Here is a 144,179-nt window from a genome sequence, read left to right on the forward strand (position 1 = left end):
CTTTGATCTCCATCTCCAAAGCACCGTCATGATCTTCAACGTCACCGGCTTGACACCTTGATCTACATCATAGCGTCGTTGTCATCTCGCCAACTATTGCTTCTACAACTATCACTAACGCATAGTGATAAAGTAAATCAATTACATGGCGATTGCATTTCATACAATAAAGCAACAACCATAAGTCTCTTGCCAGTTGCCGATAACTTATACAAAACATGATCATCTCATACAATAACGTATATCACATCATGTTTTGACCATATCACATCACAACATGCTCTGCAAAAACAAGTTAGACATGCTCTACTTTGTTGTTGCAAGTTTTACGTGGCTACTATGGGCTTCTAGTAAGAACCGTTCTTACCTACGCATCAAAACCACAATAATTTTTAGTCAAGTGTGCTGTTTTAACCTTCAACAAGGACCGGCCGTAGTCAAATTCGATTCAACTAAAGTTAGAGAAACAGACACCCGCCAGCCACCTTTATGCAAAACAAGTTGCATGTTTGTCGGTGGAACCGGTCTCATGAACGTGGTAATGTAAGGTTGGTCCGGGCCGCTTCATCCAACAATACCGCCGAATCAAAATAAGACGTTGGTGGTAAGCAGTATGACTATGATCGCCCATAACTCTTTGTGTTCTACTCGTGCATATCATCCACGCATAAACCTGGCTCGGATACCACTGTTGGGGAACGTATCATGCAATTTCAAAAAAATTCCTATGATCACGCAAGATCTATCTAGGAGATGCATAGCAATGAGAGGGGAGAGTCTGTCCACGTACCCTTGTCGACCGAAAGCGGAAGCGTTAACTTAACGTGGTTGATGTAGTCGAACATCTTCGCGATCCAACCGATCAAGCACTGAATGTATGACACCTCCGAGTTCAGCACACATTCAGCTCGATGACATCACTCGAACTCTTGATCCAGCAAAGTGTCAAGGGAGAGTTTCTTAGCACGATGACATGGTGACGGTGATGGTGATGTGATCTGCGTAGGGCTTCGCCTAAGCACTACGACAATATGACCGGAGGACTAAACTATGGAGGTGGGCACCGCACACGGCTAAGAGAACAACTGATGTGCTTTGGGGTGCCCCCTGCCCCCGTATATAAAGGAGGAGAAGGAGGAGGCCGGCCCAAGGGGGCGCGCCAAGTGGGGGGAACCGACTAGGACTCCTAGTCCTAGTCGCCCCCTTCCTTTCTTTTGGAGGGGGGAAAGGGAAGGAGAGGGAGAGGGAGAGGGAGAAGGAAAGGGGGGCGCCCCCTCCCCTTGTCCAATTCAGACCGCCCATGGGGGGCGCGAAACACTTCAGAACCATTCCTGTGTCCGAATACTATCATCCAATATATCAATCTTTACCTCTCAACCATTTCGAGACTCCTCGTCTTGTCCCTGATCTCATCCGGGACTCCGAACAATCTTCGGTCACCAAAACACATGACTCAAATTACAAATCGTCATCGAACGTTAAGCGTGCGGAACCTACGGGTTCGAGAACTATGTAGACATGACCGAGACACATCTCCGATCAATAACCAACAGCGGAACCTGGATGCTCATATTGGTTCCTACATATTCTACAAAGATCTTTATCGGTCAAACCGCAATGACAACATACGTCATTCCCTTTGTCATCGATATGTTACTTGCCCGAGATTCGATCGTCGGTATCCTCATACCTAGTTCAATCTCGTTACCGGCAAGTCTCTTTACTCGTTCCGTAATGCATCATCCCGCAACTAACTCATTAGTCACATTGCTTGCAAGGCTTATCGTGATGTGCATTACCGAGAGGGCCCAGAGCTACCTCTCTGATACTCAGAGTGACAAATCCTAATCTTCATCTATGGCAACCCAATAAACACCTTCGGAGACACCTGTAGAGCATCTTTATAATCACCCAGTTACGTTGTGACATTTGATAGCACACAAGGTGTTCCTCCGGTATTCGGGAGTTGCATAATCTCATAGTCAAAGAAATATGTATAAGTCATGAAGAAAGCAATAGCAATAAAACTTAACGATCATTATGCTAAGCTAACAGATGGGTCTTGTCCATCACATCATTCTCCTAATGACGTGATCCCGTTCATCAAATGACAACACATGTCTATGGTCAGGAAACTTAACCATCTTTGATTAACGAGCTAGTCAAGTAGAGGCATACCAAGGACACTTTGTTTTGTCTATGTATTCACACATGTATCAAGTTTCCGGTTAATACAATTCTACCATGAATAACAAACATTTATCATGATATAAGGAAATATAAATAACAACTTTATTATTGCCTCTAGGGCATATTTCCTTCAACTTCGTGCAAGAGCAGGTTGCCCTTGGCCGTGTTCGGGTTCTCCACGTTCCGACGTTGCAACAGTATGCTGACGTGATGACTAAGGGATTGCCTACTCCTGTCTTCGAGGAGTTTCGGTCCAGTCATTGTGTCTCCGGTGACGCTTCGACTGCGGGGGGTGTTGAGTATATATTTGTGTTGCATGTATTTTGTATTGTGGCCCACCTCCTAGTTGTGTATAGTTAAGGTTGAGGCCTGCCATGTACTTATATATACATGCACCGGCACCCCATCAATACATCGATCATTGTATTGCCAACTTGTTCATCTACAGTATGCTTGACCCCCGCGTGACACTATAGCACCCATATAATACAAAAACACTTGAGGCCACTTGTACAAGAAACGTTCGCACATAAATATGAGTTGACTAGCAGATAACCGAGAACCGCACTGTCAAGAATCCCACCAAAACACCACATTATTAAATAAAACACCATTTCCCCCACACGGCAAACCAAATAACAAACGAAAAAACGAAATCCCAACAACACTGATGGGGCAGCGAAGCACGGTCAACCCTTCTAGTCCTTAACTCTAAAGGATAAAAGTTCTCGCTCTTCTTAACTTTAAAGGATAAAAGTTGAAGACCAACTCTAGAGTGCCCGTTTATCTATTATATAAGCATTATAGTCCTTCAAATAGGAAGTAGATGATGTTTTAAACGTCATCACGTTTTCTTATATTTATTTGTGACAATTACTTTTCACACATTTTATTAACTGGTAATTATGAATTTTATATTATGAACGTAATTTTCATTACAAATCCAATGGTATTTAGCGGTAACACTATTTTGGTGCAACTAAAAATCATTCAACAAAAGATAAAACTCTCAACATAAGTATTTTAAAATAAAATGGTACACAATTTTAAACCACTTAAGACGTTGCCCGTGCATTTACGCGGGCCAATTTGCTAGTTTCTAAGAACAACAACTACAATGGAATGTTTTGAAATTAGGTGAATTTGCCATCCCAAATGACTTACCCTTGTCAAATGTAATGCTTATCATTTGTTATCTGCAAGGAAAAAAATGTGTTTTTTACAATGAATATTTCATATTTGTGAATTGTGTTGTTTTACTGTTGCCTTGTTTATTTCATTCTGTTTTGATGTTTCTCTGCCGACTGGGATATACAGTAACAAATTCTAGGTCGATCCTATGGACCATTCCATTTAATAGCTGAGATTCGTGTAAGTAAAAGAATATATATACGAGATCTTTGTGAAATAATTAGAGAATGGCTATGAAACGCCGACAGCTACTATGTGAAAGGATCCTGCACGCCGACAGCTACTATGTGAAAGGATCATATGCAGAGTACTTGTATATATATATATACCAAAAAATATAATAGATAAATGACTACTCCAGCATCTAGAAGCATGCAGGATCCTTTCAAATATCTTTCACTTAGGAAGCAGCTTCGCTGCAGGATCTGTCCAGAAGAAGTCAAGAACGTGTTCGCTAGCTACTTTACGGAAACACGTATCGGGCAGCAATGGGCGACCTCCCACGCACGCTTCCCACGCTCAGAATTGGTACGTTGCCGTCAGAGATGATGTAAGCCGCTCTGCCTTACATGCCTTCTATTAAGCCGCTCTGCCTCTGCTTCATCTCGAAGTCCAAGTGCATACTCCTACGACCAAATACGTAGCAGCAATGGCGCCAGCGCAGCAAGTGCAAGTCTCGCCACCCCCGATTCTCAGCGTCCTCGAGACCACCCTCGTTACTCCCTCGCCCAGCGCCGGCGCCGCCCCGCCGGAGTGCTCCCTCCCGCTCACCTTCTTCGACGTCCTTTGGCTCACCTCCCCGCCCGTCGAGCGCGTCTTCTTCTACCGCCTCGCCGCCGACGCCGACGTCCCCGCCATCCTCTCCAACCTCAAGACCTCGCTGGCCAAAGCTCTCAGCGCCTACTACCCGCTCGCCGGCCGCCTCCGCCTCACGCCCGGGACGGCTGACCGCCATGAGATCTACTACCAGCCGGGCGACGGCGTCACCTTCACCGTCGCCCAGTACTACCGCGACCATGTTGACTTCGACGAGCTCGTGGTTGACAAGCCGAGGAAGGTCTGCAAGATCGCGCCGCTCGCACCGCCTCTTCCCAAGGGGGGCGCGGTGCTCGCGCTGCAGGCCACCGTGCTGCGTCGCGGCCTCGCCGTTGGCATGGCCGTGCACCACGCTGCCTGCGACGGCGCCATCTCCACGCGCTTCCTGCACGCCTGGGCGGCGGCCGGCACCGGCGCCGTCGCTCCGTCGCCTCCTGTCATCGACAGAACCCTCATAAAGGACGCCACGGGTCTCTACGACGTCTTCCTCAAAGCCATGCCGTCGGCCGACGAGATGGAGCACGTCAAGGTGTTGGACGACAAGCTCCTCGCCACGTTCACACTGTCCAAAGAAGACATACAGCGCGTCAAGGACGTGGTAGCCAGCGAGGCGGCGCGGCGAGGCGCGGCGCCGCCGCGATGCTCCTCGCTGGTGGCCACCTTCGGCTTCATGTGGCCCTGCTACCAACGAGCCAGAGACGATGATGCAGGAAGCAACGGCGGCGACCGCCCGACGTACCTGGTCTTCCCCGTCGACCACCGCACGCGGATGAAGCCTCCCGTCCCGGACGGGTACCTCGGCAACTGCGTTGGCGGCGCCATGCACGCCGCGCCCATGGACAAGCTCGCCGAAGCCGGCGCCGGCGGCCTCTTCGTCGCGTGCACGGCGGTAGCTGCAGCAATTGACGAAGCCGTGCGCGGCATCAGGTCACCCGAGATGATCGCGTTGTGGTTGGACAAGTTTAGGGAGGCTGCCATGGCCGGGATGTGGACTGTCGCCGGGTCGCCGAGGTTCCGCGTGTACGAGGTGGACTTTGGGTTCGGGCGGCCGGCCAAGGTGGAGATCGTGTCCGTGGCGAGGACCGGTGCCATGGCGGTGGCAGAAGGGCGGAGCAGCGCCGGCGGCATCGAGGTCGGCATCTCTCTGCCGGCGGCTGGCATGCAGAGGTTCCAAAAGTGCTTCCAAGATGCCATTGACTCGCTTCACCGGTAGACAAGTGATTATTTTTTGCTGTGCAATATCAGGTGAAATTAATAGGTAGACTTGATCTCGAGGAGCTATGCAGCGTCTAGTCGGTTTTGTTCAGATACTGAGATATCAGAATGGTCAGTGAATCCATCATGCATATCCATAGCTAGTGATGTTGGCACATTAATTTTCTTGGTAAAATTTTATTTTTATGTATGTAATCCAAATTTTCTTCGGCACAAACCCAAATTGTCAAATCATGACCGTTCACACAAGTGGTGAATGCTCTCCGCAACACCTGCGATGAAGTTCGAAATACACCGAAAAAGATCAAAAGTTGAATGGTTAGTGGCCGTGGCTGACAAGTTCTGGACAATGAACTTTATTTGGGAGCACATACTCCATAATAAACCGATCGTTTTTTCAGTTTCAATCGAATATCCGCACCCCCTCCTTCTTTCTCTAGCGGTGCCACCCCTTTTTCTTCCTCATTCGAAAACCACACCTGCATGCATGTGAAAGATAAGGGCATCTTCAACGTCATCTATCAAAATGTACACGTAAAACATCCAAGGACACATCCGAAATGTCCGTGGACAGCGGATAGGGGGCGGCCATTTAACCTGATGCATCAAATGCACGACGACTTCCCGACTGTCACTACAACAAGTTTTGCTCGGCTCCGATGAGGGAGGAGCGATGATGGCGGCACGCCTTCAGTCGCTTCAGTGCTTGTAGTCGTCGCTAGGTGATCTACGGACCTGGATGTAATTTTTATTATTTTTGGTGTTCATTGTATTGCCATGATTGAAGAAGAATAGATTGGAAGTTTTCTCGCAAAAATAAAGTAAAAAAATATTCGCCCCGGTCAGGCCGCCTCCATTCGCCATCCATATTTTGATCAATAGTAGCAACTTATAGCATATATGTAAATAAATGCAAACATATGCAATCACAATCATGGATCGATAGTAGCAGTTATGTAAATAAATATCTAAAATAGAGGCTTTGCATAAACAGAGAAACCATGATAGAAGGAACTTCTGCTTTGTTATTAAGAAAGGAGTTATTTCTTCGACTGTGGCATTGGCATGGATGAAAATAGTGATGCGGCCAAGAAGGCAATTTATGCTAATGCTGACGTCGACCCTCGTCTGTTTAACTACAGGTCACCGGTTCAAACCCCGGTTTTGGCCATTTTTCATTCGAAGTGTTATTTCACTGTCAGGTGGGACCCACCCGGTTGCTGACATGTGGGCCCTCCTAGAAAGTCATAATGGCTAAAACTCAAAAGTAATGGAGCTGACTATTTGTGCCACGTCAGCCCTAGCTAACGGGTGGGCCTGCTCTGTCATAAACGTGCCGAAGCGGCAACTAACTTGGATCGGTAGTGATTTGCGAAAAAATGCCCTAAAAGTGATGGCATTTTGTTAGGTATCTAAATTGTGGTAGTTTTTTTGGAAGGGAAGCCTCAATTATACTAATAGTTTTATGCTATTTACTTTTTCAACCGGAGATAGGCAGGTGGCCAGAAAGATCCACGCCCGCAAAGAGACCAGTGTGTTTCTCAAGCTTGATATCTCTAGGGCTTTTGACTTGCTCAACTGGTCGTTTCTGTTTGAGGTGATGAGGAAAAAAGGGTTCGGTCTTAAGTGGTGCACTTGGATTTTGATCCTGCTCAGGACCGCTAATACTAGGGTGATTGTTAATGGGGTGCCTGGTAGAAGTTTCATCCATGCCAAGGGGCTCAGGCAGGGGGACCCGGTCTCACCGTTACTATTTGTGATCGCCATGGACGTGCTATCTAGAATTATGATCAAGGCCGAGAGCCTGGGTGTTGTTAGCAGTTTCACGGTCATCACGACACATCAATCGGTCTCGATATATGCGGATGATGTTGCCTTGTTCGTCAAACCTCGGGCGCCGGATCTAGCCTTCGTCCGAGCTATGTTACATGCCTTTGGGGTGGCCTCGGGCTTGAGGGTCAATTACCAGAAGTCTCTCGCGATTATGATCCACGGTGACAACTCCGATCGGGAGCGGGTTGAATCCATCTTGAATTGTCAGCTGGGCAATTTTCCTTGCAAGTACCTGGGCCTCCAATTGGCTATTAGGCAGCTCACGAGGGCCGAGTGGCAGCCCATGATTGATCATGCTAAAAAATGTGCCCCGGCTTGGCAAAGAGGGCTGCTGCACCGCCCAGGGCGCCTTGTGTTGGTCAAGTCCGTGATCGCGGCCAAGCCCATCCACCACTTCATGGTCTTGGAGGCCCCTAATTGGGTGTTCGAAGAGATTGAGAAATGGATGCGCTCCTTTTTCTGGGCGGGCAAAGATAAAGTGAACGGTGGTCAATGCTTGGTGGCTTGGTCCGCGGTGTGTAAGCCCACCTGGCTTGGTGGTCTGGGATTGCGCAACCTCCAGATGCAAGGATTGGCGTTGAGAGTGAGGTGGGAATGGTTGAGACGGACAGATCCCGATAGACCTTGGCAAGGCCTACCCATGATTGTGGACAAGGAGGCTCGTGAAGTCTTTGATAGCCTAGTGGAGGTAGCAAAGTCTTGTTCTGGAGAGATCGATGGATCCACGGCTTTGCGGCTAAAGACATTGCACCAAGCATCCATGCTTTGGTGGATACTAGAACGATCAATCGCCGCATGGTGGAGGAGGGATTGGAGAACGCAAGATGGTTGCTTGACATCGTTGGCGATGTAAACTTCGGTGCCCACATGCAACTCCTGCACCTTAATCTGGCGATTAGCACGGTCATTCGCCATCCATCCGAAGATGACTCCTCCTGGCCGTCGGACCCGTCGGGCAAGTACACTGCAAAATCCACCTACTTCAGGCTCTGCATGGGTGGCGAGAGGGCTCCGTTTGGCGCTTGTATTTGGAAGAGCTGGGCTTTGCTCAAATGCAAAATTTTCGTGTGGTTGGCAGTTAAACATCGGATCTGGACGTCTGATAGAAGGGCTAGGCATGGCCTTCAGGACTCTCCTTCCGCCTGCTATACGTGCCTTCAAGAGGAGGATAACGCGGAACATATCCTTGTCCAACGCGTCTACGCTAGAGAGGTTTGGCACTACATTTTCGAAGCTTTGAAGGTGCAAGGCACCATCCCGGAGCCGAGCGATTGTCTGTTGGACTGGTGGTTGGTTAGGAGAGCTCTTTTTTCGAAGGCGCCAAGCGTGGCTTCGACACGGTCATCATTGCCACAACCTGGGCTCTCTGAAAGCAACGCAACGCTCGAGTGTTCCACCGGACCCAGCAACAGAAGGCGGCGTCGGACCTTGCGCTTGCCATCCTAGGGGAGATCAAAGAGTGGAGGTTGGCAGGCTTGGGAGGTAGAGGTTTTGCTATGTTTTGTGAGAGTGTAGGAATAGGGTAATTTTTAGGGTGTGGTAAGGTGTGCGTCCTCGATGGAAGTCCGCTTCCATCATAAATTCTTTGTACTTGACTCATTCTTCTCTTCTATAAAAATAAGGTACGCCATTGACGTATTTTTGAAAAAAAGATCCTCCTTTACTAGCTTACCATCGTCATCATTTTATTTACAGCAGCATGCAGAACCATGCATGACTGTTTTCACATAGTAGGAGCATCTTCCATGTACGAAACCGTTGTGTGCCCATTTTTTGTACAAAGAGTCAAGAGCAGGTTCGAATGGCTAGCTACCTAAGCTAGTTCGGTTTTGCTCACATCAGGCAACAAGGGCCTCGTACAATTTTCTCAAACAAAAACTAGCAGTGGAAAAATCATACTGCTGTATTTACCAGCTCCGCTGAGCACCGCCATCAAACTAGCACGTTATCGTCGGAGATGGCGTCAAGGCCTCCTCACGCGACGTACCGCCATATACACAACGCGACGAAGCCGCTATATATAGCTGCTCTGCATCACCAACCAAGCACACATACCTAACAGCGGCAATGGCGCCACCGCAGCAAGCCTCGCCACGCCCGATTCTCACCGTCCGCGAGACCACTCTCGTAGCGCCCTCGACGAGCACCGGCGCCGCCCCGCCGGAGTGCTCCCTACCGCTCACCTTCTTCGACATCTTCTGGCTCAACCTCCCACCGGTCGAGCGCGTCTTCTTCTACCGCCTCGCCGCCGACGCCGACGTCCCCGCCATCCTCTCCAACCTCAAGGCCTCACTGTCCCAAGCCCTCCACGCCTACTACCCGCTCGCCGGCCGCCTCCGCCTCGCGCCTGGCACGGCTGACCGCTACGAGATCCACTACCAGCCGGGCGACGGCGTCACCTTCACCGTCGCCGAGTACCGTGGTGACGTCGACGTCGACGAGCTGGCCGTCGACCAGCCGCGGGAGATCACCAGGATCGCGCCGCTCGCGCCGCCACTCCCGAAGGGCGGCGCCGTGCTCGCGCTGCAGGCCACCGTGATGCGCCGTGGCCTCGCCATCGGCATGGCCGTGCACCACACCGCCTGCGACGGGGCGGCCTCCACGCGCTTCCTGCACACCTGGGCGGCGGCGGCCAGCGCCGGTGCCGTCGAGCCACCACCACCTGTCATCGACAGAATCCTCGTGAAGGACCCAACTGCTCTCTACGACGTCTTCGTCAAAGCCAAGCCGACCGTCGGCGAGATGGATCGCGTCAAGACGTGGGAGCACCGACTTCTCGCCACGTTCACGCTGTCCAAAGAAGACATACAACGCGTCAAGGACGTGGTAGCCAGCGAGGCCGGGCGGCGAGGCGCGGCGCCGCCGCGATGCTCCTCGTTGGTGGCCACCTTCGGCTTCATGTGGTCATGCCACCAGCGAGCCAAAGACGATGCAGGAAGCACCGGCGGCGACCCGACATACTTGCTCTTCCCCGTCGACCACCGCTCGCGGATGAAGCCCCCCGTCCCGGAGGAGTACCTCGGCAACTGCGTCGGCATCGCCACGCATGCCGCACCCATGGACCAGCTCGCGGCAGCCGGCGCCAGTGGCCTCTTCGTCGCGTGCACGGCGGTAGCTGCGGCGATCGACGAAGCGGTGCGCGGCATCGGGTCACCTGAGACGGTTGCGTTGTGGATGCATCGGGTCAGGGAGGCTGGCGTTGCCGGTATGTGGACGGTGGCCGGGTCGCCGAGGTTCCGCGTGTACGAGGTGGACTTTGGGTTCGGGCGGCCGGCCAAGGTGGAGATCGTCTCCGTGGCGAGAACCGGCGCGATGGCGGCGGCAGAGGGCCGGAGCAGCCGCGGAGGCATCGAGGTGGGCATCTCTCTGCCGGCGGCCGGCATGCAGAGGTTCCAAAAGTGCTTCCAAGATGCCATTGACTGGCTTCATCACCAGTAAACAAGTGATGCACATCTATTTTTCTTTGGTAAATCAAGTGATATTACTCCATATTATCTGCAATTATGCATACCCTTAGGCCGTAAGATAAGTACGAAGTTCATCATGTAATACGTACGGTGTTAGTGTGAATTGATACGTACACTTGACTTGAGGTTGAGGTCTCGAGTATAGCATTTCGTTGGTTGTGTTCAGATACGTGAAGTGGTGGCCATGCATATGCGCATGGGCAGTGATCTATTTTGGTTCAATTTCATTTTGGAGATACATAATGTCTACAATTTTCTCTGCGGTACGTAACAGTTGCCAAAGTCGTGACCGTTCACACAATCAGTGAACGCTCTCCACAACACGGCGACGAAGTTCGGGATGCACCAAAAAGATCAAAGTCACCAGCCAGTCGTGGAACACGTACGTACAGAATTTCCTTCTTCTATTCGTGGACAAAAATGGCCAATAGACGACGACGCACCAGTACCATACATATCACTTTCGGTGGCTACACGCGCATGCATGCGAAGGATGGGTCATCTCCCCATGTGCACTGCTGGCCACGGAAAGGCAACCCAAAATTAACAGGCTCAGCTTTCCGCTTGTGGACTCGTGCTCACTAGCTTTGTACCGTTTCTTCTTCTTCTTCTATACAAAGCGACACGACACGCCTTCTTTCGTGCACTGAGTCTTCGCATCTGATCTGAAATCAGTGCATGTACGTAACCTCACATGTCCTTAGCCATTTGCAGGTTAGCCGCGAGACAGTTCTAGTGCTCTAAGCTTAGCTAGCAGACGTGCATTCTACAACCCTTCCATGCCGTGTCTGGCCAAGTTTATGCGCACGTCCACACAGGTGTCACCATCTTATTCGTTATTATTTGTCTTTATCCAAGTTGGATTCATTGTACCTTCCCCGTCCGGTAAGAAATGCATTACCATTTTGATTGGAAATTTGACTCTCTTTGCACTCTGAATGCTTCTGTCAATGTTGATGTTATTTAGCCTTCTCATTCGTTCCATTAATAATTCAATTTATAACTGACATCATTTGCAGTCCTTTAGCACCACACCCTGCCGTCTTGACAATAGGACGTGGCCTATTCAACATCACACAACTATCTGACATCATTTGTAGTCCATTTGGGCATTTTCAACGGCAATCCGAAAATTTTCTCCCGCATCCGTCCGTGGATAGGGGGCCCAGTCCGCGGACATGGATGTGGGAAGCAGCCATCCAATCACAGCTACATACATTTTCACAATAACTCAAACTAACTATATGAAATTCGATCAAACATGACGGATTTCATGTAAACACGTTCGGATTTCATTTAAACAAGACGAATTTCATTACATTTACGTCAACTAAGCGGAGCTCGTCCGACGAGGTATAAATGGCCACTGGTGCCCGTTCCCGGTGTTCGGCCATGAACCAAGAGAATTGAAGCTTCGCCTTTTCTAGCTCCGCCTCCGTGACCTCCTTCTCCCGAGACCCGGAAAGTGAAGCTGTCCACCTCCACATCGCCGCCAAGCGACTAATCGATTGAAGATGCCCAACCCACCAAACTTGGCGTCGATGGGAGGGGAGGAGTGGTGGCCTTCCTGAGACCAGAGCGGCGGCGTCCTCGATGCCGGCAGCGCCCGCAGACGTGTCGGCTTCTTCATGGTGGCGGCCTGGCGCGGTCTCGGCGTTGTCCTCCTCCTCCTCATCGGTCTCGCCGAACACCCTCTCGCCTATGTCGGCGTCGCTCTCCTTGCCGGTGGCAACCACCTCTGACACCCGTTGCCGGTACTGTTCGCCTTGTGGGCGGAGCGTTATGACTCAAGCAGCGCCTCCTGCTCTGCCAAGTCTGCGTCCGGCATGACCGCTAATACGTCTTCAACGCATCTATAATAGTGTGACTTGGATAAAGACAAACAATAACGAATAAGATGGTGACATCTGTGTGGACGTGTGCACAAACTTGGCCAGACACGCAATGGAAGGGTTGTAGAATGCACGTCTGCTAGCTAAGCTTAGAGCACTAGAACTGTCTCGCGGCTAACCTGCAAATGGCTAAGGACATGCGAGGTTACGTACATGCACAGAATTCAGATCGGATGCGAAGACTCAGTGCACGAAAGAAGGCTTGTCGTGTCGCTTTGTATAGAAGAAGAAGAATAAACGGTGCAAGCTAGTGACCACAAGTCCACAAGCGGAAAGGTTTCCATCGAGCCTCTTAATTTTGGGTTGCCGTTCCGTGGCCAACAGTGCACATGGAGTGATGACTATCTTCGGCATGCATGCATGCGCGTGTAGCCTCCAAAAGTGATCCGTATGGTACTGGTGCGTCGTCGTCTATTGGCCATTTTTATCTACGAATAGGAGAAGGAAATTCTGTACTACGTACGTGTTTCACGACTGGCTGGTGACCTTGATCTTTTTGGTGCATCTTGGAACTTCATCGCCGTGTTGTGGAGAGCGTTCACTAATTGTGTGAACGGTCACGACTTGGACAGCTGTTACGTGCCGCAGAGAAATTTGTAGACATTATATATCTCCAAAATGAAATTAAACCAAAATACATCACTGGCATATGCGTCATGTGAGTTGCATTGCATGGCCACCACTTCACGTATCTAAACCAACACAACCAGCACAATGCTATATCGCTCCTCAGAAGACCTCAACCTCAAGTCAAGTGTACGTATCAACCTCAAAACACCGTACGTATTACATGATGAACTTCGTACTTATCTTACAGCCTTAAGGGTATGCACAATTGCAAATTGTATATAATATGAATGCAAAAAGATATATATAATATCGCTTGATTTACCAAAAAAGAGATATGCATCACTTGTTTACTGGTGAAGCCAGTCAATGGCATCTTGGAAGCACTTTTGGAAGCTCTGCATGCCAGCAGCCGGCAGAGAGATGCCCACCTCGATGCCGCCGCGGCTGCTCCGGCCCTCTGCCACCGCCATCGCGCCGGTTCTCGCCACGGACACGTTCTTCATCTTGGCCGGCCGCCCGAACCCAAAGTCCACCTCGTACACGCGGAACCTCGGCGACCCGGCCACGGTCCACATGCCGGCGACGCCAGCCTCCCTGACCAGGTGCATCCACAACGCAATCGTCTTAGGTGACCCAATGCCGCGCACCGCTTCCTTGACCGCCGCAGCTATCGCAGTGCACGCGACGAAGAGGCCGCCGGCGCCGGCTGCTGCGAGCCGGTCCATGGGTGCGGCATGCGTGGCGATGCCGACGCAGTTGCCGAGGTACTCATCCGGGACGGGGGGCTTCATACGTGAGCGGTGGTCGACGGGGAAGAGCAAGTATGTCGGGTCGCCGCCGGTGCTTCCTGCATCTTTGGCTCGCTGGTGGCATGACCACATGAAGCCGAAGGTGGCCACCAGCGAGGAACATCGGGGCGGCGCCGCGCCTCACTTGCTATCACGTCCTTGACGCGTTGTATGTCGTCTTTGGAGAGCGTGAACGTGGCGAGGAGTCGGTGCTCCCACGTCTTGACGTGATCCATCTCGCCGGCGGTCGGCTTGGCTTTGACAAAGACGTCGTAGAGACCCGTTGGGTCCTTTACAAGAGTTCTGTTGATGACAGGGCGTGGTGGCCTGACGGCGCCGGTGCTGGCCGCCGCCCAGGTGTGCAGGAAGCCCGTGGAGGTGCCCCCGTCGCAGGCGGTGTGGTGCACGGCCATGCCGATGGCGAGGCCACGGCGCATCACGGTGGCCTGCAGAGCGAGCACCGTGCTGCCCTTCGGGAGTGATACGTCTTCGTCGTATCTATAATTTTTGATTGTTTCATATATTTTTGGCAACTTTTTATATTATTTTTGGGACTAACATATTGATCCAGTGTCCAGTGCCAGTTCCTGTTTATTGCATGTTTTTTGTTTCGCAGAAAATCTATATCAAACGAAGTCCAAACGGGATAAAAACTGACGGAGATTTTTTTAAAATATATGTGAATTTTTGGAAGTGGAATCAACGTGAGACCATGTCCGAGGGGGCCACGAGGCAGGGGGCGCGCCCCTGACCCTCGTGGACACCCCGTAAGGCGGTTGGTGCCCTTCTTTCGCCGCAAGAAAGCTAATATCCGGATAAAAATCGTGTTTAAATTTCAATCCAATCGGAGTTATGGATCTCCGAGAATATAAGAAACGGTGAAAGGCCAGATCTGAGAGCGCAGAAACAAAAAGAGACAGAGAGACAAATCCAATCTCGGAGGGGCTCTCGCCCCTCCCATGCTATGGAGACCAAGGACCAGAACCCTTATCCCATCTAGGGAGAAGGTCAAGGAAGAAGAAGAAGGGGGCTCTCTCTCCCGGTGGCGTTGGAACGCCGACGGGGCCATCATCGCGACAACGATCTACACCAACAACTTCACCGCCGTCATCACCAACTCCCCCCCTCTATGCAGCGGTGTAACCCCTCTTTTACCCACTGTAATATCTACTTAAACATGGTGCTCAATGCTATATATTATTTCCCAATGATGTATGGCTATCATATGATGTTTGAGTAGATCCGTTTTGTCCTATGGGTTAATTAATGATCGTGATTGGTTTGAGTTGCATGTTTTATTATTGGTGCTGTCCTATGGTGCTCTCCGTGTCGCGCAAGCGTGAGGGATCCCCGCTGTAGGGTTTGCAATATGTTCATGATTTGCCTATGGTGGGTAGCGTGAGTGACAGAATTACAGACCCGAGTAAGTAGGTTGTTTGCGTATGCGAATAAAGAGGACTTGAAACTTTAATGTTATGGTTGGGTTTTACCTTAATGATCTTTAGTAGTTGCGGATGCTTGCTAGAGTTCCAATCATAAGTGCATATGATCCAAGAAGAGAAAGTGTGTTAGCTTATGCCTCTCCCTCAAATAAAATTGCAATACTGATTACCAGTCTAGTTATCGATTGCCTAGGGACAAATAACTTTTTTGTGCGACAACAAGCTCTCTACTAAAACTAACTTATTTGTGTCTTCATCTAAACACCCCCTACTTTTTATTTACCTGATCTTTATTATCTTGCAAACCTATCCAACAACACCTACAAAGTACTTCTAGTTTCATACTTATTCTAGGTAAAACGAACGTTAAGCGTGTGTAGAGTTGTATCGGTGGTCGATAAAACTTGAGGGAATATTTGTTCTACCTTTAGCTCCTCATTGGGTTCAACACTCTTACTTATCGAAAGAGGCTACAATTGATCCCCTATACTTGTGGGTTATCAAGATCTTTTTCTGGCGCCGTTGCGGGGGAGTTATAGCGTGGGGTGAATATTCTCGTGTGTGCTTGCTTGCTTTATCACTAAGTAATTTTTATTTTTTGTTCTAAGTTGTTCTCTATCTTTAGTTATGGGTAGGAAACGCAAAATACCAAAAAAGTTAGTTGTAGCTACTACACCAATGGTTGAAGAACCATTCAAAATCTATCACACTCCTAAAGCTTTTTACTTGGATTATCTTTGATCCCTATGTGCTCGTGCTGAAACCCCAACTAGCTTAGTTGAGGACAATTCTTTAGATGAGCATGCTGATAACCCACAAGTATAGGGGATCGCAACAGTTTTCGAGGGTAAAGTATTCAACCCAAATTTATTGATTCGACAGAAGGGGAGCCAAAGAATATTCTCAAGTATTAGCAGCTGAGTTGTCAATTCAACCACACCTGAAAACTTAATATCTGCAGCAAAGTGTTTAGTAGCAAAGTAATATGATAGTAGTGGTAACGGTAGCAAAAGGTAACAATAGTAAAAGTAATGTTTTTGGTATTTTGTAGTGATGATAGCAATAGCAATGGAAAAGTAAATAAGCGAAGAACAATATATGGAAAGCTCGTAGGCAATGGATCGGTGATGAAGAATTATGCCGGATGCGGTTCATCATTTAACAGTCATAACCTAGGGTGACACAGAACTAGCTCCAGTTCATTGATATAATGTAGGCATGTATTCTGAACATAGTCGTACATGCTTATGGGAAAGAACTTGCATGACATCTTTTGTCCTACCCTCCCGTGGCAGCGGGGTCCTTACGGAAACTAAGGGATATTAACGTCTCTTTTTAATAGAGAACCGGAACAAATCATTAACACATAGTGAATGCATGAACTCCTCAAACTACGGTCATCACCGGTAAGTATCCCGATTATTGTCACTTCGGGGTTAACGGATCATAACACATAATAGATGACTATAGACTTGCAAGATAGGATCAAGAACACTCATATATTGATGAAAACATAATAGGTTCAGATCTGAAATCATGGCACTCCGGCCCTAGTGACAAGCATTAAGCATAGAAAAGTCATAGCAACATCAATCTCAGAACATAGTGGACACGAGGGATCAAACCCTAACAAAACTAACTCGATTACATGATAGATCCCATCCAACCCATCACCGTCCAACAAGCCTACGATGGAATTACTCACGCACGGCGATGAGCATCATGAAATTGGTGATGGAGGATGGTTGACACTACAAAAAAAGACACATCCGTGACATTTTGGGCCAAACGAAATTTTTTCTGTCATACATATGACACTTCTATGATGATAATTGTGACAAAACCCGGTATCATCATAGATGTGGTGGGCTCCTACTTCTATGACAAAAAATCATGACAGAAAATGGGCTTTTCGTCCTGGACGGGCCGGAGACGCAGTTGCATGACATTCTTTGGGCCGCCCGTGACATAAAAAACCGTGGTAGAAGCGAGGGGGAGGAAAATTTCGGGGAGTTCCCGGTTACGGTGGGAGGTCGGGGCCGAGCGATGCGTGTTTCTCTTGTACACGTACGCGCATGTGTGCGAGGCGTTGGCTCTAACTGAACCCGAGCGAGGCGTTGGGCTCTAACTGAACCCGAGCGATTCCACTGCAGGCTACGCGTTACTGAATCCGAGCGATCGATCGATGGCTGTTAATTGAACCGATCGAGCGATTCCTTCGCTACTGCTGCTAACTGAAGCCGATCGATGGGATGAACAGTGAGCGTTGCAGGGGGGGTGTATGAATAGTGAGCGGTGGCGTTGCCTCTGGATGAACAGGACCCCGTGGTGTAGTGGAGGGCTGGATGAACAGTACACGATGGAGGGGTGCCCGTGGAGGGGTGGATGAATAGGCCCCCGTGGTGTGGAGGGCTGGATGAACAGTAGACGGTGGAGGGGTGCCCGTGGAGGGGTGGTTGAACAGGACCCCGTGGTGTGGAGGGCTGGATGAACATTAGACGGTGGAGGGGTGCCCGTGGAGGGGTGGTTGAACAGGACCCCGTGGTGTGGAGGGCTGGATGAACAGTAGACGGTGGAGGGGTGGTTGAACAGTAGCCGGTGGAGTAGCGCGCAGTGGAGGCTGGATGAACAGGAGCCTGTGGAGGCTAGATGAACAGGAGCCCGTGGAGGCTGGATGAACAGGAGCCCGTGAAGGCTGGAGGAGGTCGACGGTGGAGATGAACAGTATCCTGTGGAGTCCCGTTTTGCGGTACGCCACACCCCTCCCGATGAACAGGACCCTCGTTTCGACCGTAGCGCTCCAACACAAGTCTGTTTCCTCTGTTTTGCGGTACGCCACACCCCTCCCAATCAATAGGACCCCCGTTTCGACTGTAGGAGGTCCGTTTTCTCTGTTTTGCGGTACGCCACACCCCTCCCGATCAACAGGACCCCCGTTTCGACCGTAGGAGGTCCATTTCCTCCGTTTTGCGGTATGCCACACCCCCCTGATGAACAGGATCCCATTTCGAACGTGGCCGGTCGAACACAAGGCCGTTTCCTCCGTTCTGCGGTACGCCAGGCCTCGTTTCCATCGCCTATTCCGTCCAAGCACTCCCGATGAACACGAGCATTCCGTTGCCTCCCCATGAACACGACGCATTCCGTTGCCTCCCCATGAACACGACGCATTCCGTTGCCTCCCCATGAACACGACGACGCTGTTTCTCTGTTCCGACCCAGCCATGTACAGGAGCCCTCGCCGTACGTATGCGCGAGTAGGCGTTCGAGACCCCGCCCATATGTACACATACATGGCCGTATTTTTTTCTTGCACCCTGACCGTTGTACGTACGTGTACATGCTACGTGCGCGCCTCTACTACGACACGTGCGCGCCTCTACATCGACCAGTATATATGTACGTACACGTTAGCGACCAGAATGACAACGCTACGTATGCTTCGACCAGGTGGGTCCCGACTGTCAGGCACTTCCTTGCGTGCGAAGATGTAGCTGCTGGGTCCCAGCTGTTAGGGGGGCGAATCGTTTTGTTTTTTGCCCGGACGCACTTCCTTGCGTGCGAAGGTGTAGCTGGTGGGTCCCAGCAGTCAGGGGGGAAACGTTTTTTTCGCGAAATACGGTGGCCCGTCCGGTGGGTCCCCGCTGTCAGGTGGAGGAATAATTATTTTGCACGTAATAAGGAGGCACTTCCTTGCTGCGGCCGTGGACCCAGATGTCAGCCTCTTCACGTACAGTCCATGTCCGATGGAAGTCGTTCCTTGAACACGTTGAACACGCTGCGCCGAGAGCACCAGGGCGGTGGACGATGACGAGGCCTAGGAAGGGGACGACGGGGAGCGGGGAAGACGCGGCAGTGGAAGCCCGCACGGAGAGGAGTACGAGGGTTCACTGGTTCGACTACGGTGTGAGGCTGCCGTCGCCGCAGAGCCTGGCTAGCGGTGGGAATAGTAGGGGGCGGTGAGGCCTCCGCGGCAGAACAGCCGGCCACGGGAGGCAGGAGCATGCGGCACGACCGGCGCTACTTTGGGCGGCTGGAGCAAGAAGACCAGAGGTTGAAGAAGCACTACGGCCGTTGGATGGACATCGTACGGTCACTGGAGCTAGAATCGTTCATATTGACTAAAGTTGACAAAGGCCCCCATCCCAGACAACTTAGTAGACCCACAAGTCAGCCTCCCATCATGATGGGTCCCAGCTAGCAGGGGGAGTATTAATTTTTTTGTGCGTAATAAGGAGGCACTTCTGGTGGGTACGAGCTGACAGTGGGGGAAACGTTTTTTTCGCGAAATACGCTGGCTCGTCCGGTGGGTCCGAGCAGTCAGGGGGGAACATTTTTTTCGTGAAATAAGGTGGCCCGTCCGGTGGGTCCCTGCTGTAAGATGGAGGAATAATTATTTTTCACGTAATAAGGAGGCACTTCCTTGCGGCCGCCTGGACCCAACTGTCAGCCTCTCCACGTACAGTACTCTTCCGATGGAAGTCGGTCGTTGACCACGTTGACCACACCGTGCTGAGAGCACCACGGCGGTGGTCTGGACGACGGTGAGGCCTAGGAAGGGGATGACACGGAGCCGAGGAAGACGCAGCAGTGGAATCCCGCGTGGAGAGGAGTATGAGGGTTCACTGGTTCGGCTGCGGTGTGAGGCTGCCGTCGCCGCAGAATAACAGGGGATGTGGGTGAGTGGAGGGATGGTCTGGCCAGCCGTGGGAGTAGTATGGGGGCGGTGAGGCCTCCGCGGCAGCACAGCCGGCCACGGGAGGCAGGAGCAGGCGGCACGACCGGCGCTGCTTTGGGCGGTTGGACCAAGAAGACTAGAGGTTGAAGAAGCACTACGGCCGTTGGATGGACATCTTACGGTCACTGAAGCTAGAAACATTTATTATTGACTAAGTTGACAAAGCCCTTGGTACGCTCCAACTTAGTAGGCCCATAGGCCAGCCTTCGAAACGGTGCGCCCCAAATGTCAGGGGGAGAGGAATCATTTTTTGGGCGGCCGAAGCTAAGAATATCCGAGATTGAAGAAGAAGCATGACATCCGTTGTCAGGGATGTCATGCTTCTTCTTCAATCTCGGATATCCAAGATTGAAGAAGAAGCACGACATGAAACAGTAAGGCCGCGCTTGGGAGCTCTGGTTTATTTCAAACCTGTATTAACATACAAGTGTAATTTACTCGTCATCGAAAACAACGCGTAAAATACAGGCGTAATGAAACCGAGGGCCCGGGGTCTGTAAGTAAAACCGGCGGGTTACCCGTGTCATTTGAGAGACCAGTGTATATTTTATGAGCACTGCTATATGGACGACATTACCAGACGATACATGCACGACGTGCGTATCATGCCATCCATGGGCAAGGCTGAAACAACAGCTAACGGCTGGATTAGCAATCGTCCGAGTGTCGTTCAACGTTTTTATCGTGTGTCAAGTACTTCCGATATTTTACTAGTCGAAATCGACCAACCAAGCGCCTTCGCCCGAGACCATCTGCTTTAATTTACAAGCGTCAGTTTTACAAGCGGTTTTGGTTGGAAAACGACGATCCAATCATGGCCTAATATCATGAGTTGGTCGAAAGATCATATGGTTTCATATCTAACCTACCTGACTTGTCGTATAGGCTATGAATGAAACATCAGACGATGAACTTCTTAAGCACGGAAACAACAGAAGAGGATGATCTTCTTAACAAGCAAATCACTGGCATTAGATCGACATGCAAAACAATACGAAGCATTATTCTCAGGAGGCACGGTGAACAGCTCGTGATGCCGCATGCCACAACATTCCAAGCTCAACTTTGCAATCAAACACAAGGCCTGGCATTACATAGACAATATTCAGAACAAACTCTTAACACAGGAATATCTCAGCAGAGTAACTATTTACTTCTAAACTGAACACAGGAATAGGAAAAAATACTCGACGCTGCTCACAGCAAGAGCGTCCCACTCAAAAATATCAAATGCATGTCTTCTGGCTAACATCAATGAGCAAATTTTGACAAGGTTTTCCAATTCCAATATATTAAACTAACGTCTTCTTGCTAACATCAATGATTAAACTTTGACAAGCTTTTCCCATTCAAAATATGTAATGCCTATGATCGTGGAGTCCTGTCGCTTCTTGCTAACATCAATGATTAAACTTTGACAAGCTTTTCCCATTCAAAATATGTAATTCCTATGATCGTGGAGTCCTGTCGCTTCTTATACTTGTTTGGGCACTTCTTGCCCAGGGCACTCCACGTGTTGTTAAATTGCCAATGGTCTCTGCAGACTAGTCATGTCACCGGTGTCTAATATTTATGGCACCGGCTGTAGAAATGGAGGGATTCGGTGCCAAACTAAGAAAAGGTGAAATTGGCACCTCTTTTGGCCTACATAGTGGAAGGCCTAATACTTTGTAAAGCTTCTCGGCCATTCCTTCTGTAATGTAGCGCAAACAATGACTGCTTTTTTCTGCAAAGTGGAACGACCAACTGGACCCAGTAATGCAGCAGTTTTCCTTGGACACATTGGCTCCTTTTGTGCAGTTGAACTAAAATCGAAGTCGGAATAGAACCGAGCTTTAATTTTGATATCCTTGTAAGCAACAAAAGGTATAAGGGAAACAATTACTGAGAAATAACGGTTGATGACTTGTACTCCTAGAAGAAAAACATCTACTGATCTACCTTATCTTAATGGGAAACAAAGCAGGAGAGTAGCAATTCTCAATCATTATGATTCATTCATATTAACTAAGACATTATCTTAACAATGCCTTGTTTCAAGATGTATAAAGAACGAAAAAGCAGAAAAGCATCATTCCTAAAACAATGCGACTGATTCATTTTAACAGAGATATTATCTTAACAATACCTTGGTTAAACATGTAGAAAGAACTACAAAGCAGGATAGTACCATTTGTAAAACACTGTAAGTCTGTAACTGATATATAATAACAAAGACATTATCTAAACAATACATTTCTTAAACATGTACTCCAGCCGATCCCTAACAGAAATGGTACTCCTGTCGATCCCTAACAAGTGTTTGCAGTTTTGAACTAAGATTCAGTTCCAGGGTAGAGTGGGCGCAACAACAGTATGTGCTTCCATCTACTTATAAAGGGGGTGATGCAGAGTTTGTTGTAACAAAGCAATAAGCATCATGTCTGGGTTGGTTCCATTTTTGTTCACTACTTAATGGGAAAAGACAGCAATACAATAGCTTCAATTCAACATTTATTTAAAACAGTACCAATACAAGTAGCACAACACTGCACAATCATGTGGATGAAGGCCTGTACTGACCTTTCATGAGACCGACAATGATAAAATACGAATCTGCCAACACGAATAGGAAATCCAATCTCGTTTTGTGCAGTTGCACTGAAATCAAGCAAAGTGTTTCGCGTAGCGAAGCAAAATGTCGCAATAGCAACAAGTTGAATAGATATCCCTATACAAACAGAGGCAAAAAAGGAATCAATTACTGGCTAATAAAGGAGGATGAAACATGCGGCCACAAAAATGGTAATCCCGCCAATCCCTAACAAATGTTGCAGTTTTGAAATAAGATTCAGTAGCTAATTCTGAGAGTGGCATCAATTACTGGCTTATAAAGGGGGTGATGCTGAATTTGTTGTAACAAAGCAACAAGCATCATGTCTGGGTTGGTCCCATTTTTGTTCACTACTTAATGGGAAAAGACAACAATACAATAGCTTCAATTCATCATTTATTTAAAATAGTACCAATACAAGTAGCACAGCATCTCAAAGCACACTGCACAATCATGTGGATGAAGGCCTGTATTGACCTTTCATGAGACAACCAACATAAAATACGAATCTACCAACACGAATAGGAAATCCAATCAAGTTTTGTGCAGTTGCACTGAAATCAAGCAAAGCTGCCGGTGTGATATTTAAGTTTTCTATAGCAATAAGTTGAATAGATATCCTTGTTTTAAGAGGCAAAAAAGAAAACAATTACTGGCCAATAAAGGAGGATGAAACATGCGGCCACAAAAAGAAGCATCTACCTTATGTTGATGGAAAACAAAGTATAGGAAAGTAGCATTTCTAAAACGGTTGCATTGATTCATATTAACAGAGAAATTCTTTTAAAACAGATCAGTAGTTAATTCTGAGATTAACAACAACAAAATAGCTGCATGGGACATGCCAGCACCATGTGCGTCCACACTTATAAATGGGTGATGCAGAGTATGTAGCCAAGTGGCATATATGCGCTGGTCCCATATTTGTTCTCTTTGAACCTTCTTCCTATGTGAGGGCAGTAAATCTAGTCGTGCACAAACTACCCGGCCCCCAAGTTTCTTTCCCTTTTCAACAAAGAGATCGGTTCCTTACAGATGTGTGTACTGGGTTACCCCCTTTTTCCCTTTTCGACCTATAAAGAGGCTGGATAGCCAGACTATAATACTTTTCGCCCCTCCTTTCCTCATTGAACCACGCCCTAGATTCTTGCTCCAGCCCGCCGCACCCTTCTTTCCTCTTTGAACCAAGACCTAGATTCGACTACAGATCGAAAAAGATCCACATGCAGCTAGAGCAAGGACGGTTTCAAAGAAACTTATACCTTAGGGTCGTCGGGATGTGGCAAGGCGTGCGGCGGGAGGCCGGATCTAACCACACTATGTACGACAGCGAGGAAGAAGGGGTCGGTGGCCCTCCCACACAGGCGTTGGGTGAAAGAGAACAGCGCAGCCGGTAGTGGATTGCCTCCCTCACCGAAGGCGATAGAGTGAACGCTGCACATCCTCCCCTTCCCGGTGCGACGGGATACAGACGCCTCCTTCACCAGCTGTGAGGGGGGAGAGAGAGACAAGAGGACAACACAGTCTTGTTTAGATCTGGTGAAGAGAGGGTGAGAGACTGTGAATATAGCAAACCCTAGCGAATGAATGCCGAGCCTCCAGCGTGTAACATATATGTAGTGCGGCGAGCGTGTGGAGAGTGCAAACCCTAGCGAACAAGCGCTAAGGCTCCCGCTTATATATATACTACTGTAGTACGGACTGAGCTCCGGTGCCTTCACTGCACCTGCTTTTGGCTGTATGACAGGTGAGCCAGCCACATTTTGGGCCCACCTGTCGTAAATCCAAAGGCAGGTGCACTAAGTCAATGAAGCTGCGTCCATATAGTACTCTCGTGTATACGACTAAAATATAGTGGAGTGGTTTTCTTATTCTCTCCATAAAAATCGTTTTAAATTGTCTAAGTACAAAACAAAACTCTTTATTTAATGTACAGTGAAGAAAACTAGTACTACTTCCGATGAACTAACGATCCACGCCCACGCGTCCTGGTCGCACTTCCTGTCCTTCACATGTGGTACACTACCCTCCCTTAAGTGAACAACCACACATGCGCCAAATTATCGGAAACGTGTGAGAGTGTGTACAAATAAAGAAATTTAATTTCAATTATCATAAAGGTTTGAGAGTATTACAAAGTTTGACTTCAGTCAAATCTAATATACGGAGTAAATAAAAATGGAGGGCTACTACGTCCATCCGGGTTTTTAGTCCACACCATCTTTTAAATCAAAGTTAATAGCTGGACAAATGAAATTACAGGGGAGCTGGAGACAAAGTTGTGAGAAGGCTTAGAAATCAATACAAAACTTATTCTCTTAGTACCAACGTCGATCCTTCTTCGAGGAAACATTTGGTTCATAGCCAATTGTGTGATAAAATTGCACCAACGTGAAAGACGACTGCGTCTCCAATGCAGCCAAGGTGAACTGACGAAGGATATCATCTTTGTGCGTAACAAGCAAAGAGCACTGATGGAAGACACCTTGTTTTTCGTCGAAAATCGATCAGCTTCACCAGCCGACGCAACCATGAGGCGCAACCATGAGCATCGATAGGTCATCGTGGTGATGCATCATCCATTTGGCATCAAGTTTGGGTCAGGCACCTAAGAAGTTCGACAAATCCTCACTGTGGTATGTTTCTTCTTAGTAATCAAGCTTGAGGAAGGAATAACCACGTGGCAGAGGACAGTGAGGCGGAACAACAATGGCCATCCAATTTTGTGCAGTTCCACTAAAATTGAGGAAGACATGCCCGGGTATGGAGACACGCATCGCTGTTTCCAAAAATATAAAAAAGAGTTAGCAATGACATCTCAATTGTCAATAAGAATTAATGAAAAGTACACCAACAAACAGAAGCATCATAATTATCTTGATGGGAACTAAACCAGGATACCCGAGAAAAAACATTTCTTCATTTAACCAGTGATAGTACTACCACCAAATGGACAATGACCGCACAACTACCATGTACTTTTTGTCGAAACAACATGTATACCTCCACCGAGGCATAAATCAGGACAACTTTTTGAGTGGCATTTCCTCTATAATAGTACTAGTAGGTGATGTTGGACCAGCCGACGAACCCTAGCTACTATGCATGGGGAGCTGGGGAGTAGTCGCATAGAAGAAAACCCGCACGCAGCGACCTGGGGAGCTGGACCAGTACAAGAAGTTATACCTCAGGTGGGCGAGATGTCATTTAGGCGGGCGGGCGGGATCTGCCCACACGACGGCAGCGAACAAGGGCGTGGAGGATCTTCGTCCGCGCCAGTGCCGGCTCCGAGAGGATGGTGCGCATCGGCTTCCTCCGTCGCCGACGACAACAACGTCAACGCTGCACCTCCTCACCTCCCGGAGCGGACGGGATTCGGCCGGATCTGTGACCACCGGTGAGGAGAGAGATAGAGTGGACACTGTCATCTTGTTTTGATATGGAGAGGGTGAGAGAGCGAGACGCGAGAAACTCTGTCAAACAAGAGGCTATAATGGAGTAAAAGAATCTCTCCATAGCAGTGGTTTTAAATAGAATACGCGTGTTCCCGGAAAAAAGAAACAAAAACTGGCGGACAATTTTTTAAGGGTCTGTCTAGGACACATCTAGATGTGACATAGTTATGTCACATAAGTTGATGTCCACTCTGTTTGTGGTCTTTTCCTAATTTTTTTGTTTCTTGTTGCTACATTATATACTTGTGGGAGCTTAGATGTGATATCCTTAAATAACATCTAGATGTGAATTAGACAAACCGATTTTCTAATGTACCAAGAAAGAAAACTTGATCAAAAACACGACCCCGCTTCCAGGTCGCGAGAGTCGTCGCGCACACACACACATAGACATAGACATGCATATCCGTGTTTATGTAAAATTCCATTTCCATCTCCATCTCCAATCATATTTGTCCAACTGGCACATTATTTACGTTGTTAATTATATACACAGCAATATTAATGTACAACATCTCTTATTTGCGCACGTCCGGACCGCTGCCACGGCCGGTCCTGACCAACCCGAACCCTCTTCATCACCCGCACGTGCTTCCCGCCCGAAATGGTCAGTGCCGCATTCATGCCCGGCCAGAGCAGACATGACCTCTCACTGGCGCCGGCATTGAAGCGGCGCGCCGGCCGAGCGTCGCATGCGCCGCTTCCGGGTGCACACGGCTGCTCCGCGTTCAAAGGTCGCAATAGCCAGCTACAACATGCGCGATCTCTTCCAGTAGTAAGTTCTTGGGAGTCCGTGCTACAGCTAGCTGTCCTCCCCCAACTCATCAATCTCTTCCAGTAGTGCTAGTACTCCATGGCGCGATCCATCGACAAGCAGGCGGGAAAGTTATGGTATACTACTCGGTTTGCGGTGAGTGGCATGCCGAGCGACCGTGTGTGGTCGAGCCATGGAGGAGGGTGAGACACGAACACGACAGACGTGATTTAAATGTTGGTTTTGCTCGATGGCGTGATCCAGCGAAACGAAACGTTGGTTTCTCTCCGTTTCCATTTTTTCTCCGGAAAAATAGAAACTTTTCCACTCCATTTTCATTCCTATTCCAAGGTTGCCCCGTTAAAACATTCCATCAAATACAAAGGAAAACTAACACGCATGCTGATGCATCTCAATGATTCACAGATCATAGCCAATATTTACTTCACAACTAAAGAAAAAAGTTGTGAGAGCGTGTACGATAGGAAAACTACTCATGGGGTCACTACGACTTAAACCCTAAACCCTAAACATGATTTAATTTCCTGGCCAGGTAGAACCTGTCGAAGGAAAGACGACTGGCACCCTCGGATCATACGATGCCTTTGTGCAGTTCCACTAAAATCGACCTGACCATCCTTGATGGCAAAGATATTGAAGAAGTGTGATTAGAATAATAGTACTGGCACTAGTTCATGAGACATAAACTCATCACAAGTAGAAGCCGGTAGAAGTAGAGAAAGATCGACATGGATATGGAGCTACGGCAGTGGAGCAAGCCGGCTCCAAAAGGAAGATGGACTACGTGGGACGTCGGGCTGTGGCTAGAAGGGCGGTTGGGACGCGGCATCGGCCCATACCGCGGTGACCCCCGATTGGGATGCACCGACTGTGGGTTTTCTCCCTTGCCGATGTTGACCGCATCTACGCAGAACATTGTTCCCTTCCCCCAGCTGCGGGATCAGGCCCGTCATTCTATGCTTGTGAAGAGAGCAACCTAAGCAAGCAGGCTTGTAGCTTGGGCTCCTGCTAGTGTATATATAGTGGTTTTCTTTTTCTCTCCATATCAACCATTTTATATTGCGTACGTGTCATTCAAGAGTGAAATGATGGTTGCTTCTTCCAACTAACTTACTGGGTGATTTGACTGCTCCTTAGTCGCCCCTACACGTGAAGGAAATATGCCCTAGAGGCAATAATAAAGTTATTATTTATTTCCTTATAATCATGATAAATGTTTATTATTCATGCTAGAATTGTATTAACCGGAAACATAATACATGTGTGAATACATAGACAAACAAAGTGTCACTAGTATGCCTCTACTTGACTAGCTCGTTAATCAAAGATGGTTATGTTTCCTAACCATGAACAATGAGTTGTTATTTGATTAACGGGATCACATAATTAAGAGAATGATCTGATTGACATGACCCATTCCATTAGCTTAGCACCCGATCGTTTAGTATGTTGCTATTGCTTTCTTCATGACTTATACATGTTCCTATAACTATGAGATTATGCAACTCCCGTTTACCGGAGGAACACTTTGGGTACTACCAAACGTCACAACGTAACTGGGTGATTATAAAGGAGTACTACAGGTGTCTCCAAAGGTACATGTTGGGTTAGCGTATTTCGAGATTAGGTTTTGTCACTCCGATTGTCGGAGAGGTATCTCTGGGCCCTCTCGGTAATGCACATCACTTAAGCCTTGCAAGCATTGCAACTAAATGAGTTAGTTGCGGGATGATGTATTACAGAACGAGTAAAGAGATTTGCCGGTAACGAGATTGAACTAGGTATTGGAATACCGACGATCGAATCTCGGGCAAGTAACATACCGATGACAAAGGGAACAACGTATGTTGTTATGCGGTCTGACCGATAAAGATCTTCGTAGAATATGTAGGAGCCAATATGGACATTCAGGTCCCGCTATTGGTTATTGACCGGAGACGTGTCTCAGTCATGTCTACATTGTTCTCGAACCCGTAGGGTCCGCACGCTTAAGGTTACGATGACAGTTATATTATGAGTTTATGCATTTTGATGTACCGAAGGTTGTTTGGAGTCCCGGATGTGATCACGGACATGACGAGGAGTCTCGAAATGGTCGAGACATAAAGATTGATATATTGGAAGCCTATATTTGGACATCAGAAGTGTTCCGGGTGAAATCGGGATTTTACCGGTGTACCGGGAGGTTACCGGAACCCCCCGGGAGCTATATGGGCCTTAGTGGGCCTTAGTGGAAAAGAGAAGGGGCTGCCCTAGATGGGCTGTGCGCCACCCTCCCTCCCCTAGTCCTATTAGGACAAGGAGAGGTGGCCGGCCCCCCCTCTCTCTTTTCCCCCTCCGCAAATCCTATTCCAACTAGGATTGGGGGGGAGGGGAATCCTACTCCCAGAGGGAGTAGGACTCTCCTGGCGCGCCAAGCTTGGCCGGCCAGCCTCCCCCCTCTAGTCCTTTATATACTGAGGCAGAGGCACCCCAGAAACACACAAGTTGATCCACGTGATCTATTCCCTTAGCCGTATGCGGTGCCCCCAGCCACCATAGTCCTCGATAATACTGTAGCGGAGTTTAGGCGAAGCCCTGCTGCTGTAGTACATCAAGATCGTCACCACGCCGTCGTGCTGACGGAACTCTTCCCCGACACTTTGCTGGATCAGAGTCCGGGGATCGTCATCGAGCTGAACGTGTGCTCGAACTCGGAGGTGCCGTAGTTTCGGTGCTTGATCGGTTGGATCGTGAAGACGTACGACTACTTCCTCTATGTTGTGTTAACGCTTCCGCAGTCGGTCTGCGTGGGTACGTAGAAAACACTCTCCCCTCTCGTTGCTATGCATCACATGATCTTGCGTGTGCGTAGGAATTTTTTTGAAATTACTACGAAACCCAACAGTGGCATCCGAGCCTAGGTTATTTATGTTGATGTTATATGCACGAGTAGAACACAAGTGAGTTGTGGGCTATATAAGTCATACTGCCTACCAGCATGTCATACTTTGGTTCGGCGGCATTGTTGGACGAGACGACCCGGACCAACCTTACGCGTACGCTTACGCGAGACCGGTTCCCCCGACGTGCTTTGCACATAGGTGGCTTGCGGGCGACTGTCTCTCCAACTTTAGTTGAACCGAGTATGGCTACGCCCGGTCCTTGCGAAGGTTAAAACGGAGTCTATTTGACAAACTATCGTTGTGGTTTTGATGCGTAGGTGAGATTGGTTCTTGCTTAAGCCCGTAGTAGCCACGTAAAACTTGCAACAACAAAGTAGAGGACGTCTAACTTGTTTTTGCAGGGCATGTTGTGATGTGATATGGTCAAGACATGATGCTGAATTTTATTGTATGAGATGATCATGTTTTGTAACCGAGTTATCGGCAACTGGCAGGAGCCATATGGTTGTCGCTTTATTGTATGCAATGAAATCGCAATGTAATGCTTTACTTTTTTACTAAGCGGTAGTGATAGTCGTAGAAGCATAAGCTTGGCGAGACGACAATGATGCTACGATGGAGATCAAGGTGTCACGCCGGTGACGATGGTGATCACGACGGTGCTTCGGAGATGGAGATCACAAGCACAAGATGATGATTGCCATATCATATCACTTATATTGATTGCATGTGATGTTTATCCTTTTTATGCATCTTATCTTGCTTTGATTGACGGTAGCATTATAAGATGATCTCTCACTAAATTATCAAGAAGTGTTCTCCCTGAGTATGCACCGTTGCGAAAGTTCTTCGTGCTGAGACACCACGTGATGATCGGGTGTGATAGGTTCTACGTTCAAATACAACGGGTGCAAAACAGTTGCACACGCGGAATACTCAGGTTATACTTGACGAGCCAAGCATATACAGATATGGCCTCGGAACACGGAGACTGAAAGGTCGAGCGTGAATCATATAGTAGATATGATCAACATAATGATGTTCACCATTGAAAACTACTCCATCTCATGTGATGATCGGTTATGGTTTAGTTGATTTGGATCACGTAATCACTTAGAAGATTAGAGGGATGTCTATCTAAGTGGGAGTTCTTTAATTAATTTGATTAACTGAACTTAAATTTATCATGAAACTTAGTACCTGATTAGTATCTTGCTTGTTTATGTTTGATTGTAGATAGATGGCTCGTGCTGTTGTTCCGTTGAATTTTAATGCGTTCCTTGAGAAAGCAAAGTTGAAATATGATGGTAGCAATTACACGGACTGGGTCCGTAACTTGAGGATTATCCTCATTGCTGCACAGAAGAATTACGTCCTGGAAGCACCGCTGGGTGCCAGGCCTGCTGCAGGAGCAACGCCAGATGTTATGAACGTCTGGCAGAGCAAAGCTGATGACTACTCGATAGTTCAGTGTGCCATGCTTTACGGCTTAGAATCGGGACTTCAACGACGTTTTGAACGTCATGGAGCATATGAGATGTTCCAGGAGTTGAAGTTAATATTTCAAGCAAATGCCCGGATTGAGAGATATGAAGTCTCCAATAAGTTCTATAGCTGCAAGATGGAGGAGAACAGTTCTGTCAGTGAGCATATACTCAAAATGTCTGGGTATAATAATCACTTGATTCAATTGGGAGTTAATCTTCCAGATGATTGCGTCATTGACAGAATTCTTCAATCACTGCCACCAAGCTACAAGAGCTTCATGATGAACTATAATATGCAAGGGATGAACAAGACTATTCCCGAGCTCTTTGTGATGCTGAAAGCTGCGGAGGTAGAAATCAAGAAGGAGCATCAAGTGTTGATGGTCAACAAGACCACTAGTTTCAAGAAAAAGGGCAAAGGGAAGAAGAAGGGGAACTTCAAAAAGAACGGCAAGCTAGTTGCTACTCAAGAGAAGAAACCCAAACCTGGACCTAAGCCTGAAACTGAGTGCTTCTATTGCAAGCAGACTGGTCACTGGAAGCGGAACTGCCCCAAGTATTTGGCGGATAAGAAGGATGGCAAGGTGAACAAAGGTATATGTGATATACATGTTATTGATGTGTACCTTACTAATGCTCGCAGTAGCACCTGGGTATTTGATACTGGTTCTGTTGCTAATATTTGCAACTCGAAACAGGGACTACGGATCAAGTGAAGATTGGTTAAGGACGAGGTGACGATGCGCGTGGGAAACGGTTCCAATGTCGATGTGATCGCAGTCGGCACGCTACCTCTACATCTACCTTCGGGATTAGTATTAGACCTAAATAATTGTTATTTGGTGCCAACGTTAAGCATGAACATTATATCTGGATCTTGTTTGATGCGAGACGGTTATTCATTTAAATCAGAGAATAATGGTTGTTCTATTTATATGAGTAAAATCTTTTATGGTCATGCACCCTTGAAGAGTGGTCTATTCTTGTTGAATCTCGATAGTAGTAACACACATATTCATAATGTTGAAGCCAAAAGATGCAGAGTTGATAATGAAAGTGCAACTTATTTGTGGCACTGCCGTTTAGGTCATATCGGTGTAAAGCGCATGAAGAAACTCCATTCTGATGGACTTTTGGAACCACTTGATTATGAATCACTTGTTACTTGCGAACCGTGCCTCATGGGCAAGATGATCAAAACGCCGTTCTCCGGTACTATGGAGAGAGCTACAGATTTGTTGGAAATCATACATACAGATGTATGTGGTCCAATGAATATTGAGGCTCGTGGGGGATATCGTTATGTTCTCACCTTCACAGATGATTTAAGCAGATATGGGTATATCTACTTGATGAAACATAAGTCTGAAACATTTGAAAAGTTCAAGGAATTTCAGAGTGAAGTTGAAAATCATCGTAACAAGAAAATAAAGTTTCTACGATCTGATCGTGGAGGAGAATATTTGAGTTACGAGTTTGGTGTACATTTGAAAAATTGTGGAATAGTTTCGCAACTCACGCCACCCGGAACACCTCAGTGTAATGGTGTGTCCGAACGTCGTAATCGTACTTTACTGGATATGGTGCGATCTATGATGTCTCTTACTGATTTACCGCTATCATTTTGGGGATACGCTCTAGAGACGGCCGCATTCACGTTAAATAGGGCACCATCAAAATCCGTTGAGACGACGCCTTATGAACTGTGGTTTGGCAAGAAACCAAAGTTGTCGTTTCTGAAAGTTTGGGGCTGCGATGCTTATGTGAAAAATCTTCAACCTGATAAGCTTGAACCCAAATCGGAGAAATGTGTCTTCATAGGATATCCAAAGGAAACTATTGGATACACCTTCTATCACAGATCCGAAGGCAAGACTTTTGTTGCTAAATTCGGAAACTTTCTAGAGAAGGAGTTTCTCTCGAAAGAAGTGAGTGGGAGGAAAGTAGAACTTGACGAGGTAACTGTACCTACTCCCTTATTGGAAAGTAGTACATCACAGAAAACTGTTTCTATGACACCTACACCAGTTAATGAGGAAGCTAATGATGATGATCATGAAACTTCAGAACAAGATACTACTGAACCTCGTAGATCAACCAGAGTAAGATCCGCACCAGTGTGGTACGGTAATCCCGTTCTGGAAGTCATGCTACTAGATCATGATGAACCTACGAACTATGAAGAAGCGATGGTGAGCCCAGATTCCGCAAAGTGGCTTGAAGCCATGAAATCTGAGATGGGATCCATGTATGAGAACAAAGTATGGACTTTGGTTGACTTGCCCGATGATCGGCAAGAAATTGAGAATAAATGGATCTTCAAGAAGAAGACTGACGCTGACAGAAATATTACTGTCTACAAAGCTCGACTTGTCGCGAAAGGTTTTCGGCAAGTTCAAGGGATTGACTACGATGAGACCTTCTCACCTGTAGCGATGCTTAAGTCTGTCCGAATCATGTTAGCAATTGCCACATTTTATGATTATGAAATTTGGCAGATGGATGTCAAAACTGCATTCCTGAATGGATTTCTGGAAGAAGAGTTGTATATGATGCAACTAGAAGGTTTTGTCGATCCAAAGGGAGCTAACAAAATGTGCAAGCTCCAGCGATCCATTTATGGACTGGTGCAAGCCTCTCGGAGTTGGAATAAATGTTTTGATAGTATGATCAAAGCATTTGGTTTTATACAGACTTTTGGAGAAGCCTGCATTTACAAGAAAGTGAGTGGGAGCTCTGTAGCATTTCTGATATTATATGTGGATGACATATTGTTAATTGGAAATGATATAGAATTTCTGGATAGCATAAAAGGATACTTGAATAAGAGTTTTTCAATGAAAGACCTCGGTGAAGCTGCTTACATATTAGGCATTAAGATCTATAGAGATAGATCAAGACGCTTAATTGGACTTTCGCAAACAACATACCTTGACAAAATTTTGAAGAAGTTCAAAATGGATCAAGCAAAGAAAGGATTCTTGCCTGTGTTACAAGGTGTGAAATTGAGTAAGACTCAATGTCCGACCACTGCAGAAGATAGAGAGAATATGAAAGATGTTCCCTACGCATCAGCGATAGGATCTATCATGTATGCAATGCTGTGTACCAGACCTGATGTGTGCCTTGCTATAAGTCTAGCAGGGAGGTACCAAAGTAATCCAGGAGTGGATCACTGGACAGCGGTTAAGAACATCCTGAAATACCTGAAAAGGACTAAGGATATGCTTCTCGTATATGGAGGTGACAAAGAGCTCGTCGTAAAAGGTTACGTTGATGCAAGCTTTGACACTGATCCGGACGATTCTAAATCGCAAACCGGATACGTGTTTACATTAAACGGTGGAGCTGTCAGTTGGTGCAGTTCTAAACAAAGCGTTGTAGCGGGATCTACATGTGAAGCGGAGTACATAGCTGCTTCGGAAGCAGCAAATGAAGGAGTCTGGATGAAGGAGTTCATATCCGATCTAGGTGTCATACCTAGTGCATCGGGTCCAATGAAAATCTTTTGTGACAATACTGGTGCAATTGCCTTGGCAAAGGAATCCAGATTTCACAAGAGAACCAAGCACATCAAGAGACGCTTCAATTCCATCCGGGATCTAGTCCAGGTGGGAGACATAGAGATTTGCAAGATACATACGGATCTGAATGTTGCAGACCCATTGACTAAGCCTCTTCCACGAGCAAAACATGATCAGCACCAAGGCTCCATGGGTGTTAGAATCATTACGGTATAATCTAGATTATTGACTCTAGTGCAAGTGGGAGTGAAGGAAATATGCCCTAGAGGCAATAATAAAGTTATTATTTATTTCCTTATAATCATGATAAATGTTTATTATTCATGCTAGAATTGTATTAACCGGAAACATAATACATGTGTGAATACATAGACAAAACAAAGTGTCACTAGTATGCCTCTACTTGACTAGCTCGTTAATCAAAGATGGTTATGTTTCCTAACCATGAACAATGAGTTGTTATTTGATTAACGGGATCACATCATTAAGAGAATGATCTGATTGACATGACCCATTCCATTAGCTTAGCACCCGATCGTTTAGTATGTTGCTATTGCTTTCTTCATGACTTATACATGTCCTATAACTATGAGATTATGCAACTCCCGTTTACCGGAGGAACACTTTGGGTACTACCAAACGTCACAACGTAACTGGGTGATTATAAAGGAGTACTACAGGTGTCTCCAAAGGTACATGTTGGGTTAGCGTATTTCGAGATTAGGTTTTGTCACTCCGATTGTCGGAGAGGTATCTCTGGGCCCTCTCGGTAATGCACATCACTTAAGCCTTGCAAGCATTGCAACTAAATGAGTTAGTTGCGGGATGATGTATTACAGAACGAGTAAAGAGATTTGCCGGTAACGAGATTGAACTAGGTATTGGAATACCGACGATCGAATCTCGGGCAAGTAACATACCGATGACAAAGGGAACAACGTATGTTGTTATGCGGTCTGACCGATAAAGATCTTCGTAGAATATGTAGGAGCCAATATGGACATTCAGGTCCCGCTATTGGTTATTGACCGGAGACGTGTCTCAGTCATGTCTACATTGTTCTCGAACCCGTAGGGTCCGCACGCTTAAGGTTACGATGACAGTTATATTATGAGTTTATGCATTTTGATGTACCGAAGGTTGTTTGGAGTCCCGGATGTGATCACGGACATGACGAGGAGTCTCGAAATGGTCGAGACATAAAGATTGATATATTGGAAGCCTATATTTGGACATCGGAAGTGTTCCGGGTGAAATCGGGATTTTACCGGAGTACCGGGAGGTTACCGGAACCCCCCGGGAGCTATATGGGCCTTAGTGGGCCTTAGTGGAAAAGAGAAGGGGCTGCCCTAGATGGGCTGTGCGCCACCCTCCCTCCCCTAGTCCTATTAGGACAAGGAGAGGTGGCCGCCCCCCCTCTCTCTTTTCCCCCTCCGCAAATCCTATTCCAACTAGGATTGGGGGGGAGGGGAATCCTACTCCCAGAGGGAGTAGGACTCTCCTGGCGCGCCAAGCTTGGCCGGCCAGCCTCCCCCCTCTAGTCCTTTATATACTGAGGCAGAGGCACCCCAGAAACACACAAGTTGATCCACGTGATCTATTCCTTAGCCGTATGCGGTGCCCCCAGCCACCATAGTCCTCGATAATACTGTAGCGGAGTTTAGGCGAAGCCCTGCTGCTGTAGTACATCAAGATCGTCACCACGCCGTCGTGCTGACGGAACTCTTCCCCGACACTTTGCTGGATCAGAGTCCGGGGATCGTCATCGAGCTGAACGTGTGCTCGAACTCGGAGGTGCCGTAGTTTCGGTGCTTGATCGGTTGGATCGTGAAGACGTACGACTACTTCCTCTACGTTGTGTTAACGCTTCCGCAGTCGGTCTGCGTGGGTACGTAGACAACACTCTCCCCTCTCGTTGCTATGCATCACATGATCTTGCGTGTGCGTAGGAATTTTTTTGAAATTACTACGAAACCCAACAACACGTACTCCCCCTACGTGTATGCAACAGTCACACGTACACATGGATGCAAAAACGCGCGCGACGCCCTAATGCATGCATGTCCGAGCACACGACGGAACACACACGGTCACGCTCAAGTGCTCAACCTACACGTGCATGCACACACACACTCAGTCAGGGTGAGCTAGTGACTGTATGAACACCAGAAAATATATATATTGAGCGCAATGAGCGTATTATGAAGTCCACTGACCGTATTTTTATAAATATACAGTGACAGACAGTGTATTTATCTCGTTTGAAATTAAGCCATATTAACCCGGGAGGTGGTAGCATGGACTAGCATTACTTTGCTGTGTTCCGTCAACTTGCCGAATGAGGAGAAGGTTGTAGGACGGGAGAAGCTTGCGCGCGGTGGCTCGCAGGACAAGGAGAAACTTTTGACTAATGCAAGCTCTCCCTCGCTCAGGCGGTGGACGTGCAACAATTAATTCGGTGTCAGATTGCCAGAAGCATACACTATACTAGTAGTGCTATTTTTGTTCGACTTCCCGAACAGCCAAGCGCAAAGTTTACTAGTACTACTACTATAGTCCATAAAGGTACGTACTGTACTAGTACTAGGAACCGGATGAAGGAGCGTCTACACTCTTATTATAATTTTAAAATGTGATAAAGCAATCTTCAACACATTTGGTTCTCTTCGAGGGTTCTCGCATGTGATAATGGAAGTCGATTGCATGGAACACTCGCCACAATTCTCGCTTAATTCTGGCTCATATCCTGTTACAAATAGTAGCGCTCAGTAATATTTCCTCCTTTTTTGTTATTCAGCATGTAAACAGGTCAGCAAACCTTGCGGCACATCTTCATGCAAACCGTGCTTGCTGCACTTTGAATGTGGCCGAGAGCTGGCTTGATGAAACACCTCGCTTCCTACTTCTTTTTTTTGGGGTACCTCGCTTCCTAGTGACCAGTGTCTTGGCTGATTGTCCTAAGAATGCTTAGATATGAATAAAGCTCTCTCATTTACCCGCAAAAAAGATTAAGCCATATTAACCAGAAAGGAGGGAGTATGGACTAGCACTACTTTTTGGTGTGTCCCATCAACTCGCAGAACGAGGAGAAGCTTGCAGGACAAGGTGAAGCTCACTTACGCCTTTTGACTAATGCAACCTACCCTCGGTGGACATGCATCAGTCCATTCGGTGTCAGATTATCAGAGGCATACACTGTAGTACCCAACATGCGGAGTACCATCATTGTTCGACTTCACGAAGGGGCGAAGAGCCAAGCGCAGTAGTACGCGTACTTGGTTTTGCACCTTCATACTACTCCACCCTCCGTCACAGTTTACAGGGCGCACTTCATTATGATGCATTTCTCTCAATGCATTTCCACCACCAGAGAGACTTTAGACGCGTTTGGTTTAATGCTCAATTAATTAGGGCATGGTAACCGCAATCAAGTCCACAATTTTCTCTCCATGTATTATACTACTACGGAGTGCATGCATGTGTGTACCCGGGGTGGAAGCACTGCATGCATGTGTGTACGCATTATTCCCTCTAGTAATAGACGCCGTGTTATAACTACCAATGCTATTTTTCAGGCCGATCGCTAGTCGCCTTGGTCCCACAGATTTTTTTTCTTTTTTCTGAAGCACGCTGTATAAACAGTGACGGATGGAGTAGTATGAGCGGATACAGAGAAGAGCGTATTGATGGTTGCTTTTTCAGAGCAACTTACAGTGGGAAAAGGTGGGGCTTATGATTTGACTGCTCATTACTCACTATTAATGCGGCGCAACGACCGGGCTGAGTCTCCCATGCGGTTGTGCACTACCCCCTCGGTTCTTAAATATACTCCGGAGTATTTGTCTTTCTAGATATTTCAACGAGTGACTACTCAAATATTTGTCTTTTTAGAGATTTCAAATGGACTGACACATACGGATGTATATAGACATATTTTAGAGTGTAGATTCACTCATTTTGCTCCGTATGTAGTCACTTGTTGAAATCTCTGTTAAGACAAATATAATATTTAGGAACGGAGGGAGTACACATACGAAGCAAAATGAGTGAATCTACACTCTAAAATATGCCCGTTTGAAATTTGTAAAAAGACAAATATTTAGGAACAAAGGAGTATAATTTTGTGCATGGAACATGGACCCGGATGATGAAGAGGCTTCTGGCAATGCTATCAAGCTTCCATCATTTGTTTACATAATTGACGTACTATACAAATAATTTTCCAGCGACATGAAATTGTTCAATGGTGTGAGCTTTCAGCTTTTGTTTCGCGTGTCTTGCCATCGATGCTCTTTCGGAAACAATAAAAAAATAACTTCCTTGCTAATGCATGTCAATTATTAGCAGATAAGAGCTAATAATTACATCACAATTGAAGACAAAGTTGTGAGAAGGTGTTAAATTAAAATTGATCCATGCTTTCATTGGCAGCAACGTCCCCCCAGCTCTGTCTAAATCAACAAGGCATGTTGGGGAAAAAAGTAGCTGTCTGGAGCATGCAACATTCCGATCATTTTGTGCAGTTCCACTAAAATAGAGCTGAGCGTCCCTATTCCAAAGATATCAAGTGTGATTACGATAATAGAGGACTGCTGATGAAACAATAAACACACAAATAGAAGCCGGTCACCTTTGCAGTCTCTCTTAAGACTAACTAGTTGGAGAAGATTAGGCTCAGAGTTGGATGAGGAGGATAGAGCAAAACCAATCTTCCTTTGTGCAGTCGCACTGAAATGTAGAGACGTTGCCCGTGTGACATTTTAGTACAACTGCACAAAACACTCTTAAGAAAAAAGTGATTTGTGCAGTTCACCAAAAGGTCGCAATAGCAACGAGGTGAAATGGATAGCCCTGTTTGCAAAAAAGAGGTAGAAAGGAAACAATTACTGGCCAATAACAGTTGATGACACATGCGACGACAAAAAAGAAGAATATTCCTTGTCCTAAGGGAAGATAACAACACGGTTGTGTTTGTCTAAAACGGTGTGAGGACGAGAATGCAATATGGAAAGTACGCCGGACGAGCTACGTTTGGGGCAAAGAACTATGGAAGATCCAGATGCAGCGACGTGGGAAAACGGGCAGTGGAGCAAGGCCGGAGGGGATACGTGGAGGTCGTCGGGATGTAACTAGGTGAGCGGTAGCGGGCGGAATCTGCGAGCAGGTGGCGTATGCGCTACCGCGCCGGAGCTTGGTCAAAGAGAACGGCGTGTACCGCAGATCAGGACAGGTTGCCTCGACGCTGTCGAACGGAGAAACGATGCACTTCCTCCCTTTCCCCCGGCGGACGGGATGCGGCCAGATCAGTGACCAACGGTGAGAGAGAGAGAGGCCACCGCACTCCCTTTCCCCCGGCGGATGGGATGCGGCCGGATCAGTGACCAATGGTGAGAGAGAGAGAGAGGCCACCGGAGCCTTGTGTGAGATACTCTGAAGAGCGGACTACCTTTTCCTCCATAAAAATTGTTTTATATTCTGTGTACGTGCCATTGAGCGCTATAACTTTATTTAAAAATAACGCAGCAATGCGTCAAGTCAAACTTTGTTTCGTGCACGCGTGGTACAGGACCTCCCTAGGTAAACAACCGCTACAGGCGTTCAAATTAGCATGTGGGCTGCCATTTCGTAAAGAAATGAGCTCCACCGTGTACCCGCGCGGGTGTGGCTGGGCACGAAGCGTGAGTACGTGCACGGTGCACCTATTATCTTCTTGTATATGTACACCACCTATGTGGGGTTGTGTGCGAGAGATACAAACCTAGAGAGATATAGTGTGTGGGTTCTTGAGAGTTTTTTTTGTGGGGGGGGGGTCAATAAAAATATTTAACATATGCAATATGTGTGAAATAGAGTCCTAGATATAACATATATATAGAGGGGGCGATCCACGAGAAGAGAGTGGAGGTATCATCGGCTTGAGGTGTCCATGGAATCGAAGAGAGGGATGATGTGTGTGTGTGCGCGCGCGATCGATAAAGAGTGCCATCGAATTTGTGTGTGCCCACGTCAAAGATATAGAGTGGCTGGCCTACTGGAACGTGAGATGGGACATGTGCAGTTTGTCTCTGTGGCATGGATACCTACCTGCAGCGCTCGACTATCGGTGTGTGGTGGGGGAAGAGGGAGGCCCAATTAACTATAGAGGTACAATGGCTGGTATATGTGTGGAGGAGGAGAGAGGCCTACCTCATGTATTAAGGAGATAGATCTGCCTCATGTATTAAGGGAGATCGATCGGCATCCATGCATATGTGCAGGAGATGAATAAGGTTGGGAGAGAGACAGAGCTAGAGTGTTGGAGGGGGTGGTAGTGGAGTTGCTTCTAACAAATGGTGGGATAGGCTTGCTAGACAAATGGAGGGCACACCCGCAATATCAATAAGAGAGGAGATGGCTGCTTGTTGTCTGTGCACGTGCGTGTGAGAGACGGGTCAGGAGGCATGCACGAATGATGAGGGGGGATGATGTGGCTGTGGTAAGCAGATGTAACTACATTGGAAGATCAATCGCCCTTTGTAAGAGAAAGGAGAGACATAACTTGTGAGGTACGTCGATCGATGGGGGGGGGTAGTTAAAGTCGATCTAGGTATATGTTGGGAGATCGATCGGTATACATGCATGTGTGTGTTAGAAGCAAATGAGGCACGAGGAGAAGGATAGAGAGAGAGGGATGCATGTAGGAGGTGGTACGAGAGGCATACTATATCGAGGGGGAGGAGTGTGCGAGTATGAGAACGATGAAAAGAGTGGTGGGAGTGAGGCATGGACGGTGACAAGAGAAGAGGGGAAGCTTGTGTTTGTACTAGGCACACCTGGCTAGAGAGGCATATCGATCAACGTGTGCCATAAAGAAGGAGTTGGGGGGCCTACACACACCATGGGTGAATGACCTAAAGTGAAAAGACGAATTTGCGTGATGAAGCTAGAGAATGCCGAGGGAGGGTGAGAGGGATGCGGGCGTGTGCATGCACAAGATAAAGTTAGCGCTAGCTACAAAGATAAGAGGGTTGTGTGGGTGTAAAAGACGAATATAGATCATATATACTTTATTATAAAAAGCGAATTCGGATATTTGAAGAATTTATCATAGTGTTTCAAATCGACGGATGTGTGAATATATATAACGGTGATACACATGGTGTGGTTATGAACATGGTATACTACATTTAAATATATTTTATCTCTACTCTTATAAAAAACGGAGTTGTTGATGATGGTGTGCCTGCCATCCTGCATTATAAGTCGTCTGATTTATATCTGGTGGATAGCAAGGAAACTATGATGGTTGAAGTTGGGAACAATCATGATTGTAGATTCTTATTGAAATAGAGAAACGAATTCAAATTTAGTTCGAATTGCAGCGGTAGTATAGACATTTGGAATGCACTAAAATGTTGGTATGAGTAGGTTACATGCATTATATAGCAAGCGAAAAAATTTAATCGGACATAACATGGATTCATACTCCCTCCTTCCATCTATATAGGGCGTAATGAGATTTTTAAGACCGCCTTTGACTATTGACAAGATTAATAGTAAATGACATGCACAATGTGAAAATTATATCATTGAAAGAACCTTTCACAGACGAATTTAATAGTGTGCTTTGTGTAAGTTGCATGTCATATATCATTGCTCTAATATTTGGTCAAAGTTAGCATCGAAAAATGCATTAGGCCCTATATAGATGTAAGGAGGGAGTAGCTTTGAATAGCATTTGTATAGTAAAACGGGGCAAGACTCTCTCTTTGTGTGGTGTGAATAGTTTTATCTTTTTCGTTTTCTTTTTGGTTGAGGGAAGTGAGAATTGATTTGGTACGTACAAGTACAATATTACTACACGTTAGGCTTGTCCCTAAAATTCAACCCGCGTCTTGTTATATCCCAAAAATTCAGATATCGTGCTCCCAAAACTGGCGCCTTCACAACCCGCGCCTTGCTATCCCGAAATTACAACGCGCGCGAAAACTCCCTCCAGCTGCCAAATCCTGACACGCGAAATCCCCCTTCTAAACCTGAGCTGAAAGGGCCTCTAGTTCAAATCGGTGGGGGGTACTTTTGTAACACACCCTACATTTTGGACAAGCGTGTTCCTAAGTCATGCTTCACCCCCTCCCATCGCCCCCCTTTTGCCATTCAAAATCCTAGGCCGCCATAACCTCTCCGCTCCAACCGCGAAACCCCATCCTCCTTCGTCCGCCACGTCACCGATGCCCGGCCGGAGCCTCTTCCCCGACGACGTCGTCCACCGCAACAGCTCGACGTCCCTCGTCCACCTCCCCGGATGAGGATCTGTCATCCATCTCGCCGCCCCGCCGGTGCAGCGGCCCCATCCTCCACCTCCCAGGAGCTGCTCCGATGATCGCCTCGTCTATCGCGGCTGCTCCATCCCCATAGCGCCGCCTTAACCTGCTCCACCGGAACCGCAGCATCCTCACCGACTCCTCGGACGAAGCTGAGGCCTACTCGGTGCCACCAAAGAGGTTGTACACTCATCGCATCGCACCTTCTCCTTAACTCGACCTCCCGGCGCCGACGGTGCTCCATCACGCACCCCCATGGAGTGGCTACCTTGAAGCCGGCACCGCGGGCGACATCCCCATGGTGGCTCTCCCTCAGTGCGAGGCCCCTTCGGCAGCGGCGTTCATACCAGTCGGATTTGCTGCTGCTGCTCCGGCTCTCGCTCGATTGCTCGCTCGCCCAGCTGCTGTCGCTGCTCTCCCCCTCGCTTGTGTTGCTGCTCTGCTCCGATTAAGCCACACTTCAGTCGACTGAATCGACTTTTGGGTCAGTCGATTTTCAGGGGTTGGGGAGGCTCGTCGGAGTTAAGGAAGAACCACCCGCAGCGGGGACGGGGGCTCGCCGGAGAGGTACCCCACTATCTATCTTAGGGTTCAGGGTGGGGAGGGGGGGCTAGGGGGCTGGCCGGGGCGGCGGTGGCGAGTTGTTTCGGGGCGGCGAGGCGGCGCTGGGGCCGGCGGTTCGACCGGTGGTGACTGGCGGCTCAGGGGGGTGCAGGTTGAAGATGAACTACAGGCCCTCCCTAAACTACATGTCAAGTGCCTCTTTGATACCATTGCGTTCAGTTTCGACAGTAGCATTCAGATTCCACAGTAAATTTCAGTTTCGACAGTTAAGTTCAGAGTCAACAATTTTTACCTCATCTGTTGTAGTCAGGTGGTTTTTGGTGATGTTAATTTTACATCCATTTTACATCATCTATTGGAGATGCTATTAGAATCCCACTTGAGATTGACGATGTCTGTCTTGTGCTGCTTCAGCCTTGACGTCTTACGGCTCACCGGAGCTGCTCCAACGACAGAACGATCCATCACAACAGAGCAGTGCCCTGGACGCCGTCTAGAGTTTCCTCAGATCTTCCTCCACACCTCCGACAGCCTCCGCTACCTCAACTGCTTCAGCGACCAACCCAATGATGCTGAGGTCGACACGGCTACGGCAAAGAGGTTGTACACTTGTTGCATCACTTATTACTATACATTCACGTCGATCCATTAGGGCTATTTTGGTTCAACGGAAAAACATTGATCCACTGGTTGTTACCATCACTCTAAATTTCTGCATGCTCTCCTTACATAATCTCACCATATTTTTTTTCGTATGCATGTCAGATATTGTACACAGTCATGCTGAACATGTAGAGAAGAAGAGAAGAGTTTTGCGCGGCAATACAATGTCATGCAGACATCGCTCCATGGTGGGTTCAATGGCAAACCCTCCCCACCCCTCTCCAGATTGTAATCCAGAGGAAGATATTTGTTCTGATGCGGATTCAGACGCCGCTGACCACTCCTATTTACCCCCCAAGGTGTTTGCTCTACCTTGGCATGATGATGTTAGTCATATCATGCATATGTTGCCTTGAAGTGCCTACTTTTGACATCATATATGTCATCTGCTTAGTTTAGACATGTTCTGTAATGCCACCTGTTTAGTTTCTATATCATATATGGGAATTATGCAGTCTCATGTCTTTTAGCCAGCCATAATATATGTGAAATGTGCAATGCCATCCTGTTTAACCAGGCATCATATATTTGAATGATATCTTGCCCATCCTTTTCTTCATTACATTTTCATTTGTCGACAATGTTTGTACATTAAACTACTCTTCCTGTGAATCAGCCATTTGGGTGGGAGATGGAAAAATCTGGAGTGAAAACAAGGCCTTCAGAGCAGACAGTGCTACCTGTCGAAGCAGATCTCTTGTTGGGTCCCGATAGCTCCTCAAAGATGGATTCGGAGAAAGATGACCAGTCCTATTCCCCCACTGAGGTGTATGCTCTAACTTGGCATGGTTATACTGCTCATATCATGCATACGGTGTCTTGCATTGCATAGTTTAGACATCATATACACAATATTCAACACCATGTTCTTAGTTTAGACATCATATCGAATGCCCTTTGTTTAGCATATAAATCACATATGTGAATTAAATGATGTGATCCTGATTACTTACATAACATGTAGGTGAATTATGTCATGCGATCCTGTTTAGTTATTCATCATATCTTTGAATTATGTTATGCTATGCTATCCAGTTTGGATAGACATCATATATGTGAAATTATGTCATGCTATCCATTTTAATTAAACAATATACATGTCAACTATTTCATGCCCTCTTTTTTCCACACTATCTATTGCATCTGTCTCTCATACAATGTCTGTACATTCAACTATATTTCCTGTTTATCAGCCATTTGAATTGGAGCGGGTGATGCTAGTATCTAGCGGACTAAAAACACGATCTTCAAATAAAATAGTGCTACCTCTTGGTGGAGATAGCACCCCGGTTGTACATGCACAAGAACCAGCCCTACCACACATAACCCAAACTCTCGCAGATTGTACCCCTACTACGATGGACAGAGAACCAGCTTCACCCAATCTAACCCCAACCCCAGCCGATAGTAACCCAGTTCCTGTTGACACAACACCATCTCCACCACAGAGCTCCCAAACAAGAGCAGTTAGTAAGGCAGCTCCAGTGCCCAAAGGGCCAGTACTATCACGGCGAACCCTAACTCCACCAGTTAGTACGCCTATTCCTATGGAGGAAGCACAACCAGCTAGTCGTAGTTTAGCATCTATCACATTTGATGTTGTTAAATCGTATGTGCGTATCTTCCCATCTTGGAAATATTATACTGAAGATGAAGGAAAATGTCAGTTGTAGGTGTTTGTCCAAGAGTTACGTGTAAGTAATGTTATCCATGGCAATTACTTTGCTTCGTCCCATACATCCTACCTCCATGATGGTTATAATACAGCAAATTTTCCCATTTTTCTCTATAGAGAAGGACCGATTTGGAAACTCAGGATGAGGTAACCTGTGCTAATACCTCTGCTATCTTCAAGAATGCTTGGTGGCAGTATTAGAATTACCTGAAGAAAACATACGTCACCGGCAAAGAAACTTATCAAATTCCCTTACGTTCTCCTGAGACACATTTACTGGACGATGACTGGGAATGCCTTGTTCTGTACTGGTCCCGAACCAAGAATGTGGTAAGGTCTATAAGCTCATTTTCTATTTTTAAGTATTATATTCTTGCGTCTTACTGTACTCTGTTCATGTAGAACAAGTGCCTAAACCTGAAGAACAGCTGTTCTAATTTAAGATTCCATTGCTACCATAGGACATAGATATATGTTTGTTTGATGCTTTTATTATGTACTAGTACTTGGCAATAGAAGACTTGGTAGTTTAATCCTGTCCACCTTACTAATGAACTGGTTCACCGAAATGAGTTTCATATACTAGTACATGCTAAACTTGTTATGTGTCTGCTTGTTTCTTCTTTTAGAATGCTGACAGAATATTGAGGAAGAGTGCCTTATTAAGCAACGGTAAAGGAAGTAATGCAGATAAGGTTCAGGATAGTGACACATCCTGTCTTGGTTTAGTGTTGGAGTTACTGGCCACTACCGCTTGCACAAGCTATTCAAACTCACTGTCCGAATCAGTTCGGTTTCTTGAGTCTCAACTACAAGCTGAAAGACATCGATCAGATGTGCTGCGACAAGAAGCGGAAGGACTGCGGAAGTCCCTGGTGCATTCAGATGCATACTTTCTGGTGCAACAGCAAGCGTTGGAGGATTTTAGCGCCAAATAGGACAAAGCTAATCAGCTTGCTAAGCTTATTACCAGCATGGTGGATACCCAGGAAAACGTTTCTTGAGCTCTTCTAAAGTTGTTTCAGTTATGCTCTTGTTTTGCTGCCGTGTTTATTTGCACTGGTGGCCAATTTTGACGGCCAGTGTATATGATATGCTGCTTTGTTCCCTATATTTGCACTGGTGGCGAACTTTGATGCCCAGTGGATGTAATATGTGTAATAGCCGTGATAGCCTAGCGCTAGTTGCTTGCTTATTTATTTCCTTGTTGTCTTGTTTATTTGTTTGCTTGTAGTCATTGCAGTTCTTTTTCCACGGTTAACTAGTGGATGCAATAACCTATTTTTTAAAACTAGGCCACAATAACCATGGGGTAATATTTACTGTAGTGACACTGGGCCTCCTATGGGCCGTAGAAACAGTGGGCCTTCTACGGGCCGTAGAAACAGTAGGCCTTCTACGGGCCGTAGAAACAGTGGGCCTTCTACGGGCCGTATCATCAATGGGCCTTATACGGGCCGTATGATCGATTGGCCAAACATGGGCCAATAACAGGCTGCATTATGGCCGTAAACGGGCTAGAGTTGGAATCGTCCGTTCATGGGCCGACCGTAACGGGCCATCATTCATAGGCCATATTTGATGACGCTATGAAAACGGCCCAACGTATTGACAGAGCACAAACGGGCCGACTGTAACCACGGGCTGAATTTGGCGCACAAGCAGAAAATGATAATAACGGGCCGTAAGTAAACGAATGCTGGAAATGAGCCCAAGAATAAATGGGCTCTGAGAAGGCCGAAAGATGCATGGGCTGGAAACGGCCCAACGGAATAACGGGCTGTTAATGGGTATAAAGTGATACACTGTTCATTACGGGCCAGTTTCACGACGGGTCGTTAATAGGCCAAGAGTTACATAGGGCCTCATATGGGCCGAAAGACGTCATGGGCCATACATGGGCCAGAAGTGAAAACGGACTGGAATCATATTGGATGGCCCAGATGACGCTACTGGGCCTAATTCGGATAGGGTGTAACAGGCCTTGGGTTAGCGGGTTGTAAATGGGCTATATGCGAACAGGTCGTTAACAGGCTTTCCATGGGCCGGCCCGCCACCTTTTGACCAAGTCAAACAGGCCGGCCTTTTCACAGGAATGGGCCTCTATTGGGGCCGTGCCATGTGTCGACGTATCATAGGTATCTGACCCACTGACGAGCTGACACGTGTTTCGTCCGGCCAATAAGAATTTTACACGTGGAAATTTCCCATTGGTCGGGGCTGTTAACGGGTTATCGGATCCAAAACCCGACACGATAGCTTAACGGCGTTTCGTTACGGTGGATGCCACGTGTCGGTCACCCTTGACGAAAGCACTTTTGTGAAGCGCGATTTATCGTCATGGAAGTGGACACTTCCGTGATGATAATTTTGGTAATGTTATGGAACACTTCTACGACAGCACAGGTATGACTATCTTGATTCTGTCATAAATTTTTCATGGATGTACATGCATGACAAAAAACGTGACCTACTCTGACAAACACGTATCATCACAGAAGTGTATTTTTTTGTAGTGTGATGATGATGAGGGCGACGGATTCCCCTCTCCGGAGCCCCGAACGGACTCTAGATCAGCCCTCCCGAGAGGTTTTAGGGCTTGGCGGTGGCTCCGTATCGTAAAACGTGATGATTTCTTCTCCCTTATTTTTTTCTCCCCAAAACTCAATATATGGAGGTGGAGTTGGAGTCAGAGAGGCAACAGGGGGCCCACGAGGTAGGGGGCGCGCCCTAGGGGGGCAGGCGCGCCCCCACCCTCGTGGAAAGGTGGTGGCCCCCTGGCCTTCATCTTTGGCAGGTATTTTTCTTATTTTCTGAAAAGTGTCTCCGTGAAGTTTCAGGTTATTCCGAGAACGTTTGCTCCTGCACATAAATAACACCATGGTAATTCTGCTGAAAACAACGCCAGTCCGGGTTAGTTCCATTCAAATCATGCAAGTTAGAGTCCAAAACAAGGGCAAAAGTGTTTGGAAAAGTCGATACGTTGGAGACGTATCACATGCTTGTTATGTGCGACACCGCATATCTGAAAAAGGGAAACTTTTATTGGATCAAATTCATCGTTTGCAATGCTATGCTTGGAATTTATGTGAAATATATGATTGTACTTGTTGTTCTAAAGACCCTGAGAAACACCTTCCTTACCAATGTGAGTTTAGTGATAATGGAATCATATCTTCATATACTAAGGGTGTTTATAATTACTATGATGTTCAACAAACTGAAGAATTTGTTGCTTTTAGGGGTACTTGTGAAATTGTTTCTTTTATTGAAGAGTGTGATACTACCCTCTACAAATCTAAAAATTTGGCCATACTTAAATATTGTTATGATAATTATGCTTCTAATGCCTATGTTAAACCATATATCGAGGACTCCTCCACTGTCCAAGAAGAGACTAATTTTGCAGGAGTCTATGGAAGAAGGAATTGATGAAACTGTGGGCTCATTGGATGAAAAAGATGATGAGAAGAGAGAAGAACAAAAGGAGGAAGAGAGGATTAGCTACCCGGGCCCACCTTCTAATGAGAGTAACTCTTCAACTCATACATTGTTTAATTTCCCTTCGTGCTTACCGAATAATGATTGCTATGATGATTGTTATGATCTCGTTGATTCTTTTGAAATATCCCTTTTTGATGATGCTTGCTATGCTTGTGGCCAAGATGCCAATATGAATTATGCTTATGGAGATGAACTTGCTATAGTTCCTTATGTTAAACATGAATTGTTGCTATTGCACCCACGCATGATAGTCCTATTATCTATTTGAATTCTCCCGACCACACTATATCGAAGAAGTTTGCCCTTATTAGGGATTATATTGATGGGTTGCATTTCACTACTAAACATGATGATTTTGTTAGATACAATATGCATGTGCTTGCTGCTCCTACTTGCGATTATTATGAGAGAGGAACTACATCTCTACCTCTCCATGTGTCCAATATGATAAAATTGCAAGAAAATATTTATACTATGCATTGGCCTTTACTTTGTGTCCATGAATTGTTCTTTTATGACATGCCGATGCATAGGAAGAGTTAGACTTCATCATTACATGATATATGTTAGTTGTGCTCACTACTAAATCATAGATCATTGTTAATTAAAATTGGCTTTGATATACCTTGGGATCCGGGTGGATCCATTACTTGAGCACTATATGCCTAGCTTAATGGCTTTAAAGAAAGCGCTGCCAGGGAGACAACCCGGAAGTTTTAGAGAGCCATTTATTTCTGTTGTGTGCTGATACGTCTCCAATGTATCTATAATTTTTGATTGTTCCATGCTATTATATTATCAACTTTGGATATTTTATATGCATTTATATGCTATTTTATATGATTTTTGGGACTAGCCTATTAACCTAGAGCCCAGTGCCAGTTTTTGTTTTTCCCTTGTTTTAGAGTATCGCAGAAAAGGAAAATCAAACAGAGTCCAATTGACCTAAAACTTCACGGAACTTATTTTTGGACCAAAAGAAGCCCACGGAGTTTCGGAGATGGACCGAGGAGTCCCGGGCTACCCACGAGGGTGGGGGCGCGCCCCCTGCCTCGTGGACAGCCCGGGGGTCCACCGACGTACTTCTTCCTCCCATATATACCCATATACCCTAAAAACTTCGGGGAACAGAATAGATAAGGAGTTCTGCCGCCAGAAGCCTCCGTAGCCACCAAAAACCAATCTAGACCCGTTCCGTCACCCTGCCGAAGGGGGAAATCCCTCTCGGGTGGCCATCTTCATCATCCCGGCGCTCTCCACGACGAGGAGGGAGTAGTTCTCCCTCGGGGCTGAGGGTATGTACTAGTAGCTATGTGTTTGATCTCTCTCTCTCTCTCTCTCGTGTTCTTGAGGTGATACGATCTTGATGTATCGCGAGCTTTGCTATTATAGTTGGATCTTATGATGTTTCTCCCCCTCTACTCTCTTGTAATGGATTGAGTTTTCCCTTTGAAGTTATCTTATCGGATTGAGTCTTTAAGGATTTGAGAACACTTGATGTATGTCTTGCGTGGGATACCCGTGGTGACAATGGGGTATTCTATTGATCCACTTGATGTATGTTTTGGTGATCAACTTGCGGGTTCTGCCCATGAACCTGTGCATAGGGGTTGGCACACGTTTTTGTCTTGACTCTCCGGTAGAAACTTTGGGGCACTCTTTGAAGTACTTTGTGTTGGTTTGAATAGATGAATCTGAGATTGTGTGATGCATATCGTATAATCATACCCACGGATACTTGAGGTGACATTGGAGTATCTAGGTGACATTAGGGTTTTGGTTGATTTGTGTCTTAAGGTGTTATTCTAGTACGAACTCTATGATAGATTGAACGGAAAGAATAGCTTCATGTTATTTTACTACGGACTCTTGAATAGATCGATCAGAAAGGATAACTTTGAGGTGGTTTCGTACCCTACCATAATCTCTTCGTTTGTTCTCCGCTATTAGTGACTTTGGAGTGACTCTTTGTTACATGTTGAGGGATAGTTATATGATCCAGTTATGTTATTATTGTTGATAGGACTTGCACTAGTGAAAGTATGAACCCTAGGCCTTGTTTCCTAGCATTGCAATACCGTTTACGCTCACTTTTATCATTAGTTACCTTGCTGTTTTTATATTTTCAGATTACACAAACCATTATCTACTATCCATATTGCACTTGTATCACCATCTCTTCACCGAACTAGTGCACCTATACAATTTAACATTGTGTTGGGTGTGTTGGGGACACAAGAGACTCTTCGTTATTTGGTTGCAGGGTTGTTTGAGAGATGCCATCTTCATCCTACGCCTCCCACGGATTGATAAACCTTAGGTCATCCACTTGATGGAAATTTGCTACTGTCCTACAAACCTCTGCACTTGGAGGCCCAACAACGTCTACAATAAGAAGGTTGTGTAGTAGACATCATGTGCTTTTATAAAATTTAAAAAATAAAAATAATGTACCAAGATTTGCCTTTAGGATGTTTACATTGCTTGTTGGTTTGTGCTGTGCAAGACAGAAACTTTGGCTGTAGTGCGTGATTTTACATTTTTACTGGAACATCAAACGGTTCTGAAACATTTTGCACTGTCTTTCTATACAAATTGTTTATTTTTCCTAATTATTTCAGAATTTTTGGAGTAACAGAAGTATGGTGAATATTCAGATTACTACAGACTGTCCTGTTTAAGACAGATTCTGTTTTTGATGCATAGTTGCTTGTTTTGATGAAACTATCGATTTCTATCAGTGGATTAAGCCATGGAAAAGTTATATTACAGTAGCTACAGTGCAAAAACAAAATATGAATTGGTTTGCAATAGTACTTAGAGTAGTGATTTTCTTTATTATACTAACGGATCTTACCGAGTTTTCTATTGAGTTTTGTGTGGATGAAGTGTTCGAAGTTCGAGGAGGTCTCGATGTGAGGAGAAGGAGGAGAGGCAAGAGCTCAAGATTGGAGATTCCCTAGGCACCCCAAGTAAATATTCAAGGAGGCTCAAGCGTCTAAGCTTGGAATGCCCCGAAAGGCATCCCATATTTCTTCAACAAATATCGGTATGTTTTTGGATTCGTTTTGTTCATGCGATATGTGCAAATCTTGGAGTGTCTTTTGCATTCAGTTTTCACTTTTCTTTATGCATCATGCTAGTATGAGATAGTCCTTGGTTGATTTATAGAATGCTCATTGCACGTCACTTATATCTTTTGAGTATGGCTTTATAGAATGCTTCATGTGCTTCACTTATATCATTTGAAGTTTGGATTGCCTGTTTCCCTACACATAGAAAACCGCCATTTGTAGAATGCTCTTTTTCTTCACTTATATTTGTTAGAGTGTGGGCATATCTTTTGTAGAAAGAATTAAACTCTCTTGCTTCACTTATATCTATTTAGAGAGATGACGGGAACTGGTCATTCACATGGTTAGTCATAAAATCCTACATAAAACTTGGAGATCACCGAATATGATATGTTTGATTCTTTGCAATAGTTGTGCGATATAAATATGGTGATATTAGAGTCATGCTAGTGGGTAGTTGTGGATTGTAGAAATACTTGTGCTGAAGTTTGTGATTCCCGTAGCATGCACGTATGGTGAACCATTATGTGATGAAGTCGGAGCATGATTTATTTATTGATTGTCTTCCTTATGAGTGGCGGTCGGGAACGAGCGATGGTCTTTTCCTACCAATCTATCCCCCCAGGAGCATGCTGATAACCCACAAGTATAGGGGATCGCAACAGTTTTCGAGGGTAAAGTATTCAACCCAAATTTATTGATTCGACACAAGGGGAGCCAAAGAATATTCTCAAGTATTAGGAGCTGAGTTGTCAATTCAACCACACCTGGAAACTTAATATCTGCATCAAAGTGTTTAGTAGCAAAGTAATATGATAGTAGTGGTAAAGGTAGCAAAAGGTAACAATAGTAAAAGTAATGTTTTTGGTATTTTGTAGTGATGATAGCAATAGCAATGGAAAAGTAAATAAGTGAAGAAAAATATATGGAAAGCTCGTAGGAAATGGATCGATGATGGAGAATTATGCCGGATGCGGTTCATTATGTAATAGTCATAACCTAGGGTGACACAGAACTAGCTCCAGTTCATTGATATAATGTAGCCATGTATTCTGAACATAGGCATGCGTGCTTATGGAAAAGAACTTGCATGACATCTTTTGTCCTACCCTCCCGTGGCAGCGGGGTCCTTACAGAAACTAAGGGATATTAAGCTCTCCTTTTAATAGAGAACCAGAATAAAGCATTAACACATAGTGAATACATGAACTCCTCAAACTACGGTCATCACTGGTAAGTATCCCGATTATTGTCACTTCGGGGTTAACGGATCATAACACATAATAGGTGACTATAGACTTGCAAGATAGGATCAAGAACACTCATATATTGATGAAAACATAATAGGTTCAGATCTGAAATCATGTCACTCGGGCCCTAGTGACAAGCATTAAGCATAGCAAAGTCATAGCAACATCAATCTTAGAACATAGTGGACACTAGGGATCAAACCCTAACAAAACTAACTCGATTACATGATAGATCCCATCCAACCCATCACCGTCCAGCAAGCCTACGATGGAATTACTCACGCATGGCGGTGAGAATCATGAAATTGGTGATGGAGGATGGTTGATGATGATGATGGCGATGGATTCCCCTCTCCGGAGCCCCGAACGGACTCCAGATCAGCCCTCCCGAGAGGTTTTAGGGCTTGGCGGCGGCTCCGTATCGTAAAACGTGATGATTTCTTCTCTCTTATTTTTTTCTCCCCGAAACTCAATATATGGAGGTGGAGTTGGAGTCGGAGAAGCAACAGGGGGCCCATGAGGTAGGGGGCGCGCCCTAGGGGGGCAGGCGCGCCCCCACCCTCGTGGCAAGGTGGTGGCCCCCTGGCCTTCATCTTTGGCAGGTATTTTTCTTATTTTCTCAAAAGTGTCTCCGTGAAGTTTCAGGTCATTCCGAGAATGTTTGCTCCTGCACATAAATAACACCATTGTAATTCTGCTGAAAACAACGTCAGTCCGGGTTAGTTCCATTCAAATCATGCAAGTTAGAGTCCAAAACAAGGGAAAAGTGTTTGGAAAAGTAGATACGTTCGAGACGTATCAACTCCCCCAAGCTTAAACCTTTGCTTGTCCTCAAGCAATTCAGTTGACAAACTGAAAGTGATAAAGAAAAACTTTGACAAACTCTGGTTGCTCTTGTTGTTGTAAATATGTAAAGCCATCTTTCAAGTTTTCAGCAAAGGTTATAACTAACCACATTTGCAATAACGCATAGGTCTCAAGTTTACTCATATCAATAGCATAATCAACTAGCGAGCCATAATAATAAAACTCGGATGACAACACTTTCTCAAAACAATCATAATATGATATAACATGATGGTATCTCGCTAGCCCTTTCTAAGACCGCAGAACATAAATGCAGAGCACCTTTAAAGACCAAGGACTGACTAGACATTGTAATTCATGGTAAAAGAGATCTAGTCAAGTCATACTCAATGTAAACTAACAGTAATGAATGCAAATGATAGCGGTGCTCTCCAACTGGTGCTTTTTAATAAGAGGATGATGACTCAGCATAAAAGTAAATAGATAGGCCCTTCATAGAGGGAAGCAGGGATTTGTAGAGGTGCCAGAGCTCGGTTTTGAATCAGAGGTGAATAATATTTTGAGCGGTATACTTTCATTGTCAACATAACAACCAAGAGATGGCGATATCTTCCATCCTACACACATTATAGGTGGTTCCCAAACAGAATGGTAAAGTTTATACTTCCCCTTCCACCACAAGCATCAATCCATGGCTTGCTTGAAACAACGAGTGCCTCCAACTAACAAGAGTCCTAGGGGGAGTTTTTTTTGCAATTATTTTGATTTAGTTTGCATAAAGCATGGGACTGGGCATCCCGGTGACCAGCCCTTTATCTCGTGAGTGAGGAGTGGAGTCCACTCCTCTTGAGAATAACCCGCCTAACATGGAAGATACAGACAGCCCTAGTTGATACATGAGCTATTCGAGCATACAAAACATGATATTTATTTGAAGGTTTAGAGTTTGGCACTTACAAATTTACTTGGAACGGCAGGTAGATACCATATATAGGTAGGTATAGTGAACTCATGTGGAATAACTTTGGGGTTTAAGGGATTGGATGCACAAGCAGTATTTCTTCTTAGTATAGGTGAAGGCTAGCAAAAGACTGGGAAGCGACCAGCTAGAGAGCGACAATAGTCATGAACATGCATTAATATTAATAAACACTGAATGCAAGCATGAGTAGGATATAATCCACCATGAACATAAATATCGTGAAGGCTATGTTGATTTTGTTTCAACTACATGCGTGAACATGTGCCAAGTCAAGTCACTTAAATCATTCAGAGGAGGATACCACCCTATCATACCACATCATTGTTGGGGAACGTAGTAATTTCAAAAAAATTCCTACGCACACGCAAGATCATGTGATGCACAACAACGAGAGGGGAGAGTGTTGTCTACGTACCCACGCAGACCGACTGCGGAAGCATTGACGCAACGTAGAGGAAGTAGTCGTACGTCTTCACGATCCAACCGATCAAGCACCGAAACTACGGCACCTCCGAGTTCGAGCACACGTTCAGCTCGATGACGATCCCCGGACTCCGATCCAGCAAAGTGTCGGGGAAGAGTTCCGTCAGCACAACGGCGTGGTGATGATCTTGATGCACTACAGCAGCAGGGCTTCGCCTAAACTCCGCTACAGTATTATCGAGGACTATGGTGGCTGTGGGCACCGCACACGGCTAAGGAATAGATCACGTGGATCAACTCGTGTGTTTCTGGGGTGCCTCTGCCTCAGTATATAAAGGAGTCAAGGGGGAGGGGGGCGCCGGCCAGGAGGAGGGCGCAGGAGGAGTCCTACTCCTTCCGGGAGTAGGACTCCCCCCCCAATCCTAGTTGGACTAGGATTCCCCGAGGGGGAAAGAGGGAGAGGGGGGCCGGCCACCTTCTCCTAGTCCTAATAGGACTAGGGGAGGGGGAAGGTGCGCAGCCACCTTGGGCAGCCCCTTTCTCCTTTCCACTAAAGCCCATTAAGGCCCATATGGCTCCCGGGGGGTTCCGGTAACCTTCCGGTACTCCGGTAAAATCCCGATTTCACCCGGAACACTTCCGATATCTAAACATAGGCTTCCAATATATCAATCTTTACGTCTCGACCATTTCGAGACTCCTCGTCATGTCCGTGATCACATCCGGGACTCCGAACAACCTTGGGTACATCAAAATGCATAAACTCATATTATAACTGTCATCGTAACCTTAAGCGTGCGGACCCTACGGGTTCGAGAACAATGTAGACATGACCGAGACACGTCTCCGGTCAATAACCAATAGCGGGACCTGGATGCCCATATTGGCTCCTACATATTCTACGAAGATCTTTATCGGTCAGACCGCATAACAACATACGTTGTTCCCTTTGTCATCGGTATGTTACTTGCCCGAGATTCGATCGTCGGTATCCAATACCTAGTTCAATCTCGTTACCGGCAAGTCTCTTTACTCGTTCTGTAATACATCATCTCGCAACTAACTCATTAGTTGCAATGCTTGCAAGGCTTATGTGATGTGCATTACCGAGAGGGCCCAGAGATACCTCTCCGACATCGGAGTGACAAATTCCTAATCTCGAAATACGCCAACCCAACATCTACCTTTGGAGACACCTGTAATGCTCCTTTATAATCACCCAGTTACGTTGTGACGTTTGGTAGCACCCAAAGTGTTCCTCCGGCAAACGGGAGTTGCATAATCTCATAGTCATAGGAACATGTATAAGTCATGAAGAAAGCAATAGCAACATACTAAACGATCGGGTGCTAAGCTAATGGAATGGGTCATGTCAATCAGATCATTCACCTAATGATGTGATCCCGTTAATCAAATAACAACTCTTTGTCCATGGTTAGGAAACATAACCATCTTTGATTAACGAGCTAGTCAAGTAGAGGCATACTAGTGACACTCTGTTTGTCTATGTATTCACACATGTATTATGTTTCCGGTTAATACAATTCTAGCATGAATAATAAACATTTATCATGAAATAAGGAAATAAATAATAACTTTATTATTGCCTCTAGGGCATATTTCATTCAATCATAACCATTTTAATAGCATGTTGGCACGCAAGGTAAACCATTATAACTCATAGCTAATCAAGCATGGCACAAGAAACTACGATCCCTAGTTGTCATTGCAAACATGTTTATTCATAATAGGCTGAATCAGGAACGATGAACTAATCATATTTACAAAAACAAAAGAGGTCGAGTTCATACCAGCTTTTCTCATCTCTGCCAGTCCATCATATATCATCATAATTGCCTTTCACTTGCACGACCAAATAGTGTGAATAATAATAATAGTGCACATGCATTGGACTAAGCTGGAATCTGCAAGCATTCAATAAATAGGAGAAGACAAGGCAATATGGGCTCTTTTGTCATATCAAAAATAATGCATATAAGAGCCACTTCAACAATTTATTTATGGTCTTCTCCTATCAACCCCCAAAGAAAAGAAAAGAAATAAAATTATTTACACGGGAAAGCTCCCAACAAGCAAAAGAAGAACAAGAAATCTTTTTGGGTTTTCTTTTTAATTACTACTACAAGCATGGAAAGTAAACTAATTAAAAGCTACAACTATTTTTTTGGTTTTTCTTAAGGTTTATTAAACACACAAGAAGAAAGCATAATAAAAGGAAAATAAACTAGTATGGATGATACAATGGAAAAGTATGAGCACCAACATCTAGCAATGAGTGTGTGAACATAAATGTAATGTCGGTGGGAAATACGTACTCCCCCAAGCTTAGGCTTTTGGCCTAACTTGGTCTATGGCCATGGCTGGCCTGGCGGATATCCATAATAATAGTTGGGGTCGTACTGTGATGCAGATGAGGAAGACTTCGATTGCCACTGGCTAACAATCATCTCCGGATCCCACTGGTAATTACACTGTCGTGAAGGATCAAATTGTGGTTCCGTCTCTGGCTCCTCGGCTGGTGCAGGGTTTTGGTAGGCGTGAATAGCCGTCAACGGAACAAGGTACGTGCCTACAGTCAAATCAAACAAACAAGGAGCAGGCAAGGTAATAGTCTCAGGATGATGTTTGTTAAAGAACAATTGATATTTAAGTTCTCCTTCCCTATTCTTAACAATAAAATCATGTGCCACCATACTTTTGTAATCTAAATAAACACGAGGCAACACTTTTTCTTCCTTCTCAGAATGCCTAATAGGTATGTTAAAATGTGCAGCTAGGCGTGTAGCATAGATGCCTCCAAAGATGGGGCCCTTGGTACGGTTCAGACTTAACCGTTTGGCAATAATGCCGCCCATACTAAAAGAGTTATCACCGTATAAACCGTGGTGCAAAATAATAATATCAGGGATACTCAGGTTTCCACAGTTTCCGCGACCAATTAAGCAGCGACTAAAAAATAATGCAAAATAACGTAAAACAGGAAAGTGTATGCTAGTGATTTGTGCATCGCAAAACCTTCCTTGTTTCCCTACAGTGATAGTGTCAATAAATCCCTCCACATCATCACGATGTGGTTCTTCTGTATTGCCCTCAAAAGGGACTAAACAAATCCGATAGAAATCATAAAGTGACATCTCCTTATGCTCATCATATAAATGAAACTCCACCGTAGGTGGTGAGTTCCTAGAATGAAAATGAACGTTTTGCACAAAGGTATTTGTGAGCAAGAGATACTGATCGCATTGGTCGTGGAGGAAAGCGGTAAGGCATGCAGTCTGAGCCAACTCATGAAAATCTTCATAAATCCTGGCTGCTCTTAAGAAATCCTCGGAAGGCCATTCACACGCCCGAACCTCCGCGGTGCGGGGCAGATTATACTTAGGCTTCGGTGCCTTTTCCTTTGAGCTCTGGCTCAATGAGCCCCTCAAAAGTCTCCTCATCATTTTCTAAAAAATTCAATATTATTGATACTAACTACTCCTACAAGTGCCTAGGGCCTACATCATGCATCAAAAGTTCAAAACTACTTTTGACCATATAAATTTGACATGCAAGCTCAAGAACAGGGTCACCTAAGCAACACAATTTTGTAATGAATAAAGCACTAGAACAAAAACTAATTGGACCAATGGAGGAGTCACATACCAAGGAACAATCTCCCCAAGCAGTTTTGTGAGAGGTGCTTTGAGCACGGAGATCGAAAATGGCAGCAAATCGAGCTTGGACTCGGGTTTGAGCTGGTTATTCGTGTTTGGGGGAGGAAGATGAAGTGTATGGGTGAAAGGATGAGTGGAGGAGGGCCACCATGGGCCCACGAGGTAGGGGGGCACGCCCTCCACCCTCGTGGGCAGGTGGTTGGCCCCCCTGGTGTGTTCTCTGTTCCATAAATCCTCGAATATTCTAGAAAAAATCATATTTAAATTTCAGGGCATTTGGAGAACTTTTATTTTCGAGGTATTTTTATATTGCACGAATAATCAGATAACAGACAGACAAATGTTTATTTTATTTTATTTAATATAAATAACAGAAAGTAAAAGTGGGATACAGAAGGTTGTGCCTTCTAGTTTCATCCATCTCACGGTCATCAAAAGGAATCCACTAACAAGGTTGATCAAGTCTTGTTAACGAACTCATTCCGAATAACATGGAACCGGAGAAATTTCGAATAACACTATGTTACCTCAACGGGGATATGCACATCCCCAATAATAAGAATATCATATTTCTTCTTGACACTAGGAAGAGGAAATTCAAAACCTCCAAATATAATTGATGGAATTTTTCCAATAGAGTTGATACTATGAACTTGAGGTTGTTTCCTCGGAAAGTGTACCGTGTGCTCATTACCATTAACATGAAAAGTGACATTGCCTTTAGTGCAATCAATAACAACCCCTGTAGTATTCAAAAAGGGTATTCCAAGAATAATAGACATACTATCGTCCTCGGGAATATCAAGAATAACAAAGTCCGTTAAAATAGTAACGTGTGCAACTACAATAGGCACATCCTCACAAATACCGACAGGTATAGCAGTTGATTTATCAGCCATTTGCAAAGATATTTCAGTGGGTGTCAACTTATTCAAATCAAGTCTACGATATAAAGAGAGAGGCATAACACTAACACCGGCTCCAAGATCACATAAAGCAGTTTTAACATAGTTTCTTTTAATAGAGCATGGTATAGTGGGTACTCCTGGATCTCCAAGTTTCTTTGGTATTCCACCCTTAAAAGTATAATTAGCAAGCATGGTGGAAATTTCAGCTTCCGGTATATTTCTTTTATTTGTAATATTATCTTTCATGTACTTAGCATAATGATAAGTTTTGAGCATATCAGTTAATCGCATACGCAAAAAATAGGTCTAATCATTTCAGCCAAGCGCTCAAAATCCTCATCATCCTTTTTCTTGGATGGTTTGGGAGGAAAGGGCATGGGTTTCTGAACCCAAGGCTCTCTTTCTTTACCATGTTTCCTAGCAACAAAGTCTTTCTTATCATAATGTTGATTCTTTGATTGTGGGTTATCAAGATCAACAGCAGGTTCAATTTCTATATCATTATCATTACTAGGTTGAGCATCATCATGAACATTATTATTGACATTATCACTAATTTCAGGTTCATTACTAGATTGTGTTTCAGCATCAAAAATAGAAATATCATTTGGATTCTCAGGTGTTTCAACAATAGGATCACTAGAAGCATGCAAAGTCCTATCATTTTTCTTTTTCCTCTTTTAGAAGAACTAGGTACATCTATATTATTTCTCTGAGAATCTTGCGCAATTCTCTTAGGATGGCCTTTAGGATACAAAGGTTCCTGAGTCATTCTACCAGTTCTAGTAGCCACTCTAACAGCATTATCATTATTTTTACTATTCAATTCATTGAGCAAATCATTTTGAGCTTTAAGTACTTGTTCTACTTGAGTGGTAACCATAGAAGCATGTTTACTAATAAGTTTAAGTTCACCTTTGACATTAGCCATATAATCACCCTAGTGTCCAAGCATATTTTAATTATATTTTAGTTGTCTACCAAAATAAGCATTAAAATCTTCTTGCTTAGCCATAAATTTATCAAACTCATCTAAGCATGGGCTAGCAATTTTAGTAAAGGGGATTACAGCTTTATCATATCTATAGAGAGAATTTACCTTTACTACCTGTGTCGGGTTATCAAGACCATGAGTTTCTTCAATAGGTAAAGGATTTGGATTATATGTTTCTTCAACAGGCGGTAAATTAAGACCATGTATTTCTTCAATAGGAGGTAAATTCTTAACATCTTTAGCTTTAATACCTTTTTCTTTCATAGATTTCTTTGCCTCTTGCATATCTTCAGGACTGAGAAATAGAATACCCCTCTTCTTCGGAGTTGGTTTAGGAATAGGCTCAGGAATTGGCTCCGGAGGTGTCCAATTATTTTCATTTGTCAACATATTATTCAATAGAATTCCAGCTTCATCCGGTGTTCTTTCCCTGAAAACAGAACCAACACAACTATCCAGGTAATCTCTGGAAGCATCGGTTAGTCCATTATAAAAGATATCAAGTATTTCATTTTTCTTAAGAGGATGATCAGGCAAAGCATTAAGTAATTGGAGAAGCCTCCCCCAAGTTTGTGGGAGACTCTCTTCTTCAATTTGCACAAAATTATATATATCCCTTAAAGCAGCTTGTTTCTTATGAGCAGGGAAATATTTAGCAGAGAAGTAATAAATCATATCCCGGGGACTATGCACAAAACCAGGATCAAGAGAATTAAACCATATCTTAGCATCACCCTTTAATGAAAACGGAAATATTTTAAGGATGTAAAAGTAGCGAGTTCTCTCATCTTTAGTGAATAGGGTGGCTATATCATTCAGTTTAGTAAGATGTGCCACAACAGTTTCAGATTCATAACCATGAAAAGGATCAGATTCAACCAAAGTAATTATATCAGCATCAATAGAGAATTCATAATCCTTATCAGTAACAAAGATAGGTGAAGTAGCAAAAGCAGGTTCAGGTTTCATTCTAGCATTTAGAGATTGCTTACTCCATTTAGTTAATAATTTTTTAAGTCCATTTCTATTTCTGCAAGCTAAAATGGCTAAAGAAGCATCTTGGTCAAAAACATAACCCTTAGGAATAGCAAGTGGTTCTTCATCATCACTTTCATCAGTACCATCAGATTCAATATTTTCAATTTCTCTAGCCCTAGCAAGTTGTTCATCAAGAAAAGCACTAAGTGGCATTGTAGTATCAGGCATAGAGGTAGTTTCATCATAAGTATCATGCATAGCAGAAGTGGCATCATCAATAACATGCGACATATTAGAACGAATAGCAGAAGCAGGTGTAGGTGTCGCAAGCTTACTCAAAACAAAAGGTGAATCAAGTGCAGAGCTAGAGGGCAGTTCCTTACCTCCCCTCGTAGTTGAGGGATAGATCTTGGTTTTTGGATCTATCAAGTTCTTCATAATAATAAGCAGATATATATATCCCAAGTGACTCAAAGAATAGAGCTATGCTCCCCAGCAACGGTGCCAGAAAATAGTCTTGATAACCCACAAGTATAGGGGATCGCAACAGTTTTCAAGGGTAAAGTATTCAACCCAAATTTATTGATTTGACACAAGGGGAGCCAAAGAATAATCTCAAGTATTAGTAGCTGAGTTGTCAATTAAACCACATCTGGAAACTTAATATCTGCAGCAAAGTGTTTAGTAGCAAAGTAATATGATAGTAGTGGTAACGGTAGCAAAAGGTAACAATGGTAAAAATAATGTTTTTGGTATTTTGTAGTGATGATAGCAATAGCAACGGAAAAGTAAATAAGCGAAGAACAATATATGGAAAGCTCGTAGGCAATGGATCGATGATGGAGAATTATGCCGGATGCGGTTCATTATGTAATAGTCATAACTTAGGGTGACACAGAACTAGCTCCAGTTCATTGATATAATGTAGGCATGTATTCCGAACAAAGTTATACGTGCTTATGGAAAAGAACTTGCATGACATCTTTTGTCCTACCCTCCCGTGGCAGCGGGGTCCTTACGGAAACTAAGGGATATTAAGGTCTCCTTTTATTAGAGAACCGGAACAAAGCATTAACACATAGTGAATACATGAACTCCTCAAACTACGGTCATCACCGGTAAGTATCCCGATTATTGTCACTTCGAGGTTAACGGATCATAACACATAATAGGTGACTATAGACTTGCAAGATAGGATCAAGAACACTCATATATTGATGAAAACATAATAGGTTCAGATCTGAAATCATGGCACTCGGGCCCTAGTGACAAGCATTAAGCATAGCAAAGTCATAGCAACATCAATCTCAGAACATAGTGGACACTAGGGATCAAACCCTAACAAAACTAACTCGATTACATGATAGATCCCATCCAACCCATCACCGTCCAGCAAGCCTACGATGGAATTACTCACGCACGGCGGTGAGAATCATGAAATTGGTGATGGAGGATGGTTGATGATGACGATGGCGACGGATTCCCCTCTCCGGAGCCCCGAACGGACTCCAGATCAGCCCTCCCGAGAGGTTTTAGGGCTTGGCGGCGGCTCCGTATCGTAAAATGCAATGATTTCTTCTCTCTTATTTTTTTCTCCCTGAAACTCAATATATGGAGGTGGAGTTGGAGTCAAAGAGGCAACAGGGGGCCCACGAGGTAGGGGGCGCGCCCTAGGGGGGCAGGCGCGCCCCCACCCTCGTGGCAAGGTGGTGGCGCCCCCTCGCCTTCATCTTTGGCAGGTATTTTTCTTATTTTCTGAAAAGTGTCTCCATGAAGTTTTAGGTCATTCCGAGAACGTTTGCTCCTGCACATAAATAACACCATGGTAATTCTGCTGAAAACAGCGTCAGTCCGGGTTAGTTCCATTCAAATCATGCAAGTTAGAGTCCAAAACAAGGGCAAAAGTGTTTGTAAAAGTAGATACGTTGGAGACGTATCACATGCGCGTAGTACTTTGTTTCGATGACTAATAGATTTTTGCAATAAGTATGTGAGTTCTTTATGACTAATGTTGAGTCCATGGATTATACGCATTCTCACCCTTCCATCATTGCTAGCCTCTTCGGTACCGTGCATTGCCCTTTCTCACCTCAAGAGTTGGTGCAAACATCGCCGGTGCATCCAAACCCCGTGATACGATACACTCTATCACACATAAGCCTCCTTATATCTTCCTCAAAACAGCCACCATACCTACCTATTATGGCATTTCCATAGCCATTACGAGATATATTTCCATGAAACTTCCATCATCATCATATACATGACTTGAGCATTTATTGTCATATTGCTTTGCATGTTTGTAAGATAGCTAGCATGATGTTTTCATGGCTTGTCCCTTTTTTGATGTCATTGCTACGCTAGATCGTTGCACATCCTGGTACACCGCTGGAGGCATTCATATAGAGTCATATTTTTGTTCTAGTATCGAGTTGTAATATTGAGTTGTAAGTACACAAAAGTGTGATGATCATCATTATTAGAGCATTGTCCCATGTGAGGAAAGGATGACGGAAGCTATGATTCCCTCACAAGCTGGGATGAGTCTTCGGACTTTACAAAAAAAGAGGCCAAAGAAGCCCACAAAAAAAGAGGCCAAATAAGCCCACCAAAAAAAGGAACAAAAAAACAAAAAAATGAGAGAAAAAGAGAGAAGGGGCAATATTACTATCCTTTTACCACACTTGTGCTTCAGAGTAGCACCATCTTCTTCATGTAGAGAGTCTCTTGAGTTATCACTTTCATATACTAGTGGGAATTTTCATTATAGAACTTGGCTTGTATATTCCGATGATGGGATTCCTCAAATGCCCGAGGTCTTCATGAGCAAGCAAGTTGGATGCACACCCACTTAGTTTCCAGTTTGAGCTTTCATACACTTCTAGCTCTTAGTGCATCCATTGCATGGCAATCCCTACTCCTCACATTAAGATCAATTGATGGGCATCTCCATAGCCTGTTGATTAGCCGCGTCGATGTGAGACTTTCTCCTTTTTGTCTTCTCCACACAACCTCCACCATCATATTCTATTCCACCCATAGTGCTATGTCCATGGCTCACGCTCATGTATTGCGTGAAAGTTGAAAAGGTTTGAGAACGTCAAAAGTATGAAACAATTGCTTGGCTTATCGGGGTTGTACATGATTTGAATACTTTGTGTGGTTAAGATGGAGCATAGCCAGACCATATGATTTTGTAGGGATAACTTTCTTTGGCCATGTTATTTTGAGAAGATGTGATTGCTTTATTAGTATGCTTGAAGTATTATTGTCTTAATGTCAAATGATAGACTATTGCTTTGAATCACTCGTGTCTTAATATTCATGCCATGATTAGATTACATGATCAAGATTATCCTAGGTAGCATTCCACATCAAAAATTATCTTTTTTATCATTTACCAACTCGAGGACGAGCAGGAATTAAGCTTGGGGATGCTGATACATCTCCGTCGTATCTATAATTTTTTATTGTTCTATGCCAATATTATACAATTTTCATATACTTTTGGCAACATTTTATACTATTTTTGGGACTAACATATTGATCTAGTGCCCAGTGCCAGTTCCTGTTTATTGCATGTTTTTTGTTTCGCAGAAAATCCATATCAAACGAAGTCCAAATGGGATAAACACTGATGGAGATTTTTTTCTGGAATATATGTTAATTTTGGGGAGTGGAATCAATGCAAGACGATGCCCGAGGGGGCCACGAGGCAGGGGGCGCGCCCTGATACGTCTCCGTCATATCTACTTTTCCAAACAATTTTGCCCTTGTTTTGGACTCTAACTTGCATGATTTGAATGGAACTAACCCGGACTGACGCTATTTTCAGCAGAATTGCCATGGTGTTATTTTTGTGCAGAAATAAAAGTTCTCGGAATGACCTGAAAATCAACGGAGATTATTTTTGGAATATATAAAAAATACTGGAAGAAGAATCCACGTCAGGGGGCCCACACCCTGTCCACAAGGGCTAGAGAGAATGAAATTATTGAAACTGATAATATTGATAAAAGTGATGATGAAGATTCTCCCCCTAGATATGAATTGCCCGTTGTTCTTGAGGGTTATGTTATGGATGAAGAAACTGCTAGAGACTTCTTAGCTTGCAATGATAGAAGTGATCTTAAGAAACTATTAGCTAAGCTGAAAGAAAAGCCTTTGAATGCTAGAATGAAATATGATCCTGCTTATGCTACTTCACATATCTTTATTACTGATAAGGATTATGATTTCTCTGTCGCTCCTAAGTTAATCACTTTGGTTGAATCTGATCCTTTTTATGGCTATGAATCTAAAACTGTTGTGGCACATCTTACTAAATTAAATGATATAGCCACCCTGTTTACTCATGATGAGAAAACTCGCTATTACTTTATCCTTAAGTTGTTTCCGTTCTCATTAAAGGGTGATGCTAAAACATGGTTTAATTATCTTGATCCTGGTTGTGTGCATAGTCCACATGATATGATTTATTACTTCTCTGCTAAATATTTCCCCGCTCATAAGAAACAAGCTGCCTTAAGGGAATATATAATTTTGTGCAAATTGAAGAAGAGAGTCTCCCACAAGCTTGGGGGAGGCTTCTCCAATTACTTAATGCTTTGCCTGATCATCCTCTCAAGAAAAATGAAATACTTGATATCTTTTATAATGGACTAACCGATACTTCCAGAGATTACCTGGATAGTTGTGCTGGTTGTGTTTTCGGGGAAAGAACAGTTGATCAAGTTGAAATTCTATTGAATAATATGTTGACTAATGAAAATAACTGGACACTTCCTGAACCAACTCCTAAGCCAACTATAGCGACCCGACCTCAGATGGTCAAGTCTCTGTGCTTCAGTGTCATCCCTGGATCAGTAATGCTGACACACACAGTACTCGAAGGATTTATAACAGAGTAGCAATCACACACTTATTACATAGAATGTCTCAAGAGAGAACTTATTACTATAATATGGCTTAAGGCCATCTAATACGATAACAGCGGAAGGCTTGGAAGATAAAGTGAGTCCATCAACTCCAACGGCATAGCTGAGCTGCACGGCAATGACCTAACGAACGTTACTCCTCGTCTGAAAAGTCTGCAACATAATACGTTGCAGCCTGAAAACGGGTCAGCACATGGAATATGCTGGCAATGTAACACAGTAGAGCAAGAACAGAATAATGCTATCACTACATGCATATTTGGCTGGTGGAAAGCTCTATGGTTACAGTTTTGTGAAAAGCCAATTTTTCCCTACAACAAAGGAATATATTTTATTTAACTATCATGGTAGTTGAAACATCATTGAGAAGGTTCCTCGAACTCAATCCCAATTAAAGTGATTAACAACCCAACAATATTAATTAAGAGTGATGAGATTCATGTGATAATCCAAGTACTAGATACTCAAGAATTGTCCATAACCGGGGACACGGCTAACCATGATTAGATTGTACACTCTGCAAAGGTTTGCGCACTTTTCCCCACAAGACTCGATCGCCTCCGTTTGATTTCTCGCACTACATGGTGTTTGAGAAACGGATGACCGAGACACAGTCTTTCAGAAACATTAACTCTCTACTCCGGACAGACCATACCAAACCTACATCCCACTACCTACTGATCTGTCTCTTCAAGAGCTTCACGTAACTTACTCAACTATGCTAGAGCCCATAATAGCTTGTGGCTGCACACGGAAGTTTCTAGCATGAATCATCTTAGTTCCCTTTGAGCCCGGGTGGCGGTCCATAGGAAGATCACACGGGTACTCCGGGATTTCCAAAAAATACAGGCAACACTGGGTACTCCAGGTGCCTCAATCCACCCAGATGTTTGATTAAGTTGCCACCTTAAGTTGAACCATTAATTAACAAGCTCACATCTGTCATGTATTTCACTCAAACCCAAACCACGTCTACGAGCATAGCATAGCATAGTATATATAAGCAACGCGTAGAGGTAACTCCCAAGGGTTTGAATATAACAGGGCAATAGGTTCTACCTCATCGACTACTTCCCAACCCACAAGTTAATGACATCCTAATCAATGCAATGTTTGAGGATTGAGACTAATGCATAAAAACTGGGTGATCAAAGGGATATGATCAAAGTGTTACTTGCCTTGCTGACGATCTGTGAAACCTAGGGACTCGTAGTAGCACGCTTCGCACTCCGGGTGTTCTATCGCAAGCAAACAATAGCATACATAAGTAACAAGCAATGATGCACAAGCAAAACTCAAACAAAAGAGGTTGACCAGAAGTTTCAACTTAAGAACTCTGGTTCGCAAAAAGAATCAAATCAAATGGAGCAACGAAACTCAAACGGTGAAAGAAAAAAAGCTTCGTTTACTAATCTGAAACTAGGTCAAATTTTACAGTAGAGAAAACTTGTTTGAGTTTGTTAAGAGGAAAGAGGGTTTCGAGATGAAACTCCAGGCGCTTGAATCGCCTGATTCCGACTAACGAGCGAAAAGAAAAACAGAAATTAAGATCGGATCAGAAATCGCGATCAGAGAAAATCGCGGAATAAATTTGATAAAAGAAAACTAACGAACAGACTAACGAACGAGCGTTCGTTGGCTGTTTCTAACGGCGAAGAACCGTTCGTTAAAACGATCATTCGGACGAACGTCCGCCAAATAGAAGAATTGAGAAAAACCGGCGAATCCTAAAAAAATGGATCTAGGGTTCTAAAAAACCGGTCGGTCTTTATAAAAAAACCGGCGGCAGGGCGCGGCGGCTACCTCCGGCGAGAGGTCCGGCGGGGCGGCGGCTTAGGGGGCGGCGATGCTCGGCGGCGGCGCGGACAGCGGCGGCGGCGGCGGCAGCAGGCGGCGGCGGCGGTAGGCGGCGGCGGCTTGGCTGCGGCGCGGGCGGCGGTGGTGTGGTGGGGTGTTGGGGCGGGGGTGGCAGCGTATATAAGGGCGGGGCGGGGCGGCTTGGAGGAGGGGGCAAGACGCGGCGGCAGAGAGGAGTCCGGCTCGGACTCCTAGTCCGAGTCGGCGGCGGCGGCGCTCGCAGGGAAGGCGGCGGCGGCGGCGGCCTGGCGTGGCTGGGCCTTAGGCCCAGTCAGCGCGGGAACCTCTTTTTTTAAATAAGAATTTCGCCGACCGAAATAAATCCTAAAAAAAATAAATCTAAAAATGCCAAAATAAATTTTCACTGTCTAAATAAAATATTTAGAACGAGATGAACATTTTCTTGGCCCTAAAATGCAATTTTGGAAAAAGTGCAATTTTTCTAATGCAAACAAAATTGCAATAAAATCCAAATAAAACATTTATTTGGTTTTAATATTTTTCCTCCAATATTTAATTTATCTTGGAGAAGTCATATTATCTCCTCTCATATATTTTAGTGTGAAATATTTTTGGAGAGAAAATAATTAAAACCAAAAATCCTCGTTTTCAAGATTTGATAGAGATCAAATTTGAAAACCGGGAAATCCCCAACTCTCTCCGAGGGTCCTTGAGTTGCTTAGGATTTCGAGGATCGCGAGACGAAATGCGAATAAAATATGATATGCATGGATCACTATGTATAACATTCCAAATTGAAAATTTGGGATGTTACACCAACTCCGAAGAAAAGGGGTATTCTATTTCTCAGTCCTGAAGATATGCAAGAAGCAAAAAATTTATGAAAGAGAATGGTATAAAAGCTGAAGATGTTAAGAGTTTACCTCCTGTTGAAGAAATACATGGTCTTAATTCATCACAGATAGTGCGATAAGCAAAGAGTAGGACTATGTCCCTTCCAAGGGCAAGCTGAAGAATGATATTAAATTGAATATTTCACTTGTTACTATAATGAACCTGGGAATTCCGTGGTATAACGTTGCTGTCTGCCTCCTTGGTTGCTGCATCATGTGTTCGGCAATAATGCTGCCGGACAGTGTTTCCAGAGATTAAGGTCCTGAAAGAAAAAGAAAAATAACCAAACGGGAAGCCCTTAGTGCGGTTTAGGCCGCGTCTTGGGGCGTGCCGCAGTTGTGCCCCCTCCCCACCTGTGCCCATGGTATTTTTAATGCGTAATTATGTACGCGCGACACGAGTTTTACCGCTGGGATGGGATTGGGGTGGCCATCGTATTGCTACACGAGCTCAGATCGCGCCAGGCGGTCTATTTTCCGATTGCCCGAGCGCGCTTGAAGGTGTTCGGGCTGTGAAGCACCGAACTGGTTGATTGCCTTGAGAGGCTGCTTTGCGTTTCTGCTGCGAGGGCTGCGGTGTGCTCCTCGGTTCGGAGAGAGCGCTCTGTGTTTCCATTGACTGTAATAACTCCGCGAGGTCCTGGCATCTTGAGCTTGAGGTATGCATAATGCGGTACCGCATTGAATCTAGCAAATGCGGTTCGCCCGAGCAGCGCGTGATAACCACTGCGGAACGGGACTATATCGAAGATTAACTCTTCGCTTCGGAAGTTATCCGGGGATCCAAAGACCACTTCCAGTGTAATTGAGCCTGTGCAATGGGCCTCTACACCTGGAATGACGCCCTTAAAGGTCGTTTTTGTGGGTTTGATCCTTGAGGGGTCTATACCCATTTTGCGCACTATGTCCTGATAAAGCAGGTTCAGGCTATTGCCGCCATCCATAAGGACTCGAGTGAGGTGAAATCCGTCAATGATTGGGTCTAGGACCAGTGCGGCGAATCCGCCATGAGGGATACTAGTGGGGTGGTCCCTGCGATCGAAGGTGATCGGGCAGGAGGACCAAGGGTTGAACTTTGGGGCGACTGGCTCCAACGCATATACGTCCCTGAGCGCACGCTTCCGCTCCCTTTTGGGGATGTGGGTTGCGTATATCATGTTCACCGTACGCACTTGCGGGAGAAACCTCTTCTGTCGTCCAGTGTGCGGCTGCCGGGGCTCTTCCTAGTCATCGCTATGCGGCCCCTTGTCCTTGTTTTCGGCAATTAACTTGCCGGCCTGCTTGAACACCCAACAATCCCTATTGGTGTGATTGGCTGGCTTGTCTGGGATGCCGTGTATTTGACACGAGCGATCGAGTATACGGTCCAAGCTGGACATACCCGACGTACTTTGTTTGAATGGCTTTTTCCGCTGACTGGGTTTAGAGCCTTTGAATCCGGCATTGACTGCCGTATCCTCAGTATTTTCGTTGTTAATGCGGCGCTTATGTTTGTTGCGACGTGACCTGCTATTGCCATCCTTGGTATCTGAGGTACCATGGTTCTTTGATATGTTATTACTGCGAGCCAGCCAGCTGTCTTCTCCCGCACAAAAGCGGGTCATGAGCGTCGTGAGAGCTGCCATAGATTTCGGCTTTCCCTGACCAAGGTGCCGGGCTAGCCACTCGTCTCGGATGTTGTGTTTGAAAGCCGCTAAGGCCTCCGCATCCGGACAGTCGACGATTTGATTTTTCTTTGTAAGGAACCAAGTCCAGAATTGCCTGGCCGACTCTTCTGGCTGCTGAATTATGTGGCTCAAGTTATCGGCGTCTAGTGGTCGCACATAAGTGCCCTGAAAGTTGTCGAGGAATGCGGCTTCCAGATCTTCCCAACAGCTGACGGAGTCCGCTGGCAAGTTGTTAAGCCAATGTTGCGCTGGTCCTTTGAGCTTTAGTGGGAGGTATTTGATGGCGTGTAAGTCATAACCGCGGGCCAGGTGGATGTGGAGGAGGAAATCCTCAATCCATACTGCGGGATCTGTTGTGCCGTCGTATGATTCAATATTTACAGGTTTAAAACCTTCTGGGAATTGATGTTCCATTACTTCCTCTGTGAAGCATAAGGGGTGTGCGGCGCCTCTGTATTGGACTATATCGCGACGCAGCTCGAATGGGTCTTGCCCGCTGTGTTCGGCCCGGCCGGATTTGCCTTTACTGTATCCGGCATGACATTTATCGTCTCACAGAGTGGTACGCCGTCGTGATCCGTAGATCGATCTTGCATGCTTTGCTTTGTCCTCCAATATATCTCGCAGGTCTGGTGTATCTCCCCATGCCTTTTTATTTGAATGGCGTCGGGGTGGAGGCTGAGCTTTTGGCTGGAATGCCTCTCTATCGCGGCCACGAGGTGGCCGATCAACTGTATCATACGCTTCTTCCTCCAGTCGGGGTAGTAACCTGCACTTTGGGTAATTCTTGGAGGGGCGCTCGAGTTTATATTCCTCGGCCGCGAGGACTTCAGTCCATCTGTCAGCTAGCAGATCTTGATCAGCTTGAAGCTGTTGCTGCTTTTTCTTCAGGCTATTTGCCGTGGCCATAAGCCGATGCTTGAAGCGCTCTTGTTCAACGGGATCCTCGGGTACGGCAGATTCACCGTCGCCGAGGCTTGCCTCTCTGTCTGCCGCTCTCTCAGGAGAGCTGGCTCCTCCATCCTCCTGCTCTAAATCATGCTGGAGGGGATTGTTGTTGTCTTCGGCACTATCCGGAGTGTTATTATCTCCTGTGCCGGTATCACCACTTTTGCTTTGGCGGGACTTAGAGCGGCGCCGGTGATGTCGGCGCTTGGGTTGTTTCTTGGAGGGGTCATCCTCCGCTATCTCGTCGCCATTTCCTTCTTTGGGTGTATCCACCGTGTATATGCCATATGACGAGGTGGCTTTCCAGTGCCCTATAGGCGCCGGTTCATGTTCGTCTCCTACATCGTCGTCCATACCGTCGATGTCTTCGGAGTCGAAGTCGAGCATGTCGGTTAAATCATCGACAGTGGCTACGAAGTGGGTGGTGGGTGGGCGTCGAATTTCTTCGTCGTCCGCATCCCAATCCTGTTGGCCATAATCCGGCCAGGGCTCTCCTGACAAAGAGAGAGACCTTTAGTGAATTCAAAATGTCGCCGAAGGGCGAGTGCTGAAAGATATCCACGGCGGTGAATTCCTTGATCGGCGCCCAATCGGATTCGATTGGCAGGGGCGCGGGCGGTTCGGAGTCAGAAAAAGAGTCCGGCACCTTGGAGTCACGGGCTGCGCAGAGGGTTAGGCTGGTGTTCGGCTCGATCGCCATTGAGACTGTAGCCACTGAGGCGGTGTCTAACCACCCGTCCTCGATTGGCGTAGTGGACTCCGGGCTAAGGGTCGGAGCTGATGCGGGCGCGGCCTCTGGGGTACTGTTCGGCGGTAGAGCTAGGTCATACCCATCGTGACAGTGCGGCGCGCCCGGCTGTGGCTCGAATCCGTCGAAGATCAAGTCTCCGCGGATGTCGGCCGTGTAGTTCAAACTTCCAAACCTGACCTGATGGCCAGGGGCGTAGCTTTCAATCTACTCCAGATGGCCAAGCAAATTAGCGCGCAGTGCAAAGTCGCCGAATACGAAGATCTGTCCGGGGAGAAAAGTCTCACCCTGGACCGCATCGCTATCAATGATAGTAGGAGCCATCAAGCCTAACGGTGAGGAACTCTCAATGAAAGCACCAATGTCGGTGTCAAAACCGGCGGATCTCGGGTAGGGGGTCCCGAACTGTGCGTCTAGGTCGGATGGTAACAGGAGGCAGGGGACACAATGTTTTACCCAGGTTCGGGCCCTCTTGATGGTGGTAAAACCCTACGTCCTGCTTGATTGATATTGATGATATGGGTAGTACAAGAGTAGATCTACCACGAGATCGGAGAGGCTAAACCCTAGAAGCTAGCCTATGGTATGATTGTATGTTGTGGTTGTTGTCCTACGGACTAAAACCCTTCGGCTTATATAGACATCGGAGAGGGTTAGGGTTACATAAGGTTGGTTACAAAGGAGGAGATATCCATATCCGTATTGCCTAGCTTGCCTTCCACGCCAAGTAGAGTCCCATCCGGACACGAGACGAAGTCTTCAATCTTGTATCTTCATAGTCTAACAGTCCGGCCAATGGAGATAGTCCGGCTGTTCGGAGACCCCCTAATCAAGGACTCCCTCAATAACTGTGGGGGAATCTAGGGAAATCACGCAAGCTACCATAGGGAGCATTCATTTTCCTGCTATACATTATTTTGCTCTCTTTATAGGTAGATGCATAAATGGTAAGGATGAGGCATGTCACATGTGTGTGCCAGGTCTTAGTGTTCTCAAGAGTGTTGTAGTATGATATAGACAATATAACTTGGGGGCCATTGTTGCACGCAGGTTGCATAATAACAAAATTAATGAAGATTTCTTTGGTGGAATTTATGCAACCTGTTTAGCTGATTTTCTTGAGATACCCATACATGGAGATGATATTGAGTTGCCTCCTGCTTATTTAGATTATAATGACATGGTTCGTCATCAGTTTGTTGAGAGGAACAATCAGTTCCTCTAGTACCGACTAATCTTTGACAGACGACGCACCTATCACGTCGCTCTCCCTGCTCCTACTTTCTTTGACTTTCAGGCAAAAGGGAGATATGTTATAACCAGGGAGGAGGCGACCGAGTACGAGAGGAGGGCGGAGGTAGCCCGTCTCCATGCTGCAGCTCTTCAGGCAGTAGCTGATGCATCCCAGTACGACCCCAGCTTCAACTTCGGATATCCACCAGGCCATACATGGGCATAGACCAACTTAGGACAAAAGCCTAAGCTTGGGGGAGTACGTATCTCTCACCGACATTACATTCATGTTCACACACTCATGCCAGTTGTCGGTGCTCATACTCTTTCATTGTATCATCCATGCTAGTTTATTTTCCTTTAAAGCTTTCTTCTTTTGTGTTTGAAAAACCTTAAGAAAAACCAAAAAAATTAGTTGTAGCTTTTAGTTAGTTTACCTTCTATGCCTGTAGTAGTAGTAATTAAAAAGAAAACCCAAAAAGATTTCTCGTTCTTCTTTTGCTTGTTGGGAGCTTTCCCGTGTAAATAGTTTTGTTTCTTTTCTTTCCTTTGGGGGTCGATAGGAGAATACCATGATGAAGTTGTTGAGTGGCTCTTATATGCATTATTGTTGATCTAACAAAGATCATATATTACCTTGTCTTCTCTCTTGAATTGAATGCTTGCAGATTCCAGCTTAGTCCAATGCACGTGCACTATTATTATTATTATTATTATTATTATTATCCACATCGTTCAATCGTGCAAGTGAAAGGTAGCAATGATGATTATATGATGAATTTATTGAGATGAGGAAAGCTAGTAAGAACTCGACCTCTCTTGTTTTTGTAAATATGATTAATTCATCATTTCTGATTCAGCGTATTATGAAAGAAACATATTTGCAATGACAATTAGAGATTATAGTTGCTTATGCCATGCTTAATTACCTAGGAGCTTATAATGGTTTACCTTGCGTGCCAACATGCTATTAAAATGGTTGTGATGTGGTATGATAGGGTGGTATCCTCCTTTGAACGATTCGAGTGGCTTGACTTGGCACATTTTCACGCATGTAGTTGAAACGAAATCAACATAGCCTCTACGATATTTATGTTCATGGTGCATTATATCCTACCCATGCTTGCATTCGGTATTGATTAATTTTAATGCATGTTCATGACTGTTGTCGCTCTCTAGCTGGTCGCTTCCTAGTCTTTTCTAGCCTTCACTTGTACTAAGTGGGAATACTACTTGTGCATCCAACTTCATAAACCCCAAAGTTGTTCCATATGAGTCCACCATACCTACCTATATACGGTATCTACCTGCCGTTACAAGTAAATATCTATGTGCCAAACTCTAAACCTTCAAATAAACATTCTGTTTTGTATGCTCGAATAGCTCATGTATCTGTTGGGGAACGTAGCAGAAATTCAAAATTTTCTACGCATCACCAAGATCAATCTATGGAGTAATCTAGCAACGAGGGGAAGGAGAGTGCATCTACATACCCTTGTAGATCGCTAAGCGGAAGCGTTCAAGTGAACGGGGTTGATGGAGTCGTACTCATCGTGATCCAAATCACCGATGATCCTAGTGTCGAACGGACGGCACCTCCGTGTTCAACACACGTACAGCCCGGTGACGTCTCCTACGCCTTGATCCAGCAAGGGGAGAAGGAGAGGTTGGGGAAGACTCCATCCAGCAGCAGCACAACGGCGTGGTGGTGGTGGAGGAGCGCGGGACTCCAGCAGGGCTTCGCCAAGCACTACGAGAGATGAGGAGGGAGAGAGGTAGGGCTGCGCCAACAGGGAGAGCAAATCACGTGTGTTGGGCAGCCCCATACCTCAAGTATATATAGGGGGAGGGGAGGGGCTGCGCCCCCACCTAGGGTTCCCTCCCTAGGGGTGGCGGCAGCCCCCAGATCCCATCTGGGAGGCGGCCAAGGGGGAGAGAGAGGGGGGCGCACCTAGGGTGGGCCTTAGGGCCCATCTGCGCCTAGGGTTTGCCCCCTCTCCTCTTGAGGACGCCTTGGGCCCTTGGTGGGAGGCGCCCTAGCCCACATAGGGGCTGGTTCCTTCCCACTTATGGCCCACGCAAGCCTCCGGGGCTGGTGGCCCCTCCCGGTGGACCCCCGGACCCCTCCGGTGGTCCCGGTACACTATCGGTGATGCCCGAAACACTTCCGGTGGCCAAAACCATACTTCCTATATATCAATCGTTACCTCCGGACCATTCCGGAACTCCTCGTGACGTCCGGGATCTCATCTGGGACTCTGAACAACATTCGGTAACCGTGTACATACTTTCCCTATAACCCTAGCATCATCAAACCTTAAGTGTGTAGACCCTACGGGTTCGGGAGTCATGCAGACATGGCCGAGACAACTCTCCGGTCAATAACCAACAGCTGGATCTGGATACCCATGTTGGCTCCCACATGATCCATGATGATCTCATCGGATGAACCACGATGTCAAGGATTCAGTCAATCCCGTATACAATTCCCTTTGTCTATCGGTACGATACTTTCCGGAGATTTGATCATCGGTATCCCGATACCTTGTTCAATCTCGTTACCGGCAAGTCTCTTTTCTCGTTCCGTAACACTTCATCCTGTGATCAACTCCTTGATCACATTGTGCACATTATGATGATGTCCTACCGAGTGGGCCCAGAGATACCTCTCCGTTTACACGGAGTGACAAATCCCAGTCTCGATTCGTGCCAACCCAATAGACACTTTCGAAGATACCTGTAGTGTACCTTTATAGCCACCCAGTTACGTTGTGACGTCTGGCACACCCAAAGCACTCCTACGGTATCCGGGAGTTGCACAATCTCATGGTCTAAGGAAATGACACTTGACATTAGAAAATATTTAGCATACGAACTACACGATCTTTGTGCTAGGCTTAGGATTGGGTCTTGTCCATCACATCATTCTCCTAATGATGTGATCCCGTTATCAACGACATCCAATGTCCATGGTCAGGAAACCGTAACCATCTATTGATCAACGAGCTAGTCAACTAGAGGCTTACTAGGGACATGTTGTTGTCTATGTATCCACACATGTATCTGAGTTTCCTATCAATACAATTCTAGCATGGATAATAAACGATTATCATGAACAAGGAAATATAATAATAACCAATTTATTATTGCCTCTAGGGCATATTTCCAACAGTCTCCCACTTGCACTAGAGTCAATAATCTAGTTCACATCGCCATGTGATTAACACTCACAGGTCACATCGCCATGTGACCAACATCCAAGAGTCTACTAGACTCAATGATCTAGTTCACATCACTATGTGATAAACACTCAAAGAGTTCTGGGTTTGATCATGTTATGCTCGTGAGAGAGGTTGTAGTCAACGGGTCTTGCCACATTCAGATCCCTATGTATTTCGCAAAACTTTATATCATAGATGCTGCTACCACGTTCCACTTGGAGCTATTCCAAATTATTGCTCCATTATACATATTCGGTATCTCTAATCAGAGCTATCCGGATAGGTGTCAAGCTTGCATCGACGTAACTCTTTATGTTGAACTCTTTATCACCTCCATAACCGAGAAACATTTCCTTATTCCTCTAAGGACAATTTTGACCGCTATCTGGTGATCTACTCCTAGATCACCTTTGTACCCTCTTGCCAGACATGTGGCAAGGCACACATCAGGTGTGGTACTCAGCATGGCATACCGTATAGAGCCTATGACAAGATCATAGGGGACGACCTTCGTCCTTCCTCTTTCTTCTGCCGTGGTCGATCTTTGAGTCTTACTCAACTTCACACCTTACAACTTAGGTAAGAACCCCTTCCTTGACTGATCTATTTTGAACTCCTTCAAAACATGTCAAGGTGTGCGTTCTTTGAAAGTATCATCAGGCATCTTGATCTATCTCTATAGATCTTGATGCCCAATATGTAAGCAGCTTTATGCAGGTCTTCCTTTGAAAATCACTCTTCAAACAAACCGTTTATGCTTTCCAGAAATTCTACATTATTTCGGATCAACAATATGTCATCCACATATACTTATCAGAAATGTTGTAGTGCTCCCACTCACTTTCTTGTAAATACAAGTTTCTAGCAAACATTGTATAAACCTAAAAGCTTTGATCACTCCATCAAAACATATATTCCGATTCCGAGATGCTTGCTCTAGTCCATAGAAGGATTGCTGGAGCCAGCATACCTTTTAGCATCCTTAGGATCGTCAAAACCTTTTATTGTATCACATACAACTTTTCTTACGAAAACTGGTAAGAAAACTTGTTTTGACATCCATCTGTAATATTTCATAATCGAAAAATACAGCTAATGCTATCATGATTCCGACAGACTTAAGCATCGCTACGGGTGAGAAATTCTCATCATAGTCAACTCCTTGAACTTGTGAAAAGATTCTTTCCCACAAGTCGAGCTTCATAGACGGTAACATTACTGCCCATGTCCGTCTTCTTCTTAAAGACCCATTTATCTCAATGGCTTGCCGATCATCGGGCAAGTCCACCAAAGTCCATACTTTGTTCTGATATATGGATCCTATCTCGGATTTCATGGCTTCTAACCATTTGTCGGAATATGGGCCCACCATCGCTTCTCCATAGATCGTAGGTTCATTGTTGTCTAACAACATGATATCTAAGACAGGATTACCGTACCACTTAGGAGTAGTACATAAACTTGTCGACCTACGAGGTTCGATAGCAACTTGATCCGAAGCTTCATGATCACTATCATTAACTTCCTATTCAACAGATGTAGGCTCCACAGAAAACATCTTTCTATGTTGCATCACTCTCTGGTTGAAGTAAAGGTTTGACAACCTCATCAAGTTCTATCTTCCTCCCACTCAATTCTTTCGAGAGAAACTCCTTCTCGAGAAAGGACCCGTTCTTAGCGACAAACAATTTGCCCTCGGATCTGAGATAGAAGGTATACCCAACTTGTCACCTTTGGGTATCCTATGAAGATGTGTTTGTCCACTTTTGGGTTCGAGCTTCTCCGGCTGAAGCCTTAAGCATCGCATCCCCAAACATTAAGAAACGACAACTTTGGTTTCTTGCCAAACCAATGTTCATTCGTCGTCTCAACGAACTTAGATGGTGCCCTATCTAAAGTGAATGCAGTTGTCTCTAATGCATAACCTCAAAATGAAAACGGTAGATTGGTAAGAGACATCATAGATCGCACCATATCTCATAGGGTTCAATTACGACGTCTGGACACACCATTACCTTGTGGTGTTCCAGGTGGCTTCAACTGTGAAACAATTCCACAATGTCTCAAGTGATTGCCAAACTCATAACTCAGAAAATCCCCTTTTGATCAGATCGTAGGAACATGATCTTGTTGTTATGATGATTCTTAACTTCACTCTGAAATCGCTTGAACTTTTCAAACGTTTCAGACTTGTGCTTCATTAAGTAGATATACCTACATCTACCCAAATCGTCGGTGAAGATGAGAAAATAGCGATATCCACCGCACGCTTCAATTCTCATTGGATCACACGCATCAGCATGCATGATTTCCAACAAGTCACTTGCCCGTTTCATTGTACCTAAAAACGGGGTCTTAGTCATCCTGCCCATGAGGCATGGCTCGCATGTGTCAAGTGATTCAAAATCAAGTGACTCCAAACATCCATCGATATGGAGTTTCTTCATGCATCTTACGCTAATATGACCTAAGCGGCAGTGCCACGAGAAAGTGGTACTATCATTATTAACTCTACATCTTTTGGCGTGAACATGTGTATTACCACGACCGAGATTCAATGAACCATTCACATAGGGTGCATCACCATGAAAGGTATCATTCATGCAAACAGAATAACCATTATTCTCTAACTTAAATGAATGACCGTATTGCAATGAACATGATCTAATCATATTCATGCTCAACGTAGACACCTAATAACATTTATCTAGGTTCAATACTAATCCCGAAGGCAGATGGAGCGTGCGATGGTGATCTCATCAACTTTGGAAACACTTCCAACACACATCGTCACCTCGCCCTTAGCCAGTCTCCGTTTAGTCTGTAGCTTTTGCTTCAAGTCACCAGTAATAGCAACTGAACTGGTATCCAATACCCAGGTGCTACCAGGAGTACTAGCGAGGTACACATTAATAACACGTATATACTTTGTTGAAGTTGCCAGCCTTCTTATCTACCATGCATTTGGGGTAATTCCGCTACCAGTGACCGTTCCCCTTACAATAGAAGCACTTAGTCTTGGGTTTGGGTTCAACCTTGGGTTCCTTCACTAGAGCGGCAACTGGTTTGCCATCCATGAAGTTTCCCTTCTAGCCCTTGCCCTTCTTGAAACCAGTGGTCTTGTTAAACCATCAACACTTGATGCTCCTTCTTGATTTCTACCTTTTGCGGTCTTAAGCACCGCGAATAGCTCCGGGATCAACTCCATCCCTTGCATGTCATAGTTCATCACGAAGATCTAGTAGCTTAGTGATAGTGGCTAGAGAACTCTATCAATCACTATCTTATCTGGAAGTTTAACTCCCACTTGATTTAAGTGATTGTAGCACCCAGACATTCTGAGCACATGCTCACTAGCTGAGCTATTCTCCTCCATCTTGTTGGCAAAAGAACTTGTCAGAGGTCTCACACCTCTCAACACGGGCATGAGCCTAAAATCCCAATTTCAGCTCTTGGAACATCTCATATGTTCTATGGCGTTCAAAACGTCATTGGAATCCCGATTCTAAGCCGTAAAGTATGGTGCACTAAACTATCAAGTAGTCATCAGGATGTGTCTGTCAGGTGTTCACAACATCCACAGACGACGTTGTAGGGGTTTGCACATCGAGCGGTGCATCAAAGACGTAAGCCTTCTGTGTAGCAGTGAGGACACTCCTCGGACTACGGACCTAGTCCGCATCATTGCTTACAATATCTTTCAACTTAATCTTTCTCTAGGAACGTATTGAAACAGGGAGCTACAACGTGAGCTATTTATCTACAACATATTTGCAAAGACAATTTAGACTATGTTCATGATAATTGAGTTCATTTAATGAAATCCCACTCAGATAGACATCCCTCTAGTCATCTAAGTGAAACATGATCCGAGTCAACTAGGCCATGTCCGATCATCACGTGAGACGGACTAGTCAACATCGGTGAACATCTTCATGTTGATCGTATCTTCTATATGACTCATGCTCGACCTTTCAGTCTTCCGTGTTCCGAGGCCATGTCTGTACATGCTAGGCTCGTCAAGTCAACCTAAGTGTTTTTGCTGTGTAAATCTGGCTTACACCCGTTGTATTCGAACGTTAAAATCTATCACACCCGATCATCATGTGGTGCTTCAAAACAACGAACCTTCGCAACGGTGCACAGTTAGGGGGGACACCTTTCTTGAAATTTTAGTGAGGGATCATCTTATTTACTACCGTCGTTCTAAGTAAACAAGATGCAAAAACATGATAAACATCACATGCAATCAAATAATAGTGACATGATATGGCCAAATATCAAATAGCTCCTTTGATCTCCATCTTGGGGCTCCATGATCATCTTGTCACCGGCATGACACCATGATCTCCATCATCATGATCTCCATCATCGTGTCTTCTTGAAGTTGTCTCGTCATCTATTACTTCTACTACTATGGCTAATGCTTTAGCAATAAAGTAAAGTAATTACATGACGTTTATGTTGACACGCAGGTCATAAATAAATTAAGACAACTCCTATGGCTCCTGCTGGTTGTCATACTCATCGACATGCAAGTCGTGATTCCTATTACAAGAACATGATAAATCTCATACATCACATATATCATTCATCACATCCTTTTGGCCATATCACATCACAAGGCATATGCTGCAAAAACAAGTTAGACGTCCTCTAATTGTTGTTGCAAGTTTTTACGTGGCTGCTATAGGTTTCTAGCAAGAATGTTTCTTACCTACGCGAAAACCACAACGTGATATGCCAATTTCTATTTACCCTTCATAAGGACCCTTTTCATCGAATCCGATCCGAGTAAAGTGGGAGAGACAGACACCCACTAGCCACCTTATGCAACTAGTGCATGTCAGTCGGTGGAACCAGTCTCACATAAGAGTACGTGTAAGGTCGGTCCGGGCCGCTTCATCCCACGATGCCGCCGAATCAAGATAAGACTAGTAACGGCAAGCAAATTGAAAAAATCGACGCCCACAACAACTTGTGTTCTACTCGTGCATAGAAACTACGCATAGACCTAGCTCATGATGCCACTGTTGGGGAACGTAGCAGAAATTCAAAATTTTCTATGCATCACCAAGATCAATCTATGGAGTAATCTAGCAACGAGGGGAAGGAGAGTGCATCTACATACCCTTGTAGATCACTAAGCGGAAGCATTCAAGTGAACGGGGTTGATGGAGTCGTACTCGTCGTGATCCAAATCACCGATGATCCTAGTGCCGAACGGACGGCACCTCCGTGTTCAACACACGTACAGCCCGGTGACGTCTCCTACGCCTTGATCCATCAAGGGGAGAAGGAGAGGTTGGGGAAGACTCCATCCAGCAGCAGCACGACGGCGTGGTGGTGGTGGAGGAGCGCGAGACTCTAGCAGGGCTTCGCCAAGCACTACGAGAGATGAGGAGGGAGAGAGGTAGGGCTGCGCCAACAGGGAGAGCAAATCACGTGTGTTGGGCAGCCCCATACCTCAAGTATATATAGGGGAGGGGAGGGGCTGCGCCCCCACCTAGGTTTCCCTCCCTAGGGGTGGCGGCAGCCCCCAGATCCCATCTGGGAGGCGGCCAAGGGGGAGAGAGAGGGGGCGCACCTAGGGTGGGCCTTAGGGCCCATCTGCGCCTAGGGTTTGCCTCCTCTCCTCTTGAGGACGCCTTGGGCCCTTGGTGGGAGGCGCCCTAGCCCACATAGGGGCTGGTTCCTTCCCACTTATGGCCCACGCAAGCCTCCGGGGCTGGTGGCCCCTCCCGGTGGACCCCTGGACCCCTCCGGTGGTCCCGGTACACTACCGGTGATGCCCGGAACACTTTCGGTGGCCAAAACCATACTTCGTATATATATATCAATCTTTACCTCCGGACCATTCCAGAACTCCTCGTGACGTCCGGGATCTCATCTGGGACTCCGAACAACATTCGGTAACCACGTACATACTTTCCCTATAACCCTAGCATCATCGAACCTTATGTGTGTAGACCCTACGGGTTCGAGAGTCATGCAGACATGGCCGAGACAACTCTCCGGTCAATAACCAACAGCGGGATCTGGATACCCATGTTGGCTCCCACATGATCCGCGATGATCTCATCGAATGAACCACAATGTCAAGGATTCAGTCAATCCCGTATACAATTCCCTTTGTCTATCGGTACGATACTTGCCCGAGATTCGATCGTCGGTATCCCGATACCTTTTTCAATCTCGTTACCGGCAAGTCTCTTTACTCGTTCCGTAACACATCATCCCGTGATCAACTCCTTGAACACATTGTGCACATTATGATGATGTCCTACCGAGTGGGCCCAGAGATACCTCTCCGTTTACACGGAGTGACAAATCCCAGTCTCGATTCGTGCCAACCCAACAGACACTTTCGAAGATACCTGTAGTGTACCTTTATAGCCACCCAGTTACGTTGTGACGTTTGGCACACCCAAAGCACTCCTACGGTATCCGGGAGTTGCACAATCTCATGGTCTAAGGAAATGACACTTGACATTAGAAAAGCTTTAGCATACGAACTACACGATCTTTGTGCTAGGTTTAGGATTGGGTCTTGTCCATCACATCATTCTCCTAATGATGTGATCCCGTTATCAACGACATCCAATGTCCATGGTCAGGAAACCGTAACCATCTATTGATCAACGAGCTAGTCAACTAGAGGCTTACTAGGGACATGTTGTTGTCTATGTATCCACACATGTATCTGAATTTCCTATCAATACAATTCTAGCATGGATAATAAACGGTTATCATGAACAAGGAAATATAATAATAACCAATTTATTATTGCCTCTAGGGCATATTTCCAACAATATCAACTAGGGTTGTCTGCATCCTCCATGTTAGGCGGGTTATTCTCAAGAGGAGTGGACTCCACTCCTCACTCACGAGAAAATGGTTGGTCACCGGGATGCCCATCCCATGCTTTAAGCAAATCAAATCAAAATACATGCAAACAAAACTCCCCCAGGATTGTTGTTAGTTGGAGGCACCCGTTGTTTCGGGCAAGCCATGGATTGATGCTTGTTGGTGGTGGGGGAGTATAAACTTTACCATTCTACTTGGGAACTGCCTATAATGTGTGTAGCATGGAAGATATCGAAATCTGTCGGGGGTTTGGTGCGACATATGCCAAAGGATGGCTTATCATGGTGGGGGCGAGTAGAACGTCGCCGGTGCTTGGAAACGGAATGAGGCGAAGACATGCACGCTGGCGAATCTTACCCAGCTTCAGGGCTCTCCGAGGAGATAATACCCCTACTGCTGCTCTGCGGGGTCTCCGCATGATCACTATGGCAAAGTGTTTACACGGTTGCTCCTTGAGCTGTTTCTTGGAGGTAGGAGAGGGCAAGGCTAGCTCTCTCCCTTCTATGTGATCTAGTCTAGAGCTAATGGGTTCCAACCCTTTGCATGGGTGCCCTGGGGGGTTTATATAGGCCTACCCCCAGGGGTACAATGGTAATCCGGCTAGACGCGGGCCCAGCTGTCAGTGCCTCTGGCCTCCGTCTTCTCTGCCGACCGCTGGGGCCCGCCGACTGGCCTGGTATGGAGCCGACAGGCCGCGTCCGCCGCGGGCGGGTCTTGCCGGCTGCTGATTACTGTAGCTGTGCTTCTGATGATGCGGGTTTGATCATGAGGTCCTGGCAACAGCCCCGCCGCCCGGCGGGCGATCACTGTCGCCACTCCCCATCACATCTTGATTAATGGCGCATGGGCCCCGTGGGAAGGCTCGGCCGACTCCCCCGGGCCGACTCCCAACGGGTCCGACTGGTGGTCCTCTTGCCGTCTCCTGGGGTCTCACCGACTGGTGGGACCTGCTGCCTCTAGGCCGTACAAACAAGCCACCGTGGGTGCAGGATTCGGTCCTGCGGTGCTGATGTCAGGGCTGGCATGGCAACAGTGCCACGCCGCACGGAGATCTTCCGGGGTACGGCGTGCTATAGCCATGCCTGCCCTTGGTAAGGGGCAGGAGCGGGCTTCATTATCGCCACTCCCCTGCCCTGTCCCGCTTGATGAGGTTGTGGGGGGTGTTGGAGTCGCAGGCCGACTCCCCGAAGCCGGCTTCTCTGGAAGTCGGCTCTACTTGAAGTCGTCCCTGGGACTCGGCCGTGAGTGGTCAGTCGGCCACCTTTGCCGTTGGTTCCTCAGAAGGCGGCTCTACGTCCTGGGGTCTTGAGGGGCGCATCCTGCCCCGATGTCTTGAAAGGTTCCGGGGCTCGGGTCGGCCTACCCGTGGCCCATTACTCCGACAGTAGTCCCCGAAGCTAGTGAGGCGCCGTGGACGATCGGCCGAGAAGCCTCAACAGTTTCTCTTTCCGGGTGCTCAACACATGGTCTTTGATCGACTTCTGCCGAGCCGACTAGGAGGAGTCGGACTCGCTCGATTCGGACTCACTCAATTTCCGACTCGCACAATATTTCGAACGTCGCGGCGGGATCCAAGTGGCGTGCTGGCTAAGACTCCAGGCCGCCGCCCGTTCTAGGCCTGTCACGCGATGGCACGTGGCCGGGCCGTCCTGCCAGCCTACGCGAGCGACGGGACAGGCCCATAGGCGGGGCCAGCCACTACCGCGCCTCGGCGCCCGAGCGGAGCCGCTGCGGCCCCGGTGGACGGTTGGGATTCCCGTGGAGTTACTGCACGCAGTAACTTTATCGTGGAAAGAGCGGGACATGGGGCCGTGGGCGCAGTAAATCCCCACGTCCGCCCCCTCGGCTTCGCAGCCCACGAGGCTATAAGTAGGGGGAAGAGGGGGGCACGCGCGCCCCTCCTTCCCTCCACTCCTCGTTCTCTCCTTTCTCACTGCTCCTCGCTCTCCTCCTTCTTCTTCTTCTTCGCTCCGCCGCACGCCCAAGCTACGGCGAACGCCGCGGCGACAGCTCGCGATGAGTTCTTCCTCCGCCGCCGCGCCTCCCCCGGTGCATTCTGGCACTTGGGACGGCTCCGAAGTTCATGAAGACCACATCCAGTTCCTCCGCACCGCAGGAGGGCGAGCGGGTTATCTTCCGCTCGCACTGCCTGCGCGGGTTGGGGCTGCCGGCGAGCAGTTTCTTCCGATCCTTCCTGGAGTTCTACGGCCTCCAGCCGCACCACCTCACCCCCAACGCAGTGGTGCTGCTGTCCGCTTTCGTGGCCATGTGCGAAGGCTTCCTCGGAGTCCTCCCCACCCTCGAGCTCTGGGGGGAGTTCTTCTTCTCCAAGCTCGGCACCCAGGCTGCGGGCGTGCCGGCTCAGTGCGGCGCTTTCATCGTTGTGCGAAGGTCGGGGGCCGACAATCCCTTCCCCTCCATCTCGCTGATAAAGTCGGTGAAGATGTGGCAGAGATCCTACTTCTACGTTAGGAACGCCTCCGCGAGGGGGGACTGGGTCAACCTGCCGGCTTTCGAAGCCGGCCCGCCGGCTGGGCGACTGCCCAACTGGTCATACCGGGCCAAGTCGCTGACGCCTGCGGGTGCCGGCGCCATCACGCGACTCCGAGTGCTGACGCAGTCGGAGAGTCTGACTGGTCCGGACCTGCTGGCCCCCTTCGTGGCGCGCCGAGTTCTCCCACTCCAAGGCCTCCCCCATATGATATGCCAGATGAGCGGGCCCCGCGACCCGAGTCGGATGTGCACCAAGGACATGCCTCACGAAGAGGTGTCCTTCATGGTGAACTACCTCTCGGACAGCAAGCTCCTGGAGGATTGGTGGTTCGGCAAGGAGCCGTACTCCCGTGCCAACCCCCCGCCCGTGGTGAGTCGCCTTTCCTTTCTTTCTTTGGATTGTCTTCTTTCTTGCCGAGTTTTGTTTTGACCAGTCGGCTTTGGTCAGAATCCCCTCCTCCACCCACTAGCCGGCACCTCGGGGCCGGCCCGTGAGTTCCTCACCGACCGGGCGGAGAGCAACGTCGACGACCCTGATCTGGGGGCGGCGGCTTTGGAGGACAACACCGAGGGAGGAGGAGGAACGACAGGCGACTTCAGGCCTTCGGCCACTTTTGCCGACTGGCCTGACGACAACGCCGAGGGAGAAGTCACCCCTCGCCATCGGCCAGGAGCCAGCCAGCCAGGCGCAGGCTCTTCTGCCGCGCCGGGCGCTCTAGGCGGCGGGAAGAAGCGCAGGGCCGTGCCGACCTTGTTCGGCAGTCAGCCAAAGAAGCCCAAGGGCTCGGCTGCGGCGACTCGGCGGGACGAGGCGGCTGCGAAGGCCATCCGCTTCCGTAAGGAAGTGAAGAAGCCGCCATTGGTCTCCGCGTGAGTATTCTGTCTTCAAAGTTTTATTCTTTCTTTGTGACTTTGTCTGAGTCTTCGCTTGCTCCTCTTGCTTCAGGGCTCCCCTCAATCTTGAGAGGGTCACCGCCGCCTCCGTCATGGGGTCAGCGGAGACGTCCGCCACCACTCGGCGGATTGACCCCGCTGCTGACCTCCGGGAGGCGACGGAGCGGAATGCGCAGGAGAAGCGCAACGAAGAAGAGGCCCTCCGCCTGGAGAAGGCGGAGGCCGACAGGGCAGAGGCCTCCGCCAAGAAAAAACTGGCGAAGGCCGAAGCCGCCGCCGCGACGAAGCGGCAGGCTAAGGAAGCCGCACGCCGCCAGTCGACGGTGCTCGTCACCCCGTTGAATTCTGCGCCGCCGCCTCCCGAGTTCAGGGGCAGACTGGGGAAGCCGGCGGGGAGAAACCCATTGTGGAGAGGGAAGGCGGCGACCCCTCTACGCCGGACGTGAACGTTCCGCCGCCGCCTCCGCCGTCGTCTGAAGGTGCGCAAGGCAAGCAGACAGCGGACCCTCCGGTGCCGCCGACCGAAGACAAGGCCGTGGCGAGGCTACTCCTCCAAGTCGGCTCGCCAATGCACCGCCGTCTGGAGAAGGCGACTTCGGCACCCCGCCCCCTGGAAGCCGGCACCGCCACCTCGGCGATCCGAGACGCCGAAGCGACAAGCGCCGCTCCCATTGGGTGGGTGCGAGGAGGCGGCACCGGGCCGCTGAACCAGGCGCTCCTGGACGTCCAGGCGAAGCTTCACGCTGAGGGCGACGCTCTCCAGAGTTGCACCAAGGCGTTCCTGGCGTCACGGGCAGCCGTCCGGTTATGTTTTTTTCCCTTTGGTCTTTGTTTTTCTTGTTCCTCTCTGTGGGGGCGCGCCAGCGCACCCACTGGGTGTAGTCCCCGAGTATTGGGCTGGCTGCTGAGCAGGCAGCCCGGAACTCCAATTGATGAACTCTGGATATTAACTTTTTGTCTGAAACGTTCGTCGCAGGATTACCACAACCTCCGCATCACTTCCTTCAACCGTAACGTTGAAGAGCTGGGCAAGCGGACCGCTGATCTATCGGAGAGCCGGAGTAAGTCCTTTTCCTTCTTCCCGGGGGCGCGCTGGCGCACTCGCGGGCTGTAGTCCCCGAGATTCGGGCCGACTGCTGAGCAGTCGGGCCGGATCTCCCTGGCGACCTTCTTTTCCTGATGACTCAACGCCTTCTTTCTTTCTTCTTCTCAGGGGCCAACGCTGCTCTTCAACAGCAGCTGAGCGACGCCAACTCCGCTTTGCGCGCCAAAGAGGAGGAGTGCAGCAAGCTCGCCACAGAGCGCGATCTGCTGGCCACTCAATTGGCAGAGCAGAAGGAGCTTCTTGTGAAGACGCAGAGGGAGGCGGAGGAGACGGAAACCGCCCTCCTGGCCGAGTTCGCGAGCGAGCGCTCCTCCTGGTCTGACAAGGAGGCGCTACTGTCCTCCGGCTTCCACGAGATTGAAGACATCGTTGAGGGTGAGTTTCTTTATTTTCTTTCTTCGAGCTGCCGATTTAAGTCGTGTCGACTCCTGGTTTTTGACTTGCTTCTTCGTTTCTTCCTGTCTTTGCAGACTTCTTTCCTGGGCAGTCGTAGGCCGCTATCCAAGCCATCGAGGCTGACCGTCAAGGTCGGAGGGCGGAGGGCGCAGAGATTGCAGCCGACGCCCCCCGAACTCTTGACGAGCACATCCTGAGCATCGAGGCTCGCCTTCGGCCGGCTCACCGGATGCTGCGCCGGCTTCAGCGTGTTGGTGCCCAGGAGATTGCCACCCTGTGGCCGGATATGCAGGCTCCGTGCACCCCCAGCCTGACGGCCAACTGGCTAGAGGTCGCGGCTGGTCGTCTTGAGGCCTGGAACGGCTCTTCGGCCCGAGATGGAGCGCGCCGGGCCTTGGAGTTCATCAAGGCATGGTATCCGGGGCTAGATCTAGACCGGCTAGCCACACTTCGGTCGGAGGCCCAGCCGGAGCTGGCGGTTGCGGAAGACGCCCTCGTCAAGCGTGCTGCGGCGATCGCCGAGTACACCGACACCAGCTTCTTCGTCCCAGAGCGATCCGAAGACGGCAAGGAGGTACCGCCAGAGTGGTTTGGGATGAACCCAGACTACGGCGAGGACTCGGCGGAGGTGATTGGCTCCAGCGTCAAGGAGGAAGGCGAGGCGGAGGACGGAGGCGAGGCGGAGGCACCAGAAGACGGAGCAGACGGCCAGCCTCAACTCGACCGCGCCTCCAGCAACGAGCCGCGTGCGACTGACCCGACTGTCGTCGGAGGCGATCAAGCCGAGACTAGCCAGCCGGCCGCCCCGACGCCTGACGCTGCCGCCTCCTCCGACCCTCTGAATCCGTCTGCTGCTTCCTAAGCTGCCGCTTTATTTTTATCTGCTTCAGTAGTCTTTGAAGAACTTGTTAATTCACACAATTCCACCCGCGGGGTGTATTTTGAACCTCTGCTCAAAAATTCGGCCAAGGGCCTATGTTATGTAAATATATTTATCCGAGTTCTATCTTTTCTTGCTCATTGCTCTTTTGGCTTCTTTTTACTTTGCCGCTTTCTCTTAGTTGCCTGCCTTGCCAATCGGACAGCCGCTCTGCGGATTGTCGCGGGATCAAGTGCTTGGCTACTTTGGGAAAGCAAGTACTTAGTCGTTTTTAAGAGTTTTTGAGCAAGTTGAATAGTAGGCGGCAATCCGACTATCCGAGAGTCGGTTTGCGAGAAAAGCTAGAAGCAGTCTTGAGCTATGTTTTATGCTTTGAGTTCTTAACCATTTTTCATGCAAACGCCCATTCTACCTTACCTCTGCCCACCGTACAGTCGCTCTGCAAGCTGCGGCTTTGCATCAACTGTAAAATCTTCGGAGGAGATTTGCATTCCATGGCCGCTCTGTCTCCTTGCCGGAGTCATCCCTCTTGCATGCTCGAGGCTTCTGAGCGTCAATCAGGTAGTAGGAGTCGTTGCCCAGTACTTTGCTGATGATGAAAGGGCCTTCCCAAGGCGCCGACAGCTTGTGCTGGCCGGCTGTTCGCTGGATCAGCCGGAGCACAAGGTCGCCTTCTGGGAAAGATCTTGGCCTGACCTTCCTGTTGTGGTATCGGTGCAGGCTCTGCTGGTAGATGCTGGACCGACTGAGTGCCAACAGCCGGGCCTCTTCCAGCAGATCGACGCCGTCTTGTCGTGCTTCTTCTGCTTCCTCCTCGGTGTACATGGTGACTCGTGGGGAGTCGAACTCTATATCCGTTGGGATGACGGCTTTGGCACCGTAGACGAGGAAGAAGGACGTGAAGCCGGTTGACTTGTTTGGAGTCGTGCGCAGACTCCAGAGGACGGCTGGCATCTCGTCGAGCCAGTAGCCAGCCGAGCGCTCCAGAGGCTCGATCAGCTGAGGCTTGATGCCGGACAGGATGAGGCCGTTTGCTCGCTCCACTTGGCCGTTTGACTGTGGATGGGCGACGGACGCTAGGTCCAGTCGGATGCCCCGTGTTGCGCAAAAACGGGCTAAGGCGCCTTTGGCGAAATTTGTGCCGTTGTCGGTGATGATGTTGTGTGGTATGCCGTACCGAATTGTGATATCGGAGATGAAAGTTACGGCAGTCGGACCGTTCAGCTTCTTGATTGGCTTTGCTTCTATCCACTTGGTGAACTTGTCCACTGCGACAAGTAAGTGAGTTAAACCACCTCGTGCTATCTTGAATGGTCGCACCATGTCTAGACCCCAAACTGCGAAAGGCCAGGCAATGGGGATGGTCTTGAGTGCAGAAGCTGGTTGGTGCGGCTTGGAGCTGAACTTCTGGCACCCTTTGCATTTTTGGACCAACTCCTTGGCCTCTTCCAAGGCAGTTGGCCAGAAGAAACCGTGTCGAAAGGCTTTGGCGACGAGTGCTCTTGAAGCCGCATGGTGGCCGCACTTGCCTTGATGGATGTCTTTGAGAATCGCTTGGCCTTGCTCTGGCTCTACGCAGCGCTGGTAGACACCAGTGACGCTGCGCCTGACCAGCTCTCTGTTGACTATGGTGTAGGCTTCCGCCCGGCGTTGTATTTGCCAAGCTAAGGTCTCTTCAGTCGGCAGCTCTTTGTTCACCAGGAATTTGAGGATGGGCTAGGCCCATGACGGTGCTGCTATTTCTTCAACTGCCAGAACTGCGACTTGGACGAGGGCGGTTGGGCTGGGAGGCGGTGGGTTGGAGTCAACAACCGCTTGCTGGGTTAATGAAATCCCCAGGCCAACTGGCGCGGTCCTTGGGCCAAGTTCTGTAGTCTTCGAGTCCGCCACCGCAGTCCCCGGGCCGGATTCGACTGTGGCGGCTTTGGAGTCATCCGCCAAAATCCCCGTACCGACTGCCGGAGCTCTGGAGTCAGATCCGACATCTTCGGGAGGAGCCGGCACAAAAATGGAGTCTGATTCCGGTGAAGGCTTGACAGACGGCTTGAGGAGGCATTGAAGGGCGACGCCAGATGGTATTGCTTGGCGGGTGGAGCCGATTGGCGCCAAGGCATCTGCTTGGTCGTTGTCATTTCTTGGCACATGGAGAAACTCGCACCCTTCGAAATACCCACTGAGTTGCTGCACGAGGAAACGGTAACTCACCATGTTTGCATCTTTCGCGTCCCAGTCGCCAGATGATTGCTGAACCACTAAGTCCGAGTCGCCATAACACAAGATTCGGCGGATGCCAAGTTCTTTGGCAAGCCGGAGCCTGTGAATGAGCGCCTCGTACTCGGCGACGTTGTTGGAGGCGGCAAAGTGGATTTGCAGCATGTATTTGAGCTTATCACCTTTGGGAGAGGTGAGGACGACGCCGGCTCCCAAGCCGGTGCGCATCTTGGAGCCGTCGAAATGCATCCGCCAATGGGTGGAGTCAGGCGCTGGAGGTAGGTACTGGGTCTCGGCCCAGTCGATGAGGAAGTCGGCCAGTGCTTGTGACTTGATAGCGGTGCAGGGCTGGTAGTGGATGGTGTAAGGAGCCAGCTCTATGGCCCACTTGGCCACTTGACCAGAAGCATCTCGGCTACCGATGATCTCGGCAAGTGGGGCCGTGCGGACCACCGTGATTGGATGCTCTTGAAAGCAAGACTTCAATTTCTTGGCAGCAAAGTGTACGCCATAGCACATCTTCTGGTAGTGGGGGTAGTTCTGCTTGGAGGTCGACAGTACCTCGCTCAGGTAATATATCGGTCTCTGGACAGGTAGCGCCTTGCCTTCCTCCTTGCGTTCCACTACAATGACCATGCTGACTACCCGGCTGGTGGCAGCGATGTACAGGAGCATCGGTTCCTTTGGAGTCGGAGCCGCCAGGACCGGTGGAGTAGTCAGCATCTTCTTCAACTGGAGAAAATCTTCGTCCGCCTTATGGTTCCACTCGAAAAAAGTGGTCTTCTTCATGAGTTGGTATAAGGGGAGAGCTTTCTCGCCCAGCCGACTGATGAATCGGCTGATGGACGCCAAGCAGCCGGTGAACTTCTGCACATCCAACAGTCGGCTGGGTACCTCCATTCTCTCAATGGCCTTGATCTTTACTGGGTTGCATTCTATGCCGCGTTCAGAGACCAGGAAGCCAAGGAGCTGGCCGGCTGGTACTCTGAAGACACACTTCTCGGGGTTGAGCTTAATCTGGAATCGGCGTAGGTTCTCGAAGGTCTCCTTGAGGTCTTCCAGCAGTGTCCCACGCTTTTTCGTCTTCACCACCACATCGTCCACATAGACGTGGGCGTTCCTGCCGAGCTGCTTGAGGAGGCACTTCTGCATACAACGCTGAAAGGTGGCGCCGGCATTCCTTAAGCCGAACGTCATGGTGAGGTAGCAGAAGGCTCCAAATGGCGTGATGAAGGCGGTCTTCAGTCTGTCAGCCGGGTTCAGCTTGATCTGGTGATATCCTGAGTATGCATCCAAAAAACTCAACAGATCGCATCCGGCTGTGGAGTCTATCACCTGATCGATTCTTGGTAGAGCAAATGGGTCCTTGGGGCAGGCCTTGTTGAGGCTCGTGTAGTCGATACACATTCGCCACTGCTTGTTCTTCTTTAGTACCAGGACCGGATTTGCTAGCCATTCTGGAAAGAACACTTCCATAATGAAGTCGGCTGCTAGGAGTCGGGCTATCTCTTCTCCGACAACTCTTCTCTTTTCTTTTGACAGGCGGCGCAGGGGCTGCCTGACTGGCTTTGCATCAGATCGGACATGTAACTTGTGCTCGGCGAATTCCGTCGGTACACCTAGCATGTCTTTGGGGGACCATGCGAAGATGTCCCGATTCTCACAGAGGAAATCGACGAGCTCGCCTTCCTATTTGCTGTCGAGGTTTGCACCTACGACGGCGTACCTCTCTGGGTGCTCCGAATCCAAGGGTATCTTCTTTGTCTCTTTGGCTGGCTTGAACGAACCCTCAGCCTCCGACTCTTTTGGGTTGGGCGGCACCTCAGGCTGCTTGCCGGCCATCGCCACAACTCGCGTGAGGAGCCGCTTCTTGGCCGCGATTACCAGGGACTCGGCCAGTCGACTGCTCTCAGCCGCGCAAGCAGACGACTTCCGGTAGTCGCCAGCCACAGTCAGAATTCCCTTGGAACTGGGCATCTTCATCTTGAGGTAGGCGTAGTGGGGGACCGCCATGAACTTGGCCAAGTAGTGCATGGTATGGGCTCTCAAGGTCCACCACCTCAACCCAAACAGATTCTCTGCGGAAGTGATCTTTGTCTCCAAAGAGGACGTCCATCAGGATTTTGCCGATTGGTGAGCAGGAAAGCCCAGGAACAATGTCGTGGAACACAGTCCGGCTGTTCTGAAGCTGTCTTTGCTTGATTCCTAACTTCTCCATGGTGTCCTGGTACAGGATATTGATGCTGCTGCCTCCGTCTATCAGAACTCGCGAGAAACGTGCGGCTCGTCTGTCTGTGGAAAAGGTGGCGTCCAGGACCAAGGCATAGGAGCTCGGACTCGGCATCACTTCTGGGTGGTCAGCCCTGCTCCAGCTGATGGGCTTCTCAGACCAGTGCATGAACTCTGGCGTCTCCGACGCTCCTGCATTCACCTCTTGTCGCTGCAGCCGCTTGCTGCGTCGATCATCAGCCACACTAGTGAACACCACATAGGCTCCGTGCTCTTCAGGGTATTCGTCTTGTACTGCGTCGACTGGCCTGACAGCCGGCTGCTGGGGCGGAGGCGGAGGCGGCTGCCCAGCAGGTGGGGGAGGCAGGACACTTCCGGGTGGTGTGATTCGACGGCTTCGCGCCTCTATGGAACTTGTAAGGTCCATCCAGGGTCTGCTCATAGGAGAAGGCCGACAACCAATTTGGCTTGCCGCCTTTCTGTCGCTTGGGCGGGGGCTGCTCATCTGGCTGCTGGGCTTCAACGGTCGCGACCTGCTAGCTGCTGGAAGCCGGCTGCGGGCCCTTGTGCTTGTGGTCGCCCTGCTGTTGTCGTCGGCTGGCGTCTGCCGCCGGAGTTCTTGGAGCTTGAGGGGCCATTTGCCAGATGTGCTGATTTGAATCTCCGCCTTCATGGAGGAGTCGGCCGTGGCATACTTGTCCGCTATGATCAGCAGCTCGTCGAGGGTTTCTGGCTCGTCGCAAAGGAGCTTGTGCTTGAGGAGGGTGCCTTCTTTGCACCTGGCTGTGAAGTACTTGATGGCTTGCACCTCATGCACGCCCTCGCAGGAGTTTCGGAGCTCGGCCCAACGCGTGAGGTAATCGCGAGTCGACTCGTCGGGGCCTTGCACGCACAAGGAGAGCTGATGAGGCTTGGGAGGACGCTTGTATGTGCTGGTGAAGTTGCGGACGAATGCTTCGGTGAAGTCGACCCAGCTGTTGATGTTGCGGGGCTTTAGGCTGTCCAGCCATGTCCAGGCCGTGCCCTGGACCATGAGCGGAACATACTTTACGGCGACACGCTTGTTGCCGTTTGCTATGCTGACAGCCGTGGAGTAGTCGACTAGCCAGTCTTCCGGCTTCAGGGAGCCGGTATACTTGGGCGTGTCTCTTGGGAGCATGAACCCTCTGGGAAAGGGCTCGTCCCAAATGCGGGGCCCGAAACAAGGCGGACCCATCTCGCCTTCTTCCAGCGCTAAGGACCGGTGAAGTCGGTCGATCCGGTGGCGGGCGTCATTCTCTCCAACTCCCTCTCGGCGGCCAAGGCGGTCACCGAGAGTCGGATGGTCAACAGGCGGCGGGGAGACTCGCCTCTCCTTGCGGGGAGGGGGAGGCGGACAGTCGTCCCATCTTTCCACTGCTCTTGGGCGGCCGTCTTGGTCGCGCTCTATGGTAATGCGAGTCCGACTGTGGCTGACAGCCGGCTCCTTGTCTCTTCTTCCTCGGGCGCCGCCAGTCGGCGTCCGAGATGTCGTGCCTTGATCTCGGTCAAGGTCGTTGTTTGGCCGCTGCGGCGCCTCCGTGCGGCAGCCGGCCTCGTTCTGCGCGGCAGCCGCGTCGAGGAGGCGCTGGACTCGCTCCATCATGAGGCGGCGCTCTTCGCCCTCGAAATTGTCCAGCTCATCCGCCGCTGCCTCGGCGGCTCGGATGTTCTCCGCTGGTGTAGCGTACATAGGGCGGCTTGCCCCAAACAGGTTGGCGATGGCTACGCCGCGCTGCTAGACCATGCCGAAGCGGCTGGGCCCCGCCGGGGCCGGCGAGCCGCCGACGGTGCGATCCATCTCCCGCTGGTAGGCTTCTGACAAGCGCCTCATGCTGGCCAGCTTCTTTGCGCCTTCAACGAGCTGAAGGCGGCGCGCCTCCAATGTCTCTGCGTCAGCGTCTTCCGGAATGGGCGCAGTTAGGTCTTGCAGCACCGCGCCGAGTGAGTTGTGCGCTCCTCCGCCGGGGAGCTCGCCATGACTGATGACTAGCACCTCGGTGACGGTGCTTCCGTTGCTCTCTGCGCGGGGGAGAGGTTCGTCGTAGACCACCACATTGGTGGGGAACGCGTCGAGCGACACGGTGTCAGAGTCGACCAGCATCGGGTCGGTGGAGCCTACGGACTCCAAGTCTATGGTAGGCTCGCCGGAAACGTGGAGTTGATCGAGGAGGCCCGCGAGGAGGTTCTCGGGGCCGCCCGTGCCTGCGTTGGATGCAGGTTCATCGGAGAGGCGGACCTCGCCGACAAGTTCGGCCAAGGAGCTAGCCGCGCAAGAGATCTCAATGCCGCTTAGCGCGTCGGCGCAAACTCCGTCTGGCATGCCTGGCTGGCTGCGCTCGCCAAGGAGGAAAAGGGTTCCCGTCTAGAACAGATCTCCGGACGGCAGTGCACTAGGCCCCACGGTGGGCGCCAAATGTCGGAGGTTTGGTGCGACATATGCCAAAGGATGGCTTATCATGGTGGGGGCGAGTAGAATGTCGCTGGTGCCTGGAAACGGGATGAGGCGAAGACATGCACGCCGGCGAATCTTACCCAGCTTCAGGGCTCTCCGAGGAGATAATACCCCTACTGCTGCTCTGCGGGGTCTCTGCATGATCACTATGGCAAAGTGTTTACACGGTTGCTCCTTGAGCTGTTTCTTGGAGGTAGGAGAGGGCAAGGCTAGCTCTCTCCCTTCTATATGATCTGGTCTAGAGCTAATGGGTTCCAACCCTTTGCATGGGTGCCCTAGGGGGTTTATATAGGCCTACCCCCAGGGGTACAATGGTAATCCGGCTAGACGCGGGCCCAGTCGTCAGTGCCTCTGGCCTCCGTCTTCTCTGCCGACCGCTGGGGCCTGCCAACTGGCCTGGTACGGAGCCGACAGGCCACGTCCGCCGCGGGCGGGTCTTGCCGGCTGCTGATTACTGTAGCCGTGCTTCTAATGATGTGGGTTTGATCATGAGGTCGTGGCAACAGCCCCGCCGCCCGGCGGGCGATCACTGTCGCCACTCCCCATCACATCTTGATTAATGGCACGTGGGCCCCGGGGAAGGGCTCGGCCGACTCCCCCGGGCCGACTCCCGACGGGTCCGACTGGTGGTCCTCTTGCCGTCTCCTGGGGTCTCACCGACTGGTGGGACCTGCTGCCTCTAGGACGTACAGACAAGCCGTCGTGGGTGCAGGATTCGGTCCTGCGGTGCTGATGTTAGGGCTGGCATGGCAACAGTGCCACGCCGCACGGAGATCTTCTGGGGTACGGCGTGTTGTAGCCATGCCTGGCCTTGGTAAGGGGCAGGAGCGGGCTTCATTATCGCCACTCCCCTGCCCTGTCCCACTTGATGAGGTCATGGGGGGTGTTGGAGTCGCAGGCCGACTCCCCGAAGCCGGCTTCTCTGGAAGTCGGCTCTCCTTGAAGTCGTCCCTGGGACTCGGCCGTGAGTGGTCAGTCGGCCACCTTTGTCGTTGGTTCCTCAGAAGGCGGCTCTACGTCCTGGGGTCTTGAGGGGCGCATCCTGCCCCGATGTCTTGAAAGGTTCTGGGGCTCGGGTCGGCCTACCCGTGGCCCATTACTCCGACAAGATCTCTTGGTTGTTATGTTGACAATGAAAGTATACCGCTCAAAATATTATTCATATCTATTTCAAAACCGAGCTCTGGCACCTCTGCAAAGCCCTGCTTCCCTCTGCGAAGGGCTTATCTATTTACTTTTATGTTGAGTCATCATCCTATTATTAAAAAGCACCAGTTGGAGAGCACCTCTATCATTTGCATCCATTACTCTTAGTTTACATTGCGTATGACTGTGACTGGATCTCTTTTACCATGAATTACAATGTCTAGTCAGTCCTTGATCCTTAAAGGTGCTCTGCATTTATGTTTTGAGGTCTTGGAAAGGGCTTGCGAGATACCATCTTGTTATATCATATCATGATTGTTTTGAGAAGGTGTTATCATCCGAGATTTGTTATTATTGCTCGCTAGCTGATTATGCCATTGATATGAGTAAACATGAGACCTAAATGTTATTGTGAACATGGTTAGTTCATATTCTTTGCTGAAAACTTGAATGCTGGCTTTACATATTTACAACAACAAGAGAAAACAGAGTTTGTAAAAGTTTTTCTTTATCAGTTTCAGTTTATCAACTGAATTGCTTGAGGACAAGCAAAGTTTTAAGCTTGGGGGAGTTGATACGTCTCCATCGTATCTACTTTTCCAAACACTTTTGCCCTTGTTTTGGACTCTAGCTTGCATGATTTGAATGGAACTAACCCAAACTGACGCTGCTTTCAGCAGAATTGCCATGGTGTTATTTTTGTGCAGAAATAAAAGTTCTCGGAATGACCTGAGAATCAACGGAGATTATTTTTGGAATATATAAAAAATACTGGAAGAAGAATCCACATCAGGGGCCCACACCCTGTCCACGAGGGTGGGGGCGCGCTGCTACCTCTTGAGCACTGCGTTGGTTTTCCCTTGAAGAGGAAAGGGTGGTGCAGTAAAGCAGCGTAAGTATTTCCCTCAGTTTTTGAGAACCAAGGTATCGATCCAGTAGATGACCACGCGCGAGTCACCTCGTACCTACACACACAAATAAGAACCTCACAACCAACGCGATAAAGGGGTTGTCAATCCCTTCACGGCCACTTGCAAGAGTGAGATCTGATAGAGATGATAATAATAAGATAGGTATTTTTGGTATTTTTATGATATAGATTGAAAGTAAATAAAGCAAAATAAATGGTGCCAAAAATAGCTTGTTGACGGAAGATTAATATGATGGAAAATAGACCCGGGGGCCATAGGTTTCACTAGTGGCTTCTCTCAAGACAGCATAAGTATTACGGTGGATGAACAAATTATTGTCGAGCAATTGATAGAAAAGCGAATGATTATGTGAATATCTAGGCATGATCATGTATATAGGCATCACGTCCGTGACAAGTTGATCGAAACGATTCTGCATCTACTACTATTACTCCACACATCGACCGCTATATAGCATGCATCTAGAGTATTAAGTTCATAAGAACAGAGTAACGCCTCAAGAAAGATGACATGGTGTAGAGGGATAAACTCATGCAATATGATATAAACCCCATCATTTTATCCTCGATGGCAACAATACAATACGTGTTGTTTCCCTTTCTGTCACTAGGATCGAGCACCGCAAAATTGAACCCAAAGCTAAGCACTTCTCCCATTGCAAGAAAGATCAATCTACAAGGCCAAACCAAACTGATAATTCGAAGAGACTTGCAAAGATAAACCAATCATACATAAAAGAATTCAGAGAAGATTCAAATATTGTTCATAGATAGACTTGATGATAAATCCACAATTCATCGGATCTCGACAAACACACCGCAAAAGAAGATTACATCGAATAGATCTCCAAGAGAATCGAGGAGAACTTTGTATTGACATCCAAAGAGAGAGAAGAAGCCATCTAGCTACTACTATGGACCCGAAGGTCTGAAGTAAACTACTCACACATCATCGGAGAGGCCATGGAGTTGATGTAGAGGCCCTCCGTGATCAATGCCCCCTCCGGCGGAGCTCCGGAAAAGGCCCCAAGATGGGATCTCTTGGGTACAGAAGGTTGCGGCGGTGGAATTAGGTTTTCGTGGTGCTCCTGGATGTTTGGGGGTACATGGATATATATAGGAGGAAGAAGTAGGTCGGTGAAGCAATGAGGGGCCCACGAGGGTGGAGGGCGCGCCCAAGGGGGTCGGCGCGCCCCCTGCCTCGTGGCCTCCTCGATTGTTTCTTGACGCCCACTCCAAGTCTCCAAGATTACGTTCGTTGAGAAAATCACGTTCCCGAAGGTTTCATTCCGTTTGGACTCCGTTTGATATTCCTTTTCGGCAAAACACTGAAATAGGCAAAAAACAGCAATTTGGGATGGGCCTCCGGTTAATAGGTTAGTCCCAAAAATAATATGAAAGTGTAAAAATAAGCCCATTAACATCCAAAATAGATAATATAATAGCATGGAGCAATCAAAAATTATAGATACGTTGGAGACGTATCACGCGCCCCCTGCCTCGTGGGCCCCCTGACGCTCCACAGACCTCAACTCCAACTCCATATATTCGTGTCCGGGGAAAAAACCAGAGAGAAGGATTCATCGCGTTTTACGATATAGAGCTGCCGCCAAGCCCTAAAATCTCTCGGGAGGGTTGATATGGAGTCCGTTCGGGGCTCCAGAGAGGGGAATCCATCGCCATCGTCATCATCAACCTTCGTCCATCACCAATTTCTTGATGCTCACCACCGTGCCTGAGTAATTCCATCGTAGGCTTGCTGGATGGTGATGGGTTGGATGAGATTTATCATGTAATCGAGTTAGTTTTGTTAGGGTTTGATCCCTAGTGTCCACTATGTTCTGAGATTGATGTTGCTATGACTTTGCTATGCTTAATGCTTGTCACTAGGGCTCGAGTGCCATGATTTCAGATCTGAACCTATTATGTTTTCATGAATATCTGTGAGTTCTTGATCCTATCTTGCAAGTCTATAGTCACCTACTATGTGTTATGATCTGGCAATCCCGAAGTGACAATAATCGGGACCACTCCCGGTGATGATCGTAGTTTGAGGAGTTCATGTATTCACTATGTGTTAATGCTTTGGTCCAGTACTCTATTAAAAGGAGGCCTTAATATCCCTTAGTTTCCAATAGGACCCCGCTACCACCGGAGGGTTGGACAAAATATGTCATGCAAGTTCTTTTCCATAAGCATGTATGACTATATTCGGAATACATGCCTACATTACATTGATAAACTGGAGCTAGTTCTGTGTCACCCTATGTTATGACAGTTACATGATCGATCGCATCCGACATAATTCTCCATCACCGATCCAATGCCTACGAGCTTTTCATATATTGGTCTTCGCTTATTTACTTTTCTGTTGCTATTGTTTCAACCACTACAAAACCCAAAAATATTACTTTTGCTACCGTTACCACTACTATCATATTACTTTGCTACTAAATACCTTGCTACAGATATTAAGTTTCCAGGTGTGGTTGAATTGACAACTCAGTTGCTAATACTTGAGAATATTCCTTGGCTTCCCTTGTGTCGAATCAATAAATTTGGGTTGAATACTCTACCCTCGAAAAATGTTGCGATCCCCTATACTTGTGGGTTATCACGCCCCAGGGGGGCAGGCGCGCCCCTTACCCTCGTGGAAACCCCGTAAGGTGGTTTTTGCCCTTCTTTCGCCGCAAGAAAGCTAATATCGGATAAAAATCGTGTTCAAGTTTCAATCCAATCGGAGTTATGGATCTCTGGGAATATAAGAAATGGTGAAAGGCCAGATCTGGGAGCGCAGAAACAAAGAGAGATAGAGAGACAGATCCAATCTCGGAGGGGCTCTCGCCCCTCCCATTCCATGGAGACCAAGGACCAGAGGGGAACCCTTCTCCCATCTAGGGAGAAGATTAAGGAAGAAGAAGAAGGGGGGCTCTCTCTCCCTCTCTCCAGGTGGTGCCGGAACGCTGACGGGGCCATCATCGCGACAACGATCTACACCAACAACTTCACCGCCGTCATCACCAAATCTTCCCCCTCTATGCAGCGGTGTAACCCCTCTTTTACCCGCTGTAATATCTACTTAAACATGGTGCTCAACGCTATATATTATTTCCCAATGATGTATGGCTATCCTATGATGTTTGAGTAGATCCGTTTTGTCCTATGGGTTAATTGATGATCGTGATTGGTTTGAGTTGCATGTTTTATTATTGGTGTTGTCCTGTGGTGCTCTCCATGTTGCGCAAGCGTGAGGGATCCCCGTTGTAGGGTTTGTAATATGTTCATGATTTTCTTATGGTGGGTGGCGTGAGTGACAGAAGCACAAACCCGAGTAAGTAGGTTGTTTGCGTATGGGAATAAAGAGGACTTGTTACTTTAATGCTATGGTTGGGTTTTACCTTAATGATCTTTAGTAGTTGCGGATGCTTGCTAGAGTTCCAATCATAAGTTCATATGATCCAAGAAGAGAAAGTGTGTTAGCTTATGCCTCTCCCTCAAATAAAATTGCAATACTGATTACCAGTCTAGTTATCGATTGCCTAGGGACAAATAACTTTCTTGTGTGACAACAAGCTCTCTACTAAAACTAACTTAGTTGTGTCTTCATCTAAACAGCCCCTACTTTTTATTTACGTGCTCTTTATTATCTTGCAAACCTATCCAATAACACCTACAAAGTACTTCTAGTTTCATACTTGTTCTAGGTAAAGAGAACGTTAAGCGTGCGTAGAGTTGTATCAGTGGTCGATAGAACTTGAGGGAATATTTGTTCTAACTTTAGCTCCTCGGTGGGTTCGACACACTTACTTATCGAAAGAGGCTACAATTGATCCCCTATACTTGTGGGTTATCAGGGAGCGGCGATGCGAGCGGCGCAATCCTGGTGATCTCCCTCGGCTTGTCGGCAACGAGCTTGTCGACGTCACCATGGTCGCGATGCTCGGCGACGGTGAACGTGATGCCATCGCCCGGCTGGTAGTGGATCTCGTAGCGGTCAGCCGTGCCGGGCACGAGTCGGAGGTGGCTGGCAAGCGGGTAGTAGGCGTGGAGGGCTTGGGAGAGTGAGGCCTTGAGGTTGGAGAGGATGGCGGGGATGTCGGCATCGGCGACGAGGTGGTAGAAGAAGACACACTCGACGGGTGGGAGGTCGAGGAAGAAGACGTCAAAGAAGGTGAGCGGGAGGAAGGACTCCAGCAGGGCTGCGCCGGTGCTCATCGAGCGCGCTACGAGAGTGGTGTCGAGGACGCTGAGAATCGGGGGTGGCGAGGCTTGCTGCACTGGCGCCATTGCCGTTGTTAGGTATGTGTACTTGGTGATGAAGCAGAGCAGCTATATATGGGCTAGCTAGCTTCGTCGTGTTGTATGTCCTGCTCAAGTACTGACACCATCTTAATACTCCCAGACCCAGGCTAGCCAAGGCCTTGCATGGCGCCATCTCCGATGATAACGTGCCAGTTTGGTGGCGGTGCTCTGCGGAGCTGGTAAATACAGTACGTATGACTTTTCCAATGCTAGTTTCTTTTTGAGAAAATTCTACTGCTAGTGAATTTCGGGACTGTAGATTTCGAGTTTTCCAGTGGTTACGATGCCCTATTTGCCTGATGTGAGAAAAAACAAACTAGCTTAGCTAGCTAGCCATTCGAACCTGCTCTTGACTCTTGATACGTCTCCAACGTATCTATAATTTTTGATTGCTCCATGCTATTATATTATCTATTTTGGATGTTAATGGGCTTTATTTTACACTTTTATATCATTTTTGGGACTAACCTATTAACCGGAGGCCCAGCCCAAATTACTATTTTTTTGCCTATTTTAGAGTTCCGCCGAAAAGGAATATCAAACGGAGTCCAAATGGAATGAAACCTTCGGGAACGTGATTTTCTCAACGAACGTGATCCACGAGACTTGGAGTAGGCGTCAAGAAACAACCGAGGAGGCCACGAGGCAGGGGGCGCGCCTACCCCCTGGGCATGCCCTCCACCCTCGTGGGCCCCTCGTTGCTCCACCGACGTACTTCTTCCTCCTTTATATATATCTACGTACCCCCAAACATCTAGGGGCACCACGAAAACCTAATTCCACCACCGCAACCTTCTGTACCCGAGAGATCCCATCTTGGGGCCTTTTCCGGAGCTCCGCCGGAGGGGGCATTGATCACCGAGGGCCTCTACATCAACTCCATGGCCTCTTCGGTGATGTGTGAGTAGTTTACTTCAGACCTTCGGGTCCATAGCTAGTAGCTAGATGGCTTCTTCTCTCTCTTTGGATCTCAATACAAAGTTCTTCTCGACTCTCTTGGAGATCTATTCGATGTAATCTTCTTTTGCGGTGTGTTTGTCGAGATCCGATGAATTGTGGGTTTATGATCCAGATTATCTATGAACAATATTTGATTCTTTTCTGAATTCTTTTATGTATTATTGGTTTGTCTTTGCAAGTCTCTTCGAATTATTAGTTTGGTTTGGCCAACTAGATTGATCTTTCTTGTAATGGGAGAAGTGCTTAGCTTTGGGTTCAATCTTGCAGTGCTCGATCCCAGTGACAGTAGGGAAAATGACACGTATTGTATTATTGCCATCGAGGATAAAAAGATGGGGTTTATATCATATTGCATGAGTTTATCCCTCTACATCATGTCATCTTGCTTACGGCGTTACTCTGTTCTTATGAACTTAATACTCTAGATGCATGCTGGATAGCGGTCGATGTGTGGAGTAATAGTAGTAGATGCAGAATCGTTTCGGTCTACTTGTCGCGGACGTGATGCCTATATACATGATCATGCCTAGATATTCTCATAATTATTCGCTTTTCTATCAATTGCTCGATAGTAATTTGTTCACCCACCGTAATACTTATGCTATCTTGAGAGAAGCCACTAGTGAAACCTATGGCCCCCTGGTCTATTTTCCATCATACAAGTTTCACATCTACTTTATTTTGCTATCTTTTACTTTCAATCTATATCATAAAAATACCAAAAATATTTACCTTATTATTATTATCTCTATCAGATCTCACTCTTGCAAGTGGCCGTGAAGGGATTGACAACCCCTTTATCACGTTGGTTGCGAGGTTCTTATTTTTTTGTGTAGGTACGAGGTGACTCGCGCGTGGTCTCCTACTGGATTGATATCTTGGTTCTAAAAAACTGAGGGAAATACTTAGGCTGCTTTACTGGATCACCCTTTCCTCTTCAAGGGAAAACAAACGCAGTGCTCAAGAGGTAGCTAGAAGGATTTAGGGCTGATCTGGAGTCCGTGCGGGGCTCCGGAGAGGGGAATCCATCGCCATCGTCATCATCAACCTTCCTCCATCAGCAATTTCATGATGCTCGCTGCCGTGCGTGAGTAATTCCATCGTAGGCTTGCTGGACGGTGATGGTTGGATGAGATTTATCATGTAATGGAGTTAGTTTTGTTAGCGTTTGATCCCTAGTATCCACTATGTTCTGAGATTGATGTTGCTATGACTTTGCTATGCCTAATGCTTGTCACTAGGGCCCGAGTGCCATTATTTCAGATCTGAACCTATTATGTTTTCATCAATATATGAGAGTTCTTGATCCTATCTTGCAAGTCTATAGTCACCTACTATGTGTTATGATCCGGCAACCCCGAAGTGACAATAGTCGGGAACTCTCCCGGCGATGACCATAGTTTGAGGAGTTCATGTATTCACTATGTGTTAATGCTTTGGTCTGGTACTCTATTAAAAGGAGGCCTTAATATCCCTTAGTTTCCAATAGAACCCGATTGCCACGGGAGGGTAGGACAAAAGATTTCATGCAAGTTCTTTTCCATAAGCACGTATGACTATATTCGGAATACATGCCTACATTACATTGATGAATTGGAGTTAGTTCTGTGTCACCCTAGGTTAAGACTGTTACATGATCGATCGCATCCGACATAATTTTCTATCACCGATCCATTGCCTACAAGCTTTCCATATATTGTTCTTCGCTTATTTACTTTTCTGTTGCTATTGTTCTCATCACTATAAAACACAAAAAATATTACTTTTGCTATTGTTACCTTTTACCATCGTTACCACTACTATCATATTACTTTGCTACTAAACAGTTTGATGCAGATACTAAGTTTCCAGGTGTGGTTGAATTGACAACTCAGCTACTAATACTTGAGAATATTCTTTGGCTCCCCGTGTGTCGAATCAATAAATTTGTGTTGAATACTCTACCCTCGAAAACTATTGCGATCCCCTATACTTGAGGGTTATCAAGACTATTTTCTGGCGCCCAGGGGGTAGGGCACGCCCCCCACCCTCGTGGTTGGTGGGTGGCCCACCTCTGGTACTTCTTGCACCCAATATTTTTTATATATTCTGAAAAGTGCTTCTGTGGAGTTTCAGGACTTTTGGAGATGTGCAGAATAGGTCTCTAATATTTGCTTCTTTTCCAGCCCAGAATTCCTGCTGCGGCATCCCCCCTCTTCTTGTAAACCTTGTAAAATAAGAGAGAATAGGCATAAGTATTGTGACATAATATGTAATAACATCCCATAATGCAATAAATATCAATATAAAAGCATGATGCAAAATGGACGTATCAACTCCGCCAAGCTTAGACCTCGCTTGTCCTCAAGCGAAAGCCGAAATCGAAAAATATGTCCACATGTTTGGAGATAGAGGTGTCGATAAAAATGAAATGCTGACATGATGGCATCATGATCACTCTTAGATATTGTCATATGATCTCTTATGCTAAAGTAACAATTCAATCACAATTTCAAGTATGAATCATAAATTTCATTGAAAACTAACAAACTCTAATCTTAGTCATTGAGGCAATTGCAATTTATCATAACATAGGAAAGAGTCAATATAAGAGCTTTTCAGCAAGTCCACATACTCAACTATCATTTAGTCTTCCACAATTGCTAACACTCACGCGATATTTATGGTTATGAAGTTTTAGCCGGACATAGAGAAAGATAGGGGCTTATGGTTTTGCCTCCCAACCTTTTACCTCAAGGGTAATGTCAACCATAATAGTTCATGAAAACTCACATCCAAATAGTTATATATATCTGGATCTTTCCAACACATTGTGCTTGCCAAAGGATAAAATGTAAAAGGAAAGGTGAAAATCACCATGACTCTTATATAAGGTAGAAGGTAAAAAGTAAAAGATAGGCCCTTCGCAGAGGGAAGCAGAGGTTGTCATGCGCTTTTATGGTTGGATGCACAAAATCTTAATGCAAAAGAACGTCACTTTATATTGCCACTTGTGATGTGTACCTTTATTATGCAATCCGTCGCTTTTATTTCTTCCACATCACAAGATCGTATAAAGCTTATTTTCTCCACATTAATTGGTCATAAATATTTAGAGAGCAATTTTTATTGCATGCACCGATGTCAACTTACTTGAAGGATCTTACTCAATCCATAGGTAGGTATGGTGGACTCTCATGGCAAAACTGGGTTTAGGGATATTTGGAAGCACAAGTAGTATTTCTACTTGGTGCAAAGAACTTGGCTAGCATGAGAGGGAAAGGCAAGCTCAACATGTTGGATGATCCATGACAATATAATTTATCTCAGATGTAAGAAAACATAACCCATCATGTTGTCTTCCTTGTCCAACATCAACTCTTTAGCATATCATACTTTAATGAGTGCTCACAATCATAAAAGATGTCCAAGATAGTATATTTATATGTGAAGACCTCTCTTTCTTTATTACTTCTTATTAATTGCAACGATAACCAAAACTATGTTTGTCAACTCTCAACAACTTTTATTCATCCTAATCTTTATATGTGAGCTCATTACTTTCCATAAGATCCATATGATCTCTTTATTTCTTTTATTCTTTGTCTTTTATTTATTCCCTCAAGATCATAGCAAGATAATCAAGCCCTTGACTCAACACTAATCTTTATTATATATAGCTCACGGACTCGATTACATAGAAGGATCATAAAGCAAAACCCACAACTAGATCATACTAAAACTTTATTCTACTAGATCAAGATATTATCAAAAGGATCGAACTAAGAAAACGGTAAAGATAAAGGTGATGGTGATACGATACTGGGGCACTCCCCCAAGCTTGGCGGTTGCCAAGGGGAGTGCCCATACCAGATACTCAGTTCTTCTTTGTTGGTGAAGGAGATGGAGTTGTTGATGATGTAGGCTTCTTCCTTAAATTGCGCCTGAGGACAGAATTTTGATCCCTGAGGTCGTCGTTCTCCTGCTCCAGTCTTAGTATCTTTTTGCATAATTCTTGTCTGTTTTCCTGCAAGAGGCGAAAAGGGTTAAACTCGATCTTAGGTTTCTTTGCTCTATCCGGGAGGCTTGACTTTTTTGAACTCCACATGCATGTCCCCGGGTTGAGGTAATGGGAATTCATCTTCATCTGAGCTCGTCTCCTCCTTTCCCTTAGGTTCATAGTCCTCTTCTTCTTCCGTAGTCCAACCACAATGCTCCACATCCCCATAGACTTTAGGATCTGCAAGGTAATCAGCCACATAGCTTTCTCCTTCCGAATCTTGGGACGACATGTCGCTCAAATCTGCAGCAGGACAGCTCGAAACAAAGACAAGAGATATTTGTGTGATACAGTAGTAAAAACCTTCGGGAGATTATATAATGAATTTTTACCGACCAAAAGAAGTATCGTGCAAGAAAATGGAGTCCGGAGAGCACACGAGGTGCCCACGAGGCAGGGGGCGCACCCGGGGGGTACGGCGCGCCCTCCACCCTCGTGGAAGCCCCGTGTCCTTTCTGGTCTTCTTCTTATTTTCCTATTTTTTATATATTCCAAAATGAAGAAAAATTGCCATTACAACTGTTTTGGAGTCGGTTTACTTACTGTACCACGTACCTATTCCTTTTCGAAGTCTAAAACGTTCCGAAAAGTGTCCCTTATATATTCCTCCGGGGTTACGGTTTCAATAATATTATTTTCAACATTCATGGGATTACCTGAGATATAATGTTTGATTCTTTGACCATTCACCACCCTCGGATTTGTGCCTTCGAAGTTGTTGATTTTTATGGCACCGGAATGATAGACCTCCTCGATGATGTAAGGACCTTCCCATTTAGAGAGAAGTTTGCCTGCAAAAAATCTTAAACGAGAGTTGTATAGCAATACATAATCACCTACATTGAACTCACGCTTTTGTATCCTTTTGTCATGCCATCTTTTAACTTTTTCTTTAAACAGCTTAGCATTTTCATAGGCTTGGGTTCTCCATTCATCAAGTGAGATAATGTCAAATAACCTCTTCTCACCGGCAAGTTTGAAATCATAATTAAGCTCTTTAATGGCCCAATATGCCTTGTGTTCTAGCTCAAGAGGTAAGTGACAAGCTTTTCCATAAACCATTTTATACGGAGACATACCCATTGGATTTTTGTATGCAGTTCTATAAGCCCATAATGCATCGTCAAGTTTCTTGGACCAATTCTTTCTAGATCTATTAACAGTCTTTTGCAAAATTAATTTGAGCTCTCTATTACTTAATTCTACTTGACCACAAGACTGTGGGTGCTAAGGAGATGCAATTCTATGATTAACATCATACTTAGCAATCATTTTACGAAAGGCATCATGAATAAAGTGTGAACCACCATCAGTCATTAAATATCTAGGGACTCCAAACCTCGGAAAAATAACTTCTTTAAGCATCTTAATAGAGGTGTTATGATCAGCACTACTAGTTGGAATAGCCTCTACCCACTTAGTAACGTAATCAAAAGCAACTAAAATATGTGTATACCCATTAGAGGAAGGAAAAGGTCCCATATAATCAAAACCCCAAACATCAAATGGTTCACTAACAAGTGAATAATTCATAGGCATTTCCTGACGTCTACTAATATTACCAATTCTTTGACATTCATCACAAGACAAGACAAACTTACGGGCATCCTTGAAGAGAGTAGGCCAATAAAAACCGGATTGCAATACCTTGTGTGCAGTTCTATCTCCAGCATGGTGTCCTCCATATGCTTTGGAGTGACACTTGTGTAGGATCTGTTCCTATTCATGCTCAGGTACACAACGTCTAATAATACCATCTACTCCTTTATAAAGATGTGGGTCATCCCAAAAGTAATGTCTTAAATCATAGAAGAACCTTTTCTTTTGTTGGTATGTGAAACTAGGTGGTATAAATTTAGCAACAATATAATTAGCATAATCAGCATACCATGGAGCAGTACGAGAAGCATTTATGACATTTAATTGTTCATCAGGAAAGCTATCATCAATAGGTAGTGGGTCATCAAGAACATTCTCTAACCTAGACAAGTTGTCTACAACGGGGTTCTCAGCTCCCTTTCTATCAATAATATGCAAATCAAATTCTTGTAGCAAGAGAACCCATCTAATAAGTATAGGTTTATCATCTTTCTTTTCCATAAGATATTTAATAGCAGCATGATCAGTGTGAATAGTTACTTTAGAATCAACTATATAAGATCTGAACTTATCGCAAGCATAATTTCTCTGGGCATTGTCTAGAGTTTTACTAGCATATTGAATAACATTTAGTTTATCAACTCTTTGTCCTAGAACAGCACCTACAGTATAATCACTAGCATCAGACATAATTTCAAAGGGTAAATTCCAATCAGGTGGCTGAACAATAGGTGCAGAAGTCAAAGCTTTCTAAAGTATTTCAAATGCTTCTACACAATCATCATAAAAAGACAAAAGGAATATCTTTTTGTAATAGGTTAGTCAGAGGCTGAGAAATTTTTGAGAAGTCCTTAATGAACCTCCTATAAAAACTGGCATGACCTAGAAAACTTCTTATACCTTTGATGTCCTTGGGACACGGCATCTTTTCAATAGCACCAATGATGTCTACTACACAACCTTCTTCTTGTAGACGTTGTTGGGCCTCCAAGTGCAGAGGTTTGTAGGACAGTAGCAAATTTCCCTCAAGTGGATGAGCTAAGGATTATCAACCCGTAGGAGGCGTAGGATGAAGATGGTCTCTCTCAAGCAACCCTACAACCAAATAACAAAGAGTCTGTTGTGTCCCCAACACACCCAATACGATGGTAAATTGTATAGGTGCACTAGTTCGGCGAAGAGATGGTGATACAAGTGGTATATGGATGGTAGATAAAGATTTTTGTAATCTGAAAATATAAAAATAGCAAGGTAACTAATGATAAAAGTGAGCACAAAGGGTATTTTAATGAGTTGAAACGAGGCCTAGGGTTCATACTTTCACTAATGCAAGTTATCTCAACAATAATAACATAATTGGATCACATAGCTATCCCTCAACATGCAACAAAGAGTCACTCCAAAGTCACTAATAGTGGAGAACGAACGAAGAGATTATGGTAGGGTACGAAACCACCTCAAAGTTATTCTTTCCAATCAATCCGTTGGGCTATTCCTATAAGTGTCACAAACAGCCCTAGAGTTCGTACTAGAATAACACCTTAAGACACAAATCAACCACAAAACCCTAATGTAACCTAGATACTCCAATGTCACCTCAAGTATCCGTGGGTATGATTATACGATATGCATCACGCAATCTCAGATTCATCTATTCAACCAACACATAGAACCTCAAAGAGTGCCCCAAAGTTTCTAACGGAGAGTCAAGACGAAAACGTGTGCCAACCCATATGCATAGGTTCATGGGTGGAACCCGCAAGTTGATCACCAAAACATACATCAAGTGAATCACGTAATATCCCATTGTCACCACAGATACGCACGGCAAGACATACATCAAGTGTTCTCAAATCCTTAAAGACTCAATCCGATAAGATAACTTCAAAGGGAAAACTCAATCCATTACAAGAGAGTAGAGGGGGAGAAACATCATAAGATCCAACCATAATAGTAAAGCTCACGGTACATCAAGATCGTATCACCTCAAGAACACAAGAGAGAGAGAGAGAGAAAGAGATCAAACACATAGCTACTGGTACATACCCTCAGCCCCGAGGGAGAACTACTCCCTCCTCGTCATGGAGAGCACCGGGATGACGAAGATGGCCACCGGAGAGAGATTGCCCCCTCCGGTAGGGTGCCGGAACGGGTCTAGATTGGTTTTCGGTGGCTACGGAGGCTTCTTGCGGTGAAACTCCCGATCTATTCTGTTCCTCCATAGTTTTAGGGTATATGGATATATATAGGCGGAAGAAATACATCAAGGGAGCCACGAGGGTGGAGGGCGCGCCCAGGGGGTGGGTGCGCCCCCCTGCCTCATGGCTTCCTCGTTGATCCCCTGACGTGCACTCCAAGTCTCATGTATTGCTTTCTTTCCAAAAATAACTTTTCCAAAGGTTTCATTCTGTTTGGACTCCGTTTGATATTCCTTTTCTTGGAAACACTGAAACAAGGGAAAAACAGAAACTGGCACTGGGCTCTGGGTTAATAGGTTAGTCCCAAAAATCATATAAAATAGCATATAAATGCATATAAAACATCCAAGGTTGATAATATAATAGCATGGAACAATGAAAAATTATAGATACGTTGGAGACGTATCAACATCCCCAAGCTTAATTCATGCTCGTCCTCGAGTAGGTAAATGATAAAAACAGAATTTTTGATGTGGAATGCTACCTAACATATTTATCCATGTAATTCTCTTTATTGTGGCAAGAATATTCAGATCCATAAGATTCAAGACAAAAGTTTAATATTGACATAAAAATAAAAATATTTCAAGCATACTAACAAAGCAATCATGTCCTCTCAAAATAACATAGCCAAAGAAAGCTATCCCTACAAAATCATATAGTCTGGCTTTGCTCCATCTTCACCACACAACATATTTAAATCATGCACAACCCCGATGACAAGCCAAGCAATTTTTTCATACTTTTGATCTTATCAAACATTTTCAATCTTCACGCAATATATGAGCATGAGCCATGGACATAGCACTATAGGTGGAATAGAATGGTGGTTGTAGAGAAGACAAAAAGGAGAAGGTAGTCTCACATCAACTAGGCGTATCAACAGGCTATGGAGATGCCCATCAATAGATATTAATGTGAGTGAGTAGGGATTGCCATGCAACGGATGCACTAGAGCTATAAGTGTATGAAAGCTCAAAAAGAAACTAAGTGGGTGCGCATCCAACTCGCTTGCTCACGAAGACCTAGGGCATTTTGAGGAAGCCCATCATTGGAATATACAAGCCAAGTTCTATAATGAAAGATTCCCACTAGTATATGAAAGTGACAACATAGGAGACTCTCTATCACGAAGATCATGGTGCTACTTTGAAGCACAAGTGTGGTAAAAGGATAGTAGCATTGCCCCTTCTCTCTTTTTCTCTCATTTTTTTTATTTTTTTTATTTTTTTTGGGGCCTTCTCTCTCTTTTTTTTTGTCCGGAGTCTCATCCCGACTTGTGGGGGAATCATGGTCTCCATCATCCTTTCCTCACTGGGACAATGCTCTAATAATGATGATCATCACCCTTTTATTTACTTACAACTCAAGAATTACAACTCGATTCTTAGAACAAAATATGACTCTATATGAATGCCTCCGGCGGTGTACCGGGATGTTCAATGACTCATGAGTGACATGTATGAAAGAATTATGAATGGTGGCTTTGCCACAAATACAATGTCAACTACATGATCATGCATCGCAATATGACAATGATGGAGCGTGTCATAATAAACAGAGCGGTGGAAAGTTGCATGGCAATATATCTCAGAATGGCTATGGAAATGCCATAATAGGTAGCTATGGTGGCTGTTTTGAGGAAGGTATATGGTGAGTGTATGATACCGACGAAAAGTGCGCAGTATTAGAGAGGCTAGCAATGGTGGAATGGTGAGAGTGCGCATAATCCATGGACTCAACATTAGTCATAAAGAACTCACATACTTATTGCAAAAATCTATTAGTTATCGAAAAAAAGTACTACGCGCATGCTCTTAGGGGGATAGATTTGTAGGAAAAGACTATCGCTCGTCCCCGACCGCCACTCATAAGGAAGACAATCAATAAATACATCATGCTCCGACTTCATCACATAAAGGTTCACCATACGTGCATGCTACGGGAATCACAAACTTCAACACAAGTATTTCTCAAATTCACAACTACTCAACTAGCACGAGTCTAATATCACCATCTCCATATCTCAAAACAATTATCAAGTATCGAACTTCTCATAGTATTCAATGCACTTTATATGAAAGTTTTTATTATATCCCTCTTGGATGCCCATCATATTAGGACTAATTTCATAACCAAAGCAAATTACCGTGCTGTTCTAAAAGACTCTCAAAATAGTATAAGTGAAGCATGAGAGATCAATTATTTCTATAAAATAAAACCACTACCGTGCTCTAAAAGGATATAAGTGAAGCACTAGAGCAACGACAAACTAATCCAAAAAGATATGAGTGAAGATCAATGAGTAGTTAAATAATTATGAAACTATGTGAAGACTCCCCTATTTAATAATTTCAGATCTTGATACTTTATTCAAACAGAAAGCAAAGCTAAAGAAAATGACATGACGCTCCAAGCAAAACACGTATCATGTGGTGAATAAAAATATAGCTCCAAGTAAAGTTACCGATGAACGAAGACGAAAGAGGGGATGCCTTCCAGGGCATCCCCAAGCTTAGGCTCTTGGTTGTCCTTGAATATTACCCTGGGGTGCTTTGGGAATCCCCAAGCTTAGGCTCTTGCCACTCCTTATTTCATAGTCCATCGAATCTTTACCCAAAACTTGAAAACTTCACAACACAAAACTTAACAGAAAACTCGTAAGCTCCGTTAGCGAAAGAAAACAAAACACTACTTCAAGGTACTGTAATGAACTCATTCTTTATTTATATTCGTGTTAAGCCTACTGTATTCCAACTTCTCTATGGTTTATAAACTCTTTTACTAGCCATAGATTCATTAAAATAATCAAGCAACACACGAAAAACAGAATCTGTCAAAAATAGAACAATCTGTAGTTATCTGTAACTAACGCAAACTTCTGGAACCCCAAAAATTCTAAAATAAATTGTTGGAATTATCTATTAATCATGTGCAAAAAGAATTAACTAAATAGCACTCTCCAATAAAAAATGGCAGCAATTCTCGTGAGCGCTAAAGTTTCTGTTTTTACAGCATGATCGCAAAGACTTTCCCCAAGTCTTCCCAACGGTTCTACTTGGTGAAAGAACAAGTTCTCCCTAGGTGGTTTTGGTAATTAATGTCAACATATCTCTTGTTGGACTAACATTTTATCTAGTATGCTTCAGATAAGTTCAACAATGAAGTGGCATGGACTAGAGGATGTGAAACCCCTTCAAGATGTTAAAGACAAAGGATTGTCTCAAGCTCAAAGCTCAAGACTCTACATTTTCTATTTTAGTGATCCAAGATCACATTGAGTCTATAGGAAAAGCCAATACTATCAAGGAGGGATCAGGTGTTGCTTAATGAGACTCTTGCTCAAAATGCTTAGTGATATGCTCCAAAACCCTCAACTACTTTCTCACATCAGCATATGACCTAAACCTAAAGTCAAACTCGGCCCCACCAATTCTTTCTATCCGGCGCCACCGAGTTTCAAATGTCATAGCCACTGCCACAAACCCTAGGCAAATCGGTCTCACCGATAGGGATCTCGGTCTCACCGAGATGGGATTGCAAACTCTCTGTTGCCTATCGCAATACTTTTGGTCTCACCGAAACTTGTGATCGGTCCCACCGAAACTGCAATGTAAACTCTCTGGTTCCCTTTTGTAACATTTCGCTCTCACCGAAATGAGCGATCAGTCCCACCGAGTTTGCCTGACCAACTCTCTGGTTAGCTTATTACCAAAATCGGTCTCACCGATTTTGTGTAATCGGTCTCACCGAGATTACGTTATGCCCTAACCCTAATCATATCGGTCCTACCGAGTTGCATATCGGTCCCACCGAAAACCCTAACGGTTACTAGCTTTGCTGAATCAGTCCGACTGAGTTTAACCATTCGGTCCCACCGAGTTTGGAAAGTTATGTGTAACGATTAGATTTTGTGTGGAGGCTATATATACCCCTCCACCTCCTCTTCATTCATGGAGAGAGCCATCAGAACAAACCTACACTTCCAACCTATACTTTCTGAGAGAGAACCACTTACACTTGTGTTGAGACCAAGATATTCCATTCCTATCATATGAATCTTGATCTCTAGCCTTCCCCAAGTTGCTTTCCACTCAAATCTTCTTTCCACCAAATCCATATCCTGTGAGAGAGAGTTGAGTGTTGGGGAGACTATCATTTGAAGCACAAGAGCAAGGAGTTCATCATCAACACACCATTTGTTACTTCTTGGAGAGTGGCGTCTCCTAGATTGGCTAGTTGTCACTTGGGAGCCTCCGACAAGATTGTGGAGTTGAACCAAGGAGTTTGTAAGGGCAAGGGGACTGCCTACTTTGTTAAGATCTACCGCTAGTGAGCCAAGTCCTTCGTGGGCGATGGCCATGGTGGGATAGACAAGGTTACTTCTTTGTGGACCCTTCATGGGTGGAGCCCTCCGTGGACTCGCGCAACCGTTACCCTTCGTGGGTTGAAGTCTCCATCAACGTGGATGTATGATAGCACCACCTATCGGAACCACGGCAAAAACATCTGTGTCTCCAATTGCGTTTGAATCTTCCAAACCCTTCTCTTTACATTCTTGCAAGTTGCATGCTTTACTTTCCGCTGCTCGTATACTCTTTGCATGCTTGCTTGATATGTATTGTGTTTGTTAAACTTGTGCCAAAAATCCACTTCAACCTAAAGAATTTAAAAACTACAATTTTAGCACCTAGTGTCTAATCACCCCCCCCCTCCAGACACCTCTTCTCGATCCTTTCAATTGGTATCAGAGCTTTGGTCTCCATTGCTTTGGTTTAAACACCATTGGAGGAAGATGGAAGAGTCTACTTTGGGGAGTCTTAGACATAGAGTGCCTATTCTTGATGGAGAATATTTTCATGAGTGGAAAAATGAAATGCTTGAGAATTTCAATGAATATCATTTGAACAAGTACATTTCTAGCCCTTGTGCACCTCATGTTGATCCTTTGCATCCTACCCTTGATGAATCTATTGACATGATCCGCAACCTTAGAACTGTTAATCTTATCACTAGAGGCTTGCCTAGAAACTTGATTGAATGTTTGCCTACTCTTGATTATGCCTATACTATATGGAGATTTCTTGAGGAACGCTTTCCAAATTATTCCTTGAAAGATCTAGGTGAAATTCTCCATAAGTCTATCCCAAATTTGGTGACTGCTTATTTGAGCTTACCAATCTTACGAGTGCCAAAGGAGATTTTGGAATCATTAGCAATATCATTTCCAAAGCTATTAGAATTCATAAAGATAACTATAGAAATGATCATTTATCTAATGAATTACCCTCTCTAGGAATTGATCAATCACAAGATGATGTTGAACATGGATACTCTGATGATGATGACAGTGACTATTATCTTAATGATGCAATGAGACACTTTGGTCTTATGGCAAATCTTCGCGGCTACATGGCTGGAGGAAAGGAATGGGTTCTTGATAGTGGATCTACTGATCATATGACCGGAGATAAAGATATGTTCTATGAGCTTGCTGAAAACAACGGCCATCGAAAATATGTCACCTTTGGTGATAACTCAAAGGGTAAGGTGGTTGTCCTACGTAAGGTGGCCATCTCACATGATAGCTCCATACAAAATGTCATGCTCATTGAATCTCTTGGGTACAATTTACTTTCAGTATCTAGACTTGCTGATTTCGGTTTCAATATCCTATTCACTGAAGTAGATTGCCAAGTGTTTCATAGAGACAATCGTAAAATGGTCTTTACCGGAATACGTAGATGTGATCTTTACATTGTTGATTTCACTAAAAAGGCTCAACCTAGAACTTGCTTAATTGCTAAATCTTCTAAAGGTTGGTTATGGCATAGACGATTAGGTCATGTTGGTATGCGAAACCTTGACAAGCTTATTAAAGGTGATCATATCCTTGGAGTAAAAGATGTTATATTTGATAAGGATAGACTTTGTAGTGCTTGTCAAGCAGGGAAACAAGTTGGAGGAAGTCATCACGCAAAGAACATCATGACCACGAGAAGACCACTTGAGCTACTTCACATGGATCTCTTTGGTCCAAATGCCTACAAGAGTCTCGGTGGTAACTCATTTGGACTAGTCATAGTTGATGATTTTTCAAGATTTACGTGGGTGTTCTTTCTTGATGACAAATCGCAGGTCCAAAAGATCTTCAAAAACTTCGCTAGGAAGGCCCAAAATCAATTTGACGTGAAGATCAAGAAGGTTCGAAGAGACAACAGAACGGAGTTCAAGAACGCAAATGTGGATACCTTTCTTGACGAAGAAGGGATTTCACATGAGTTCTCGGCTACGTACACACCTCAACAAAATGGAGTCGTTGAGAGGAAGAACCGGACTCTTATTGAGATGGCAAGAACGATGCTTGATGAGTACAAGACGCCAAAACACTTTTGGGCGGAAGCGGTTGAGACAGCTTGTCATGCAACAAATCGCTTGTATCTTCACAAGCTACTCGGCAAGATGGCATACGAGCTCCTCACCGGTAACAAACCACAAGTTGGATACTTTCGAGTATTTGGCTCAAAGTTCTACATTCTTGATAAGCATCGTCGTTCTAAATTTGCTCCGAAGTCTCATGAAGGTTTTCTACTTGGTTATGGCTCAAACTCTCACACATACCGTGTCTACAATAATTTCACCCGAAAGGTTCAAGAGACGGTAGATGTGAAGTTTGATGAATCTAATGACTCACAAGTAGAGCAATTCCCAATTGATGTAGGAGACAAAGACCCTTCCGAAGCAATCCAAGACTTGTCTATTGGCAAGATTCGTCCAACGGAGGTGAAGGAGAGTACCTCGTTCGTCCAAATGGAAGCTTCTACATCACGACAAGGTGAACCAAGAGTTGATATGGAAGCATCCACAAGTGGGACACATCAAGATGAAGAAAATGAGGAAGTGCATCAAGAAGAACACCAACAACCTCCTTCTCCACCACGGCAAGAGAATGACAATGTCAACAGTGAATAAGGCCAAGAAGAAGAATAAGATGAAGAAGATGTTCAACCAAGATCCAAGCAAAAGCTTTCACAAGTTCGAGCAAGAATTGCTAAAGATCATCTCGTCGAGCAAATCTATAATGATATCCAAACCGGGAGAATCACTCGCTCAAAAACTCGTTTAGCTAACTTTTGTGAACATTACTCATTCATCTCTCGCATTGAAGCTATGAAGGTTGAAGAAACATTGGAAGATCCAGATTGGATAAACACTATGCATGAAGAGCTACACAACTTTGAGAGAAATCAAGTGTGGACATTGGTTGAAAAGCCCGACAACAACCACAACATCATTGGTACCAAATGGGTGTTTCGCAACAAGCAAGATGAAGATGGTCAAGTTGTCCGCAACAAAACACGCCTAGTCGCCCAAGGCTACACTCAAGTCGAAGGTATGGACTATGGTGAGACATATGCCCCCGTTGCTAGACTTGAGTCCATTCGCATCTTACTTGCCTATGCTAATCATCATGATATCACCTTATGCCAAATGGACATTAAAAGTGATTTTCTGAATGGTGAAATTGAGGAGGAAGTTTATGTTAAGCAACCTCCCGGATTTGTCAATCCTAAGAAACCTACTCATGTTTACAAACTTCACAAAGCCCTTTATGGTCTTAAACAAGCTCCTAGAGCATGGTATAAATGCTTGACCAAGTTCCTTATTAAAAAAGGGTATGGAAAAATAGATTCTACTCTTTTTACTAAAAGGGTTAATGGAGAACTATTTGTATGCCAAATTTATGTTGATGATATTATATTTGGATCAACTAACCCTCATTTTAGTGAAAATTTTGGAAAGCTAATGTCGGAGAAGTTTGAGATGTCGATGATGAGTGAACTCAAATTCTTTCTTGGTTTGCAAATCAAGCAAACTAAGGAAGGCACCTTTGTATCTCAAATGAAGTACACCAAGGACTTATTCAAGAAGTTCAATATGCAAGAATGCAAAGGTATGACTACACCCATGCCTACTAGTGGACATCTTGATTTAACCAAAGATGGTGAACCGGTTGATCAAAAGGTTTATCGCTCTATGATTGGTTCATTGTTATATCTATGTGCTTCACGTCCCAATATTATACTAAGTGTGTGCATGTGTGCACGATATCAAGCTGCTCCTAAAGAATGTCATCTTAAGGCCGTGCAAAGGATAGTGAGATACTTAATCCATACACCATATTTTGGCATTTGGTATCCAAAGAGGGCTTCCTTTGATCTTCTTGGCTACTCCGATTCGGACTATGCCGGTGACAAGGTTGATAGAAAGTCAACTTCGGGTACTTGTCAATTTCTTGGTAGATCTCTTGTCTCTTGGTCCTCCAAGAAACAAAACTCGGTATCCTTATCCACCGCCGAAGCGGAATACATTGTCGCTGGATCATGTTGTGCTCAATTACTTTGGATGACCCAAACTCTTAAAGATTATGGGATCAATGTGAAACATGTTCCATTGCTTTGTGACAATGAAAGTGCTATTAAGATTGCTCACAATCCCGTGCAACATTCTCAAACTAAGCATATTGAAGTTCATCATCATTTCATTCGATATCATGTTGCCAAAGGGGACATTAATCTTAAGCATGTTTGCGCTGATAAGCAATTGGCGGATATATTTACCAAACCACTTGATGAGAAAGTGTTTTGCAGGTTAAGAGGTGAATTGAACATCATTCATGCTTCAAACATGGAGTAGGAACTCCATTTAATACATGCAAGGCATGAGCTTATGACTAATCCTTGATATTTCTCTTATGTTGACTATCTTATGTCTTGGATATATTTGCAACTTGCATGCTATCTAACCCGTGTAGGTACTTGGATGAATCGAAATCTATGAGATTGCAACTCACTCAAATCTTGAGCAATTTCTATATCACCAAGTCACTACACAATGGTGGATGAAGACAAGGAAGCACGCAACCATTCAAACATATCCTTTGACAAATTCTATCATGATTGTCACTTTGGACACACAAGTGCTCTTCCTTGCAAAAAAGAACCCATGTAGGTAGATGAACTCAAACTTCAAGTGATGCTCCTAACTCTTGATGATCTACATCAACCTTGAGCAACCCACACAAGTTCAACTACATGATCATGATCAACACCACCACCCAAGGCATGCTATTCCATCTTAGAGAAGCTTTACTCCAAGTCATGGGATAAAGCAACTCAACAAGATGTGAATACATCAAGATGCTTTGACGAAAAATGGTAAGCCCATTTTGAGCTTAAACGATGAGTATGACCAAGGATCAAGTGATCTCACTTGTCTCCTAAGTCAATATACTCTAACATAGGTGACTTTGTCACTGCCCAACTGTAGATGAAGTTCTCTTGTGTTCTTTTCTATGCTCTTGCATTTGTCTCATGCTTATTTGTTTCCCTCTTCAACTTCATCTAGATTCTTTTTAGTTTCTTCTCTTTTATTTTATGTTCTGCATTTTCTGCATTAAATTCCTTGCAAATCCTTGTGAGATCTTACTTGTCTAGTGAGTTGAGGTGACAAGTGTTTTCTCTGCGATGAACTAGGTCACACCGGGCTGTTTACTTCGGTCCAACCGAACCCTTTCGGTGCCACTGAAACACCAAACTCGGCGGTACCGATTTCACTGCAGGAAAAACATCTTGCCACTTGTTTTTGAATTCTTTTTAATCCAGCTTCACTCAATGAATCTTGTCCTCGACCATCATCCTACTCAACTTGCTGCTTTGTTCTGTGACTCAAGGACCAAACCCATCATGACAAAAATCCAGAAGAACCCTTCTTGGAAATTCATGTCAAAGGGGGAGAGAGAGATCATCACATCAAAGCTTAATCATATCTATAGGGGGAGAGAATACTCTAGGGAAGAAAGAGACCCCAGATGCTTGGTGTTCAAGAGGAGAGAAGTCACATGTCTTCAAGAAGGGAAAGACATGTTCATGTTTGCTCGATTGCATTAGATCTGTTTATTTCCTTTGAGCTCTGATTTTCTGTTCCCTATCTTCTCCCAATATCCCATGTTAGATTCAGGGGGAGCAAGACATCTAAGGGAAGGAAATCCTTGAATTTATTGCACATCTTTACCTTTGGGGACATGTCCTTATCCAATGTGGTACTTAGTACTCACTCTACAAGTCATCCCAGTCTTGGTACTCTTGTGGTTTCTCTTGTTTGCTCTGGCCAGTAGGTGTATCTGTGTTATCTAACCTTGTTTATGCAGGTTCATCCCATCCTAAGCCAACTCAAGACCACAAGGTAAGTATATGCATCACAGTCATGTGAATGAGAATTTCTTGCTGATGTACATACTGTTTGCAAGAAGGACTCATGAGCATGAAGGTACATTTCTCATATTTTCATCATTTGCTCTGATGCATATAGCCAAGATACATGTAACACATTGCTTACTCTGTCATGTTTATGCATTCACATGCTCCTATATTCCATATTCACATGATTGCATACATGTAGGGGGAGCCTATGCAAGTTACATGTCTTTCCAAAGCTTTACTTACTACTCTTAATATCTTGATCTAAAGCTTTGATGTATGTTGTCATCAATTACCAAAAAGGGGGAGATTGAAAGCACAAGTGCTCCCTAGGTGGTTTTGGTAATTAATGTCAACATATCTCTTGTTGGACTAACATTTTATCTAGTATGCTTCAGATAAGTTCAACAGTGAAGTGGCATGGACTAGAGGATGTGAAACCCCTTCAAGATGTTAAATACAAAGGATTGTCTCAAGCTCAAAGCTCAAGACTCTACATTTTCTATTTTAGTGATCCAAGATCACATTGAGTCTATAGGAAAAGCCAATACTATCAAGGAGGGATGAGGTGTTGCTTAATGAGACTCTTTCTCAAAATGCTTAGTGATATGCTCCAAAACCATAAACTACTTTCTCACATCCACATATGACCTAAACCAAAAGTCAAACTCGGCCCCACCGATTCTTTCTATCCGGCCCAACCGAGTTTCAAATGTCATAGCCACTGCCACAAACCCTAGGCAAATCGGTCTCACCGATAGGGATCTCGGTCTCACCGAGATGGGATTGCAAACTCTATGTTGCCTATCACAATACTTTCGGTCTCACCGAAACTTGCGATCGGTCCCACTGAAACTGCAATGTAAACTCTCTGGTTCCCTTTTGTAACATTTCGCTCTCACCGAAATGAGCGATCGGTCCCACCGAGTTTACCTGGCCAACTCTCTGGTTAGCTTATTACCAAAATCGGTCTCACCGATTTTGTGTAATCAGTCTCACCGAGATTATGTTATGCCCTAACCCTAATCATATCGGTCCTACCGACTTGCATATCGGTCCCACCAAAAACCCTAACGGTTACTAGCTTTGCTGAATCGGTCCGACCGAGTTTAACCATTCGGTCCCACCGAGTTTGGAAAGTTATGTGTAATGGTTAGATTTTGTGTGGAGGCTATATATACCCCTCCACCTCCTCTTCATTCGTGGAGAGAGCCATCAGAACAAACCTACACTTCCAACATATACTTTCTGAGAGAGAACCACCTACACTTGTGTTGAGACCAAGATATTCCATTCCTACCATATGAATCTTGATCTCTAGCCTTCCCCAAGTTGCTTTCCACTCAAATCTTCTTTCCACCAAATCCATATCCTGTGAGAGAGAGTTGAGCGTTGGGGAGACTATCATTTGAAGTGCAAGAGCAAGGAGTTCATCATCAACACACCATTTGTTACTTCTTGGAGAGTGGTGTCTCCTAGATTGGCTAGGTGTCACTTGGGAGCCTCCGACAAGATTGTGGAGTTGAACCAAGGAGTTTGTAAGGGCAAGGGGATCGCCTACTTCCTGAAGATCTACCGCTAGTGAGGCAAGTCCTTCGTGGGCGATGGACATGGTGGGATAGACAAGGTTGCTTCTTCGTGGACCCTTCGTGGGTGGAGCCCTCCGTGGACTCACGCAACCGTTACCCTTCGTGGGTTGAAGTCTCCATCAACGTGGATGTACGATAGCACCACCTATCGGAACCATGACAAAAACATCTGTGTCTCCAATTGCATTTGAATCTTCCAAACCCTTCTCTTTACATTCTTGCAAGTTGCATGCTTTACTTTCTGCTTCTCATATACTCTTTGCATGCTTGCTTGATATGTATTGTGTTTGTTAAACTTATGCCAAAAATCCACTTCAACCTAAAGAATTTAAAAACTGCAACTTTTAGCACCTAGTGTCCAATCACCCCCTCCCCCTCTAGACACCTCTGCTCAATCCTTTCACTTGGCACAAACACTAATTAAACACAAAAAACACAACCAAAACAAAGGCTAGATAATTTATTTATTACTAAAAAGGAGCAAAAAGCATGGAATAAAAATAAAATTGGGTTGCCTCCCAACAAGCGCTATCGTTTAACGCCCCCAGCTAGGCATGATGATTTCAATGATGCTCACATAAAAGATAAGAATTGTAACATAAAGAGAGCATCTTGAAGAATATGACTAGCACATTTAAGTCTAACCCACTTTCTATGCATAGGGATTTTGTGAGCAAACAACTTGTGGGAACAAGAATCAACTTGCATAGGAAGGCAAAACAAGTATAGCTTTAAAACTTTAAGCACATAGAGAGGAAACTTGATATTATTGCAATTCCTACAAGCATATATTCCTCCCTCATAATAATTTTCAGTAGCATCATGATCTACAAGCATATAATTTTTATTACTCTCCACATAAGCAAAATTCTTCTCATTCGGAATAGTGGGAGTATCATAAGAGACTCGAATACTATAAATTGTTTCCACATTAAAAGAGTAATGTTCAGAAAAGGGGTAATCATAATCATGACAAGTTTTATAAATATAATCACTACTTTTTATAGCATAAGTATCATCACAATAATCATCATAGGTAGGAGGCATGCTATCATCATTATAAATTTGCATACAAAACTTGGGAGACTAAAAATATCATCTTCATTAAACGTAGCATCCCCAAACTTGGGACAAACATTAATTGCAGCAAATATATTCTCAAAAACATCATCTTAATCAAACATAGCATCCCGAAGCTTGGGCCTTTTCATATCATAAGCATAATCACTCTCATCATTAATAGTATGGATAGCACCAATAGTATAGCAATTATCATATTCTTCCAAGCAAGTGCCAAAAAGATTTTCAAGATCATAAGAAGTATCATTATCTTCCCAATCATAATCATCACAACAAGTGATAGGCATAACGAGATCATCATCAAGTGCATCATCTTCCACAATTATATTTTCATGAGGCACAACAGTAATAGGAGCAGCATTAATTTGGAGAGATATATTTTTACCTCTCTTCCTTTTTCTTTTCTTCTTCTTCACCACATCATGTGTGGGTTCAATCCTCTTTTTGGAGCTCCTTATTAATGAGATTGGTTGAATAGAAGGCTCCTCCTCCTTACCTGATTCATCATAAGAAATAATAGGAGGATATTGGGAAGTCTCTTCCCTTTCATTAGTATTCTCTTCGTATTCTATTTGTTTTCTTTTCTTTATATAATTGGCAATATAAGGATTTTCAATGCAATTCACCACATAATACATATAAATTTCTTCTAGATCAAAATTAAGAACTCTATAAAGGGAAAATTCTGGAATAACCGTAGTTATACGTTTCATTTCTTCATAACCCAAGAGCAAACTAAGTTCATTATGATGTGCAAGACAAATCAAGTCATCACATTTTTTGGACACGATATGATCATGAAACAATTTGCATTGGGTAATGAAATGATCACGTTCATTGCAAAGTTCACAGGTACGGCTAAGAAAATTTAAATTTTCAGCACAAATATCTAGCCTTTCTTGCAACAATTTAGTTTCTAAATGCTTATGCCTCTTGCAATATCTATCTTCCCTATTTGGTGTGTACTTGCAAACCCAATGCACTCCACAAAAATTAACATGTTTATAGGAGACATTTTCATCATAACTAGTGCAATCATCATTAGTACTATGGATATTCAAGGAGTTCATACTAACAACATTGCAATCATGCTCATCATTCAAAGATTTAGTGCCAAACATTTTAATGCATTCTTCTTCTAACACTTTGGCACAATTTTCCTTCCCATCATACTCACAAAAGATATTAAAAAGATGAAGCGTATGAGGTAAACTCAATTCCATATTTTTTGTAGTTTTCTTTTATAAACTAAACTAGTGATCAAACAAGAAACTAAAAGTTTCGATTGCAAGATCTAAAGATATACCTTCAAGCGCTAACTTCCCCGGCAACGGCGCCAGAAAAGAGCTTAGTTGACGGGGTGTTAGTGCCGCTTTCCTTGCTTCCCCGGCAACGGCGCCAGAAAAGAGCTTGATGTATACTACACAACCTTCTTCTTGTAGACATTGTTGGGCCTCCAAGTGCAGAGGTTTGTAGGACAGTAGCAAATTTCCCTCAAGTGGATGACCTAAGGTTTATTAATCCGTAGGAGGCGTAGGATGAAGATGGTCTCTCTCAAGCAACCCTGCAACCAAATAACAAAGAGTCTCTTGTGTCCCCAACACACCCAATACAATGGTAAATTGTATAGGTGCACTAGTTCGGCGAAGAGATGGTGATACAAGTGGTATATGGATGGTAGATAAAGGTTTTTGTAATCTGAAAATATAAAAACAGCAAGGTAACTAATGATAAAAGTGAGCACAAACGGTATTGTAATGAGTTGAAACAAGGCCTAGGGTTCATACTTTCACTAATGCAAGTTCTCTAAACAATAATAACATAATTGGATCACATAACTATCCCTCAACATGAAACAAAGAGTCACTCCAAAGTCACTAATAGTGGAGAACGAACGAAGAGATTATGGTAGGGTACGAAACCACCTCAAAGTTATTCTTTCCAATCAATCCGTTGGGATATTCCTATAGGTGTCACAAACATCCCTAGAGTTCGTACTAGAATAACACCTTAAGACACAAATCAACCAAAACCCTAATGTCACCTAGATACTCCAATGTCACCTCAAGTATCCGTGGGTATGATTATACGATATGCATCACACAATCTCAGATTCATCTATTCAACCAACAAATAGAACCTCAAAGAGTGCCCCAAAGTTTCTACCGGAGAGTCAAGATGAAAACGTGTGCCAACCCCTATGCATAGGTTCATGGGCGGAACCCGCAAGTTGATCACCAAAACATACATCAAGTGAATCACGTGATATCCCATTGTCACCACAGATACGCATGGCAAGACATACATCAAGTGTTCTCAAATCCTTAAAGACTCAATCCAATAAGATAACTTCGAAGGGAAAACTCAATCCATTACAAGAGAGTAGAGGGGGAGAAACATCATAAGATCCAACTATAATAGTAAAGCTCACGATACATCAAGGTTGTATCACCTCAAGAACATGAGAGAGAGAGAGAGAGATCAAACACATAGCTACTGGTACATACCCTCAACCCCGAGGGAGAACTACTCCCTCCTCATCATGGAGAGCACCGGGATGATGAAGATGGCCACCGGAGAGAGATTGCCCCCTCCGGCAGGGTGCCGCAACGGGTCTAGATTGGTTTTCGATCGCTACGGAGGCTTTTGGCGGCGGAACTCCCGATCTATTCTGTTCCTCGATAGTTTTAGGGTATATGGATATATATATATAGGCGGAAGAAATACATCAGGGGAGCCACGAGGGGGACACGAGGGTGGATGGCACGCCCCCTACCTCGTGGCTTCCTCGTTGATCCCCTGACATGCACTCCAAGTCTCCTGTATTGCTTTCTTTCCAAAATAACTTTCCGAAGGTTTCATTCCGTTTGGACTCCATTTGATATTCCTTTTCTGCGAAACACTGAAACAAGGGAAAAACAGAAACTGGCACTGGGCTCTGGGTTAATAGGTTAGTCCCAAAAATCATTTAAAATAGCATATAGATGCATATAAAACATCCAAGGTTGATAATATAATAGCATGGAACAATCAAAAATTATAGATACGTTGGAGACGTATCAATCAACTTTAGCTTTGTCAACTTCAATACCTCTTCCAGAAATTTTATGCCCCAAGACAATACCTTCATTAACCATAAAGTGGCACTTCTCCCAATTCAAGACAAGATTAGTTTCTTCACATCTCTACAAAACTCGATCAAGGTTGCTCAAGCAATCATCAAAAGAGGATCCATAAATGGAGAAATCGTCCATGAAAACCTCACAAATATTTTCACAAAAGTCAGAGAATATAGCCATCATGCATCTTTGAAAGGTAGCAGGTGCATTACATAAACCAAAAGGCATACGTCTATAAGCAAAAGTACCGAAAGGGCAAGTAAAAGTGGTCTTTGCTTGATCATCAGCTGACACAGGTATTTGAGAGAAGCCAGAGTAACCATCTAGAAAGCAAAAAATGTGTATGGCTGGATAATCTTTCTAGCATTTGATCAATAAAAGGCAAAGGGTAATGATCCTTTTTAGTAGCTTTACTTAATTTGCGAAAATCAATTACCATCCTATAACCTGTAATAATTCTTTGTGGGATCAACTCATCTTTATCATTAGGAACAACGGTAATACCTCCCTTCTTAGGGACACAATGGATAGGACTTACCCACTGACTATCAGCAACGGGATAAATTATACCTGCCTCAAGGAGTTTTAATATTTCCTTTCTTACCACTTCTTTCATCTTAGGATTTAGTCATCGTTGGTGATCAATAACTGGTTTGGCATCCTTCTCCAAATTTATTTTGTGTTGACATAGAGTGGGACTAATGCCCTTAAGATCATGAAGAGTATATCCAATAGCAGCACGGTGCTTCTTCAGAGTTTTCAATAATTTCTTTTCTTCATGCTCTGAAAGGTTAGCACTAATAATAACAAGATATATCTTCTTTTCATCAAGATAAGCATATTTAAGAGTATCAGGTAACGGTTTAAGCTCAAACACGGGATCACCCTTGGGTGGAGAAGGATCCCCTAGGATTTCAATAGGCAAGTTGTGTTTCAGAATAGGTCCTTGTTTAAAGAATACTTCATCTATTTTCCTTCTTTCATTCATGAACATATCATTTTCATGGTCGAGCAAATATTGTTCTAAAGGATCAGTAGGAGGCACAACAATAGAGGCAAGACCAATAAATTCATCCTTACTAGGTAATTCCTCATCACGGGGTTGTCTATGAAATTTAGAGAAGTTAAACCCATGAGACATATCACCCAAACCAATAGTAACAACATCCTTTTCGCAGTCTATCCTAGCATTAACAGTATTTAAGAAGGGTCTACCAAATATAATGGGACAAAAGCTATCTTGTGGGGAACCAAGAACAAGAAAATTAGCAGGATATTTAACCTTCCCACCCAAGACTTCAACATCTCTAACAATCCCAATTGGTCAAATAGTATCTCTATTGGCAAGCTTAATTGTAAAATTGATGTCTTCTATCTCAGCAGGTGCAATATCATGCATAATTTCTTTGTATAAGGTATGAGGTATTGAACTAGCACTAGCACCCATATCACATAAGCCATGATAACAATGATCTCCTATTTTAACAGAAATAACAAGCATGCCTATAACAGGTCTATGTTTATCCTTAGCACCAGGCTTAGCAATTCTAGCAGTTTCTTCACAGAAATAAATAACCTGCCCATCAACATTATCGGCCAAGAGATCTTTAACCATAGAAATATTAGGTTCAAATTTAATTTGCTTAGGGGGTTTGTGTGTCCTAATATTACTCTTGTTGACTACAGTTGAAGCTTTAGCATGATCCTTAATTCTAACAGGGAAAGGTGGTTTCTCAACATAAGTAGTGGGAACAACAGGATCATCATAAGTGATAGTTTTTCTTCTACTTTAATAGGTGCAACTACTTTTGTTTCAATGGGAGGATTATATTGAAACCACTTCTTCTTAGGGAGATCAACATGAGTAGCAAAAGATTCACAGAAAGAAGCTACTATCTCAGAATCAAGTCCATATTTAGTGCTAAACTTACGGAAAACATTAGTATCCATAAAAGATTTAACACAATCAAACTTAGGTGTCATACCTGACTCCTTACCTTCGTCGAGATCCCAATCTTCAGATTTGCGTTTAATCCTCTCCAATAAATCCCATCTGAATTCAATATTGTTCATCATAAAAGAACCAGTACAAGAAGTATCGAGCATGGAGCGAATATTGTCAGAAAGTCGAGCATAAAGTTTTTGAATAATCATTTCTCTTGAGAGGTCATGATTGGGGCATGAATATAACATTGACTTAAGCCTCCCCCAAGCTTGAGCAATGCTTTCTCCTTCGTGAGGCCAAAAATTATATATATATATATATATATATATATATATAGGAGTAGGATTTTCTACAAGTGCTTGCCATAGAACTAGTTAAGGGTTTCAACGGTGCAAAAGTTCTCAAAAATTCTGAAAAAATACTAAACCAACAAACCTATAATATAACATGATCCAGCGGAGGGATTAAAAAATACGACTGTATGTGTCCTGGACAAAAAACAAATAGTTCAGTATATATTTATGTCGCAATGAGCTGAAATGCTTATTATTTTTGTCGAGGACACATAGATGCATATTTTGACAATCCCTCGTTGGATCATCTTATTACATTAGAGAGATGCTCCCATATTTATTTCATATTTTTTGATAACTTTTGAACCGTTAGAAGTTTAGGGAAACTTAACTAGTTCTATGGCAAGCTATGGTAGACACAGTTTTACCTATATATATAATTACGATCACAATGAACAAGATGCATAGGATAAAACTTCTGGTGAAATTCCAATTTCAATCGCTTATAGTCCCATGATCCCATATCATCACATAGCCTATACCATGTCAATGCATCTCCCTTCAAAGATAAAGGGAAGACCTTCTTCTTGATAACATCATCGGGCATACCTGCAAGCTTAAATAATCCAAAAACTTCGTCCACGTATATTAGGTGCAAATCGGGATGCAATGTTCCATCTCCTGCAAAAGGATTAGCTAGCAGTTTCTCTATCATACCTGAAGGAATTTAAAAGTAAACATTTTAAGTAGGTTCAGTAGGTTGAGGGGTAACTAATTGTAGTTCCGGGCGATGTGAAGATACCCCGAACAAACCCCTCAAAGGATTATGTTCCATAGTAACAAGTGACAGTAAATTTCAGCACACTATATAAATTTTTCCTTACCAAATTCCGCCCACCAAAGGCGCTTCACTCCCCGGAAACGATGCCAGAAAAGAGTCTTGATGACCCACAAGTGTAGGGGATCTATCGTAGTCCTTTCGATAAGTAAGAGTGTCGAACCCAATGAGGAGCAGAAGGAAATGATAAGCGGTTTTCAGCAAGGTATTCTGTGCAAGCACTGAAATTATCGGTAACAGATAGTTTTGTGATAAGGTAATTCGTAACGAGTAGCAAGTAATAAAAGTAAATAAGGTGAAGAAAGATGGCCCAATCCTTTTTGTAGCAAAGAAAAAGCCTGGACAAACTCTTATATAAAGGAAAGCGCTCCCAAGGACACATGGGAATTATCGTCAAGCTAGTTTTCATCACGATCATATGATTCGCGTTTGGTACTTTGATAATTTGATATGTGGGTGGACCGGTGCTTGGGTACTGTCCTTACTTGGACAAGCATCCCACTTATGATTAACCCCTATTGCAAGCATCCGCAACTACAACAGAATTATTAAGGTAAACCTAAAGATAGCATGAAACATATGGATCCAAATCAGCCCCTTACAAAGCAACGCATAAACTAGGGTTTAAGCTTCTGTCACTCTAGCAACCCATCATCTACTTATTACTTCACAATGCCTCCCTCTAGGCCCAAACAATGGTGAAGTGTCGTGTGATACGTCTCCAACGTATCTATAATTTTTTATTGTTCCATGCTATTATATTATCTGTTTTGGATGTTTATGGGCTTTATTATGCACTTTTATATTATTTTTGGGACTAACCTATTAACCCAGAGCCCAGTGCCAGTTTCTGTTTTTTCCTTGTTTTAGAGTATCACAGAAAAGGAAAATCAAACGGAGTCCAATTGACCTGAAACTTCACAGAACTTATTTTTGGACCAGAAGAAGCCCACGGAGTATCGGAGTTGGACCAGGAGAGTCCCGGGCTGCCCACGAGGGTGGGGGATCGCCCACCCCCCTAGGCGCGCCCCCCTGCCTCGTGGACAGCCCGGAGGTCCACCGACGTACTTCTTCCTCCCATATATACCCATATACCCTAAAAACTTCGGGGAGAACAATAGGTCGGGAGTACCACCACCAGAAGCCTCCGTAGCCACCGAAAACCAATCTAGACCTGTTCCGGCACCCTGCCGGAGGGGGAATCCCTCTCCGGTGTCCATCTTCATCATCCCGGTGCTCTCCATGACGAGGAGGGAGTACTCCACCCTCGGGGCTGAGGGTATGTACCAGTAGCTATGTGTTTGATCTCTCTCTCTCTCTCGTGTTCTTGAGGTGGTACGATCTTGATGTATCGCGAGCTTTGCTATTATAGTTGGATCTTATGATGTTTCTCCCCCTCTATTCTCTCGTAATGGATTGAGTTTTCCCTTTGAAGTTATATTATTGGATTGAGTCTTTAAGGATTTGAGAGCACTTGATGTATGTATTGTGTGGGATATCACTGGTGACAATGGGGTATTCTATTGATCCACTTGATGTATGTTTTGGTGATCAACTTGCGGGTTCCGTGACCTTGGGAATCTATGCATAGGTGTTGGCACACGTCTTCGTCTTGAATCTCCGGTAGAATCTTTGGGGCACTCTTTGAAATTCTTTGTGTTGGTTGAATAGATGAATCTGAGATTGTGTGATGCATATCGTATAATCATACCCATGGATACTTGAGGTGACATTGGAGTATCCAGGTGACATTAGGGTTTTGGTTGATTTGTGTCTTAAGGTGTTATTCTAGTACGAACTCTAGGGCTGTTTGTGACACTTATATGAATAGCCCAACAGATTGATTGGAAAGAATATCTTTGAGGTGGTTTCATACCCTACCATAATCTCTTCATTTGTTCTCCGCTATTAGTGACTTTGGAGTGACTCTTTGTTGCATGTTGAGGGATAGTTATGTGATCCAATTATGTTATTATTGTTGAGAGGACTTGCACTAGTGAACGTATGAACCCTAGGCCTTGTTTCAACGCATTGCAATACCGTTTGTGCTCACTTTTATCATTAGTTACCTTGCTGTTTTTATATTTTCAGATTACAAAAACCTTTATCTACCATCCATATACTACTTGTATCACCATCTCTTCGCCGAACTAGTGCACCTATACAATTTACCATTCTATTAGGTGTGTTGGGGACACAAGAGACTCTTTGTTATTTGGTTGCAGGGTTGCTTGAGAGAGACCATCTTCATCCTACGCCTCCTACGGATTGATAAACCTTAGGTCATCCACTTGAGGGAAATTTGCTACTGTCCTACAAACCTCTGCACTTGGAGGCCCAACAACGTCTACAAGAAGAAGGTTGTGTAGTAGACATCATCGTGTAGTCGAGGTTCACATGTGTGACGCCCCCGATTCAATCGTACACTAATCATACACGCAAACGTGTACGATCAAGATCAGGGACTCACGGGAAGATACCACAACACAAATAAAATAAGTCATACAAGCATCATATTACAAGCTAGAGGGCTCGAATACAAAAGCTCGATCATAGACGAGTCAGCGGAAGCAACAATATCTTAGTACAGACATAAGTTAAACAAGTTGCCTTAAGAAGGCTAGCACAAACTGGAATATAGATCGAAAGAGGCGCAGGCCTCCTGCCTGGGATCCTCCTAAACTACTCCTGGTCGTCGTCAGCGGGCTGCACGTAGTAGTAGGCACCTCCCGGGTAGTAGTAGTCGTCATCAACAGTGGCGTCTGGCTCCTGGGCTCCATCGTCTGGTCGCAGCAATTGGGTATAGAAAGCGGGAAAAGAGGGAGCAAAGCAACCGTGAGTACTCATCCAAAGTACTCGCAAGCAAGGAGCTACACTACATATGTATGCATTGGTATCAAATGGAAAAGGCTATCATGTGTGGACTGAACTGCAGAATGCCGGAATAAGAGGGGGATAGCTAGTTCTATCGAAGACTACGCTTCTGGTAACCTCCATCTTGCAGCAGGAGAGGAGAGTAGATGGTAAGTTCACCAAGTATCATCGCATAGCATAATCCTAACCGATGATCCTCCCCTCGTCGCCCTGTGAGAGAGCGACCACCGGTTGTATCTGGCACTTGGAAGGGTGTGTTTTATTAAGTATCCGGTTCTAGTTGTCATAAGGTCAAGGTACAACTCCGGGTCATCCTTTTACCGAGGGACACGGCTATTCAAATAGATCAACTTCCCTGCAGGGGTGCACCACATTTCCCAACACGCTCGATCCCCTTTGTCCGGACACACTTTTCTGGGTCATGCCCGGCCTCGGAAGATCAACACATCGCAGCCCTACCTAGTGTAACATCCCAAAATTCTAAATTTTGGAATGTTATAAACAAATAGATAGATTTGATTGATTGTTTGATTGATTGCGTGAAATTGAGTGAAATTCGAATTCTTTTGAAAGTTAAATGAGAGGGAATAAAAGGACTTTCCCAAACTTTCATATTTGCTTTCTGATCTCTATGAATTCAAATGCTTTTCAAACACTAAACCCCGGAGAGAAGATGACATGACTTCTTCCATTTATTTAAATGACAAGGGGTGTTGAAAATATTTGAATTTCATTTGAAAATATTCCAATTCTGAAACTTTATGCGACTCAATGATTTTCACGAGAGAAGATAAAATGACTTCTTCAAATTATATGAAATATGAGTTGGGAGTTTTGAAGAATTAAATTCAAAGTTCTTTGAATTTATTTTATTTTCAATTTGGAATATTAGATCATCATGCATATCTTATTTTCTTGCTTTTTGGTCGATCCTAGAAATTTCACGCAGCTCAAGGACCTTCGGAGAGAGTTGGAGATTTCGTTATTTTCTTATTTGAGAGTTTTCTCGAATGGAAAAAGAGGATCATTTGATTTATTTATTTCATCTTCAATTATTTTTCCGTTATCAAAAAAATATGAGAGAGGGAATAATATGACTTTCCCAAATATAGGAAAAATGAAGATTTAATAAATAGATCAAATTTCGTTTTCCGGTGTTTGTTTGCGTTTTATTTGGATAGGAAAAAAATGCGCGTTTTTAAAAAAATTTATTTTAGGCCTGGAGAAAAGTTCATTTTATTCGACTCATTTTTAGGAGTCGGGGAAAATTTACTTTATTAGTTTTGGAGTTCAATAGATTTTGTTTTTCTGTGTTTTTCCGAGCGCGGAAGCGTTTAAAAAAAAACCTCAGCGCCTTGGGCCAAAGGCCCAAGCCGCCGGCCGGCCAGCCAAGGCCAAGGCCATCGCCGCGCCGCGCGCGTGCCCAGGCTCCAGGAGCCGCCGCCTTTGTCTTTGAAAGTCCTAGTAGGACTTTTGTCCTACTTCCGTTTATTCCGTTTCTTTTTCTAGATCTTTCCTACTTTTATTCTTATTTCTTGTCCCTTACCCCAAGTCTCCTCACCCCTCCCCAATATAAATACCCAAGCACCCCCCTCTAAATCATCAAACCCAAAGCATAGAGCTCCACCCCCACCCCGCGCCTCACACCCCACGCCGCGCCGCCGCACCACCCAAGCCGCACCTCACCCCGCGCCTCTCACCCGCCGCCGCGCCCCTTGTGCACCGCGCCGCACCACCACCTCACCACCACCGAGCCGCGCCCCACCCCGCGCCTCTCACCCGTGCCGCGCCTCACCCGCCGCAGCACCACACCCGCGCCGCCGCCGCACCTTGCCCCGCCGCCGCCGCCGCACCTTGCCGCGCCGCCGCCGCCCTGCATCACTGCCGCCGCCGCCACCGCCCAACGCCGCCGTCGCCGCCGTTCGCCGGAGGTACCGCGCCGCGTCTCTTCTTTCCCTCAGTTCGGTTTTTCTTATAAACCGTTCCGATTCTTTTCTTCTCTACCGATTCGTTTCTTTGCCAAACCGTTCCGGTTTTCTAGATCGGTTTCCGTTCTTCTTTCGGACCGTTCGTTTCAACGAACGTGATCACCGATTATCCCCAGTTAACGACGCTCGTTCGTTTAACCGTTCTTCTTTTTCTTCTCATCGGATTTATTCCGCGATCGCGATCTCAGATCCGATCTTCGTTCTAGTTTATCTTCTCGCTCGTTTATCGGAATCAGGTGATTCAAGCGCCTGGAGTTTCATCTCGAAACTGCCGTTTCGTCTAATCAACTTAAACAAGTTTTGCCCCAGTAAAATTTGACCTAGATTCAACTTGCTAGAACCGAGTTGTTTTCTTCCGCCGTTTGTTTTCCGTTTCTTTGTTCGGTTCGTTCTTTCTTTGCAACCGGAGTTCTTAAGTTGAACTTTCAGGTTCGTTCTCTCGTTCGAGTTTTACTTGTGCATTAGATGAGTACTTATTGTGTGGTTACTATTGTTTGCTTACAATAGATTGACCGGAGTGTGACGAGTAGATGTATCACGAGTTTTGAGTGCGAATCTTCTTCATCAACATTGCAGGCAAGTTCACACTTTGATCATACCTTTTCTACAACCCATGTTTTATTGCATTAGATCAATCCTCACACATTGCATGATTAGGATCTAATTAAATTGTGGGATGGGAAGTAGAAGAGGTAGTACCTATTACATGTATTATTATCAAACCCTTGGGAGTTACCTCTACGTTTGCTTATATTGCCATGCTATGCTAGTAGACGTGGATTGGGTGAGTGATATCCATGACAGATGTGAGATTGATAATTTTAATGGTTTATCTAAGGTGGCAACTTAAACACACATCTGGGTGGATTGAGGCACCTGATGTCTATCAGGACTTGCTTGTTTTTTTTGGACCGCCACCCAGGCTCAAAGGGATCATAAGATCTTTCATGCTAAATACTTACGTGTGCAGCCACAAGCCATTATGGGCTCTGGCATAGTTAACTAAGTTGTGCGAACTCTTACGGGGTGGACTAGCAGATGTAGGGGATGTAGGTATACCGGTCTACCCCACATGTAAGGTGCTAGTGCTTCTGAAAGACTATGTCTCGGTCATCCGTTTCTCAAACACAATGTAGTGCGAGAAAACAAACGGAGGCGATCGAGTCTTGTGGGGAAAAGTGCGCAAACCTCTGCAGAGTAACAAACTAATCATGATTAGCCGTGTCCCCGGTTATGGACAACTTGAGTATCTAGTACTTGAATATCATTGTGAATCTCAACATGTTACTTCTAATTAATATTGTTGGGTTTTAATTACTTTTAATTGGGATTGAGAATGCTGTCAACCATTCTCAATGTTTCACAACCACCATGATAGTTAAATAAATTTATTCCTTTGTAGTAGGGAAAAATTGGCTTTACGCAAAAACCTTATAACCATAGAGCTTTTCCACCAGCCAAATATGCATGTAGGGATAGCCATTGTTCATCATTCTCTATGGTGTGAATTTGCCAGTACATTCAATGTACTGACCCGTTTCGGGCTGCAACGTCTTATGTTGCAGGTTTCTTACGACGAGTAAGTGATACGTTAGGGTTACGATTTCTACACTCAACTTTGCCGTTGGTGTTGATGGGAAACCACAACCTTGTTGCTTCCGCTATATTTGGATTGAGGTAATAGTATTTACGTTACTTTATACATGTGATTTACCTCTGTTATAAATCCTTCGAGTACTGTGTGTGTCAGCATACCGATCCAGGGATGACACGTAAGCACAAAGACTTGATCCATTCGGGTCGGGTCGCTACACCTAGGCACAACAGAGAGGTCAGCACGCCGGTCTAAATCCTATGGCGCAGGGGTCTGGGCCCATCGCCCTTTGCACACCTGTACGTTGCGAACACGGCCGGAGAGCAGACCTAGCAACCTCCATTAAAAAGGAAGTTGCGTTACGCGGTCCAACCCAGCGCGCGCCGCTTAGTCGCTGACGTCACGAAGGCTTCAGCTGATACCACGACGTCGAGTGCCCATAACTGTCCCCGCGTAGATGGTTAGTGCGTATAGGCCAGTAGCCAGACTCGGATCAAATACCAAGATCACGTTAAGCGTGTTATTTTGAAATAACCATGGACGCTGACCAGGGCCAGGCCCACCTCTCTCCTAGGTGGTCCCTACCTGCCCTGTCGCTCCACCACAAAGTAACAGTCGGGGGCCGTCGGGAACCCAAGCCCACCTCTATCGGGATGGAGCCACCTGCCCCTTCAGCCCCCATCTTCGAACAATATCACAGGTAATGTAACAGTGTAAAGTATATAGTATATGCCCGTGATCACCTCCCGAAGTGATCATGGCCCAGTAGTATAGCATGGCAGACGGACAAGAGTGTAGGACCACTGATGGAACACTAGCATCCTATACTAAGCAGTAGGATAGCAGGTAAAGGTAACAATAGTAGTAGCAAGGACAGGCTATGCAGTAGTATAGGAATAACGGAAAGCAGTAACATGCTACACTACTCTAATGCAAGCAGTATAGAGGAGAGTAGGCGATATCTAGTGATCAAGGGGGGCTTGCCCGGTTGCTCTGGCAAGAAGGGTCGTCAACACCGTAGTCGACAACAGGGGTACCGACAGCGGTCTTGGGGTCTACCGGAAAGAAGTAATGGAGGGGAACACAATAAATAACAGTGCAATCAAAGCATCACAAGGCATAACAGGACAATACGTGGTGCTAGGGGTGCCCTAACGCGGTATGAAGTGGTACCGACGAAGGGGGGAAACATCCGGGAAAATATCCCCGGGGTTTCGCATTTTCGGACAGATGAATTGGAGGGGGAAATTTGCGTGTTCGCTGTGCTAGGGATGTGTGGCAGACGAACGGGCTGCGTATCCGAATTTGTCTCGTCGTTCTGAGCAACTTTCATGTAGAAAGTATTTTCATTTGAGCTACGGTTTATTTTATATGATTTTCTAAAGTTTTAAAACATTTTTAGAATTTAATTAATTAATTTAAACTAACATTATCCTGTTTGATGATGTCAGCATGACATCAGCATGACGTCAGCCGTCAACAGGGGGTTGACTAGGTCAAATTGACATGTGCCCGTCTGTCATTGACACAATAACCTAATTAACCTATTAATCAGTTTAATTAGTTAATTAGGTACCTAATGTTTAGTTAGTTTAATTAAACAGGATTAATTAAGTTAATTAATTTAGTTAATTAATTAATTAATTAACAATTTTATTTATTTATTTTTTTAATTTCTTTTTAATTCATTTTTTACGTTCTAGGAACGGGCCCCGTCCGTCATTGGGCCAAAGGCCTTTGCACGGCGGGCTTGTGTGGCGTTGGGCGCCGGGCGCCGGGTCGCCTGGACCCGAGCGTGCGCGGGCTGGCCGGCGGCCACGGCAGGGCAGCCGCAGCCGACCGGAGCGGGCCGGCGAGGTGAGGGGGGCACCGGCCAAGCGCAACACCAGGGGGAGCCTGCGGGCGCGCACAGCAGGCGGCGGGCGTGGCGCGGATGCAGCAGTGGACGCGGCACGCAGCGACGGGGCTCGGCACGGGGAGCAAGGGCAGCAGAGGGGCGACGCGAGGGCACGGTCGCACGAGCTGGAGTCGATGGCCTCGGCCCCGAACGGCGTGCAGAGAGTGAGCGGGGGGCGAGTGGGGCGACAGGGTGGGGTTAGGGTTTGGGTCGCGGGGGATATGGGGAATGGGGGGTGGCCAGCTGGGCCTTTGCCCAGTTGGGCCGGTGGCCTGGCCGGTTGTGCCCTGGTGGGCCGAAGCCCAAGGGGCCGGGGGGTTCTTTTCTTTTATTTTTGCTTTATGTTTTGTTCATTTTACTTTTATTTATTTTCTTTTACTGTTTTAATTCAACTTAGGGCATATAAGTATTTTATAAATTTGTGTTTTCTTTACTATAATTACCTATGTAATATTTGGCACTAACCGAACATTTTTGTTTTGATGTTTGACGATATTTAAATTTTGAATTTGAAATTTTCGAACCGACGCGAGATTAGCAACAGTAAACAAGGTGACGTGGCATCATTAGCAGAGGTTCACCATAGCTTAAATATCCGGGCGTCACAATTCTCCTCCACTACAAGAAATCTCGTCCCGAGATTTAAGAGGGGGTCTAAGGGGGAAAGGTTTGTTTACGAAATTCTAACGAATCTTCTCAGTCTTGGTTGCTCGTATCGAAGAGGTCGATCCATTACATTGATGTCTTCATTCCACTGCTTCAGGTCATCATTATGAAGTTGTAATCCTTTCTTTGGGGGTTCCTTCATACTTACGAATAGGTAATGGGGCAGATCGACAATGACAGAATGCTATAAGGGTAATAATCTGGGTTTAACCCATGAATGAGCATATGAGAACCTCTCGAGTTGAACAATTAAAACACCTCGAGAGTAAAGTTCGAAGGTACAATAAGAAGTTTCAAGTAGCCAGGCAATCGTTCGATGCCCAGACAGAAGGTGAAAGGGGTTCAGAGCAACGAGAACAAGTATTGCGTCTGATACCAGAATGGATCACTAGGAAGGTGGCTCGTGAATTACATATGAAGTCAAACGTGAGGAATAACTTTGACAACAGGGTGTACAGGAGAGTCAGGTTTCGATCCTGTGGAACTGCGGGTTATGGGACCACCATGTGGTTAAAAGTGGGAAGGTCGGTGACATCTTGCACGATCATGTAAGTAAGGCATGTCAGAGGATAGTATGTCGGTTATTTTGGCAACAACATCGGTACCAAGGGCGATGGATGAAGAGAACCATTTTCCTGCTCATTGAACGAGGCGGGCCAATAGGCAAGGTTCTCGTCCATCGGTGGTTACCGGAATGTCATCAACAATAGTAATAGGTTCTTACTGACAGAGTTGTACACCGAGGTGCTTACAAAAGAAGTGACTTATTACTGCTTAGATCATATAAACCTCAAGAAGGTTAAACAAAACAATGGAAAGGAAAACGTGATTATCAGACTAAACAGAACAATGGAAAGGAAAATGTGTTTAAACACACATTTTAGGGGTATATCCTTCCCAAGGACAAGCAGAACATGATATTTATGACAGGATCTAACATAGAAAACCATTTAGGTAAGGGGGGGAATCTCATGACATTACCCATACAGTGGTGTTTGGGTAATTGAGCAGGAAACATTTAGCATTGGGCTTCAAATGTTCTCTTTGAAAATCGAAGGACCACAGACATGCTTTGAGATAGCATTGACATGCTCTTGAATCAAAGGTCAGACTCTGGATACACGAAGGGATTCATCATTAAGCCAAGGAGAGGATGAGGAGGTGGCTGATGGACTCAGCAATAATTCAACGAGGTATCCAAAAAGATGGATTTCCACAGTTATGTGGACAAGGAGATAACATTTGTCGGATCAAATGATGTAATGATGTATGCTCAAGGAAAAACATACACAATTAAACATTAGTTGAAAAGGGTGCCCAAAGTATGGCCTTAGGTAGCATGATCAAATGTTAGAATGGTTATTCAGTGATCAATAGTCTAAGAATGAACGTTTGACCATTAACTTCAAAGCAATAGGGTTGCTAGAAGGGTAGAATCCAAACAGCGTCGTTCACCTGTTGGTATCCCGGTTGGAATCAATATGAGGACCAAGAAAGAATGGTGATGCTGAGAAGTACCACTATACCAAGAATTCTTAAGAGGTGGTGAAGTTCTCATGACATTCTTGACATAAGGGATGGTAATACTTCAAGGTAAAGAAGAACAAATGATGGGTAGCAAGGAACCCAAGGTATAACACAAAATATGAACAATTTTGTGTTGAATGGAAAGCAATAAAACGATCGATGATAAAACAAATCATCGAGGGCAAGGATGGTATTTCTCATCATGAATTCAATTGATATCCAGGAAGGAGTCAAGATGTTGATAATGATCATGACAAATTTTCTCGAGAGGCTCTACGAAGAAGCAATCGAACAACGACTGCATCAAGTAAAAGGACTGATGCAGTGAAAGATTATTGGGTCTATGGATACGACACCAACTCGGAATCAAGCTTGTTGTTCGAGGTGAAACGATAAAATGAGGAAGATCGGCGTAAGCTTAGCTCATCGCCGATAGTTATGCTCCAGGAATAAGGGCCAGGTAGCACAGTTAAATTCAGCATGATAATGATATAGCCAATTAGGCTAGGAACGATGTGATCGGCTATTAAATTTGTAAGTAATGAAGGTTACCAAGAGTTGTTTAATCGCGATGCGAACTCGATTCAGTTATCGGTGTCTTTGAGTGTTTAATAACTCAGAGCCCGAGAAAAATTTGGAATCAGTGAGGATATAGTACTTGATGAAGAACTCATAAGAAGTTATGTAATTCCGTGATAATCTCGAGATACCAGGGGGGTAATACTCGACAACAGATCAAAGTAGAGGTCGGACTGGGGTATTGATCCACAGAAGACAAGTGCTTAAACTTGACCGAGAAATGGAATCAGAGAAGAACATTTGGTCGGAACCACGATTGCAAAGGATCAATCCAGCGATACCAAAGGTTATTATATCAAGGAAATAGCTATTATTACAAGAAGCTTCCATGATAGAATCTACATCATGCCCATGGGCATGAACACAAAGTTCAAGGTCGACTCCCACTTATTCAATGTGTAACCTTCCATTCACTTCTCATGTTTAGAAAATGACACTAGTTGTTGAAAGTTTTACCTGGTGCAATACCAGATAAGTATGACCCATCAAACCTTTCGGGTTCACACAGATTAGGGAAGGCGTTGGTTCAACCCATCAGGGCATCTTAGGAACCTATACCACAAATTTCGGAGTAAATAGTACAGCTCGAAAGTAGAGCATGGTTGACAAAAGGAGAGGATACAATTTACCAAAGGCATTATATTCCCGTGGAAAGGCTCACAAGGTTATTGCATATGAAGGACGATGTCGGATGAAATCCAACAATGGATCGGGTGATCCACAACGGAGCTGATGTGAGTATCGGTACTCAATCAGAGGAAGAAAGAATGCACAGGCATCATATTATAGAACATCTGAATAATTCGATGCTTAGATATCAAAAGAGTTATGATTTCCAAATCGAAGGATCAGAAGCAGATGCTCTAATCAAGGGTGGATAAGTTCGATAAACCTAAGGGTACAATTGATGGCAAATAGATTGGTCGAGAACAAGCTCATGTTCAAATGGCGTCTGAGACGGAAAGATAATTTAAAGGATCAACTGATGATTGCGTGCATTCGCACTTATGTTGAATCAATAGGATCAGAATGACGGTGTCTAGGGATACTAACAAATATTGTGAGACATATGGAAAGCAC

The 144,179-nt window shown here is 45.5% G+C and overlaps 2 protein-coding genes and 1 pseudogene across 2 annotated transcripts; 2 read left to right on the forward strand and 1 right to left on the reverse strand.

Annotated features, from left to right (window-relative positions):
• The first annotated feature begins 3,962 nt into the window (after positions 1-3,962).
• Positions 3,963-5,602, forward strand: LOC125550470 (phenolic glucoside malonyltransferase 1-like). The gene has a single exon (XM_048713469.1). The coding sequence runs from the start codon at positions 4,031-4,033 to the stop codon at positions 5,408-5,410; it is 1,380 nt and encodes a 459-aa protein (XP_048569426.1). The 5' UTR covers positions 3,963-4,030; the 3' UTR covers positions 5,411-5,602.
• Positions 5,603-9,194: 3,592 nt separating this feature from the next.
• LOC125550471 (malonyl-CoA:anthocyanidin 5-O-glucoside-6''-O-malonyltransferase-like) lies at positions 9,195-10,837 on the forward strand. The gene has a single exon (XM_048713470.1). It carries the CDS (start codon positions 9,313-9,315, stop codon positions 10,681-10,683), a length of 1,371 nt encoding a protein of 456 aa, XP_048569427.1. The 5' UTR covers positions 9,195-9,312; the 3' UTR covers positions 10,684-10,837.
• Positions 10,838-13,479: 2,642 nt separating this feature from the next.
• LOC125553474 lies at positions 13,480-104,040 on the reverse strand (annotated as a pseudogene).
• Between the last annotated feature and the right edge of the window lie 40,139 nt (positions 104,041-144,179).

Source organism: Triticum urartu, chromosome 4, assembly GCF_003073215.2.
Source record: "Triticum urartu cultivar G1812 chromosome 4, Tu2.1, whole genome shotgun sequence".
NCBI lineage: Eukaryota > Viridiplantae > Streptophyta > Magnoliopsida > Poales > Poaceae > Triticum > Triticum urartu.

What these genes read in the sequence shown, in the direction of transcription:
- LOC125550470 (XM_048713469.1), top strand. Translation starts at nt 4,031, where the DNA reads ATGGCGCCAGCGCAGCAAGTGCAAGTCTCGCCACCCCCGATTCTCAGC.
- LOC125550471 (XM_048713470.1), top strand. Translation starts at nt 9,313, where the DNA reads ATGGCGCCACCGCAGCAAGCCTCGCCACGCCCGATTCTCACCGTCCGC.